Source organism: Epinephelus moara, chromosome 9 (assembly GCF_006386435.1).
Source record: "Epinephelus moara isolate mb chromosome 9, YSFRI_EMoa_1.0, whole genome shotgun sequence".
Classification (NCBI taxonomy): Eukaryota; Metazoa; Chordata; class Actinopteri; order Perciformes; family Serranidae; genus Epinephelus; species Epinephelus moara.
Window position 1 is genome coordinate 21,435,892 of NC_065514.1, and position 117,022 is coordinate 21,552,913.

The 117,022-nt window shown below is 41.4% G+C and overlaps 2 protein-coding genes and 1 long non-coding RNA gene across 5 annotated transcripts in view; 1 reads left to right on the forward strand and 2 right to left on the reverse strand.

Annotated features, from left to right (window-relative positions):
- The window catches only part of tbx5a (T-box transcription factor 5a), a 20,231-nt gene extending 11,180 nt beyond the window's left edge, over nucleotides 1-9,051 (reverse strand). The window contains exons 1-5 of the mRNA XM_050053045.1: nucleotides 8,643-9,051; nucleotides 7,709-7,881; nucleotides 6,823-6,917; nucleotides 5,320-5,439; nucleotides 4,183-4,330 (exon numbers count right to left, since the gene is read on the reverse strand). Of these exons, the coding sequence (XP_049909002.1) occupies nucleotides 4,183-4,330; nucleotides 5,320-5,439; nucleotides 6,823-6,917; nucleotides 7,709-7,852 (507 nt within the window). The 5' untranslated portion in view covers nucleotides 7,853-7,881; nucleotides 8,643-9,051. The remainder of the gene's footprint in view (nucleotides 1-4,182; nucleotides 4,331-5,319; nucleotides 5,440-6,822; nucleotides 6,918-7,708; nucleotides 7,882-8,642) is intronic.
- A 9,041-nt stretch (nucleotides 9,052-18,092) lies between these two features.
- Nucleotides 18,093-98,791, forward strand: LOC126395624 (uncharacterized). Of its 2 annotated transcripts, XR_007570471.1 has the most exons (4): nucleotides 18,093-18,189; nucleotides 19,188-19,270; nucleotides 54,262-54,482; nucleotides 93,401-98,791. It is a non-coding gene; the product is annotated as an uncharacterized LOC126395624 (long non-coding RNA). The 2 variants fall into 2 exon arrangements; XR_007570470.1 differs by lacking the exons at nucleotides 18,093-18,189; nucleotides 19,188-19,270 and adding an exon at nucleotides 40,451-40,506.
- On the reverse strand, nucleotides 31,573-40,579 carry tbx3a (T-box transcription factor 3a). 2 transcript variants are annotated; one of them, XM_050053233.1, is made up of 7 exons: nucleotides 39,438-40,579; nucleotides 38,040-38,307; nucleotides 37,400-37,546; nucleotides 36,372-36,448; nucleotides 35,658-35,815; nucleotides 34,518-35,161; nucleotides 31,573-33,436 (listed from the first exon to the last, which is right to left on the reverse strand). In XM_050053233.1, exons 1-7 carry the CDS (start codon nucleotides 39,827-39,829, stop codon nucleotides 32,990-32,992), a joined length of 2,133 nt encoding a protein of 710 aa, XP_049909190.1. In that variant the 5' UTR covers nucleotides 39,830-40,579; the 3' UTR covers nucleotides 31,573-32,989. The 2 variants fall into 2 exon arrangements, with proteins under 2 accessions (XP_049909190.1, XP_049909189.1); XM_050053232.1 differs by having other exon boundaries at nucleotides 38,025-38,307.
- Nucleotides 98,792-117,022: the final 18,231 nt, after the last annotated feature.

Here is a 117,022-nt window from a genome sequence, read left to right on the forward strand (position 1 = left end):
CCCCCCCCCCAGCCCCTGGATGATAGTATTTAATGATAGTGAGGGATCACTCTGGGTCTCGAGTCGCTGCCCTTTGCTTTCAAGTCCCACCACATCAGAGAGTTTCCCCGAGCCTCGGGATCAGCGGGCTTTGTACACCATCATCTATTGCTCATCGCACACTGCCATTCAAATATAAACAGTGCGATCCTCACACTCCACCCTCCTGGCCAAAACATGTGTGGGAAGACAGGGAGACGAGTGCAGGAGCAAATTGAGGGGGGAGATGAATAACACTGAGAAATATTCCAGGAGTTGAGAGGGAGATCAAAGCAAAAAACTGCAGCTTGGTATGAAACCTGAGACAATAACAAATGATTTTTAGGAATCCAAATACAGGAAAAAAGACCACATAGCACTGTAGTACAGTGGTCAAGACATATTTACACCCCTTAGTGCGACACTACTTTTGAATATACTTTATTACAATTAAAGGTACTGCATGTGAAGTTTTACTTAAGTAAAAGTACATAAGTATTAACAGCAAAATGCACTCATGTACAGGCATGCAGCCCAAAAATGCATCAAGGCACTCTTACTGTAACTAATAATCATTTATCAATACATTGATAAACCAACATGTTTCCACTAGAGAGTCTTCATCAGGGTCCTCATTTTTTATAACTAACCACAAGTGCCTTAATGCAGTTCAGCACTCCCTATTTCTTTGCTCAAGCAGCACTTAAATGTTGTAGGGAAGCTCATTCAAACCACTGAAGCTGCTAAAGTAACTACTAGCTAAGTGTTCAATAAACAGTGGGGCACCCAGAAAGTTTTCATAGGGGTGGGGCCAGTGATTGTATCACTGTGGCCCCCTCTGGCCACCTTTTGGCAGCGCCACTGCCAATAAATGGTGCTTAAGAGTACACTGGACTCTGGAGTACAAGTAGCTTTAAATTGTATTTAATTAGTTGAGTAAATGCACTTTGTTACATTCCAAACTGCTGTGTTTTATTGTCATGCATGTCTGCAGTGGTACATAAAACTGATTTGACCTTTAGCATTAAGACGCTTAAGGCTGAAATGCTCAGTTAAATAAACTACATGGAGAACTTTACCTTAAGAGTAAGATATGATCAATAAAACACAAAGATATACAGCATAAATGTGCCTGTTTGATTAAACATCCTGAAACGTCCAAGAGATACCCGGTGATGCCAAGCCACTATCCTTCACTATCCACTATCCACACACTATCCTTTTCAAAACCATGATATGTCACTTTAAAACTTAACCCTGGCAGCATATGTCTTTAGTTTGTCTTACAAAAACTCTTTGCTATTGCAAGTAAGCTACACAACAAGCTGTATACAAACACACAGGCCCCATGGGGCGTAGCGAACCTTGTTTCCTATCACACTCCTGCACAACAGTCCTGAGCTGGTGAGCTCAGCCGGCTGACGTGTGTCTAATTACCAGACATTTCTAGAAAGAAACGCCTGCTTCGGGCCCATCCTAAATTGGTCCATTCTCCATCAGCAGTATGTTTCGGTCTCACTCTGTCACTGCTAGTAATTATAAATCATCTCCAAGTTATTTCAACCAGCTGGACCAACAAGCCGATGGAATACATTTCTGGCCCGCCACCAGCGTTTCATTTATGAATCCCAGGGTGCTGTCTCCCAGCACGAAAGAGGGTGAGCCAGGAACCACTGCAACCAATCAAAAATGCACTTTAACCCAAAATTTACAACACTGCTCACATTCCGACTGAGCTCCAGTTTCACTTCACCAGCTGGGCTCTGGCAAGGCAACAACCACTATAGGTGCCATGTGCACAGATAGTGGCGTGTGTGTGTGTGTGTGTGTGTGTGTGTGTGTGTAGAGGTACATACAGTATGTGGTCTCATTTTAGATTCAAGCTGAGTAGCTGAATAAACAATTGTCAATATGCATTCAGTGGGAGAGATGATTGCAATAAGTTAATCATCATTATAACATGTTTGAGTGTTGCCTCTTATTTATGGAACACAACCTACCTCCTCCCTGCAGATTGAGCCTTATTCAGCTTCACACTTCACCAACATCATGATTAAGAATTTCTAACTGAAATTTATTTTGTTTTTCCCCACCTAATTTAACCTATGTCCTTAGAAAACACAACAGCTATTGATGTGCCTCATAATTGCATTTCCCTTTATAACTGAGCCTATTAGTGCACAAACTAATTGTTTGACTTTTCCGTTTCTACAACAAGACATCTAATTTGGCCTCAGTGTGCCCATCAACTTTGAATTTTATGAAAACCTGACGCCAACAGGCCCATTTGTTGATGAAGTAAGTGATGTTTGTGTTTTGGGTAAGACAGGAATCACAAAAGCCCAGGGCCAGATAGTGAGTGTAGAATAATGAGGAGTTAAAGTTAGGAAATGGGTACCATACAGTCCCAAACTGGCGAGGGAGGCAGTGGGTGGGGGTGCAATTGCCTCTTTCCTTTTCCCTACAAAAACTGCTCCCCTCTACTTATGTGAGCAGACTTCCAGGAGGTCTGCAACTTTAATGCATCTAGGGGGTGCTATAATAAACCTGGCCAAGTAAAAGTACCAAACGAGGACGCTGGAACCAAAATATGTTGTTCTACTTTACAGTCAACAATGGCAGAGTCGGAATTCAAATGCTTCTGTGCAAAGAAATCAGAACTTGAGGTTTTCTGTGAACATTAGAGAGACTCTCATCAGGACATGTACTCTGTTTTCATTGTGAGAAGAACATTACATACTGTACTTTAAATGCAGGCCTAAATTCAGTCAAAATTATTTAGTGACGCATGCAAAAAAAATAGATGTGGGGTTAAGTCATCCCCCTGCTTCTTCTTTTTAAAAAGTTCATCAGGTATTATTTGAATTTAAACATTTGTTTTAATTTTTCTTGCAGCTTATCCACTATCCTTTTCTTTTAACTTAACCTACATGTGTTTGATTGTGTTTTTATTGAAGAATTAAGCACAAGAATACATGGTGTATTTATAAAATTCATCAAGACAGTCAACAAAATATTTTTTCTGAGATTATAAAAAAAGAAAATAATTTTTGCATAATTGTAAATAGAAATATATATATATATATATATATATATATATTTTTTTTTCCCCAGATTTTGGAAGTCAATCTAAAACTTAAAATCCATCATGTGCATTACTTTAAAAACAACAACAACAACAAAACAACTTTGCAACAGCTATTAATGTAGGCCTAGTTTTCAGGAAAATCCACAAGCCTAATAAACTGTAATCATCTGTGTTTAAATACTCTCAGCAAAAGTCTACATTCCTTCTTTAGCCATGTTGCAAAGACAGAATTATTTCATGATATGGGATGTTTAAAAATATTTGAAAAAGCTAAATATATTAAAACTACAGAGCAGGACAAAAAGAAAACTTCATAAAGTGAGTTTATGGAGCTTGATGCTGAAGAAGTGGAGGAGTGATTGAAATTTTGGTGTGTTAAAATTTTAAGGTAAATATAATAAGCTAACATTCAGCCTTAATGGTTAATGGTTAATGTAATTTTATTTTGGCAAGAGAGTAGGATATAGTATCCTCTCCAGTTTTTTTTTTTTTTTTTCTCCTTCAAATCATGACTTCTAAACTCTGAGGCGCAACAGTTGTGTGGGCGTAATTGGTAATTCAAATATATGGGCAAACACACCTACACATTTTTTATATTGCTTTTATGGTAATAATAATAATAATAATAATAATAATAATAATGATAATAATAATAATAATAAATATTATTAGGAAACAGTCTTGCAGTGCGCACAATGTAACATTTTGTCGTTTTTCAGATTCATCTCTGTGAGTCTTGACGCCACTGTATTTCCTCTATCTTTATTTCCTTCCTTTATCTGAGTGATTTCCACACAAATGCATAATTAAGTTTTGAACTCAAACAACACAAACAACCATCACTCAAAGTTCAGCTGCGGGCACCAGCACTTGCACTTGTGTTATAAAAGTGATAAACATAAATAGAAAGGGACGTCTTGAGCTAAAACCGCTTTTCACTGGCAATCCCTGCTGAAGTGCCACTGAGCAACACACCAAGCGAGAAATACATCTCCCAGACTTCGACCAACGCAGCAACATGGCTGTAAAAGCATTCACAGACATGTGGTTAAATAGTATAGGGCCTAGGCACCTACGTGTCCGAACGGGTCCAGGTGGTTGTTGGTCAGTTTCAGCTTCTGGAAGGAGACGAGCTGCCTCATCCAGTGCGCACCGGTGGCGGGGGAGTCCGGGTGAACGTAGAGTCTGCCGGGCATGGCGGGCTCTGCCTTCCCGGTCACAGACCTGAATTACAGCAACACAATCACACTGTAACACCTTGGACTGACACCCATATGCTATGAACTATATGCAGGCGCTGAAGTAGGAGGACGTGGTGTAAAAATGTTAATTGGCCCATCATGTGAAGGCTATTATTTCATTATCAAAATTTAGAAATTATGCAGAGGATAATTACATGCAGCGCGCTTACAGGAAAAACTAAAATAAGAAACTAAAAGGACCAATTAGTGGGACACGGTTGCTAAACTTTAAGGCTGGTGAAAACTGAATCTAATCCAAGACTTTTACGCACTGGTTTTTAGGCCTCAGGATGTTTACCTCCTGCTCAAAACTTTAAGGCTTCTTCAAGTCGAATAGATCAACTCATAATTATATATACTAATTTAAGGAGGCTGGTTTTGGGTGGTCAGAGGTCAGATTAGAGCTGGTAGACATTGTTCTCCAACATCATTAGATCAAGAGGAGAATTAGTTCCAGGACATGCTTTGGACAGGTCATTATCGGCAGTATTGGCATGTGATTATCCTCTATAAGTATCCGCTCATTTAAAGGCGCTGACCCAAAACGAGGCATTCCTGACCAAGGTTAGAGAGATCGACATGACACTAAACAAATAATCATCATGTTTATGCCCCACCGTGAAAGACAGCCTTGTTGCAGTGCACATATAGGCTGGTATAGCTATAGGAAAAGTCATCAACATTCATCCAACAGCTCCGGCAGAAACATTTCTCCCTGCTGACAACATTTCTTGGCAAGCATTAGAAAACACACAGTTCATACATCTCTAGGAATTAATATGTTCACTTCCGATTCTCATCCATCAGGACAACAATATAAAATTTCCTGTCGGAATAAACTCCAGGGAGCGGGGCTGCGAGCAAACAACAGCCTCCATTGTTGTGAAATGTGCGCGTAAAGTGAAATAAAAGTTTGTCACTGCAGGATAAAACATTGAAAAATTACTTTTTGTGTGCTGTATTTTTACATACCATTTATTATCGGCGAATTTGTATCGATGGTCGTCCGCAGGAACAACATCCATCAGGAGAATATATTTAGTTTTGGGGTTTAATCCCGTGACCTTCACTTTGAAGCTGGGGAACATTCGCCTGTGGAGGACAAAACACGCTTTATGGCGCGATATGGTTTTTCTGTCAAACAGTGGGGAAAAAAAGAAGGCAAAAATAGACTGTGGTGTGTTTGCATGCTTTTCTGCTCTGTAGAGGAAAAAATCACATCCAACTTTAGACACTTTGAAACGATCAGCGGGTGCAGTGGATTACAAAACTGTGAACGAAAACAAATTAATTTACAAGATAAAAGTTATGACTATTGTTTTTTTATTGTTGCAATTAGCAAACTAAATTATAATGCATACATACACATGCATACACATCTCATAGATATGACTTAATTTGGTTTGCAGAGGTAAACAGTAATTTTAAAAGCAGGGCGTTGGATCTGAGGGGGCCTGCGTGTCATAAAAACGCAGTTCACTTGGGCTTTTTTTCAGGATTCGTTTTGTAAATCATTTGAATATTTGGTAGCTGTCATAGTTTTAGAAATAACACATAATGTGAATAAGTCTGAGGAGTCTCAAGAGTCAATGGGAATGGCTGAGGACGAAGGGGAGCTGCTGTGTAACATCATTTCACGCCAAAACCTGGAGAGAAATGACTGACGGGAATATAATGGAGACTTTATGCAGCTGTGTGAAAACAAACTGCCTTCAGCCCGCACTGGAGAGCACAGTGAAATGTAGCCGTGTTGTTAGACTATAAAATATTCATCATTTATAACAGCCTCATGTGAGTCAGCCCAGCGGCCACTTTGACACGAGCAAGATACCAGCGGTCATCATCGTGCATGCAAGTTCACACTCAGCAGACGAGGGTTATTTTGACTGGAAGCAGTCTGAGGGCGACTGCGAAAGTGACAGCGAGACACATGTGCATGGCAGTCGCTGCGTAACATGTTGCTGCACAAGTGTTGTCACGCAAGAAGTGTCTGTGTATCACACACACACAGATTGTACAAGGGAAGAGTTGTAAAAGGCAGACATGCGCGCCTACAATACGATTATTTCACTGAATATTAAAGGAATGTTGAGACTCTCTCTGCAGCACACCGCAGGACAGTTTTGTCCTTTCGCTCTCTCAGGCTGATTGGTCGATGGTATTGCATTTCCCCGACAGGGCCACCCAGACTAAAATGTAGGCTATATGCACTGGTGGTGTTGCAGCGCGCTAAAGCGTCCACCAGATGCTCTGTGTTTTCTCTGTGGTTCATCGCGGTGTATATTTCCAAATCCCAGGAAATTCCAGTCAGGCCTGTAGTGTATTTTAATGCTAGGCCTAGATACAATTCATACGAAATAAATGCGTTCGGAGCCATTGCAGCAAACAGACACACAGTCAATAATCCCCTTGTTCTGATAATCGGCCTCCTCCTCTCACAAAAATAAAACATAATTTTTATATTTGTCCTCTTACCTTCCGGCTTTCGTGATGATCATCTCCGTCCCCACCTCGTGGAACTTCATCCAAAGTTCCCTCTCGTGCAGGTACACTTTTATTCCCTCCATTCCCTTCAAAATAAAGCATCTTAATGCCCACAGTGCGCACAGCATCGCTGTAATAAGCCTGCTTAGGTTTTACGCAGAGGTGTCCAACATGGCTTCGAGGCCTTCTGAGGTGTCAAAAACATGTTCTCAGCTGCCAAAGATTTCATTTTCAGTGCCAGTGCCTTGAATTAAAATATTAATTATAAATGTCAAGACACATGCAAAAAAAGTTATTGTACATTTACGCAACAATTAATAATATAAGGCACGTAGTGACTCTTGCGTAAATATAGTAATTTAAGATGTTGCGTCATCCTGCTGGGCCTTTAGCATTTACATTTAAACTACGAACAATATAATATAATAAGGCCAGATATAATGTCTCATTAATATATTCTCCTACAGAACACACGGTCTCATATTCAGTCATAAAATCTAGTTTCCAAATGAGCGAAAACTACTTTGAAACTTTCTATTTTACTTCTCAAATTTTCTAAACTTTCTTTGAACAACACATTGTGACATAGAAGTCTTCATAAACATTTGACAGACTAAATAAAGGCTCCAGAAAGTTCACTGTACATGAGTTAGAGGGAGGTAAATTAGCAGAATTACTCAAACCCATTGGCTGCCATTTTCTGTAATATTTTACGCATATTTTAACACCAAAACGACAGTATAGTACTATATTTACAAACGTTTACACACACACATATAGGCCTATATTTTTAGCTGTGACTGTGAGCCCACTAAACAGCCTCGGCTCGCAGCCTGCAGCAGTGACACTGAGGCCTACACACTGACTTGATACTGACCTGCTGAATGTAAGTCGTCTGTGACGATGGGGATTTGCTTGAGGTCCCGTTCTGTTTCTCTGATTTATTATCGGCCTGTAATTCCCTTGAATCCGAGCCACCGGGAGAGTTTTGAAGGGCAAAAGTCTCCTCTTGGTCCGCCATGACCGGAGCTCCGAAAACTACTGTCCCAGCTGAAAGACCCAAACAGAGATGTCAGTGTGTGGGCCTGGACCGCCTTATGAACAGTGTTAGAGTGATTTAAATACGTATAATTATTAACAGAGGCACAGATGAGCTTTAGTTTGTCCTATATGTGACCAGAAAGTTATTCATTTTCGGAAGTGCTGTGTGCTGCAGGCTAATAACTACAGCTCAGGGATGTCAGCCTTAAAAATCAAATTAGACTTAAAAAAGAAAGTATAAGATATTAAAATATCAGCTTGATTTAAAACGGAATGTTTTTAGAGTAAGAGCCAAATAATTTAACCTAATTTAAGTTGCTTTTTAAGTTGCTTAAGTAAGCTGAGCGTTTGGCAGCTCACGTCAAGATGCTTCTCATGAATACTGTCTATTTTACGCATTCAACAGAGATATTATTTGAATAATATAATTACACAGTCTAGTATTCCTGACATTAAAAGTGATGGCTGACTCATTTAGGGAGAATTCAGCTGCACACTGAAGCAGCCCCAAGACCCCCTCTCTTTTAGGATGTCCTATTCATGTTCCCCAAACAAAAGACATGAGCGTTATTGTTGTATCGAGACATGCTGGTGTCCAAAAAACAACAATGAAGCCTCCTGTAAAGCAGTCCTCAAAAAACACTCATAAATGGTGCCACTTCTGCAGAGAGAGCGTGAGCAGCTACTCCTGCACCGTAGAGTAGCCTACACTACGATGAATAGCAACAACAATGAACAAACGTAGCCAGATCAGAGCGGGATCAGCTTACCTAAACACAAAAACACGTCGTGGGCTACAGTTGGACACGGCGGGGGCGCAACAGAGAAACACCGTCTTTAAAATGCTCAGTCCCAAGTCAGATAATCCAGGCGTTTTACTCGATGAAGCCGCGCGGATTCTCCATGAATCCCTTTTCCCTTCTCTCACAGTTAGTCCAGATTCCCTACAAGCGGATCCGCGACCGTGGAGGATCCTGGGTGACAGCCACAAAGCGCTGCTCGGTGACTAATTGTGCATTTTACAGCCGAAGACCGTTTTGTGAGCCCGAGCCCGGTGATAGCACCTAGCAGTACGCTGTAGCCGAGTCCCAAAGGAGCAGGTCCGTCACCTCCTTCTCCCCTCCTCTCTCTTCCAGTCTCTGCCTTGTCAATAAGTCTCCCCCCTCTCTCTCTCTCTTGCGCGCTCCGTCTCCAACCCTCCACTGCGCATCAATGACCAACCGTGCGAAGCGGAAGCGGAGTTCGCGACGTAGATGAGGCGGGGTGGGGGCGATGGGGGAGCAGTCTGCGCAGAAATAGCATTGGTTTATACACCAAATAATAATTCCTTCCAGGCACCCACCCCAGTTTATCTCCTAAACCTCTCCATAATCCCAGTCTGGTAGAGGGAATCCATTTGATATTTGCTCCTGCATGCGCCATTACGCGCAACCTCCTCTTCCTCAAAGTCACAGCCTCCAGAAAGAGATTACGTTTATTAGCATTAATCTAAATTTGATAGAAGGCATCATCAGGTTTTGTAGGTCAACATGTCTGTGCTTATGGCCGAAGGAATGATTGAAATTAACTGATTAATCGACCATAATTTTGCCTGGTTCTATTAGCGTCTGGGCAATTAACAAAACCAATTAACCGTTTAATTAAGCAGTTTATCGTAAATGTTATGAATGAACTTTGTACTATCCCATCATCTCCTCGCGCAAAACACAACAGCTTCTACAGCTGAGAGTAGGAGGATAAATCGGAACTGGATATATTTGTCTCGACAGAAAAAAAAAACACAAGCATGGGTCAGTCGGTGGAGGCTATGTTTAGGCCTGTGGCTTCACACAGGTTTAGCAACACACCGCGGACCGTTTCACAGGACACTGGGCTGCAGATTTTGACGTGTAAAGATTACAACACGTCGTATATGGAGATGAAACTAAGTGGGCATGTTTGCATCGACGACGCCTGGTTGGACACGCCAGCAGACGCATATAGATGACCTTATAGAGACACTGCAATCAGATCCCACTCTTCAATTTTGCATACGTTGAAAAAGTAAAATAAGAAATCAGCCTCAGTCCTTTGATATTTTACAATCCAAAATTCATTTTCATTAGCGTTATTCCTTGAATTATATTTCAGTGCATGGAGCTGAACTCTGGCCTGCCTTGCTCCACCTGAAGTTAGCAAATAATCAAAAACAACAGACGGAACGCAGCCCATACGCAGAACATTTAATTCTAGAGAAAGACTGGACAACATACGACTTGCTGAAGTTGACATTTTTTGCAGTGTGCGCGTAAAATGTCTCATTTGCATTTTAGGCTGTTATCTCATTACGCACGCGCCCACAGAGTCAATTTCCCATTTCTTCCGTGTGATACAGGGAGACAGCATGAGGTGGATGTTTGTCCATTAGCAAGCTGTCAATACAAACACTCCTTAGATATGACGGGTGGGACTGAAACGCGGAGAAGGCTAATTTTCGATCAGTAGCAGTAGCGTGAATCTGGTGTTGAAAGCAGAGGGTGAAATTAACATATTTTTGTTTTTGTTGTTGAAATTATATTGAAAACAAATAGACTAAATTAATTACTGAGTATCTTTGAGAATGCAACTTCTAAATGGCTTTTGTCCAACAACATTCCCCTGGAAAAGGTACCAGAACTACATTTAACACAGCCTACACACACACACACACACAAACGACAAAGTTTCTCAAATTTTAATATCTCTTTCCCTTCTATCAAAAACATACATATTTACCGAAGGGGCTGAAAAAACGAAATAGAGGCTCTGAAATCAGTCTCACGTAAAAATTTTCCAATATTTAAAATACTTAACTAAGTTTTTAAGGTACAGAGAAACTTTCTTTTCCTTCTTTCTCACACACACACTCACACTCACGCAGCTGCACACAGATCTCTGAGGGACTTCCGAACAGCATGCTTCTCCATTACTGTACCAACACAAATAACGTAGGCTTTGCAAGACTTGGACCAGGCTACAGAGCACTCCTCCATTGCACTAATGTTGTTTTCTGAGAAAATATGACTAGAATATAGGTTTAAAAATTGGCCCGAGATCCCTCAACACGTATGACTATCGGTTGTGGCCATACTTTGTTTTAGTGCATGATAATAGCCAAGGTAAACTTGGTAAAAAAACAAAAGACAAATACAGATATAGGAAAGGAAAATGGCATTTATACGGAACAGAAAAATGGAGGAGCGATTACAAAACTCGTTACAACAACAAATACAGTTTGTGTCAATAGAAATTAAATGAGATATTAGGCTCATGTGTCACGGGCCTGGAAACTAAAGTCACTATAATGTAAGGTCAACATAATAAAGTTGAAAACGTCTAAAAAGTCTATAAAACATCGGCGGTTAAGATGAATCCAGATTCCAATAGTAAGATTTTGTATTAATCTACATAACCCAGCTGTAGTCCATGGGTATGCGCATCTGTAATCCTATAGGCCTATGTTTTTCATGGTTCCGTTTTAGCCATATAGGGACTAATTGGCATGATAATTTATGCAGGTGAGATATTGTATTCATCTACATAAAAGTGGTAGATTAAAGTACGCCAAGTAAAAACGCAAAGTGCCAAATACTAAAAAAGAAAGAATAAAGAAAGAAAAATATTGGCTTTCAAACTGTGAACACACTCCAGCAGTGCAACTCATCATTTAAGAGGAAAAGACCACGTGGTGGAGGCTGATTGAAGGCCTAATGAGCGAGTAAAAGGGGGAAAAAACTACGGCTCAACAACCCCAAAATGCAACGTTTTGATCATTTTAAAGAGTCACAGGCAACACTCACAGACAGATGACGTGGATGTGGAGGTGCAGCGTGAAAAGCTTCACACTATAATTAACTTGCAGCCTCCAAAGAGACGCGTTAATGGTGCGTCACGCAAATCAAATCTGGGCGGAAAAAAAGCTGGAAAAAAATGGCATTGAAGCAAAGAAAAAGTAAATACATGTAACTTTGGAAAAAAAACCTAACGAGGGGACACATTTAACGAGGTCTGAAAGTGACATCAAATAGACACGCAGGTCGATTTAGAAAAACGCATTCGTTAAAAAACAAACGAACAAACAAAAACAGCCTAAGTACGACAACCAAGATTTTATTGTGTGAATGATTTGACAACTATTGCACTAAAATATTTATGAGTGTATTGACAAACTAGGTGTCATCTAGCGAGAAAAACTAAAGAAGAACGAACAAGAACAATGCATGTTGAATTATACAAGCGGTGTAAAATAAATGGGCCTGGACGGGTTAAAGTTCAGGAGTTCTGCCACAGTAATGGATGGCTGATCATGAAAACTTTCTTACACAAAAGAAAAGCACATTCAACATGATACCAATTACTTAAAACACGCGAATCTAAAAGGTAAATAAAGTCCAGTAGTAAAAAACATATGATTCTAAAATATAATTCTTTTAAAAACACATTTAAAAACCTTCGATTATGCGTCCATCTGTGTCTGCAGCTACACATTTCAGCACATTTAAAAAACAAACAGCAATTTCACGGTATTTGCATATTATAGACACATCACCTTTAACTACATTTGGTAAATTTGGTAAATGCCTCATTAGGAAATCACATGATACGTGTGAATTTGAGACTTTAAATGACTAAACAAATGAGCTCTAATGCTACCTAATACAATACGTGCAATTAAAGTCACACTGTGAAGTAAAATGAAGTGAAAAAAGGGAAAAAACAGTTGCTCCACAAAGCTGTGAGGCCCATGCGTCACACGGAAAACAGAATTATAGCGACACACTGCATCTATAAAATCATACATCAAAACATTAGATCCTCATTTCCCCCCAAAAAGCCCCTCACTAACTCTGAGGATTAAAAAAAAAAAATCACAGTGACTGAGCATCAAAGGTAAAAATACAGATATATAAGTGCATTTAATTTAATGCATTACATTTAATGCAAATGCAATTATTAAATTAAAGGAACTGTAGCCAAGTTGGAAAGCAAACTGATGTATCTGATGACAACGCAGCACAGAGGAGACCTGCATCTGTGGATAACTTTCTCTACATTAACAAACTGAATCAAATCCTTTCTATGGTAGAACATAGCGAGCCTCTCAAAGAACCTGTTTATGTAGACTGTAAAGCACATAAAACCTGTCCTCACTTCTAAAAAAAATAACTCTCATGTTGCGTGACCATGCTGGCTAATTAGTATTTACTCTGAAACATAAAATCTAAATGTAGCCTGGAAGACATACAATGCATAGACCACAGAAGTCAGTGAGCAACAGTATGCTGACCGGTGGCATCTAAACAGTCTCACCACTGCTCTTGCTGTAGACTGTAAATCTGCAGCATTAAAAATCAAAGCACTGGATGCAAACAGTGACTAAAGCGCGTTAAAGTCATATCTTAAGAGCACACTGTGTGGCACGAAAAGTTCCTCCTGGGCTACAAATCCCATTCATCCAGGTGCAAATGTCAAGGTTGAAGCTTCGGGTAAAAGTAAAGCTGATCACAGGATCACAAGAAAACAAACATGAGCAGTTTTCTTGTGAATTTTATGCTGGGAAAGTTGTGTGCAAGTGCAACACACACCCACATACGCACACACAGGGATTAAACACATACTCCCTACCTCCTGGCTGTCCAGTACTATTGAGTGTGTGGTCTGATGTTACCGCTTGTTTAGAGCCGCTTAAAGTCTGGTGAGACTTCAGCAGACAGGCAGGTGAAAGCGCTGGTGTGGCTAACCACCAGTCCAGCCAGGACTCCTGGATCAGGGAGGGGAGCCTGCCCAGATGCTCCGCACCAAAGACCAGCTGTGAGGTTTGTGGCTGAAAACCATCCACAGTTTGGCTCTCATGGAGCTGCTGAGCCAGAGGAGAGGAGAGGAGAGAGGGGGAGAGGGAAGGAAAACAAAAGCTGCAGAGATTGCATTTTTCTTTAGAACTTTTCCAGGTGGCACTGAGGAGTCGCCTAATTCGACAGAATAAGCATGCATGTGAAGTCTCTTCCTTTAAGAGATGTATAAATTCAGTCTTGCTTGCAATGTGTTTTCATTTGCTATCAATGGCTCTAACACAAGCATGGAGTGAGCTTTATGACCAATTTCTAAGACATAAACAAAGGAATATTGTGAGTCATTCTTGTGCGGATAAAGCCCAGTTGCTTGTGAATACTCAGCACTCAGCTGTTTGTATATTCAAACATTCCAGTGTGAAATGACGAGAAAAATGTAATGAGAGTAGAGGCTAATTTCTGTTCTGCAGACTGCACCTTTAACGTCCAACCCCTGGATCTAACATACCCAAACTGCCAGCAGCAACACTAAATAAAATCTGGCATATAGTTTTGTGCTTGAAATAGGAGCTGACAGCATTACATGACTTAACCTTAAAGACTAGAAGCATAAAAGCCATGAGGTCATTTAAACATTGTTAAATTTACAGGTTGGGTTATTATAATGACTGGAAAGTGATGTGCGCCGATTGATGCGTCACTTGTTGGTGAGGAGCACTCCCACTCTGCCACCACTACCACCATCCTCCTCTGTCTTTCACTACATAAAAGATGGAGAGCTATAAACTCCCTCCTAATCCAGTATGGTTCACCCTGCATGGCCACACATGGGCCTGTGGTCTGCCTACTGCCCAGAGTCTCTCTCCTCGCCTCCTCCCTCACCCTCACCCTCAACCTCGTGAGTGAGTTTACCCTTGTTCCACTAGAGAAGGCAATGATAATGTATCTGGGCCTTCATTGCAGTGCAGAGCTGAGAGGTATTTCGTGTGTACGCAGATACGCACACATGCATGTTCACGTACAGAGCTCTGCTTCATAACCTGAGCAGGGCTGTGGGCTCAGGGTTGGTGGTGGTGGTGGTGGTGGTGGTGGTGGGTTGGTGACGGTGGGCTTGGGGCTGACACGTTTCTGCTAACAATCACATCACACACAGGGACCCACATTCCAACTTCCTGATGACCCCCCCCCCCCCCCACCCCTCCACCCTGTTTCCTACCTCACAGTGGTCCTCCTCCCCCAACAGGTCTTGGTGGAGCTGCAGGCATGGGGCACACTAAAGCGGTCAGCACTCTGGATTTAAAGAAACATAAAATTATTTTTGAAAATATTTACAGAATTACAAAATGATATTAAAAATATGTTAGATTGAAAATATTTAATTAATTAGGTCAGGTGTGATCTACCATGAGGTCATACTTTGGAATACTGCAGAATAAAGTCATTAAAATTAATACAATTCCAACACATCTGGATCTAGTTCATCTTGAAATATCCTGGTCAGTTGAGTGAATGTGAGGCTGAGTGCTGTACTGCATATCAAGTCCTCTGCTGCCCTCTAGTGATACTTTTAAATAGCTCACTAACAATATGACGGGTCCCATCAGGATGTACACTCAGTGTAAATCAAGTACAACAGTTAACAAATGCATGAAGCTACATACATAATATACTTTTATACATGCAAGCATTTGTCATTGATAAAAACTGAAAAGATAATATAAAATTCTGTATTAATATCTACACAAATAATAGTTAAAGGTCCCATATTATGCTCATTTTCAGGTTCATACTTGTATTCTGGGTTTCTGTTAGAACATGTTTACATGCTTTAATGTAAAAAAACAAACAAACACATTATGTCTGAATATACTTGTATCCATCCTCTGTCGGAAATGCCCTATTGTAGTGTTTGTCTCTTTAAAGTCCTGTCCACTTTCAATCTTTATAGACTGAATCACCATGTCATTGTGCTGACAACAACAATCACTTCCAGGTGGAAAACTGGCAACTGATTACAATTGTGGAGCTCTGTTAAATCTACAAACTTGTTGATTTCTGTCATCATTTTCAGCTGTAACTGTAACTCCTAAAGAAATAAAGTTAAACACAGTGGTCCAACCTACCTGACGTGTCTGCTGTGCTTATTTTATTTACTTTATTGCTCTACTGGGGTCTTTAATATCTAAATCTACTGACACAGAAGCCAAACAATGTCTTGCTGTAGACAGGGGCTGCAGCAAAACATATTTTAGCTAGCTAAAATAGATAAGTAAATAAATAAATAAATAATAAAAAAGTCAAAATTTGTGTAAGTGTACACTATATATTAATATTTGCTCCACTTTACCTTACACACTAATCAGTCGATGCTATGATAGACCAGTAACGCAGTGTTTGGCTTAGTAAAATGACTGTTTTTGTCAGTGAGTCTGGTGGCTTTAATATAAGGGCTTCAATTCTCTGTCAGAAAAGGCAAGGTACAGCAGAATAAATATTCTAAACATAGCATACACTTTTTTTTTTTCTTTCGGTGGGCCTTTATTAGGTGGATAAGAACTAACTAATTGAGGCAGCGTCTGCCCAGCGACGTTCACTTTAAATGACGCAGGGGATTTCTATCTGGAAGTTATCATAAACAAACATTATGATTCAGTCTGTAGACTGCTTCACTGGGACTGCATTGCTAGGCAACAGCTTGGGTCCATGTTTACTTCCTGTTAGCTGATGTCACTGCAAAAACATTTACAATATTTATTTTTCAAGTTCAAAAACAGAGTTGTGACATCACAATTTCACAGAAGTCCTGACAGCTTGTTTAAAGGCACAGTGCCTGAATATGGACTGTGTGCATTTCTTTTTACAATATGGGACCTTTAAAACAGAAAAAAAATATGATAATTATATTTGTAAGTGTTGAGTAATAGATTGATTTCAGGCTGTTCGTACTGATACATGGTTTCTAGGTGTTTTTGCACTCTAGGTCTCTGGGTAGTTGAGTGTATGCTGCAGTACTGCTGATTGTATTACAGACTAGTGCTGCGTCTTTTTATTGTACAGCTATTTAATTACCTGTTTTATGCGTACGTCTTTATATATGTATGCTCATTTATGTAACATTATTTTCTCCTCTGTTTAATTAACATAATCACCAATCTTTTTTTTTTCAATGAACCCCAGGAATATTAGCTGTTGTGCTAGTAACATATAATGGCAATCCAAATAAGTAAATAAAAACAAAATAAAAACACAAAAACCCTTAATGGCCCTTAGCTACATAAAGTCTGGGTTACAAAATAGTCGTGTCAGTGAGCACAAAGACAGATCCTGTGATGTGGCTGTAGGTGTAACTAACCTCAAACTTGGTTGGAACCGTAATATTTTGCATTAATCCATACCATGTTATCGAACAGGACACTACTTTGTTGGATGGTATATGAATATAATAGAAAGAATATCCTCCAGAGCACAAACATGTGTACAGAGACACTGACACTGACTCCAGCACAGACAGACACGGACAGCCAGCCAGCCACCTACCAAGATGAGGTAATGAGAATGGGAATCATGTGGTGTGGTCTGCTCCAGCCACGGCCACATTCACAGACCCCGGGGGCCTGCGGGCCATCATGTCTCACTTCAGTGAGGTCAAAGCTCCTTCAACTCTGACATGTTCACATGCACGAATTATGACCCTGTCAAATCCAGAAATTATGAATAAGGCATATCCTACCTCATATGAGTCTTTCATATATGTCCTGTGCAGTTACTTTCAGGTTCATAAAAGAGATGAAACACACTGTCAATAAAAAACAAGTTTTGCTGAACTGAAAACTAAAACTGAGACATAGGAACTGTCCATGTGTCTTTAGGCTTCAAAAACTGGTTGGAGAATCATGCCAAATCTGGCCCTACATAAGGCATTGCTGTCTTACATTAACAGAAAATGATGTATTAGTAATGTATAAGACTGTACAAGCTGTTATTCACTGGAAATGTAGAAGTAAACATTAACCTTTCAAAGACAGGGGGAAAAAGCATCACACAGAGGTAAATTAATTAAGAGTAGCAAGACACAAGTGGAAGGCATTTATATTCAGAAACCAGGTAAACAGACCAGATTGAGAATTGCACACAGTGATGTAAAGAGCATGTGTCACCTGACAGGAAAAATGTCCGACTTGTTTTTGAGAACAATATCAAGATTCTGAAACATGCAGAAAATGCAGCAGTGAGACAGGACATGATGACAGATTTACAATGGATAGGAGACAAGAATGAAAAGAAATGTGACAGGAGTGTGAAGGTCATGGGCAGGGCACAGCATTGAGGGGGAATATCACCACAAGATGGCAGTAATGCAACGATAAGGATGCCAGCTGCTGTAAAGCCTCAAAGAAGAAGAAGAGGGAGCCTGAATTCAAATGTAGTACACAAGATGGAAACCCACAACTTCCCAAATAACCGACTTCTCTGAATAAATCCAGGGAATACCCCATGTCTTCTAAACTGAGTAAGCTAACAAACACACACTTATTTAATAGCTGTCACTTGGGCCTCTTAACAGCAAAATTTAACATCTATATTATGTCAGATTAAATGAGTCTCTTACCTGCTGCACATGATTACCTCCATTTTCACACCTAGGAACTGTCAAACCGCGCTGAAACAATTTTACTTCCTTTTAAAGGTGTTCCTGTAGGAAGGTGCCAAGTGTGAGACAGGTAGAGGGGTGTTGTGAATTTAACATAAGAAAACAGTGGTTTTTGAGCATTTTTTTTGTAAGTGTAACCAGTTTGACCTCTTAACCAATGTTTATTTACTGTTAAATCATGATATTTATGTTTTTTAGCAACATAACAAACGTCTGTGATTTAATTGATTCATTAAGTGGTGTTTCCTGTAGTGGGAGGAGCTATGCGTTATAAAAGCAGGTGTTTGAAGCCTTTTTCGGATGATTGGATTATTCGAAGCTGAGAGAGACAAACTGGAGTTGTTGTCACGTGCAGTGGGCACAAACTTGAAAGTGTATAGTCGAGTGCCAAGTTGTCTTTTTGAGTGACTTTTGTTTCCACAAGCTCTTCTGTAGGAGTTATGAGGCTCCAATCGAACTACTAAAACAGTCAGGCTCAATGTTCGACTGTAGGGCAGCATTAAGACCTTTGGTGTCTTCACTTTCTGACCAGCCAGGCACTGCTGCAGGTAATGTGTTAGAAAATATCATAGTTTGAACGAAGACAACAGAATAAGTATTTACAATAAGCTAACTGCCAGTTCATTTTAAACTGTATTTTAAACCAAATGGGTTTAAAATGTGTTTATTTGTTGAGGCTTCAGCTGTTGACAAGAGGCATCTGCTGCTCAAAAGAAGCTGTGTCAAGTGTGATGACAGAATTGCATTGTGCACAGTCATTGGACCAATTATGTTATGTAAATTTAACTGTTTTTGCACACACACTGACTGTGAAAAGAATGCAGTAGTGACCGAGACATATTGTTTCTGGCTTGCAGTTTAAGTCGGCCTCCCATGGGGAAGAGGCAGGAAACACTGTTGCACTACAAGAAAAGGATTTGGATATTGGACCATCATAAAGGTAAGATATTGAAATCAAAAAGTATGGAGGGACTATTTTCTTTAGATAAAAGCTAATTCAGCTTTGACAGTGAAGACCTTTGTATACATGACTGATGTTGTGCCAAGATGGGTAATGTGTGTACAGAGATAATGGCTATTGCTTACCACTTTGCGGAGAGTTCTCTCAGTATGTTTAAAGGTTGTATATATGATATTATGAACATTAATATAACAGCAGACAACTATTTGCTATTTAAAAAAATAGTGGAGTAATTGCATCCTGAGCAGAGAATGAAGTCATGCTCCCTCTGTTCATTGTTTTGGTAGCCAGGCAGGCCACATGTGCATGTTAGTGCATATGAGTCCCTCCCTTCATGTAGCACTGGCTAGTGAAACCCCACTGCTCTGCACTGACACTGCGGTTTCCACCAAAGCCATCCTGACCCACAGTGGTGGGACAGCATTGTTGCAGAGGCGTGATGTTCACCCTCCTGTTCCCCCTATGTTAACACCCTTAGTTCTATCAGCACTTTCACTGTTGTTAGCACTGCTAACGGCCGCCATTTCAGCTCGGCCCACTCCATTTTTGCTTGTGATGTCAGAGGTGAGAGACATATGCTAAGACTCTGAATGTTGCACGTAGCACCTTTAACATGAAAGCCAAATTGATTCTCTTTTTTTATTAATGCAAGAAGACACTGCTCTGTTTAGCAAATCTGCATCATCTATAATAGGAAATATAATACAGGAAATGATGTGCTTTTTGGGGAGCAGTTGGTTTAACTTTGACATGATGAGTATTGTGTTATGATAATGTGTGACACAGGCAGCACAACAGAGATGATTGCTCTACCAGCTACTTACAGACTGCAACATATACTGAGTAGTATCGGTTACTGGTGCCAGAGACAGGATGCTGGCCTTACCTGAACTCCTGATGGTCTGACTCGACTGATGCTGTGTTGCTCTCCATTAGCTGGGTGGGTAGCCGGGCCTGGTGTCCCGTGGTGTGTTCAGTTGTGCACTTAAGCCTCAGTTTGGTGTTGCTTTCATTTTGTTAGCATGTAAACACGCACAGACAACACAAACAAACTAAAAAAAACTTAATGGATGAGGGCAATTATTTAGTGTCCATCAGTCTCCATTAAAGCAGTTGCAGCACACCTTTCTTGCATATATGTTTTCTCCCTCCTCCCCTCAACATTTGCCCCGAACAGGCTCGTAACAGCTGTTACATTTTGCTTCAGCTGTGCCAACTGTCTGTACATTTCTTGCATGAACTGTCATTACCTGACACAGTATTAGCAGACAATGTTTTGCCATTGACTGCATGAGCAGGCAGTAATAGTGTGTTTTATTTATTTCAATAATTGTGTTGTTTTTTTTTGCCTTTTTTTGTTTTTTGACTTGTTTATTTTGTTTTATTTTTAGTTCATGTGTGCTTTTATTGTTTTTTTTTTTGGTAAGGTTTAGGCTGTTTGTTTTCTTGTTTGTGTTATATGCGTGTTGTGTTCTTGGTGGTTTTGTTTGTTGTTGTTGCTGGTTGTTTTGTCCTTATCTTGTTTTGTTGTTTCTTTGGTTCCTCCATGTGTTTTGTCAACAACAAAACAAAACCAAACGTTGCACAGCTAGAGTAGTTCTGGTAGCAATACCAGGATCCAGTAGTTTTACACTCGGGTAGTGTACACACACAAAAAAAAAACACTAACAAAGAAATTAACAAAACAGAAAATTCTTAACAAAACTATTTAATAACAAAAACAAATCACAGAAAAAAAACTCATTCAGCATAACACTCTTATATCATTGTCAAACTCATGTGACATTTCGTAAGGCAATTTATCAAATTTTGTGCGGCTCCCTCAGCAGCCAAAAAACGCCTTTATGCAACCGTTTGAACATATGCAGTGCTACTCATTTAGAACTGTAAAAAGACCTTGGTGTATACAAGGAGTGTGGAAGTTTTCCTTTAAGTGTTGGAGCGTAACAGGTTAACCGAGTACACAACAGGACGACCGACTGGAAAACATAAGTATATGTTCCACAGTACTGTATGTTCCTCTGTCTTAATTATGATTGGATGTTTACAATTTAATTCAGAGTGCTAGAGGGTGTAGGACTGTCTGTGCTTGTTTTTTTGTTTTTTTCAGTGTGCCTGTTATTGGCAGTTGCTCTGCTTTTTGTTGTGATCATATTGTTCCATCATCTTTTCCTGGATTTGTAATGTTCCGCATTTTTGGAGCAATTGTCTGCAATTAGTTTGTTCTTTTTTACAACATTCCTTCCAGCGGTCCAGCTCCTGCAGTATGGGTTCTAATATGCCGAGAATCAAGTTGTATAAATCAGGAAATATTTCCCTGTGATGTACGTTTCTGAGATGAGCCCTGCAGCCACCTCTTGGTAACTCGGTGTTCAGAGTGTGAAGCAATGGTGGTTTACACTTCATCTCTTAATGTCACGGGGTCAGACTGGTGGTTCTTAAACTTGCAAGGAAGCTAGGAAGCTCAAGGAAGCTAATATATCTTAGATATGCCATAGCTGATTTTTTTTTTCCATTTACAGCCAGTGGCCTTGTTAGCAAACAGTTGCTTATTTACACATCCAGCAGACGCAGAGAAACATTGTCATTCATTTGTAGCTGTTTTTGTAGCTATCTGGTGAATTTAAGTCTAATATTCACTCTCCTTTAAGCATCAACACCCAATAATATTTGGCTTTTGTCTTAAGAGGGGAAGGGTACAACTGACATTAATTCCCAGTCACAGCTGTTTATCAGCTCCAGCTCCAATGTGCAGTGATGGTTACGTGACATGCTAATTTTTGCCCCTTTCCCATCGTGACAGTTGGTAACTTCTGTGACTCATTTTAGCCACAAATTCTGCCCTTCTCAGTCCAAGCAGCACTCGAACATCGGTCCCAATTTGTCAGCGACGAGTTTGAAAGAGACTGAATAAGTAACAGCTATAAACTTGGGACCATTTTGCAATATTCCAGCTGTGATACTTTGAGCTGCAACCTGAAATGAATGTGGGCCAAGGGTGTAAAGTGGACGGGCACTGGCCCCTTCCTTGCTGCCTGCCCCCCACTTCCAGGCCCCATGCTTAGACTACAGCCATCTTCGAAATTAACTACACTCCCGTTAAGTTTTGTGACTGCATCTTGCACAGTTGTAATGCTAAAGCAGTGACAAAATCTGTCCACTGACAGACATATTGACACGTACCCAAGTACCCAAAATGGCTTCTGTGGTGGTTACCGCTGTAATAGGTGTTTCCATGACCACACTTTGCCATGATGAAATGTACACAGCCTCGCAAAACCTGCACGTATTACCTCTGGTTTAGTCTCTGATAGCTTCTGAGGGAAATTTTATCAATATGAGCGACCTCTTTCACATATATACAGTTATGAGACCATTGTTAAAATATTGACTATAGCTGTTTTAAACTGTTATTAATCTAGACAACTTAAGTTCTGCTGGCTAGATTTTGGCCCATCATGGTTGAGGGGTGCACGGTTGTGTCTAATGAGCCACCGTGCCTCCATGTTTGTGTTTGGCTCCACTTTGTCAGGGCTTTGCACCTACACATTTGGGTGTGTTGGTCCAGGACTGTCTCTTCTGATTTACTGCACTTTTACATAAAGGAATGACTATAAAAGGTTCCACCTGTGTACTTATAACTACGCTTAATTTTTGATTTTGCTGCTTGAAGAGGATGTGGATTTTTCTGTGTCCTTGATTTTGTGCTTTTATTAATGGCGGATTTATATAGAAAGCTCTTTGTGAAAAGGAGAACCTGGAAATGTGGTATTAATTTACAAAGAGAGTGACTGCTGTCACACAGCCCACTATAGTCCACTTAAAAGAAGTGCGTGTCTGCGGGCGGATTGCTGTATCGCCCATTAGATAGTCATCGTGTGTTAATGTATTTGTATGTGTTGCAATTTGTGCATTTCCGCATTATACTTTGAATAAAAGCACATGACTTGAATCCACTAGCATGCTGGTGCGTGCGTCTGTCTGTGTTTGCGGTGAGCCTTCCTTCTAATCTGCCAGCCAGTGGTTGTGTATGAAGTGCTGCTGATGGCGGAGACTATTAGGCCTGTGAAGGGAGAGTTGTCTGTCTTCTCCTATTCCCCACAGCTCATTTAAACTTCCAGCTGATGGTTGAGATTAAACGCCGTCTCTTAGAAGGAGGGATTCTGCGGCTAGACTTGGGCTGCTATTTAAGAAACTTGAACGAGTGAAAAGCATGTAAAGAACCCATTTAGTATAAGACAACAGAGGACCAGTGGGTTTGCATGTGCAAACAATGTATCATGCCTCACACGATATACCACACATGTGGCCTGCTTTCCCTACACATCTGGTTATCTTTTATGGTTCGCGAATGTCAGGTACATACTATATTGTTGAAAAGGTTGTATTGACATTTATCAGGACAACTTGGTGTCCTTGATATTATTCCTATACCGCTGTAATTCTTGCCTGTCATTTTATTGGAAGAAAGCTGGAAAGACCCTTTTTATATGTTATCTGGCTTGTCTGGTAGTTTGTGCTTTGACTTTAATAGCTTCAGTGTTTGTTGTGCGTGCTTTCTGTAAATGGAGAAAAGACATTAAACTCCATACCAGTCTGGTTGGGCAATGCAAGCGAGGGCTGGGTGCCCTCAGATTGACACAACAGCTAGAGAGGAAAGAAAAATGACTTGCTCACAATTGACTGGCACCTTCTAAGAGGGTCTGGCGGCAGCCTGATGTGAGAAGCTGGGAGAGACCTGCAATGGAGGTGCTCTGTCCTGAAGGTCTGGGGTATTACAGAACAGGCCCACTGGGCCCAGGCCAGAGGCCCAAGGGCTCAGAAGGCCCCTAAAGCAGAGCGGCTGCGTGACGATGCTGCTATTAACTTTGCATTTCTTGTCAAAGGGCTTAGTCATCATGTCAATAACAGAGCCCCGAAAGTCCTTTTAAAAAAAGAGGAAAAACTTAAGGAATAGCTGAAGGACTCACTTTGAAGATGTCATTAGAAGAAAGAGTGTTTCTGTACCATCATTTTAGCTATAGGGCTTTAAATAGGCTGAGTTCTCTGTGCAATATGGGCCTTTCAGCTCTGCGGGGAGAAACAGGCATGTTGTTATACCTGCCCTGGGGGTAGGGGGGCCTTTTACATGTCTGGGGCCAATTGTGTCATAATCATGTCTGGTAATGACACCCCAAGAAAACTAAATCCCCCGCCAACCAAACCCAAGTTGCCGTTACTTTTATTTGTATTATATTATATAGATATGTGCATGTATGTATTTTTTTCACCATATTTTCTTTTTTGAATGTATTCACTGTTAAATTTACTTACTGATTTATGTTATCCTCTGTATATTTTGTTACACTCGCGTTTGCTTTTTCTGTAGTTATGTCCCGTTGCACTAATTAGGGAAATTTTGGTGTTTTCATCAGTTATTAAGATTTTTTCTATATCAAAATCTACACCGATCAAAAATTACAGTAGTGAAAAGAGAACATCTTGGAGTTTAGAAAGCTCTCCCAATGCATAAAACCTCCCACATATGAACGAAATGTTGTGCTCTGTGTGGCTATGATTTTGTTCAGATTTTACTAATGCATTATGTTTTAAAATTAAGCTTGAATTTCTCCTGTGTCTGTCTTACTGTATACATATCTACACATATATGAAAAACTTTACAACATAACACAAATACAAGATATGACCATAGTTAATATTCATTATATCGATCCACTGGTGGACATTAAAGACAAGTCGTCTGTATTTACTTTCAAGCTTTTGCTGTATTTTCCTATATATTCTGCACTATGAGGCAATACTTCTTGAAAAGTGTTTATCGTCTTGCATCGAGGACTGACAGCTAATTATTCCAGTGAAGTGAATCAGCCAGAGAGCTGCACACCAAGTGCCATCATGAACGTTTTACAGCTAAAGACATTTAGCCGAAGTGGATCTGAGGAACTCTATCGCTAAATAATGTTCCAGTTTTGAGTAGAAATGACGTGATGTGGCACAGCTGCTGGTGTCATCTAAGACACAAAAATGTCACCCATTACATTTTGTAATATGATGTGAACAGCAGATGCAACAACAGATTCTTGCGCTATCATGTCCTTGAGCAAGCCATAACACACCTCGACAGCTCCAGGGTTAGGCTTCATGTCTGAGTAGCATTAGAGCTGACAGCAACAGAAATGGAGAGTTTCACTGACTGACAGGTAGGCATGTCGGTGAGCTGCAAACGCCTCAGAACAATGTAACTTTATCCTCGGAAGTGATATTTTGAGCTGTACCTTCTCACAACACCAAAGTCTGCTTTGCTCCTCCTGGGCTGTAAAACAAACAGTCACACAGGAGGAAATCATGCTTTCATTCCACAACGTCTTTGAAACCCTTAAGCTTCATTATCACCTTTCTGTTTGATGTTTTAGTCCTGACACACAGGCTTCTCTCTTTTTCTTCCGGCGACACCTTACATAACATAGGTACTGAACATCCTGTATAAGCCTCATGTCATTTTCCACTGCTTCATGTTTTGGACATACCAGAAGTATTCATGTAGTTATAAATGATGATTACATGCACATTAAACTTTGTATAGAAAGTTTAGAAATTAAAGGTCCAGTGATTAAAGAACATAAATTGGCAGAAAGTGAATTTAATACAATACGTTGTTTTCAATACTGTAAAATCACCTGAAAATAAGAATCATGTCTTCGTTACCTTAGAATGAGCCGTTTATATCCAGGTAGGGAGCAAATCCTTGTCCAATGTGTTTGCCATGTTGCAGCACCATGTTTAGAGAAGGCAAACCCAACACTGGCTCTAGATAGGACCATCTGCCTTTTTGGGTTGACCACTGTGGCTAGCCGCCCCTCCATGATGAGCCAATTGGCACCTGAAAAACACAGATTTTTTGTTATTATCATTATTTAAAGATTGACAGGACAGTACTTAAGCATGAAGGGGGATGACATGTGGCAAAGGGCCGCAGACTGGAATTGAACCTGTAGCCGCTACGGCAAGGACATTGCCTATGAGCATGGGATGCCTGTTCTACCCACTGAGCTGGACGCCCTGACAACCACAGATTTTTAATGTCAAACTACTTTATGTATTGTTTTTACTGGTTTACATCACTAGATCTGATTGTATTGGAGAGGAAGAGACCTCTTTGGATAATTTGGCCGGTAAAATCCGGTAAAATCCTCCTGAACAATGAACACTAGAGGAATCCTAACTGGGAGTTCCCACTTGTGACACAGAAGTTTCAGCTTGCAGTCCGCAATCCTCACTGCTAAATGCCTCTAAATCCCACACACTGCTCCTTTAAGTGAACTCACATCCCAGAGACACTGCAACAATTACAGTCACAATAATACTCAGAATATTTGCAACAATAGGACTAACAGAACTTTAAATTCTAAACTAACTAAAAACATTTTATTTACATTTTCATGATATGTAAATTGATTTGTATATTTTCCACACATATTAGCATAACAATAAAATCTTAACTGCTAAATATAAAATATCTTGAGTTTGGCATGTATTCACACATTAGTCATTAGTAAGTCTAATCCAGTCATTTTATTTCATTATTTGTTTTTTTTTTTTGTATAACATCAACCCTTAAATGTTTCAGTTACTCATCAGAACACTGTCAGTGGTGATGTGTCGCAACACAGCTGCATATCTTCTGAACTTTAAACCTCCCATCTCCTTTGTAAAGTGATCCTAGCTTTTAAAAATGGTAATTAAAATAGGGGAAAAGAAGACAAACTAAGCCCTAATACATAGCCTACACTACTATTTTCTGTAGTAATGCACTTTAGACACTAGAGTGCACTGTCACCTCATGTAAGGTAGAGTGGCTATGGCAGTGACAGTAACTCATAACTTTGAACCAACCAAAAGACAAAGCAGGCTGAAAAATAAAATGCAATGATGATGAGTAAGTATAAAGGAATCCTGTGTCCTTCATCCTCGTACTCTTTTGGTCATTATCATCTGCAAGACTTTTGTTCATAATCATACTGCAGGAAAACTTACATTGTTTCCTTTTACCCCTTGAGCATTGCATTTGCACAAACTTTGGACAGTTTTCCAAAGCCACCTCTAATCAGAACTTTTCCAGAGAGACATGAGCATTTACACAAAGATGGCTAATGGAGACAGAACATAGCAATAACTTAAATTATTCAGTTAGACAATTGTGTATAAAAGTTAATTAAATGGTTGTAAGATGCAGTAATTGTATTTATTTTATTTCAGTACTGTAAATCGTGTGCTGCATGCTGCAGTAACACGGTGGTGTTTTTTGCAAATCCACAAAGGGCTTTGTAAAAAAAAAATTTCGTATAGGGACTACTGAGTATCCCTCAGTGCACTCTGTGCTGGCTGTTTATACAACACCACTTTAATCATCTCAAAAAATGCTCAGTGGGACTAATAAAAAGATTATGTGGAATGAGATCAGATAACCGCACATAAATGCAATCACATTAATTTTTCCAAGATTCACATAAGTGTGCATTCATTATTTACAATCATGAGCATATGCACGAGTGTTTTTCGTGTGTGTGTGTGTGTGTGTGTGTGTGTGTGTATAAAGTATAAATAATCTGCCAGCAATATCATAAACATGCCTTTCCTGCTGGCCAACTTTAGGATTGTGTTGAGAACAATACATTGTTAACAGACTGCTGGTGCTTTTGAAAGGGGGCCGACACACCTACAGAGTGTCATTCATGAAATAAAAGCTTTAATACTCTAACTATCGTCCAACAATGGAAAGATTTAAAAGCTAAGCTGACAATGTTCTCAACAAAGCACTCTGACACTGTTTATGACACATCACTTACTATTCAACTGCTGTTTGTATGTGTAAAGACAACCTAATGGAATGCACCTAAATTCAGTTTACCATCTTTGTGTACACAGTGTGTGTACAATTATAAACCTTTACGATACAAATTCATAGTACTGACTATTACACACTGTTACAGTTGCATGTGGCTGATGAAAGTCCCTGTAAATAGAGAACCTCGAGACATTTCTGTCAAAGGAAAGTTAGACGTTTGTCTTGAAGTAGTTTAATATCTGGAAGTGTGTTTTCATCTCCAGTGATTGGAGAATCTTAATATTTTAAACCTCAGGGACTGGAATGACAACCACACAAGACATGTTCCTGATTTGCTCTCTGTAAAACCCGAGAGAGGAAAAAGATATCAGACTGGTCAGCTTAGAATCGTGCAAATCAACATGCTTATCCACAGACTTAAAAAAATATGTTTAACCCAGCATAAAAAGCAAAGAGCAACAAACATCTCCCATTGGCACACACAGACACACCTACCACCTACTGTAACTTGTGATTCACTCAGCCGCATCTCAAATCAGAGGTCATGTTGAAACACATTCTTGGAATGCAACTTGATGACACAAAAACATCTACAATATATAAAGGAGATGCAAATTTACCACAATGCATACTTCAACCTCACTCAGTCAGACATCGCATTTGTAAGTGAGATAATGTTATCTATATGGCTCATTGGTGATGGATACTTCTACTTTCGCAAGACTCATATGCAGGCTGCTTTCTCCTGACATACTGTAACTGTCATCAAGGCAGAGATGAGAGATAATAACTAAATGAGGGTTATTGAGTACGGTTGGGTGAATTCAGTTCAAGTTTGCTCCATGTTTAAAAAACAGTTGAGCATTGTTGAAATTTGAAGTTTTAAACAGTTGTTTACAATTTGGAGTGTATTTTCTGAGATTAAAAAAAAATAAAGGGGCATAGATGTTGTGGGTTTTGCCATTTTTAAGCTGCTCGGTAAAACTTTATTTGGGACAGTCCATGAATAGATAGTTTAGACTGTAATATTTCAGCAGCTTATTATTAGCGGAGATTAAATAATTCAACTGTTTTGCTTTGTGGTTAGATATTAATCTATAGATTATGTGTTATAATTCATTATAATTCAACTACATATTCGCAGAATAATTTAGTTGAACTTGAACTATCTGCAGATATGCTGCATAGGTTGAGTGAATAGTTCAACTAAATTATTCTGTTAATATGAATGTTTCTGGATTGTCACATATACTGTAGTATATGTAATAGTTGAATTATTTAATTTCAACTAATAAGATGCTGAAATGTTAGAAACACTTTATAGATAAAGTGTTACCAGCTGCACATTGCCCATTTTTCTTTTTTAAACATGTATTTAATTGCATTTATTTTACCATATATTTAAATATATTCATATAACAGTTACCTATTTTTACAAGGGACACTGAATCTTTTTGGAAAATCAGTGAGACTGCATGTGGACCAGTTATTTAGGGTGATGGATCTAATGTAATTTATTAACACACAACTTCTGAATTCTAATAAACCTAATAATAAAATAAAGCTTTAATAAATAAAATACATAATATTTAATATTAAGATAATGTAATAATCCGTTTAAACAAGTCCAACCAATTTCTGTCCCGGTCAGATTTCAGGACACCGTGGAATTTAAAAGAGAAACTGGGACAGTGAAACTTTTTTTCCAATCAGTCATAACCCACTGCCGCTAGATGGCGCAGCTGCCTCGTGACACACACGTGAGTGAGCGCAACCTGTTAGACAGGCCGGTCAATCTAACATTAAAAATCGAGCCTCGTGAGTAAAGGCCCTCGCAGGAGACACTTCCCTCCATCACCAGGCAGGCAAACTTGCCTTAATGGAGGCGTTGAGGCGGGATTTTTTAAAAGTTTAAAGTTTAATTTAGTTGGACATCACTACAGGCTGGCTGGACGGGAACAGGGTCAAAACGGTGCATCAGTAAATAATCAACAAGATAACTCGCATGCAAATAAGCAGAGGCCATAAACACTGAAGGTGCGCAGATGAAAATATGTACAGATCCACAGGTGTACGCTTCTCTTAGTGGGCTTTATTATAAGGTAATTATTAGCCGATATGTAGACTTGTTGGGGCAGTTTCCATAACTAAAAGGCAGTGAATACACGTTTGGCACACTCTACATTTTCTGAATCAATTTCTTCTTCTGTCTTTTTTTTTTCCAAATATTATTTTAGGGTCTTATGTCATATCCTCTTGTAGTAATATCTGCGTTCCACTCTCTGGTAACCAGCTTTTACGCACAAGGATGTTGAGCAGCAAACGCTCTTTTTTAATTTAAATATGTTTGCTGCTTTGAGCCTAAAGTTGTAGCCTGTGGAAAATATTAATCACATACTGATTATGTTTTAGTAGCTATTAAGTACCGCACATTAAAAGAATTTACAGTAGCTGTCTGACCAGCAGAGACAGTCTTTATCAATGACTCCTCAGTGAAATCTCACCCAGGTTGTGTCCTTTGGTTTGTTGTGCTGTGCACTTAAATAAACCAGCGCTGTAGCCGCTTGGGGGCGTCGTGTCTCGGTCTGATTACAGACGCATTGTCGCCTTCCATGCAATAAAATGGAAGATATGCTCGTCGAGGGCGCCAGGTGAGCAATAAGACAGACCAATTGAGACAGCTTGTGTCATGTTTACACCTATTCTCCAGCGCCAGGCTCGCTACACATTAACCAGACAATATACAAATAAAGATATGGTGTTGATAAACTCCTGACTGGAGGTGCAATAGAGGAGGGTAATCAAGGGATTTCATAGTCTTTGTAGGCTTCACGCAATACTTCTTCAGCAGGAGATGCAGACATGTCACGATTCATTTGGGTCCGCGTGCTGTCACTCTGCAGCAAAACTTGTAAAGATATACCGCTGCTTGCGTGAACGGAGGGGGCTATCACTTTTTGGTGACCTCAAATTACTATTTGGTCAGTGTGATAAGCGCATGTCACCAAACAACTCACCTCAGATTATATACAGGCCAGATTGCTACTTGTATGTGATTTATTTTTAAGAAATAAATTCCAAATGAAATTCATTTTTTCATTTCCATTATCATGACAAAAACTGTAGCTGTAAATGCTCCTTTACACCGACGCCAGACTTCGGTGTAAAGACGCTAAATTATAGTGCACGGCCCCTCGTCCAGGTAGGAATCCCAGGTATGATCCGTGAAGCTGAGATGGTCTTTGAACGCAACGTGGGCATATATCTCCACGGGTCTACAGAAGTGGAGTAAAACTTTCCTAAACCATTTTTTACAAGATGTCAGGATGTCTCATACAAAGCCAGCCTTCAATAAACTCATTTAAATGCGTAAAGGTGACAGTTCCCGCACTTCTCCTCCACAATGCGTAAAAGCGAGGGACACACACTAATAAAATGGCATTTCAATATTTTATTGAAACTTTCAAGAACACGATGTCGATGTTGTAAACTAGACAAAACTCCAATACATAACCCATTGACAATTTAAGAAACACAAAAGAAACCTTCATATTTTCGATTATGCGGCACTTGTACGATCAGTTTCGCAAAGTATTTTAATAACAGAAAAAAAATAGTCCACTTTTGTCACACTTCAACGACACTTCTTTTGCTCTTCTCAAAAGAATATGTATATTTTTTTATATTTTTTTTTATTCCAAGCCATTGGTGCAGTGCGTTGTCGCTTTTTCATTCGTTTTTAAACAGTAGCACTTCACACACAGGGACAACAAATGAAAATACAATGGCACATGAGTGTGAATAACTAGCTCAGTGGATATTTGGGGAGGAATTAAGTCCATATTTTTAAGAGGGGTATAAATGCAGATGGCAACAAAAGGATAATAGCCCACAAACTATCTTTACACAGGTATATCGACAATAAATTAAGAACAGATCCCTAGAAACAAACTACTCCGTTGTATTTACACGCAATAACAATATGAAATAATTACATAAATATTTTATATATCCCTATGTACACCTTTTAATCAATACTACCTTTCATTCTTTTTGTTTTAATATTTAAATGTCTGCTTCCCTTTGCCTGTGTGACATTTGGGCTATATTCCGCATGCTTGGGCCCGCAGCACCAGTCATGTCATTAGGCCTGTTCTGATTTCAAAAAGGCATGAAGAAAAACAAATTTGTCTTAAAAATTGTTCACCTAATTAAAAAGAAACTTAAGCAAAGGGAATGTTGTTAATTATATTCCAAACTAAATATTTTTTTTATGCTTTTTGTTTAAATTTTTAGTGTTAAAATAACATTCGTTAGGTTTTTTTTCAGGGGGGCATGCAACATTTGGCCAATCGATCAATTATTAGTGTACAACAAAATACAGCAGTCTTTATAAGGTAGGTTAAACGGTAGTGAATTCAAATAAGTCAAATCAATTCAGAGTGCATATTAAAACACATTTTCTCCTCGTGTACAATAAAGTTAGGAGACAGGACACAGCAGCAACTTCTCCTAAATCTGTAAGTCACACCCATGCCAACTTTTTCAGTTTCAATACTTGTATGGTATTCAAATGACAGGATAAAAAGTGTTGTTTAATTTAACAAAAAAGGAAAAAATAAAAGAAAAATATACATATCAGATGTGTATTAACCAAAGTGCATTTCAGAAACTAAAACGTCCAACTTTTTTATTTGTCTTTTTTTATTTTTAAAACCTGCATGTTATCTACGAGAGCGTCCTCCTACTGTTAATGTCTTCATCACCGTCAACACTTTTCACTTTTCATGACAACAACGAAACGAGAAGCAGGTGGTGTGTGTATAAAAAAAAAAATTAAAAAAAAGAAATCCCTAGGGGGACCCGCTCCGTGGCCTGTCCTGATTTGAGTCCAGTCCGCTGACCAGGCGCTGGATGCTCTGCAGCTCATTGGCGGCGTCCTTCTCCGTGCAAGTTTTGGGGGACATGGAAACCGAGCCGGAGGATATGGTGGACGAGTGACTGGTCACCTCCGATGTGGAATCCAGGGTGACACCAGACACGGGGCTGGCTGGGACAATGCCGTCTCCTTTCAGCTCGGCCCCGCTGCCGGCCATGGAGGGCATGGCGGTGGTGAGCAGCGTGCTGTCCGGTACCGTCATGGGGAGGGAGTAAGGGCTGTACCTGAGTCGGGGGCGCACTGCGTTCAGGAAAGGGTGCCGGTGCACCGCCGAGGAGGCAGCAGAGGAGGCTGCCGCGGCTGCTGCCATGTACGTGTACGGATAGGGGAACAAACTGCCAAACGGAGACATGGCAAGGCCCTGTGGAGAAATGGAGAAACTGAGTGTGAGCCACGAGGCTGATGTTATAGACAGTTCATACACTTCTGTGTACTATAATAGCAAAAAAAATGTGCCAAAGCAAATAAAGAGAAGGAAGAAAATCAAGGGGAAATGTATGATGATAAACTCTTTCACCAGACTGCTGCATGTTTTGGATTAAACTCGTGGAACAAAGCGTGGAAATAGTGATTTAAAGTGACCAGCTTCGGGCAGTTCTTGTGCTGTACTGTCACTCTCCTCCAAGATTTCTTTCATACATGCTCATGTTGGTACTGTAATGGATTGTTACACTGCTGATGACGCTGTTTGGCACTTAGCTTATAGACAACAAACCTTGGAAACGCACAGTGAGTGTGTCGTGCCTTCAGTGCTTCCATTCACACAGGTTATCACAAATCTAGTCCTAACAAAAATATTGTGCAGCAGCTTCACCACCCAGCATGTAAACAGCTTTGGTGCCCATTCAAAAAAATTTGTAATGCAAATAAAAATTCCTGATGTCTGATGCTGCAATCAAGCGGGAGAAGCTGCAGCTAACACTGACAATAAATGGCAAAAAAGACAACTTTGTTGTCTATTAAAGCGTAATGTCTCTCTGAGGCATTTTAATACACGCCATTGTAGCTCCAAAACAGACTTAATGAGCTGAAATCAAAAAGATTGCCCAACACCTCCAGCTGTGGCAGTGTGTGTCTTTCAAATCTGTTTTCTTAATGAATGATAGTTGATATCTATAAAACAGCGCCAAGAGAAAGAGAAGGGTGAGAAAACGCGGCATACTCAGTAAAATTGTAATTGCTCAACTAAAAATTGAGTATTAGCCAACTTGGCATTAAAGCAAAATAAATAGACGCACACACACTCCCTTTCTCACAGTTATGCTTAAAAACACACACCTGAACACGATAGCAAGATCATTAACGACATTTCAATATCTGACATATTAAATCTGGCATGGGCCTCTAAGGCCTGCAGCCTGTTGTACATTACACCCCAACATGTGCTTCCCTCACTCGAGGCTGACAGTATAGGCCTATAGGCCCGAGAAAACAGGTTTTACCTGTGATGCCAAGACATGTTGCTGCAGATGAAATGGCAAGCCTGGCGCTCCCGTCAAGCTTTGCGAAGGCGATGCCATGCTAGTCGTGTCCATGGTGCTCACCCCTCCCGTGGACACAGCTGCCAATAGTGGCCCCATGCCCGCGGCCATGTTTGAGAATGCACCTCCCATGTTGAACTGGCTGGGGTGCAAGAGAAACGGGTGCGCGCTCCCAAGGTGATTGAAAAACTGTTGTCCTGTTAGGCCCGTTGGAAATCCAAAATTATGCAAGTGACCGTGGGCTGTGTGCGGGCTGTCAGTCTGAACAGTCAAAGGCATGAAACTGTCTTTGCTTATCGACCTGCACTCGTCCGATTTGGGCTGGTCCAGGCTCGGGCTCTTGAGGTCTTCTCCAGAGCGGGTGGTGCTGGAGATGACGGTGATGGGGCTCTGCCGCGAGTCTGCCTGACTTTTCTCAGTCCTGGCTCCGCTGTCGCGCGTCCTGCTGGCAGAGTCAGTGTTACTAAAGGGATGACCCTTAGCTGGGCTCCCATCGTGATCCTTCCCATCCTTCGTGGTTGTTGTAATCTTGCTGGAGTCCGGACCATCTTTGATGTGTCCATCTTTGCTCTCATCGTCGCTGTCCTCATCGCTGTCACAGAAATCTGCCAGAGGAGGAGGAGTAGAATATCAGTTGCCTTTCTGCACATCGGTGAATCATGAAAACAATAGCTCACATTATCAGCCATATGGCAGCCGGCTCTCACATGTGGAATAAAAAAGGCCTAAAGGACATATATTTGCACTGCAGGTTTGCGCATTGGTGACCAATGTGATCTATAGTGTTAATTTTCCAATAATATTTGGATGCGTGCTCATGCCATTAGTTTATATTTTTATTTATCTTGCAGATCAACCAGTTCCCTTTTGGAGTAGACTTATTGTTGCACCAATGAGTAAACATGTTTCCATGATGGTTTACTGTTCACCTGAATAAGCCGGTCAGTACAGAGGACTGTGCACGCGCTGCTGAACATCCCTAATGTAAACTCTTCTTCAACACGTTACCTCGTAAAAATTCTTGCCACAATAGACATTTTACGACTTTACACACGACTTGCGATCGGGGCCGTGACTGACTTGTGGGGTCTGTCAGCTTACCTTTCAGGTGTGGGGGGCCCGCGGTAGACACGGCAGGGGACGAGGCCTGGCCGAAGCACTTAAAGGGAGCCTGCTCTCCAGAGGAGTCGTCTGACGCGCCGTTCTCCTTTTTCTGCTGCTCCTCGTATGAACGCATGGATTGCAGGGCCAGCTGTTTCCTGTGCACAAGTACCCAGGTTATTACAGGCGGTGATCACAGCTCTCAGGTCAGAAACAATATCAGCGGCGCGATGAGTGGTGTTGGAAGCTCATTCAGACTGAAATAATAAAGCTCCTGACTATAGGTCTGACTCACCTTCGCCGCAGGTGAGGATACGAAATCTATTACAGTGTCACTGCTTTAGTAGGCCTGCATATTTATCAATCCTGTCATGTCACAAAGCTCCTTCTCAATGTGAGCACAATGTAATTTTACGCATTAAACAATTTAGGATAAATGTATAATTGAATATGAATTACAAAGTGAAGATGGCAATGGAAACAGCTGCATTCCTGCTCCAGTTTCTGTTGCCACCAGCGTTATAAGAATTATAGTGAACTCCATATAGCCTATTAAGCTATTTGGTTAGAAACTGTGAAGAGCCACACTCCCTGCGGGTTAATGAGGAAGCTTTGACGTGGGCTTAATCCACCGAGATCACTGTCTGCCTCCGTGCATAAATGTAAAGACATCTGAGGTGTTTTTTGCAATGCACGTCCCCTCCCTTGTCTTACCTCTTTTCCCGTCTGCCATTGCCCGTGTCACGGAATCCTTTGGCAAATGGATTATGGTCGATTTTCAGTTGGGTTATCTGAAAAGATTAAAATCGTTCGTAAATATTAGCGACTGAAATTTCCCTTCCAATGCTATGTTGTTCTTATATAATGCATCTTTTATAGTTGCAAGTAAAGCCCAAAGCTGGGGCTAATTTCAAATTTCTGCAAGTTCACAAAACATTGAGACTGTATTTGTTTTTACAGATAAAAGCACATAAATACGCGGGTACAAACGCACGCACAAAGAGCAGGAGTCCTTATATTGGCACGTTTTTCCCATCAGAGTGAAACATGCTGCTTTTTTGTGTAAACTTTTGCAAAACTTTACTCCCACTCCACTTCCGGCAGTGTTACCACTGCACATGGGAGGCGGGGGAGGGTGCCATGGTTTCCCAACAATATCAAAGAGTCGAGGGGATGATTTTCATTATTTTTATGTCTCACAGAGAATAAAATGTTACCACGCAGCACAGTCTGACACAACCCAAAAAATGCTTTCCCCCCCTCTTTCTTTCTTTTTCTCCATTCAACCGCACAATGTTGCCCCTCTTCTTTTTCCTCATTTCTCAACCCCCAACCCTTTTTAGTTTCACACACACACACACACACACACACACACACACACACACACACACACACACACACACACACAGTCTGGGTCCATGCCAAATCCTTTCCACGTGATTAAATAAAAGGAAGACAACCTGTATATAACATTCCTCAGAATTATTACTTTCCTACCACAGGCTGGTGAATGTGACACTTAGTCGCAGCATCACCCCCCCCCCCCCAACTACGATCCTGCACTCTCACAGGCTCCAACAAATATGACGTCTTTCATATTTTATGACAACAAAATGGTGCAGAGCATGAAAAACGCCGAGGAGAGCGCGTCTGACAAGGCCATGGGACACACACAAGCTGCATTTGAGTAAAATATTCAGAGTATATCACCTTTTAAGCCTGTGAGCAATTATTGTGCTTACCTTGTCATTCTGATAAGCAGTCACGGCAATGAAATCCGTTTCAGGAAAAACGTAAGTCCTGAAGGTACTGTACGGGAGTTTGAGAATATCGTTGGCCCTCACAATGTGAAACCGAGGCTGATATTTGTGCATCGAGTTAAGTATGGTCTGCAACACACACAAGCACCAAAACATTACGATGGGAGTTACATTAGCATCAGAATATATCCTCACATTACATCACTTTTTTAAAATAACTTGAAATTAGAAGTCACATCATCTTGTATCAGTCTTGTAAAAAAAATACTGTGCTTTAAAAATTGCAAATAATTTAAAAACATAATGGGAATGATTTATGGTGCAATATTAAATACATTAAATAAAGCTGGTTATAGATACAGGGATGTCCACATACAGACTTATTTTTACCCTGCTTAATAATTATTATAATTCAACAAAATAAGATTATCACAACATAATGCAATTTTTAAAATTTCTTTAAAATGTTTTTGTGTTTTTAAAATGATGTGCCATCTTACTCAGGTCGTTCTCCACAGAACACAATAAAACAAAATTAAATTCCAAATAAAATCATCAACATTTCTCTACTAAAATGGTAAGTTGATAAATAGGAAAATTGACATACATTAGTTGAACTTACAAATCCATGCTTGTCGGAGATGTTATTCGTCAGCTTGAGTTTGTGAAAATTGACGACTTTTGACATCCACTGTTCACCAGTAGCCGGACTGTCCGGGTGAATGTACATCCTCTTTGGCATTTCGGGGTCGGCCTTCCCCGCCACCATCCAGCGGGAGTTATGAAATTTGTACCTGCAGTCGTCGGCTGCAACAATATCCATCAAGAGAATATATTTGGCCTTTTTGTCCAGACCAGTGCACCTCACTTTGAACGGGGGGAACATCCGCCTGTGACAGAGGGAAACAGATGATAAGCACTCGTGTGGTGGCAAATAAAAATATGCTTAAAATATTCAAAAATATTTGGATTTTTTTTTTTTTTTTTACATAGACATAAATACATGCTTTTCATTTTATTTTCATCAGTTTGATAACTTATATTATGTTGCCTATCGCCTGTTTGTAATTTATCAGCTACAGATACAGAGCCAAAATACAGTCCCACGAAGAAGAAGCTGAGTACAAAAATAAATATATTCTTCTTCTACTGTATCCCTGATAAGACAACACGTCAACGCTGTTTGAATAGTGTCTTGATTTTTAATGCCTCGGAAGGCCTACACACACTCACACGTACACACACACACCCACCCACCCACACACACACGATACAGCAGCCATCTTTGTATACTGTCACTGAGAGTGTGGAGCTCTGACTACAATATCCGTCATCACAAAGTTGACATTTCATTGGAATATTACCTCCATGTAAAGTTTTGTCATTAAAATTAACAACATGATCATAAGCAAGCCAAATGTCTGTATGGGGAAATGTGTAGCTATAGACCCGTGAACGCTACTGTAACTGGGGGATTAATATTAACAATACAGCAGCTATAAGCCCTTTTTATTAATATTATTTTTAATAGCTAATATCACAACTTATTTCTCATCATTAAAGACTTGTTAATAGACGTGTGCAGTTTACCAGAGACCTCAGTTTGCACACACATACACTCGCAGCTTTGTCTCAGTTATTCTATCAGGCTAGAAATATATATCTATATATTCATTTGGGGTCATGTTTTTATTTTGTAGTGGCAACATATTGTCGTGTGATAAATGCCACATTTGCATGACAATTGTGAGACATCTATGCTGCAGTCTAAGTTGAATTAATACCCATTAGACTAATAGAAGACGTTGCATTAAAAATGCAGAGGAGTTGTAAAGATATGGCTAAGTATAAATATCTATATGTATATTTATATTGTATCTGTGTAAAATAACAAATCCCTTCATCATAAGTTGTCAGTGAACACAACAGGCGTCTGCATGTGAGATAATATTACATTTTGGGGATGAACACACACACACACACACACACACACACACACACAGGCAAAAATTAGTTTCACCTTCCGGATTTGGTGATCACCATCTCGGTGCCTCTCTTGTGGAAGAGTTCCCAAAGCTCCTTGGCTTCCAGGTGAACTTTAGGGTCGTCTTCAACCTCCTCTTCAGGCTCCAGAGTCTTGAGAGGCCTGAGGTGGGCGGCAGCAGCCTGGTGCCCCAGCGAAGAGAAGTGGAGGCCGGTCTCCGCGGCTCCCATCAGCTGGTCCATGATCGGCTTTCCCAGGGCGCCCGGCAGAGAGAGGGAGCCGCTGGGAGGGAGCGCCAGAGCCGGGAAGAAAGGAGGCTGGTGACCCAGCATTGCACTCATGGCAAATTCCGGACCCCGGTGAGGTATAAACGGATGATATGCCATACTTGATCCCTGTATGACTGGGTCTCTCATCAGGAAGTTCATCCAAGTGCAGGCAACAACTATAGACGACTGGTTGGATGTGAAACAGTATTTGTGCCAGCAGTGTAGCCTGCGTAACAAGAGGAGCAAATCGAGGCAAAATAGAAAACGGGAAAAGAAAAAAGGATCAGAAGTTGGAAAGCTTTGGAAATTCCTCCTTCAGCTCTGCAGAAATAAGCATCCACTTATTTTTCACGAGTTGCCGGGGAGTCTCTTCAGTCGTCTGCTGCGTTGTGATCAAAAGTCTGGAAAGAGAAATGTAAAAATGCTCTCCATTATTCTTCAAAAGTGCTGCGAGACCGTTTTTCTTCAGAGCTTGACGCGCATCGGACACCTTTCTGTGTCTCGCTGGCTTGCGGACATTAGCCGAATTAAACCAACTTGGGTGAGTCACTTAATTGACTGCAGTGCATTCTTTCTCCTCTGCTGCTGTTTACAATATCGGCATTCCTGTTAAAATGCGTTCCTTCTTATTGGCTTCAGTCCTGCAGCGAGGGCGACGTGTTGAAATATTTCGATAGCGCCGAATAATCCCCCTGCCTTTACTTGCTCCGGACATGCACCCTCACACGCACACACACACTTTATTCCTCCTCTCTCTTTCACGCACACACACATTTCAGAGAAAGACGTGTGCAGAGAAAGGAGTCCGCTGACGGCCAGAGAGAGAGAGAGAGGTGGTAAGGTCCCAGCTCCGTGATTTTCCTAGCGCCTCTGTGGCCCATAGGGCTTCATACTGTATGGATGTGTTGCATGTTACGAGTAGCAGCGCTCCGTTTGATTGGCTCTTTGACGCTTTCGGACCAATTGTGTGGCTGCGTAGGCGTGGTTTTAACAGGTCGGGTGGAGGGGACAGACTTCAGACTTATAAAAAGGTGTTTGGAAACTCAAAAGGGCTTTGCCGTGAAACACCACCCTGCCTCAGTCAGTGTTGTGTGAATATGTCAACATCGTTATAGAAGTTGCGCTGTCGGTCGGTCTGTGAGACCCAGCGAAGGGGAGAGAGCAGACAAGCCAAGCCGGGAAACCGGCTCGCTTTGTCGGCGAGATGTTGTGATCTGCTCGGGCTGTTGACTTCCTCCTCTGTCCCACAGCGCAGCAGTAGTTTTACGCATTGATTATTACGAGCACTATTTTATATATCCACAAATACATTTATTCTATCATTTAACAGTGTTCATGTCGCGGTGTTGTGAGTTTCCAGAGATTTAACAGCGCCGAAAAAAAGCCGAGTAGCCAACATTTCCTGTAACATCCTCTTTTGAAATCAGGAAAATATGAGCGGTGACGGGATGAGGCGCTCCATGATAAGTTCATGTAATGTTTAATACAATGTTATGCTGCCGCTGGAAGCCCTCAATAATTGTTGATTATTATATTTATATTGATTTTATTTTGTTTGTTAGGCTCTGTGTGGATGCAGAGATCATTATTTTTCTGACATTGCCATCGATATTCAGACACTCCGCTATTTGCTCTTATTTTCCCACTCCAGCTTAAATCTGCATTTGACTCTGTGTATGTGAACTCAGTTATGAATCTGTGTATTTAAAAGAAATGCATCTTATATCGATGAAACACGAGGAGCTGATGATGCCTCCGGGATGTGTGCGCCCTCAGCCCATGTGGATATTTTCATTTTTGACTTGAAACAGCATTTTATAAGAGTTAGAGCCACAAGTTTGCGCGCACACAAGGGCAGCAGCAGTCAGTGAGGATGCGTTCACTGGTGCGTGGATCAAGTCTTGTATCAAAGCTTCTGTGTTTTGAATGATACCAATCAATTCTGTTAAATATAGCACGCTTTCCCGGCACAACTGTCTCTGGGAAAATATTCAGATGTAGTCTTCATAGTGACACTTGCACAGGCTGCACTTGGGTGGCACTGATCATTTGATTCTTAATTCTATCTGAGCAAATGTTTTTTCTATTGTGTGAAACAGAATGCAGTTGCCATAATCTTTTTCTTCTATATCCATTATAATATTGCAGCTTACAGGTCAGGATTACTATCAGTCGCATCATTTACGGTTAAGCCGTGTATAAGAATACAGCTTATGGACTTAATACTCAGCTAAAACGCCAAATATAAGCACGCACTGACTCACTGTTCGGCGCACTTATGTTGCTTCACTTGCACAGCGTCTAAAGAGATGTGCGCCTCTGACAAATCCACGCTAGTGCTTTCTAAATGCTATTTTGGACGCTATTTAACCACAAATTCACAAGTAAACTAGAGAGCCGCGGCCAGTCAGCCACCTTGGACAAACATTGACCATCAATTCTCAGTCAATTGTCTGTCTCCAAGGCGGTGGGGGATCTCAAAGTCCTTGAGGGGGGGGGGGGGGGGCATGCAGAGCGAAAAGAGGCAAAGGCCCTTATNCACCTTGGACAAACATTGACCATCAATTCTCAGTCAATTGTCTGTCTCCAAGGCGGTGGGGGATCTCAAAGTCCTTGAGGGGGGGGGGGGGGGCATGCAGAGCGAAAAGAGGCAACAGGCCCTTATACTGAATCCTAACAACGTGTTCCGTTTAGACTTTTGCATCAGTTGATGCATCTGTAAAGTGCTAGAAAAGTATTCTCCTGAAACATTAAGAGGTGTGATGTACTTGTTGCACACTGGTTGTTATAAATATATGGAAGCCTGTATATGTGGTAGTGTAGTTTTGAAGTTCAGAGCTTGACATAGATGCCTCAGGGCTCATTGGGAGCCTCTGACAGCATTAACTTCAACTGAACTTCCATTCAGCACTGCTCATGCATGCACAAATGAGATGCGTGTTTTTTTGTTCATTGCAGCATGAGTTGTACCTGTCACAGCGCCCTCCTTAGCATAGGTATGGCTTGAAGTGTTGTCTTTTAAAACACCTGTGTGTGTGCATGTGTGTAATGTCGAGTGGTCCTCATGCATATGCAGAACATCGCCCAGGGGACATACACAAGGATATGGGCTTGTTGTTGTTATGTTGTGCGTTATTGATTGACTAGAGAAAATAAACATGATAGCTGTTGATAAGCCACAGCAGCATCTGACTGACTCAAACCTTAAAGCCTCAGAACGACGAAGGTGCTGCTCTCCACCAGCCTACGTGGGGCCTTCCATCCTTCTCTTTGTGTGGGTGAGGTCAGGCCCGTGTCAATTACTGTGGCTTATTCTTCTTTAAACACTCGCCCCCATTAGCAGCACATTTCAATTTAGTGGAAGGTGTCATCAAATAGGAAGCAGTGTTGACACGGCGGCAGCCTTTCAGTGTCTGTGGCCAAGCTGGCTTCATTAGCTAAGCAAGTAGAGAATGGTCAATACACTATATAAACTTTTACAGGGTTAGGGCTCTCAGGGACTCCAAGAGGCTATAAAAAGGTCTGAGCTGACACTACTGATTGATGAAGCCAACTTTGTCAGCGCTTCCCTTTTATACATCTACAGAGATCATGCATATCAAAATCAAAAGGGGCAGTATATTTGACTGGACAGGCTCTAAAATCTCACTCTACGTGGGTGGCTGGTTTTTGACCATACAGGGGACAAGCTAGTGTTTTTTCTGATACGTAAAAGCATCACGCAGTGCTGTCTCCGCAATTAGTATCCTAGAAGAATGTGCTTTAAGATGTCAGCACTGAAGGGGAAAAGCAGTTCCTTTCAAGTGGCTCTGCAGCACAATTCATTTCAACCGTGTTTCTGTTGAATATTCGTATATACTCCTTTGCTAACCTCCAATATTATCAATGAAGAAAAACTGCATTAAGGTCATAGGTTATGAAGCCTCAATGCCCTGACTGCACACAACAGCCACACTGTGTAGGTTCATTAAGCAAAGCTTCAAAGACATTCCTGGAATTGATCATGGAGCTGCAAGTGATGTAATGTATGCTGTCCTGTTTATTTGCAGATTGTTAATGATAAGCAAGGACAGACTTGGTGGCACCGCTCCTGAATGGAGGAGATTGTCTGGTGAGAGTCATCAGCTCTAACACGACATGATAGGGAAAGGAAACATCACAAGATTAGTATATTCAACTACTATAATGACTCCAAACTTCATTATGGACATCCCGACACAGAGTGGAGGGGAGACGTTCAATTGACAGCGTAATGACTTTCTAAATGCAAACCATTTACCTCCAAGATTTAGGTGAGGTTAAAATTGATCCATTGAGGCTGTATCTGCCCAAAAGGGTGCAGATTGTAAAATGCACTTTCTAGAATCAAACACAATGTTTTAGTCAATTGGCAGGAGGAATGATAAACTCTTTACCTGTCGATGAATTGTCCCCGTCAGGCATTTTTAGCTAAGTCAACCCTTGCTCTCATCAATTTCTGTGCTGGCCAGTTATAGGTATTGATGAAAAACAATTTTAGTTAATTAGGGGATGTGTTTATTGATGGCTGCGCATTGACTACAGACTGACAAGCAAAATGGCAGTGTGCTGGGGAGACATTTCCTCCCTTGGTTGAGGTTGTTCAACGGTGACTCAGGCTCATAATTTTGACTTAACTACCATGTAGTTAAGGGAGAGGTAACTGAAAGGTGAAAAATGGCATGTTTGGCTTTTGATCTGTTATTTAAATTTAATGCTAAAAGGCCCCTAAACAACAGAGAGACCTGACTTAGAAAAACAATCTGATTTGTTCATAAATCAACATGTAATCAGTGTAATCAGTGTCTCAGTTATGACATCACAGGATATTATTGAAACCATACACATTATGATAAATTAAACCTGCATTGTGATTTAAAACCTTCTGTGCATTTTAATATCACATGCATTTAGGTGTTTGTGAAACCATATTTAGGTCAGAAATCAAAGGATTTCATGCTTTGTTCATAACTAAGTTTGCACTGCATTGTCTGGCCAGAAGCCCACTAAACGCTCGCTTAATGGTTCGTATTCACGTAAAACAAGCTATGCTCATTATCACCTGTAGCTGTAGAATAGAGTAAGGACTGCACAGCTGCTTTTCGACGTGTACATTGTACGCACCACTATTAGAACAAACCAGTCCAGTGGCATGCACCACCTGTAGAGCATAATGCAGGAGATTTGTCTGCTCAACCCCATAAACAGCCTTCAGGCTTTCTCTGCAGCTACAAGCTGTGTGATCAAGATGCTCGTGGTAAATGCCTCAGATGTGGACCATGTGTCAAAAGTCTTTAGCTTGCCTTACAGGCCACCACTCGCCAACATGGCAGATAAGCATCTCCCCCCCTCCCCTTATATTGTGAGCACTGAGAATCTTACCGAAACCAGTTTTGCATGCTAAAAAACAAACAATGCTAAATGGGAAACAGAAAGATCCTCAGGTTATTTGTCATCAAGTTAGCACAGTGTAAATATGTCCCTGCTACGTTCATCAGAGGCATCGGTTAGGGAGTATTTTGGGTTTGAATCAAAAAGAATTTGGGGTTGCACTGTGCAGTGGGCAGGGAGGTGCCCTAATGTGGATATCTGCTGTCCATTTAGCTTCCCCAGCATCGGCTTTGTGCTGCTTTGACTTTACAGTCTCACGAAGTTAGAAGGTTTTGCCATTGAGCCCGACCTCAAGACGCAGTGCTTTTAAGAGGAGAGCGGTATAAAGCGGTGCATTCCTCCACCAAGGGAATCTTGGGCTGTAAGGGGTTAGGGTGGCTTCTCTCTAGAGGTTAAGTGGGATAAGTGTGTGGCTCATGTCAACCCCACAACCCCCCAATAGTTTCTGGAAAATTTGCAATGGGGTCAGATTGGATTACTGTGTTTTGGTATTTACATGGAGACATAGGGCTTTGAAATGGAAAACCATAGGCGGAAAAGCAAGTGCCATGCAGTCTGAAAGGCTGGGTAAGAGAAACCAGCACTGATTTCCACTGACGGGACGGTTGAGTACATGTCTTTTATGTCTTTCTACCCCACAATCAGACATTTTGTTAGCGAGCATGGTGATTGAGGTAAATGGATCAAGTGCAATAGCAATCTTTAAAGTAAATCCACGCTAAGTACGATGATAGACGTTCAATAGGAAATCAGTTGGTTTCAGGCATGGCGCTTATGCTTGCAGATATATACCACATCATAGCTGTGACTGTGGCTTTAAGGGAGCTCCTTTAAATGCACTTGAGGAATTTTGCTGCACAGTTATGCTACATAAACTGGAGTACCCCATCCCTAAATGACCTTGTAAAAACTCACTTAGGTGTCAGTTCCCCTCAAGGTAAGCCAGGTCTTCCTGGATTTTGAGCCTCAGGTGGTCCGTTGTCTTTTTTTCCTGTTCAACCTTGTTGCAGACCTGCTGGGATGAGTTTTCTGGGTTATTTGGGGAAAGATTCACCAGCCACTCCCCACAGGTGCTGTGCAGGCCTGAGCCCATAATCCACCCTTTCTCATTGTGGATTTTGCTGCACCTCGTCCCACTAGTGCTTGTTTCACTCTGTCTGGGTGAAGCAAAGAATTAAAACGGCATGCAGTGTACTTGAATAACAAGCATGTGTTTTTACATGTTGTGTCACTTTTAAATGAAGCGGTTAAACATGTAGTGTGGATTTAAATAATGATTTCAGTCAGCTCAGATACAACAGTGAAATTCTTCTTCCAAATCTCTGTGTCACACATTAGATAAAAAAAATCCAGCTCAGTATTTTGTACTCTTAAAAATAAGTAAGCAGATTTTTATTTATGTCAAAACTCCTTTTAAAATGGCAATTATGAAATTTGTTGACAGATTTCTCCCTTTGCACCACTTCTTTTTTGGCAAAAAGACATTTTTTTAGACACTTGTTGAGTGAATTCATGAATTTTTAAATGTCTCCACTCACCTGTCTCGACGCTGTTAAATCTCAAACTTCCTTTTTGATTTCTTTTCAAGCACACAGATAAATAAAAGCAACAGGTGTTACATGTTTATGATGCTCGCTGAATATTTTTAGGAGAGCTCTTTGTGTGTAGAAAAGCTTTGCAGTCTGACACAAATGTTCCTGTAAGTTGCCGGCTACTTTCTTTTTTTCCCTTCTTCTCTGCTCCTGCTGAAACTTGACCTCCCGTTTCTGGGTGAATTAACGGTTTTGTCAGTAGCGAGAACAACAATTTGAAGTGTATGCGGCAAGCTCAAGCGGCGGCAAAGTTGAGTGCGGTCAATTGAATCTCCCACATGCTTCTCTGCGCGATGGATGGATCCCTCTGTTCACTGTTGAAGCCATAATGCCTTGTAAATGTTTGCGTAAAAGTCCTCTGGTATGGAGCCTTGTTTTAAGCTGTTTGGAGCTGTTTTTCTTTCTTTAGCAGAGATTTCTTTACTAAATCACAACAGCATAAAAAATAAGATTTTTCTAAAATTATAATAAAGGCCTACTTGTATATAAATATCAGAAAATTTTATATTTTATGAGCAGAAAACTGTTTTCTTTGGAAACGTTTTCTCAAGCGCACGTTTGCAAAGTAAACAATTATAAATGCTATTCTGCAACTCTGAAATGAAACATTTTCAGATTTAATACTTAAATTCCTCTTTTGGATGACACTCAATTTGAAAAGGATCATTTAAATATTGTTTAAAGTTGCCTTTGTGTTTACATTAAAGGCAGATTAAGTTGTCTCTTTGCTTTGTGGTGTGTGTGTGGTGCGTCAACAGGTTTATCTGGCTTGGCGCACACCCATATGAGCGTGGCTTCTATGGGGAAATGTGAATTAAAAAGCCTACTGTATATAGTTAGTCTAATAGTCTATTAGGTTTGACATAAAACTAACATCTTATAGTCTGCGTCGAGCTATATCCGCCGTCATGGAATTATTTTTTTTTAAAAAAAAGCTTTTTCTTTCTTTTGATCTATTATGAGTTTAATGTGACTCAAGTTAGACAGTTTCCACCTTTTTTCTGTCTTTCTTTTTTTTTTTTTACTAGCTGTTTGCCTCTGCTGCTTTTTCATGTTCAAATTGCAAGTCGTCAGAGACTTGTGACATTTGAAATATGAGACTGGCCGTATTTACTAAGTTGGACAATACATGAAAACCACATGAAAATCAAAATAAGTAGGATGCGGTTAGGAGCTGTGCTTTCATTTATTGAAGTCCCTACACATGTTTTGCATAAAGACGCTTTTTGGGGTAATGAGGGGGGGGGGGGGGGGGGGGGGTATTTGAACGTAAGCTGAACCTGGTTGGCTTAACTTATATAGGATTCTACAGTAACCACGAATACGCAATGAATGTGTGCAACAGTTGCATGAGGTAGCCTATAGGAAGAAATGTGACTGTGCCCTGTTTGGTGCCTAAGTGTTGAATTGATGGTCATTTGCGGTTATGGCCACATTCATAACTTTATATTAGCCTGTTGTGACGCTGGAAAGTGGAACAAAGAGGCTATTTGGACGAGAGATTTGCAGCCATGTGAAGTGGTTAAAATTGATCACGTAAAATGATGAATAGAAAAACTACAGTTGTTAACACCTGTTGATTTTACGTCTCCTGCATATATGAAGCCTTATATATTGAAATAAAAGTTTAAAATATTCATTTCGATTGAAAAACGATTCCCACACTTTCCATTTTTGTGGATCCGCGCTGAAATCCAAACATCATCCCACTGCGCACACCGCGAGGACACAAGCACCAACCACCCAACCAACCAATTAAAATCCGATTAGGAAACATCTTAGTTTTCCAACCGAGGGCAGTGAAAAAGTCTGTAACCTTTCCTCGCTGAGGTCACCCACCTAATAAGATCCATTGCCTATAGTGAAGCCGCAGACCTTCACAAATGCTCCTGGCGACCGACTGTGGCCTCTGAGACCTTTGGCATACATGGCCGTTTAATTGGTCACTGTATTTAAGAATAAGGTGGGATTCCAGTTAATTAGTGGGGAAGTGAATACGGTTGAACATTATATGATTTGCTCCCGGCCCCTGGTTTGTTAGCGCGGATTTGGGGTGGATCAGCTTTTGTGCTCGACAAATGAGAAGTGAGTAGCGTGGTGCCGATGCACAGTGTCGTTTTGTGGACTGGCGACAGTCTCGATTCATGGGAAAAACTTAAAGGAGACCCGCGTTATCACAGGACCTCATTATCTCATGTCTGCAACCATCTTTTGGGAACAGTCCCTAATCAAGAGTGGCACAGACCTACTTTGCAGAACTTTGGTATAATAGCCGCCCCTCTCCTTTTGCTCCCCTCTCTGCAAATGCACACATGCACACACTTTGCGTGACGTGGGGTGCCGCATGACAATGTCAAAAAACATTTAGGATAATTGCAAGTATTCACACAGATATGCAAACACCTTAGCCAGGTATAGTCTCCAGATATTTATATTCCATTTCAGTGCCTGATCTCTTTATTTAACAATGTTTATTATAATTAAACTTTAATACTCTCTGATTTATTAAGTTTAACTGCGTAAAAATGTAACCCTAGACTATATTTTTATTTAAAAGAAACGCTTATAATAAGTGTCCTTAGAGAAATTGCTTCTAAAAATAACCTACGAGTTTATTTCCTATTTTTTACGCATGTTTTAATTTTCCCTTGGCTCACATATTATCACATTTTATTAAATAAAAATGTATTTCCTAAACTTTAAACATTCGCAACTGCTATACATGTTGTGTTTTCCTGCTGCATGACAATGACAACGGCCCCCGGGGCTGTTTTCTCTCTGTGCACAAGAGAGAGGTGGTTCATTTAGTTGGCCATAAACCATTTATTTACCTTCAGGTGAGTGTCGCTGAGAGTGCAGAGTAAAGATCGCAGCAGAGATTTACACCTGTCTCTCTGCTCAAATAGAGAAGCCCATAGCCTACAGAGATGGCCACTGGAGCCAGCTTGTCTGGGGCTCTGCTAGACAGCCCACCCCCGCCTCCTCCTCCTCCCCCTCCTCCTCCCCCTCCACCACCGTGGATTAAACAACATCATAAAAAATGACCATCAACGCGCACACTGTAAACAGATTATTCTGCTCGGCGCCTGGCGCACAAACTCCACGCTAAAGGCAAGGCGCGTCCCAGCAGCCATGTGTTGCAGCAGCGAGGGTGGCTCTGCTTGGTCATCCTTTTTTTTTCTCCAGCCATTTACGCACACTACTCTGGACACTTCCCGGTAAATGCTGGCGAGCGTTTGATGTCACGGCTGCTGCTTTTGAGAGACTCTTGGGAGGCTGCTGGGGGACATTTGTTACAAGGTGAAGAGTCACATTTCTTCACAGACCTCCTCTCAGAGCTTTTTGAACATGGAACAACACAGCTTGTTTAATATATCTTTATTTAATATGAGCTCTGATAATTTAGAAATCTTACTTTAAAATATCTCACATGTCCCATCCCAGCACTGATGTCTCCACATGACCTACATCTGCTTTTGACCCCTGTTTTACCTGTTGCTTCACATAACTGATGAGGGCTGTGAACCTCCAGGATTAGTCACTTTGCTGTCACGACTATGTTTGGCTGTTATAACACGATAAAGTACAATTTTCTCTCATTTTTCTCAAGTAAGGTGCATCCACAGGGCTGTGCTCAAACCTTGTGAAATCCATTCATCACACAGGAGAACAAGCAGTGTCATTAGTGCTTTACTGCTTGGTAATCAGCCTGGAGATCTCAATTTGCAGTCCCGTCCTCCAGCATTCTCTGAAGTGTTTTTAGGCACCATCTTACAAGGTTAATATGTCTGTACTTTCACTTACATCATCGCTTTAGTCATATCATGTGAGGGTTGTTCACATTTAGGAAAAAGTTGTTGAATGCCAGATTTTAACAGCTTACACATTGGTTAGTAGGGTTTATTAGTTTCAGCCTCTGATTCATAACTGATTCATTCATAGGAGTAGATTTCGGGGAGAACACAGGGGACATGTCCCCATCAATATTTATAACGTGCATGAAAGTAGCAGAGGACCTTTATTTTGACGAAATTAAAGACATTTACATCAGATATTGTTGTAAAAAATGAACAAATTTCTGCCTAAAAATTCACCAGAATGCAGAAAATTTAGTGTTTGAATCTCAAAAGTTTCCCGCAGAAGACCCTGAACACCTTTTTCACATGTGTTGCACATGATATTGAAACAAAATCTGATCCCTTGGTTTCATTAAATCCCTTTCCCCCAACTATTTCTAAACATAACACTAAAATGTTCCATTATAGCGGTGGTGAATAGCTGTGAAAATATGTGTGTGTGATGCTTGAAAATGGTGATTCAAGTGTGAAAACAAAGACAAAAGGTGTGACTAACTTTTGATGAGAACTAGGCCACATTTAAAAGTTAAAATTTAAAGCGACAGGCTGTTTCATGTCATTTCACATAGGGTTAAAATAGAAACTCCCCCATAAAGCGCTTAAGTTGCATCGAGTAAAAATAAACCCAAATAGAAACCTCTATTTTTCTCTCCCAGGCACACGCACACCATTGTCTCCTTTCTCTCTCCCTCCCTCTCTTTCTCACACACATACAAACTGATACACAATATACATACACACACTGGCACATCACTTCAGTGGTCACTTCGCTGGCCTGAGAGCAAGCAGTGTGTCCATTGGTCAGCCAGTGAATTTCATGCCCTATTGATGAGAATAATCTCCTTCGGTGTGAGGCTGGCAGTGTGGAGATCCTGCCTGATTTCCCGCAAATTAAAGTCCTAACATGCAGGTTGTTCTGAATCAGGTCTGCAATTACTCAAGTCATCAGGCTGTCAGCATCCCCATCCTCAGCCCCTTCCATGAATATCTCGGATTTTACGCAGAGTTTTGTAGTCTGCTCACTTGTCTTGTGTTGCTAATCTGCTCAACTGCTGCTCCCTTTTCTCCTCTGATCTCTGGTGTTTTTTGCAGCGCGGATGCTGACTCACTGATAGCAGCAATAATACTTTATTCTTGAAATATGGGCCAAGACACAAAATGGGTCACGGGCCCCCTTTTTAGTGGCTCTTTGTGTGACAATGTGAGGGTGTTTAGATGAGTCCGGGTCACAAGGCCAGAGTGATTTTATTCAAATTAGGTCTGGAGCTTACAAAAGCTCCCCCATATGCCGTCGTAACTAACATTAAAGCCCACAAAATAGTTTATTTTAGATAATGTCACTTGAGCATTACTACTGGCTTAAAAGGTGCCCCTCCACGTGTGCGACAATGGTTTGTTTAAGCAAAATCCCAGTTTAAACACACTAAATAAGCATGATTGATTATTTGCTGAGTGAGCAGGCATAGATCACAATTATTAGTCCCCTCTGGTAATGGAGCAGCTTTTAGCTCTAACCAATATATAGACGTCTCTAGTGGTAAATTACCCTGAGAGATCCCAACTTGTGTTTTGTTGTGAAATTTTAAATAAGGGTTAGATAGTTTTATCAATATAAACGCATCCGGATGTTGCAGATTTTTTTTTCTTTTTGAAAGTTAAGTCTCTCCCTCATCATTTTTTATTTCTTTCATCGACTCATTCAAACATTCAGCTCAGCCTTTGACATGTGTATGTTATTCTGAGAGAGAGGGGGGTCGGTGGCGTTATGTGCAAGTTGGAAAATTATAAAAGGAAGCCTTCCATCTAGTGCAGCCATAAGGGAATACAGAGAGGGAGGCAGCGGGAGCAAATCGAGAGCGGTGATTTCCAAAATGACTCGGCCATTGAATGACAATAGCCAGGCCCCTCTGCCTGTCTCTCTTTCTTTCACTGCTGCAGACTACAAAAACTAACATAATAAAGCGGGCAGAGAAAATGACCAAATGTGATTTATTCCGATTTGAACAAATCATTGTGATTTTAATCTGGAAGGAGAAATATCCATGGTAACTGAATTTCTAGCTGTCTAATTTTGTGTGACTTGTGTCCCCTTTGTTTTGGATTTTGTCGTTGCCAAAAACAGGGGCTGGGGGTCCAAAATAATCAGCACACGTTTTGCAACCGCTGCGTCTTCCCTGTGGAATCCCTGACGTCCCTGTCAGTGAGAATATATACAGTGAAGTTTATTATATTTATTCTAGAAGATAGCATTTCTAAAAATACATCGGTCAAACATTTTAAGGAGGCACTGACAGGCTGATGCAGCTTTGGGAGAATTAAGAAATAATGAGCTGTTTGGAAAGGCACAGGACATGACTTAAATTTAATTTCAATATTTAATGCATATGTATAAAATTGTATTTGTATGATATTCAAATAGTAAACAACGTATGTACTATAGCAGGAGTACTGACAATTGTATTTTTCTCCAGGTCAAGTCATTATACTTCTATAACGACACGTTTGCTACACATATTTTGGGCATTATTTCCCAGAAATAGAGATTTTGACCCTTTTTTTTTCTGAATTCACTGTGTGCAGCGCTTAACAATGTTTTCATCATTCCTCTAATATATGGCAGAGTCAGTGAGCAGCCCTACATATTCTCTCATCCGTCAAGGAAGGGAAGATTTTTTTCAATAAATAATTCACCACTGATAGCCAGCCCTAATGCCTACATGAACAAATCTCTCAGTTACAGCCATCTTGGGAGTACGCCAGTCCAAGAGCGTACTTAATAAACAAATACAGGGTCTGACAAGCTCTGGTTTCACTGATGTCTTTCCGAGAGGAAAGTATTTGAAGACAGTCGGTGAAACAACATCCTTTCTGCGGGTGAAGGTTTAGGGGTCAGGTGTGGGTTATTGTATTGTTACTGCTGATACTCTGGATAGATTTACTGTCCATTTTACACAGGGCATAATTTAAGCTTTTCTGTATAATTATCTGACATTTATGTTCCAAAATTTTATGATCTTGCACCATTTAGTGGGAATTAAATGTCAAAGGACACATCAATAGAATACATAAAATATAAAAATGAACACATATTTCCCCTTATGAACACAGGTTGGTTTCTACTGTGCGTAGAAACCAGCTTTTTGAGCATGTTATCCTTTGTGTCCACTTCTTGGACCAGGGCATAGTCTGTATCACAGCCTTACATCGACCACATGTTCGCTGGGACTAGAAACATGATCCAGACATGATTCCCCTAACCTGGCCCTTAGGGTGAAATGTGTGTGTGTGTGTGTGTGTGTGCCTGTGCAACATCTTCTCACGGAAATGTTCTTGTCGTACACTGCAAACAGAAACCACCTTGTTTTTGTAGCATTAAAGTGAATTTATGGTTTTAATATAAATAATAAGGTCTGTATTAGCACCCTTTCTTTTTGCTCAGTGTGGGAGATAAAGTTCAGGGGACATCCTGATCCACTCCCTTTGGCATGTTCAAGTCAGATGGAAAACATGACGTTTATTTTTGTACAATTAAGTACAAATTTCCAGTGTGATCAGGCTGTGTTTGCCAGCATGCACAATCAGGTGTACGTGTGTGACTGGACATGGTTGTCGCCCAGTTATTTAGCCCATCTGTGTGTCTGCAGCAAGACTCCCTACATGAAATATTCAAGGTCCAGTGAAAATTGATCTGCTGATCTGAAGTCTGTTTCTTTCTCCCTCTCCCTCTGACCAGATCCCCGTGGAGCTGCCTGGAAGAAGGATCCTAATATCATGTATCAGTTAGATGACCAAGTTCAGGGCCTGCACGACTGCTGCAGCTCAGCGCCGGAGCTCGGATCAATGGAATACTGTTGGGGATACAACGGACCACACCCACACACTGATTAGACCCTCTGATTGGATATCACATGGATGTCTTGACCACTACCATGGCTTTCATGCAAATTGATGAAGGTAATTTTAGCCCCTTAAGTGAAATTTGATTTGCGTTAAGAGCTCTTGCTACTTTTTCTTAATGTAAAATGGTTTTGATTAATAGCCGGGGAGTCCATGGAGAAATATTACCAAGTGCAACGGTTTAATGTATCTCTTCCACTAACTAAATTAGTGGTGCTGCCGTTTGTCATCTGAGTTTACTGCCAGTCTTTTAGGCAAGAAATAGCTGATTTCTTCAATATACTCTCCACTTAAAACAAACATTTATATGTATTTACAGTAATCACTTATTAGGCCACAAACGCCTCCCAAATTGTAGGCCTATAGGTCATTTAATCCGTCCTTTGGAAAATGGAGAAATAAACCAAAGAGATGTCACACACCACTTGTAACACACTTAAAGCGAAAAACCCAAACACACACACGCACAGAAACTAAAATGTTATCAGCAAACAAGCCCTGCTATACCATTGTATCCACCTACCCAGACTGTAGCTGTTACGTGCTCTCCTAAATGTCTGCAACACTTCACCTCACCTCCTCAGAGCGGCACAGCGCTGCACCCTGACTAAATGAAAAACAATCTGAGGAAACAGGGAACAATCCTAGGCAGGCTCCAGCGGGCTGCCATAAAAAGAGGGGCTGCCTCTCCAGCCTCTCCCTCATGCCTTCAGCTTTAACTCTATGGGCTGATGAAAGATCAATGGGCCGACTGGGCAGCCGCTGCTGTGCCTGCTGTCCGCCACTGCACCAGGAAGCAAGCCAATTACAAAACACCAGGAGAAAAAAAAGAGAGAGAACGGGAAAACCCTCGATCTTTGCAAACTGAGTGATTAGTGACATAGTTTTATGTGTGTGTGAGTAAATGTTTTCCTGTTATCTCACATATGCTGAGTCCAGCCCATTGCAGCCAGGCTTATTTTCAAGAAATGTTGAACGTTTCCAGCCAGTGGATCATATTCCAAACTCATTTTAACCCTCATCTCTCCCTACATCCCCCCACCTTCCCTACTTCACCCTCTTTAACACCCCTTTAACCCTCCGCCCCCTGCCTCCAGGAGCCTCACTCCTGATCTGTACCAGTTAACCAGCCCTCTGGATCTCCGGCAGGAGTAATGGGGGCTGGCGCTACAGTTTGGTGCAAACACGCAGCAGCAGACAAACAAATCATGTTAAGTCTCTGCTGCCACGGCTGGCAGCACACTCAAAGGGGAGCCGGTGCCCTGCCAGGGAGGAGGGTGCACCCATTTTCCCAGGGAGGGGGTGAGGGTGAGGGTGAACACGAGGGAGGGCAGCATGGAGGGGAGGCCTGGTCCTTATCGAGCCCGGATCACAGACACCTCCGCCCCTCCTGGCAGGAATGCATACAGCCCCAGTGGGAGGAGAGAGAGGGGAGAAGAAAGAAGGAGGAGGAGGAGGAAACAAGCAGACATTAAGAGGGGAAGTAAAAAGGGAAAGAAAAGAACGAGTGAGGGAAAGTGAGTGACTGAATGAAGGAGGGAGACAGACACACACACATACAGAAAAAGACCTGCCCAGTTTAGGAGAGGGAGTGTCTCTGAACATACACACACAGACAAAAACACACCAATCACAGCACTCAACACACCCTCAGTGGATTGAGAGCACCACTGGGAGAGCACATTGGAAAACAAACAGGGCATTAGGCTGCTTAAATACCATTCTAACCGAGCAACTGCGGTTATCATTACGTCAGTTTAGTCACAGTTTTAATTTGATGTGTGTCACTGATGACAGCTGAGGAGAGATCAGAAAGGCAACAGTGCGGTTACACACCAGAGAGGTGTCAAACTGGATGTTGGTAGACCGTCACAAAATGTTACAGCTACTCTTGGCTGCATGTTTGGGTCATTAAGTTCAGGCTAAGACTGAAAAAACATGTAATTGTGATGAATATCCCCAGAAGAGTCATTTTTATGTCTTTGTTCTTGATATTTTTATCCTCATGTTGTTTTCCAAAATAAGCACGCCCTAATTTCAAACATTTCCCTTGTGAGGCCTTACTGTACGTTTCAGATATCATGGTTGCAAATATTCCCTCTTTTTTCTCCCCCAAATAGAAAGCAGGTTGATAGAATATTGAGTGTATAAAGATCCTCAATTATTGGATTGTATAATATTTCCACAGCCTCTCCTGGGATGGAAATATTTATTTCTGAAGCCCATAGAGAGGCAATTGTGATCTTAACATGGCATTCCTGCATGCAGGCTGGGAGCTCCTTGTGGTTGTGTGTCAGGGCAAAGAACAGATTTTGTCAGGTGGAGATTGGGGTTTAGGGGTTCATTTGCAGTTCATGCAAGAGCATTCCATGCAATCTTTACGTTTCCATTCACCCCCCCCCTCCTCCTCCACCACCCTCTTCCTCTCCTCACCCCTTCGCTTATCGCACACTTCTTTCTTCTCCTCTTTTGAAATGCTAATATCTATGAACGCTTATTTCTTCACTGTTGACATAATTCGCTTTTCGGTTCAAAATGTGGAGAGCACTGACATGTGTATTCTGCATGCTTTGCCGGATGCCCAGGAGCGATATTTCCATGACGAAGATGTGAGTCACACAACAATGTACACACTGTAACTTCTGTGTACTGATCCCTAATGACTCCTAAGTGTCTCTGAAATGCACGGCACTATCTACTGTGATATAATCACAACACGTAGCCAAACAAACAAGCTCTTACAGCCGGCATAACACCAGTGCAGCTCAGTAATCCCCTTCTTAACACTTAACACAACAAGTCTAACAAAGACGACAGAGTCAGACAGAAGCAGAAGGGCAAGTACTTTATTTATGCCAGCCAGAGAGTTTGACTGAAAAGCACCTAATGTTAGTTTGCAAATAATGCTTACAACATAGAATTGTTCTTTAATTTGCAGCTAAACATTTACTAATTTACTTTTTACACTATAAATAACTCTATAAATGTGACGTGACAACACAGAGAGGCCACATTATATTAATGGAATACTAAAAAGTAACATTGTGCTGCAGTGATCTTTAGCTGAAGTAGAACACTTCTTTTACTGACACACTTTTTGGTCAAATAGCATAATGAATTTTAAATCAGCATAATTAATGTCCATAAAAATAGCATTATGATTTAATAGGCAGCCCTTTTTAAAGATATCAGAGAGAGTTAAATATTAACCTAGACGTATCCACTGGAGTGCTCCACCAGACAAAAATTAAAGTAGAGTTTCAATCGTGAGCACTGTGGTAATGATACTTGATTGCACACAGTGATCATTAAATGTATGCCTAAATTATATTAGGATAAATTAACTACTGCAATATTATAAGTTCATTAACATGTTTTGATATTATATGACCATAATAGAAGTTTTTATTCCTAAAAGAGGTTTACATTTTATTCAATCTTATTCAAATTTTGCCACTTGAATGAGAATGCATTTATTATACAATGCCAGTATGTAATTTAAAACTAATTAACAGAGTTTAATAAGATAATAACTGTATTCCTCTGCTTCAAAGTGCAGTGTTTTTTACTGAAAGCAACAGTACCCAGATAAAATGTCCTCAGAGCAGCAGTGCAACACTATACTTTACACTCTCTTTATGTTTGGTAAAATATAATCATTCAACATTAAAAAGTTACGTGATATTTTTTTTTTTTTGAGCAACCTGTAAGAATGTCTATAAATTGAATATCTGTTACTTAGAATAAGACATGAAAGTACAGTGTTGCTGGACAAATTAGCAGAAGTACCTCGATAAAACCCAACAGCACCACGTTATTCTTTTCTTGGGCTTTCTCTCCTTTTTCTTTTTGAATGTGAAATATTCCCGTCTCAGCCCAGCTCCATCTGTTTGTCTGACCAGAGTGGCAGCGAGGCTAACTTATTGCTAGCACATGTGACCGGGTGAGTGTGTGTATGTGCCACGGCCTATCACACAGCATCGCCTTTGCCTATCAGCCCCCCCAGATGGATCTCTACCTTCATTAATGCAGGCCCACGGCAAGCGCATGTCTCCACATGTTAGCATGGGACGCAAACATCTGGCTTATTTTGAATGTTGTAGGTCCCCTTTCCTCCCTCAGACCTTTGCCTGCTCTTTTCTGGTGTCCTGCGAGGGGCAACTCGCATTTCTAGAGGAGAGGAAATGGTGCTGGTGTTGTTGTGGCGAGGGACTTCAAAGGGGTTTGGACGTCAGTCGTGAGCAAGCAGAGGGCAGAAGCTGGTCAATGACAGGGATTTATCGTCTAATGGCCCCTCTGGGGCGACTTTAGGTCTAATTTCAGAGGTGCTGAAAGTAGGATTTTATAAAGAATGCCATGTCCTAAGGTCCTTTTGTTTCACATGTTTTTTTCATTACACAGAGGCTAATTTTAATGATAATGGGGAGGAGAATATCTGTTTTTTTCCGAGTTGGAATTCTGAATAGATTTAGAAAGATAAGCGTATGTTCAAAAATTACCAATAGCAAAATTTGATCTCACGGTGTGACGGGAACAATGTTAAATCACAAGCTTGTATGCATAATTTAAAAGTTAAGTGTGTAAATTCATTGCATATTCTTTATCTAACCTGGCTTTGACGTCACCCAGGGATAGCCTATCGCGTAACACAGCGGGCAGTAACTCCAGTTCACTTTAATATTGATGTCTCCCTTCCCTTGTCTCTCCATCAGCAATATATTTAATGGTCACATTCTGTGCTTATTCAGCACAAGAAAAACGAGAGCAAGGTAAACATGCCAACTTGAGAGCACAAGACATTAGTCTTGTAGCTTGAAATAACTGGATTGCATTTAATGAGACGTATGTAAGTTGAGAGGGCAGACATTTGTTTTGTCCCTGACCGCATGTGCCGAATTAACTGACAAACAGTGAACTTCTCAGACTTTGGGACTGCGTAGTGTTCCAACGGCCATCAATACAAGCTCGCGATCTGTCGTCATTGTCGGTCAGGAGGTCGTTTGGAAGAAATGCACATTTAATGGCCTGATCCATTGTGATTGGAGTGGTTAATTGATGATCTGGTTGTAAATTTCTGTCTCATGGCTGTCACTGTCTCTCCTCCCCTTCTTTCATGATTCCCTCTATTTGTCTCCTCACTTTGCTCAACATGTCCTGTCACTTGTATCCGCGTCTCTCTCTTGCTCCCTTGATCCGTCCCTTCTCTTATCAGTTGGAAAGTCAAATGCAGGACGCTCTTGAAATATTCACAGTTGAAACCCATCTAATTGCCCGGTTGAAATTCATCTCATAGAATTATTCACATTTATGCAGTGGGAACTGTTTGTGTTGGCTGCCAACCAACAGTGAGCTCTGAGCATGCCAGATTTGGAGGTTGAGGGGATGCTGGGGTGCTGCTGCCGGTGCAGATGTGCCGCCTAATTGCAGATCCCACCATGCGGAAACTATTCTTCCCAACCATTTCAAAGCATCTGCAATAGGTGTCACTGCAAGGTTAAACCAACTTCAAAATGCAAGTCACTGCTGGATTGATTTTGTTGCGCGCCCTCGCAAAAGAGAAAGGAGAAAAGGTATTGAAAGAAGTAAATTCACAACCCTGGCCATGGCTCACATTAGTGTCTGCTGGTTGTGCACAGTATGCCTTTGACATGAAACTGAGGGGAAGAATGTGCATAATACTGGGTTGCATTATGCTGAAGTCATTTTTTTTGTCTGTATCTCATACATTTCAACCACTGATTCCCGTCGATGTGCATTGCCTGAAACCTTGAAACAGTATTTAATTTTCAAATTATGGTAACATATGATGCTCTCGAAAAAGTCTCCTTGTGTTTATCGTTATCTAACAGTAGAGAACTGAAAACAGACCTGATTACATCTTGATTTGGATGCTTTCTGGGAAGGTATTGATTTAGTCAATTGCAGTAGTTAATGGTGTCTTTAGATGCTAATTGAAACCTGGAAAAGGAAGTATAAGGTTTCATATTCCTGTAGCAATAACAATGTAAACTAAACAGAGAGAAGTTATACACTTAATCACTCAGTGTGGCCCTCAACACAAATATTTAATGTAAAAACCGCTGTGAGAGCTGAGAGAAAACGTTCCTCTGAATGCCCACTGAAGCAAACGGTGGCTTTATACTGAAATCTGGACAAGGTAACTTCAGAGACACTTAACCACTGGACAGCTGAGTAAAGAACACAGAGCTCATTGGAGAGACGGATGGATCAAAGGCTGCAAAAATACAAGGTCATAGGTTCTTTGTGTACTGTATATTGTAGCAAAACATCTGTTTCTAAATCTGTTTATGATTGGCCTGTAAGAAGTTTCTGATGGTTTTCTTGTACCTTGAAAACTTGGCATCCCCTAAATTTACAGAGATGAATGAAACCCTTGTCTTGCATATTGTTGTTTCTCTGAAACCAAAAGCAAGCTGTGTGGCGAGGTAATTCCTAAAGCTAACAATAATGATGCCTAATGGTCCGTCAGAGAGTGTGTTTTCTTTAGAGAACACACATGACCAAGCGAGGGACCTACTGTACATACTGGAGACCGGGGATGGTTGGCTTCAGGGGTTGGTTGGCACATGGCTATTTTCTGGTCCTCTTTAAGGTCACAGAAAAAAAGTAACATAAAAATGTTTGTTTTCTTCACCTGCACTCATCTGTGTTAAAATATCTGAGGGGGACATTTTAGTTTTGTATTGAAAGTAAAAAAGCAGACTGTGGACTAAATGTATTATAAAACAGTGTTAGGGATGTTGGACAAGTGTTTCTTCTGGTTAATAGACATAGAAATCATATATTTTGATATAAAATTTCAAATCTGTGATGAGTGATGGAAGCTGGCTAACATCATTTCCTGACAGAGTTGGATCAAATGTGAGTGCGGTTGATCAGCACACAGAATTTGGGGTTGTTAGAGACATGTGCCAACAAATTATAAAAATAACAGTCGTGACTGTATTTTGAGAGTTTCAAATTATTTTAAAAGACTGAAAACAGTGTTTATTTTGTTAATTTTTTAATCATTATTTTGAATGGTCAATGACAAAAGTAATTACACATTCCTACTAAATTTCTTAATAGCATTAAGTTGTAAAAATGGTCAGATATTCAATTAAATGCCTGTTTTCTGGTTCCTTTTTGAGTGGAATACACAAAATGTCTTTAATTATGAATCACCTAATTTTAGAAAATATTTTGGACATTAAAACATATTAATTTGTAGCTGGGACTGTAACCTTTCCTTTGCCGCTGGTGAGAACACTCCAACATAAATTATTCCAGAGAAATACAGCAGAGAGTGGAAAGTGTGCCAACCAAACACTGGAGCAGTTCTGGCTTTATCAGCTTCTGCTCTGCTTCTTGTCATAAATATTTTGTCATAAATCATTTGGAATGATATCAGTCAAATGATGTTTTTCTGCATTTTGTGCACAGTGGATTTGAAGTCCATATTTAGAAAGCTGTGAAAGCGACAGTAAACAATGACCGTATGTGTATTTGTGTATTATGTAGGTGTCTTTGTACGCTTCAGTGTGTATGTGCAGCCCAATGTCTGGCCAGCCATGGCCACATCTGTTTGTCATGTTAGCACTTAAGCGCCTGCAGGAGCCACGATACTAAGTGGAGACAGAGTCCTCTCTCCCACTCTCTCCATCCTCCCTTTCTCCTAATTACATTTGTTCATTAATCCATTTTCTGCCCACTTCTCTTTCTTGTTTATGTTCTTGCTCCAGTGGGCTTTTGCCTCCTCGGACCAGCAGACAGTGACCTTTAAGGGGATGCCAAAAGACTCTGTAAGACAATGTTACCCCTTCACCCTTTCAGCATGCGCACTCACACACACACCCACACACACACACACCCACACCCTTACCCAGTCACATCTTGGCCCCTCAGTATCCCCTCAGGCCATCTCCTTCAGAGAGGCTAATGGAGTTAGCCTAATGTCTGCACAGCGCCAGCCATAAAACTGATTTGAGGCTAAAGGCTTGGTGCCGAGACCACCACTCTGCCTACAAAAAAGAGAGATGTGAGTGAGATGTTAAAAGAGAGCGAGTGTATCTTTAGAGGAAAAGAGGCTGGGGTGGCGGCGGTGGTGGTGTGGGGCAGGCTGGCGTAACTAAGGCAACTGCAGACAATCTAATTGGTATTGACATCCTTGTCTCGGAGGAAATTTGACATCTAAGGGCAAATCATTCTATTTAGTCGCCTGAATAGTCTCCAAGGCGGGGCCTGAGGAGCACAATCACGCTGTAGCGTTGTTCTGGTCCTCATGTCTGGGCCAGCTCTGCCATGCAGCAATCGATCCTAATCTGATCGGGGGAGGGGAGGAGGATAAGCGCTATGGGGAGAAAAAAATGACAATAAAATCAAAAGCTCTGTTGGGGTAATATTTAACAAGAGGGAGTACAATTGGGCCCTGCTGGGGCGGCAGCCTGTAATGCACTTGAGCCGCTGTAGCATGGTTAATGTATAGAAAACCTCGGGAGTAATGGCTCTTCAGCCAAGGTGGCCAGGCTTCAAAGAAATCTGCTTGCTTTAGCTAAAAGACTGCCAGGCTGGGCCGCCAAAGACCTTCATTCTGTTAGAGCATCAAATATGGCCCCTGCTCAGGACACACAGACACCCTGATTTTATTATCCTCACTCCCCTGAGAAACTCATCTCATCCCTCTTTTTGTTTGTGTGACTGACCATCAATGTGAAAGAGTGAAGTGGTGCTGTCCATCAAAAGGCACACGCTGCTTTCTCTTTAGGTCAAAGAGGAGTAAAGGGTATCTGCGGTGTCTCCATTCTGACAACAGTGACAGTGATGCTTTAGGTGACGTTTAACATTCTCTGCATGTATCGGTTTTACAAGACATGTTATAGTATGACTGTAAGAGTGCTCCGTTTGTGATAAAGAAGTTTTTATTTTGAGTTCTCATTCGTTTTGACGTTCATGCAGTAAACTTGTCAGAATTGTGTACAAGATGAAAGTATTCAAAATTCAGACTTGTCTTTATAGACGTTCTTATGGCAGCTGTTGTATGAAGTCCACTTCCTCCCAAATCATCGCCAGCATATAACTCCTAGATTCTGACTTAAATCTTTGGCCCCTTTTCGGATGGATCTTGAAATCCCATCATATGAGCAGCATCAATAAAGTCTATGTACCTAAAAAGGCTCATGTAACAGAGTAATACGTTGTTTTCATCATCTTCTGATCACTTGAGTAGTTCGTGTTGTGTCTGCTAAAGAAGGCCATGGCTGATACTATGTTTGCATGCACACTAATATTCCACTATTATTACAAGTATGACAGTATTTGGAATTTGAGTGTAGCATTTTCTGATGGAGACACGTGGGATATGCTGGTATTATTTGGGTTTTAGGAGCATTTTTTGGACATTTGTATAGTGCATTCAGAATGTGTTTCTCAGTTGTGTTTGCCACATTTTGCAACACGCAGCCTCTTGCCTGCTCACGGTCAGCTCTCTTCGTTGTCATGAATGCATTGTACACAAACCAACTCACCAACAGTTTGAAAGGCTGGGGTGGAGTTGCATGCCCGAAAGAAAAGCCCACATTTCTGGTCGGACGAAGAAACACACCTACTTTTAAACATTAGGAAACACTTTGTGTTAACAGGTTTTTGGATATGCACAAGTATCGCCAACACTGACCTTTTCAAGAAGGTGGTTGAAGGAGTGACAGAGTGAGACTGTGTATGCACAGTTAACCAAGTCCAACACTTGTGGAAAGCTCTGGAAAAATCCTATTTTGATGCATAGAAGCAAAATGGCTCAAGCATCTCCAGCTGTTCCACTTTTCCATATTTTGACATGATAAATGACATGAGGTCATAGTTATTCGGAGTATGCATGGCTGCATGTAAACAGGAATTTTGACGTCACGTTTTTTTAATTTTTTATAAAGACATTAGGATATTTTATCCCCCAAAATATTCTTTGATATACAGCTTCATAAAATCAAGTATAAATCGGATGCACACTTCTAACTTTCTCATCAATAGAAAGACAAACAACATGGTATTTGGTTGTGCTATTCTACTACAAGTTGTTTAAATACAGCATGAGATGACAATGAATAAAGAACTTGATTATTTGAGCATAATTCAGTGAGCATGTCTCTTAATCAGGAGGACAATGTTAAGAAAAGTCAGTGTTATCAGGTGGGTCCCTGCTGTTTCCTCTGTGTCTCCCAGCTCTGGTGCGCTCTGTTTGAAGTCTATTTGATTTAGACTGATCGTCTTTTGTCTGCTCTTATACGTTATCTTTGTGAGGACCAAATGTTTGACTTTATGGTCCTTACATTCGCAAAGTTTTCTTTGAGCATAGAGTTGCTGGGTTTAAATTTAGCATTTGGCCTAGTATAATGGTTAAAGTTTGGAGTTAAGGTCAGGTTTATGATTATATTTAAGATACTAGGTTAGGTTTAAGTGGTAAGGATGAGGGATAATTTCACAGTTTGACGCTGATTAAATACAAGTTGACTAAAGATTAAATTTGCCCCACAGAAAATGACACTTCAGTTGTGTGTGTGTGTGTGCACAAAGAATTACGAGAGGTGGAATAAACAGAGTGAGGTTGTGTGTACATGTTCATGTTGGCAGGCATGTACATGTGTTTGCGTGCATCTGTTAGACACAGCGAGCGAGTGTCTTAGTATCTGTGTAAGTATGTGATGAGGGTGTATTGAGCTGATGGCTGCAGATACTTAAGTCATAAAAGTGTGTCTCGGAGCCCTGTGGCTGTGCAGGCCCTGGTGCCTGATGTTATCACAGTGACCACTCTATCAGGACAGAAGAGTACAGAAGCATTCCAGTATTCCTGGAGCTGGTGCCGGGCCTGTAGCTGTGACTGGGGGCTGGGATGGGGGCTTGGAGCGTGCTGCAGGAGCGCAGTTAAGACAGTTAGGGAGTGGTGTGGGAGGCTGCTGCCACATGACAGGACAGACCGTTGGATTATTTACAGCGGGGTGTTGTTAGGGCTTTGCTATGCTGGTTTGTCGGCAGCTTAATTAGGCAAACAAGGCAACAAAGGGAAACCAAGAAGTCCAAATAAGGGTTTGTATTTCATCATAGCTGCATAAATCTTCAGGAGCATGACAAATGGAGCGTTACTTCTTGCGTAATCCAACTTTTATTAATCACTGTGAACAATTGGAGTTATTAAATAGACACCTTCTTTCTCAGTTAGGCAACACCTTCAGAAGGCAAGTGTATTCAAGTGTCCCAGAAACACAATACTCTTAAATCTTACCAGGACAATCATTGCACACACCGCTGGCAGGAGTCATTTTTATTCTGCAGCACATGCAGTGAGGTTCACATTTGTATGGATAAAGTTTCAGGTACATATGCTAAATAGGGAAATGTTGCTGCAGCTGTTTATATGATGTTGTGCTGTCTAATTTAACTGGTTTTAGCCTCCCTTATTCTCATGGTGTTTGCTGTGTTTTCAAAACTTGTGTGTTCGTGGTGGTGCAAGATATATATTCTGATTATTTACTATAATCTACTAATACCACTGTGTAAAAATGCTGTGCAAGTCCTGCCTTCAATTTATTTTTAAAGTAAAATTATGGGGCGCCCTGGTAGCTCACCTGCAAGTTTGACCCCCATGTACTGCAGGCTGAGTCCTTAAAGGAATACTTCACCCACAAAATGACCATTTATACATCAGTTAGTCACGTTGTGTTACCCTGAGTACGTGAAGAAGCCTTTGCTTTTCTCGCATGCCTTCACAGAAAATTTCAACGGTATTGATTTATTGATTGATTGGAGATGATGTAACAACAGCAAAACTATAACCAAGCATCCATTCTATTCTACTATAACTCTCACACAATTCATGGAGTATAATCTAAGTGTCACTTATCCAGTCGCATGCTCAGTGGATCCCAAACACATGCATTTTCACTTGAAAACCTTGGTGATGGAGTCTGGATTTGAAGAGAGCATAGATAAGTTTTATTTTCTATTCAGTTTTAAATATGGTTTTAGTGAAAATGCATGTGTTAGGGAAATACCGAGAATATGACTGGATAATTGAGACCTGGATTATACTGGACGCGTTGTGAGAGTTTGGAAACCGAGGTTTTGCTGTTAAGCGTGAGCCTCATCAATCAATAAATCAATACGGTCACTTTTTCTGTGGAAGCATACAGGAAAAAAGTTTTCTTCTCAAATTTAAGGGTGCACGGCATGACTTATTGCTATACAAATGGTCATTTTGTGGGTGAAGCATTTCTTTGAACAGCAGCCCGGGTTCGAGTCCGACTTTCCCCTCTTTCTCTTCCCTTTAATCCTATCTGTCCTATCTAAAAAGCCAAAAAATAATCAATAATAATAATAATAATAATAATACATACCAAAATAACTACTAACCATAGTCTTTAATTACAGTGGAAAGTAGTTAAAAGTGCAACATCCCCTGCATATTTAGAGAAACATATGGTCAGACCAAGAATGGCAGCAACTTGACAGGTTAGATCTTCATCGCCCCCTTTCCCTCCTGTCCTCACTCATTCTCCCTCCCTCTCTGTTCTCTGACCAGTAGCACCTAGCAGGCCTGTGTTGTCTTAGTGCAGAAGTCAGAGGTCGCATGACAGAAACGGCATATCGTCACGGGGGGGTATCAGCACCTCCAGGCCCTCTGTATGCCAGCAATTGTCTCTGGCCTGGATTAGTTTTTGTATCCAGTTACGGACTTTTATTCCCGTGGAGTCAAGTTCAGCATGGCACTGAGGGCCAGCAGTGCTGCTGAGAGCCCAGTGATTTATGTGTTGCTGAGTGAGAGCAGCAGGTTCAAGTCAGAGGTCTCCGGGCAGGGTAGCGTGCCGTATAAGTTTGTGTGTATGTGTGTGTTCGGATGTGTGTATGAGTCACTGTGGCTCTCTACAAACATAAATGTGTATGAATGTCTGAGAAGCCGCATGAGGGCCAACTCAAAGCTCCCGGCAGGGTGCCTTGGTCTATTTGGCTTGGAGGGGATCCACTCGTTTGACTGTGAGCATGCCTGGAAGAGTTTTGGTGTTGTTAAAATAACAGGCTGTGAGAGGTGGGGTCATCTCTATTATAAGCTGCGGCCATTGGTTGAGGGGGGACACTGAGTGATGGGTTTTGATGATGGACTAACTTTTAGATTTCTGGGGATATTTTGACATTTTTTCTCGCAGCCTGTAAAGCAACCAATTGGCCGACCTTTCAAGACGTTAATCATGTGGGTTTGGCTATCATGTGACACAGTCAAACAAAAAGTGGAAGAATGCCATACATGCACTCCAAGACCCAGCGATTTAATTACTTAGGCACACAAGTGAGGTCACTTCCTCCTCGGTAGGTCCTTGCCTTTTTCTGAACATGGATCATGGTCTTCTGCCAATAGTAACAACCTGGCCTAATTAGGCTGCTGATTTCAGCAGTGGTGCAATATCATAGCTGAAAAATGTTCAACGTTTACTAACTTGTGATGACCATTTTATGTTCTTTGATGTTTATTTTTGGTCTGAAAAAACTCCTAAACACACTACATTTTTCCCACTTGTTTGCCTGATCTAATCTAATTTGTCACTTATGACATACAGTCTCAAATCTTACACTTTTCCTTCATTCATTCATTTTATTTAAACCCTCATGTGCCAAGGTACATGCAATAAGTACAAACACCACTAAAAATAATCAGCAATAAAGGAAGAATACATCACTATATCAGTGTAAAAACAAACAAACAATCACAGTCACGATCAATAACATTAGCAATTAATCCTCGGAATTCTTTGAGGTCACCTTAAAGTTTCGTTGAAACATATTCCTTGCTTCTCTGCATCTCTCCTTTTTCCTCTACCTTTAACAAATGAAAGTTTAATAGTTAAAACTCAAACCGAAGAGAGCAAGCTGTTACAATCGGGCCGAGAATCAATTAAGGCATGCTAAACACAGCCCGGGCTTATGCACCCTATATCCACCCGTATCCATATCCATATTCCTTTGAAATATGATGTCCTGAAGATGGAGCCATATTTATTCTCGATGGTGCGTTTTGGATCCCTGAGATATTTTAAAATGGGGCATCTGTCCTGTGGCCTGGTCAGCCATCTGGATGAGACGGGACAGGGAGAAGATGTTAATGCACTTCATGATGAGAAAGGAGGATGACACCTTTGACCTTCCCTAGCCTTTGACCTCTGCAGCCGATATGGAGCCACTGACGCTATGGGTTTCCTATATCTAGCATATGCTGGCCAGGCCGATACGTTAAAAGAAATTCCTCATTTGCCACACACTGTTTATATAGCTGCTCCCCCATGTTGTAAACAGCCAGGCTGTAAGGAAATAGATATTTACTTCACAGGCTTTCTATTTGATTAGAGAGAGAAAAATTGACATGCATATTGGATATGTTGCTATGCTTATTGCCACAAATGCTAATAGAGAAGGGGTTGTACCTGAGCTGTGTATACAACAGAGGGTTGGAGTTGTGATTTCTGTGTATACTGTTCTGCAACTATTCCCTTACATGTGTATGGGTGCACCCAGCAGAGATTGGGTGTGCGCATTTTGCCAACCCAACAGAGTTTCAGTTACACAGAAGCTCAGGTCCACCGCTATGTAAGAAGATCTGACTCTAAATCACTGCTGCATTTCCAGGAACCACCACTAGAGTGAAAAAACCTCCTGTAGAGCTCCATGTGCTTCTCCCTCGTATGATGGCTGTGGCTCCTTCAGTAGCAGCTTCATAGTACACTGACATTTATATAGTGTTTCCCTTGGGGTGCAGCCAGGGAGCCCAAGGCGGCTGGAGTCCAGGGGCGGTGGCTGGTAGTGGTATTAAGGTGGGGGGTTTATCCCTTTTACGTGTGAAGCCGTGGTAGCTGAACCCTTGTCAATGGTAGCCTATGGGCAATGACAGATCACTTTTCCACACTGAGATTTAATTAGAAATTAGAGTGCACATCACCTCTGACCTCTAATCCTGCACCGCTCATGTCGTGGGAGGAATTCTAAGCATATTTGCGAACTGGGACCACCAGTCCCCATCTAATGTAAAATAGTAATGCTGCAATGAAGCTGTCAGAGCTGATGTTATGGTAAGAAAATCCATGGGAATGCAACGGATGGTTAGAATCGATCAATATTAGGTTCACTTAAGTTTATGCAAAGGATTGTAAAAAGGTTTCCTCAGCCTATAAGCTTTCAGATATATTCATATTTCTAACATAAAAAGTGACTTTACAAGACACAACAGAGGGATTTTTTGTCTCATTGAATTTTAATTGGGCAGGTGAAGCGTGCATTTTCTTTTAATTTAGTGTGCCATTGCCTAAATTCAGATATTTAGATAGAGGTAAGTGAAACGGTAGTTGTCAGTCAACAACAGTAGTAGACTACCTCCACTTCCTGCACACACCCAGTCATAGAACTGATAGCTGGCTGTCCAGGTTGCATTTCCAGTCATCTGGCCAATCCTGTGTGCTAAACATTGACCTTGTGACCCCTGCTCATGACCCCTGACCTGTGATGTTGACCCCTTGTCTAGGGGGATGGGTCTCTTATATATCTCAACTGGCCGTCTCCATTGACTACCTGCCAGGCACCTGCTCTGAGAAATGAAGCCAAGGCGAATGCCTCTCTTGGGAGCCTTTTGGGCTCAGCAGACAACAAGGCCTGGCCTCAGCCCTGCATTTGAATAGGCTTTGAGTGGCCCTGGTAAACCAATCTCCCTAATTATCTATTGAAAGAACATTCTTTTTCCTTGCCCAGTCATTACCTTGATTTCAATTGCCGAAAAGTAACATGTAGGAGCTAAAAAGAAAAGAGAGGGGATGGAGAGGATGTGGAAAAACATACATGCATGATTGTGCGCACACATGCACACTTGAGAGTCATATAGAAACACAAAAGGCTGTGCATCTTCCTGATTTCATTAAGGTTAATTGTAGGTCAGAGGGAGCAGATTTGGGATATAAAACCAGGATGCGGGTGCAGGTCAAGGCAATGAAGAGAAATTAAACATGAATATGTGGCCTTTAGCTGCATTTTGCTGCAATAATAACTGCGGTCAGGGCAGGTTGCAGGTTCACCCCCGAGTCATTACTCCATGTCAAACTACAGTAGTTTTGATTTTAATTCTGGTAATGACTATTAAGCATCCTTTTCACAGAGAAGCTCAAGCCCTGTCTAGCTCCCAGTAAACACAATATAAAAGAATAAATTAAAGCCCATATCTTCTAGGGAGGAGCAACATCAGATATCTTTGTTTTCCATAGGACATATGAAAAGAGTATGACATTGCCTGAACGGCTGGAATGGTTAAAAAGAAGGACATATAAGAACATGAGGGATACACTGTGTGAGAATTAGCATCACTTTTATGTGTGACTTTATACATGTGATACGTCATATATGGATGATGCATGAGACTTGCAAGATGCACATGATTGGCATGTTTGCAGTTGAGTGCTAGGTCTCCTGCTGTTGTGCACCCCCGAAAATGACACAGTGGAAGGCTAAACATCACCCAGAGGGGCTGATGCCAATGGTGAAACTGAGTGCCCGGTAATCATGCACTTTGTTCATGCATTTGCGGTAGCTTTTTGTTCATTTTGTGAATTATGTTTTTATTTTGACTACATATAATTTGCCTCCGTAGTGTAATTGCATCTGCTTATAAAATTAGTCATGATCCAAATCTCAGCAGGAACCAAAACCAACCACTTGGAACAAAAAGAAGCTTTCGTTGTACTTTGTGAAAAAAGAGTTTCAACAGGAGTTTTTCTGAGATACGTTTTGTCTCTGTGCATCAGTTACCATAGTTAGGGCTATCTACATGCTGTACCACTGGATCAAGAGCATGGAGATAGTCACTCAAGAGTGGGCTCTCGGGGCTCTAGGGCTGTTCTCAGGAAGCACTCAAGGCTCGCATGCAGTCACCATGTAGTGGAGGAGATAAGAGGGGACAGAGTTACCCTTTGAAACTAAATATAGGTCAGGACAAGCAGCATTTAGGTAGTGTCTCATGCCCGTAACGTCTCTGTTTTGTGCCTATTATTCTTCTAGTGTTGTGTGAGCAACTAGGTACACGGCTCTATATGTTGGTTGAAGTGTTTTAACATGTGCTCCTGAAAACAAAAAGATAAAGAGGTACAGTGACACAGGGTGGATTTGATCCCGTGGCTTTGCATACCCTTGCCATGTGGAATAGATGGCATGTGATATTCACGTCACAGAGATTTCCATTTTTGTCATCTAGTCCATTATAAAGTTCCAAAATCTGAACAGATCATAGAAATACGACAAGGAGAGATTATTTTATTTTGTTTTTATTCCAGGCTTTTCTGGTAAATTAGATATAGTATAATATATATTAATAATAACAAAACAAAATCTTGAAATAGGCTGACTTATTGCAGAATTTAGTACATTAACAAGTGTGTTTACTTTTTTAGAACTGTGAGAGAGAAAAAAAAAAAAGGCATGTAAGGGACTGTTGTTTTTTTTTTCAATTATATGTCTAAGTACAGTGGCTGACTAGGGCAAACCTGCTACGAGTGCCCAAAACTTTTCCATTAGAAGAAACATGCAGCAGCAACAATGCAAAGTCAAAAACACACAAACCCTGACAACAAATGCGACAGAGAAACGCCTCATATCCAGTCAACACAACGGATGTTTTCCAGGCCTCCAAGGGGAGCGCTAAGTGGGACAGCTTGATTTTCGACCTGATAGAGAGACAAGACGGTAGAGTGTTTATTTTTGAAGTGAGAAGAAAAGTGGAGTTGAAACAAAAACGTGCATATTCTTTTTAAAAATTAAAAGTAGGTTTTGGTTTTCTGCATATTTCCATCGTTGTATTTGTTTTGGATTTTCGTGTGTTTTTGAATCTGCATCGTTTCTGAATCAGCAGCGCATTTCTCCTAAAGGAAATGTTTTGGGCCATTGTAGCACATTTGCCCTTATCAGCCACTGTAGTTAAGTGCTGCGGTGGTCTGCAAACTTCAGACATCCTCTCATAAAGAAAAAAAAACTGCTGTATTGCAGTCTTTGAACTTCTGTCTATCTCAAGTTCTTTAATCTCCACCAGTCTGTCTGCTGCAACAGCAGCACCTCCAAATCTTGGACTGGAGCCTCAACTGTCCACACTCTGTGATCTCAGGACACACACACACACACACACACACACACACACACACACACCAAGTCCACTTTATAGGCTTCCATGTCCTCTTCCTGATAAAAGCCCTTGGTCTGTTCTTTTAGTTTTTCTTCGTGTGTGGGGTTGTTTGCCACTCAAATGTATTTTTACTGATACAATCGGACAAATATATATGTTTATATTTCAGAATTTTTCCTGTGCTGGCATCATCAAAGGTATTTTAAATAATCATTAAAAAATGAATGGCTCACAAATGAGACATGAAGTAGTTAACTTTCTCCACACTTTCTTCTTTATGGCATTTTGATCAAGTTTCAGTTTGCACCTGAGCAGTTTGTTTTGCATCTTAGAGTGTAGACTTTTATTTTTCAGTACTGTAATGAATCTTATTGCAGCAGTTGAAGTCAGTGGTCTTCAAAAACTGTAGTGTGACATCCCTGAATCGAGGATTATTTCCCCTTTTTAACCCTGTAAATGACAATACTGACTCTGAGCTGGAACTTCTATATGTGTTCCTCTTCCTCCACAAAGTCTCCATCCCTCACCCCCAACAACAAACACATTGAACCGCTCCTCCTAGCAAAGCTGCTCCGATATTCATCTGACCACACATCTTTTATGGACGTCTATGGTCATAGTTGATCCACAGTTACCTCTGACATCCGGTCAAAACCTCTGATCCCCACCAGAAAAAGGCTTCCAGGCTTCACTAGCTGGGTGCAGTGGTCGAAATAGCGTACAATGATGTGATATTCTCAGCAAATGTGACCGTACTCACAGCCCCAGTGTGGGTCCTGTCAGGAGCAATAACCAAATATGTTTCAGCTTTTACTCCTTACAGTCATCTCTTATGGAGCCTCTGGGCTTGTGTCTTCTGTACCAACACCACACTGCTGACCAATCAGACTACGCTTCTTAGTGCTATACTCAGGGCTTTGGTTCACATATTGGCATTATATACATATGTCCTTACATTTGTACATGCAATGTTCACATGCATACACACGTTGGAACATGTAGGGCTCCAGTGATCTCAGGATTAGACCCTATCGGGCCTCTGCATCTTCAGAGGTGCTCCAATAAGCTCTCTGCAGACAGCGGTTTCTCAGTCACATCATTTATCTTAAAGGCCAGGACCACTTCAAGGCACTTGGAGGTGCATGGAGCTGAGGTCATGGGTGGGGGTGGGTCTGGGGACATGAGTGTAACCACATAGAGACATTAGAGAGGGATGCAGCATTACTGGAATCATTAACGTAATATATAACTGCAACAGAGGTCAACAAAAGTCACATTTGATGGCTATTTTTTATTTTTAGGTAGCAGGATAATAAGCCTTATTTTAAAGGCCACATGAACCTGATCATTAGATCAAGTTGTTTTTCAAAGTTAATTGCTAACCACTTCGTTAAAGGGTACTAATTCTCTCAACTCAAGTTTTCCATCACCAATATGACATGGTTGAAATTAATAACTAATTTTTTTCACCCCTCGAGTGTTTGAATGAGTGACTTTGACATTGATGCCACTGTGTCACTGAGGGAGCAAGTGTTTGGTTCAATTAGATCAAACAAACGGATCCAGTATTTGGTACTTTCATTCACAAGCTAGAATCCCCTCCTTCATGCCAAAGGCAAACTGAAAAAAGCTTTAACTTTTTCATGCTTTGTCAGACCTGTAATGAAATCCGTTCCTCCCTGGCAATATTTCAAACTGATCCACTCGCAAAAAGCAACAAAAATGTACAAATCTAGATTAAGATGAACTTTCATGGAGCAATAAGTCAGTATTCGGTGGCTAAACACTTCCACGTACATCACATTCCAGCAGCTGCTTCACAATAAATGCATTCCTGTATTCCCTTAAGGAACTCTGTGTGTGTGTGTGTGTGTGTGTGTGTGTGTGTGTGTGTGTGTGTGTGTGTGTGTGTGTGTTTGAATTGATTTTGTTAATTCATTGGAAGTACATTCAATTGAAAGATTTGTTCAGGAACTGGGGTTTAAGCATCAGACATATTGTAGTACAGTTTGGTTTGGTTCAGCATCACATCAGTCAGTGATGTTCCTTACTCACCCTGTGGCTGTGTGGACGCTTGAGAACACTGTGAATCTTTTCTTCCCCTCTCTGCGTGTGTGTGAGTACTATGACTCTGTATGGATGGAGGTGGAGCTGTGGGGTGAGTGATGACACTGGCGGTGTAATCCCACCGACATCTGCTTCTAATCTGCAACATGAAAAAGACACTCTTTTGACCCCATACCTGCCCCCAACCATCCTCTACCCCCACCCCGCTCCTTCTGCCCAACGCTGCTCTCTCTCTCATTTGAACCCAAATCAAACAGTGTATCGGGTTACGAGAGATTTCTACCACAACTTGCAATCAAACATACAAAAGAGGGAGTATTTATTCATTTTTTGTGCTCTCTGCCATGCCTCCATAGGTCAGGAATTCAACTCGATGTGGAAGTTTCCCAGTATTTTTTAAAGATTTAACAGCAAAAGAGTGGCAGATGAAAAAATCTGCTGGTAAAAATCAAGACAATCTGTTAATTTCCAAGAATAAAACTTGCACACATGACAAAATGCAAGTAAACAAAAACAAAAGTTCCGACAGTTTCTAAAAAAACACATCCATTTCCGTTTTACGTCACCCCGGATCCTTGATTGAGTCGACATAAGCCAAAAAAGAAGGAGCAGAGAGAGCACTTGGGGTTGGGGAGCGTGTGGGTGTACATACAGCATGTGGGGACTTTCCAGTGGATGAAGATTGCCTCACTGGAGGAAAGTATTTATTCAGGAGTAATTGAGAGAGAAATAATACAGCAGCCAAAAGCCCGGCCTGAGCGGATGAGCAAGAAGAGGATGTGGGTGATTGAAACATGGCTGCAATTTGTTTTAACTGGCTGTAGAAATAAGCATGGCAGAGCTCTTAGGGCTTGGTAGTTGTAAATCTGGAGCCTTGCAGGAGTATTGTCGGTTCATAACCTTTCTCTCTTCTCGCTCTCTCTCTCCCTCCCTTACGCCTCCCAGGGGTACATTTAGCTGGGGAAATGGAGCTTTTCTTCCCTTTATTTGACTTCCCTGTCACCGGCAAACTCTCTTTCCCCCCTCTCGCTCTCTCTTTCTCTTGTTGTCCGACACACACTCGCCTTGACCCATGTTTTGCAGGACAACTAACTGTTGGTGTGCAGACCAGCCGTGGGAGGACAAGGACACAACACAGAGATACATTAGAGTAAATCACTTCCCCCTTTCAGCCAACAATGGTTCTGGGAAGTCGTGTAATTCTTCCGTGATCTGTCTTCTCTCTGTCCTGCCTATAAATGCATATCTGAATTCATTGTGCCATGGTTGGTTTACATATACTACCATGTTTTCACTTCTTTGTCCAGTTCTGTTTATGTCAGGAGATCATATTTGTCTGCAAAATCAGCAGTTTGATATTGTTTTCTGTTGTTTTAAAGTTTGCAAAACATGGAAATACATTACATCACAAGTTAAAGGAATCTTTCACCCAAATTACAAACAAACAAAACAGGCCATGTGGATAGTTTGGCTTAATTTGCTCAGGTTTTTGAGCTTCTTTGTTTTTTGCTCTTAGAGTAAGAGCAAAAAGAGCTTTTTGCTCTTACTCTAACACATGAAGGTGAATGAAATGTAATTTATGGTGCTTTTAGCATTGAACAAAAATCAACAGCAGTGTGTCTTTCCAGAATCATCCTCTGTTTTACTCAGGATAATCCATGCTGTCGACAGTTTTGACATTTTGGTGATTAATAGTTTTCACAGGACTGCAGAGATGCAGACAGTTTCTTTGGTAGAGAGTAGTGCCAATGAAAGCTGTTGACAGCGGGGTGTTTGGGTTATCAGGACATTGCTTCAGGAGAGACAAGTTGCTGATTTTGATGTGTAATTTCTGATAATGTGAGCAGCACAAAGAGGATTCCATTCATTTCAACTGCACTGTGATGGTGGTGCAGAGACCAGTATCTTAAAAATGTTTGAATAAAGCTAAATGTCCACTGTTCTCTGCTGTAATTTTTACATGCAGAAATCATGAAATTTCCAATAAACCCACCATAGAACATATTTACAGTTAGTTACTGTAATTAACATTGCATTATGGGCATAGTGTATAAGTTATGTACCAATTACAATGGGGCTGTCCCCCAATAGTCGACCCAATGTTAGTCGGCAAGATTTCATTGGTCGCTAAGTCGCAAAAAAAAAAAACCCCAAAACAAACCAACAAACAAACCAAAAAAATTGGAGCTGTGCCTTGTCAAAATAAATCAAAACTTATACGCCTGAGCCATGTGGGAATTTAATTTGAAAGGACAGACAAAGGAAGTGGCCATTCTCAGCAGTTAGACAGGAGTTATGTTAATTTACAGGGTTGGTACATGCGGTTGTTACACAAGCTAGTTATGAACATGGGCAGGAAATCCAAAGTGTGGGATAATTTTGAGAAGGTGGAGGACGAATCCAAGGTGATATGTAAACTGTGCAGGCAAACATTCGTGTGTGTGGTTCGTCAACACCATTCGTCAACTGCAAACATGATGCATCATGTGAAACACGTACGTAGCTACATGCCCATTAGCAACTTAGTACATTCATTACTGCTTTGCTGACAGCGTCATTAACAGGCAGCTCGCTCAGTGTGTGACGTGCACTTGTAGATAAAATATAGGCCTATATTAATGAAGGTTCATTAGTACGGTTTTGTTTTTCTCTGTAATGTAGCACAGTGTTAACAATGTTATTGATACTATTCTTTCTCACACCTTCAACTCAAACCATTGTGTTGCCCTGCCCAAATTATATAATTTAATAATAAGTAATACTGTAAACATGTAGGTGACCAGTCAGCTAATGGCCCTTAATGACTAATGGTTGACTTGGAAAATTCTTAGTCAGGGCAGCCCTAATTTACAGTTACTTACTGTATTTTTTTTTCAAGCATGTTCTCATGGCTAAAAGGATTTTTTAATTTGTAATTTGGGTGAACTGACCCTTTAATGGTCTCAGTAGAAAAAAAAACAAATTCTGCCCGCATGTGAAGAAGACAGAAAAGGACAGAGGTGATGACAAAACTAAAAAAGAAAAATTAGTAGTTGTGTGCCAAATGTGTGAGCGGATCTCTCTGTTCACACCTCTGGTTCAAGGCCTCTGCCTCACCAGCCTCCTGGCCTGTTTAGTCACTCAGTCTCCCAAAGAACACACACAGGCATGCACATCCACACACTTTCATTTTCTCCATCACCTCCAATATCCCCCTTCCTGATTCCTTCCTTCCTATAGGAGCTTTGACTGAAACGTGCTGCGGTAACATTTGCACACAGGTCTGCGGGTTACACACTGCTGCATCCCAAAGAGCTGTGTGCTTCTCGCTCTCCGCTGTGGGTCACTACTCGGGGTTTACACAGGGGGCAAAGGTGTTAATGCTACATGCTTTAAAGAAGTACAAGATGTCTTCACTTCACTTCTAACAGGCACCCTGGGTAAAAGCTGGAACTAATCTGAGAGGTGTGTGTGTGTGTGTGTGTGTGTGTGTGTGTGTGTGTGTGTGTGTGTGTGTGTGTGTGTGTGTGTGTGTGTGTGTGTGTGTGTGTGTGTAAAAGAGAGAGAAACAAGACCAGAGGTATTAAAAGCAGAGACATGCATTTGTAAGGAGCTGAAGTTCAGAGGTGCTCTCACAGCTTGACAGTGGTAAATATGGCCGACATTATTTCTGTAGTGTTGAGGTTTCGCGCTCTGTTTACAGAAGCACTTCCTTGCTTTCTCTGCCATTCTATTTTGTGCTACTTTAGTACAAACAAGGCCAATGATTCTGCAGTGTGAGCATGCAGGGACACTGAAATAGCGCAGGTTGCTGTTTAGTTGCCAGTTATTGTTTTGATAGTGTTTGTCAGCAGATTTTGCATGAATCTCAAATGTAAATGTGTGCTTCATACACAATCAGAACTACAAATGTTTAAGTTTTTACTTTGTGTATAATAGTATCATTTGTTTTTAACACACTTTGTCTGTGTCATACTTTCTTCTTTACTTTACATTTTGATCTTAGTCTTTCATGAGCTTTCATGACTTGTTATGTATGCAGAGCAATCTTTTAAGTGCATAGGATCATTTTGGTGATAATGGAAGGGTGTGTACAGAGATAACAGTCACATTTTCATCTTTGGCCCCAAGTGACAAAGTATATCATGCTTTTTTTCGCATCAATATAACCAACAAAAACAAGCTGGTTGCACATTTAGATCAGCAAAAGTTGGCTTAGGTCATAGCACTGGGAATGAATGAAAACACATTTGCGAGCAAATCAATTTTTATAACCTTTGCGTGTTTATTAGATATTCGGAGGCAAATGCAATAAAGTGGCCCAAGCCAATATTGTATGCCATGAGGGGTGGTGGAACAATTCCAAACAGTAATGTCACCTCTACAGACCAAGCACAAATATTATACATGGAAGGAGGTTTGGAATGGAAGTGCTGTGTTTACGAGTGAATATGTTTGATTAAACCCATACAGTACTGGAAATGACTGTTTTTGTGCTGTTATTTGTTTTTCTTTTTGCAGGGATGGAAGCAGACATACACAACATGCACCCTCCACTCTAAACATACATGCACATAAACAGACACACACACACATACACGTCGTCCTCCCATCTACAGCCAAGGGAAGTAATGAAAACAAATGGCAGAGTTCTATTCCCGCTGGGACCTGAGGAGGAACTTAGTCATCAAGCTAATTTTATTCTTGTCTGGCCCAGAGACTCCATTTCCTCTGGGTGTTTTTACAAACGCCGGGCTGCACCACGCCATCGGCCAGTGATGGATATGAGGGCCTGATGGCCGGATGGCAGATGCTGGCCCTGTAACTCAAGCTCCAAACACTCGCTGATGACCCCCCTTGCACCCTGTGCGTTCCTCACTCAGTACAATGTTGCTGCTCGGGTGTGCATATGCAAACTTCCAAACAAACTGTATATTCATTTTGTAGGCTCAATGATATGTACAAGCATGTATTTTATAATGTTACACAAGTATGCATTCTTCTATTGGAGATGAAAGTAGAAAAAGTACCATATGTATAATACAAAACCAAGAACATAGTCAGCAATGATTTGTGCTATGATGCACAACAAAGGATCGTTTCCTCAGCCCCAATGTCATTGTTGATTTTTACAGACATAACATTTTCCTGTTCGAACAGATTTTCTGTTTTACAGCATCCATATTTTTCTGTCACTATTTGGTGAAATTAAAAATTGAGAAGGGCAAAAAACCTGACCATACCACCCAAACTGTAATCTACCACTGTATGTTGGGGAAATACATTTCAACAAGTACAGTAGATGCAGCAAAGTAGGAGCCAGATATCCTAAACAAATCACAGATATAATTGAAAGTGTAATGTCATTAGTTACAGTAAGTCTGCTAATCATGCAGTTAGGTTATGACCTCTTTCATATTACAAAATTGTAAATACATCTGATTACCTCCGCCTTTGCCTCCCTTGTATGTTACGAGCAAGAGTCATGTTACAGGCAGCGGCAAGTCGTAGGTTAACGGCTTAAGCAGTGAGAGCTCTCGTTTCTGCTGCAGGCTACTGAGCAGAGATTTCAAAGGGCTGCTTAAGCCTGCAACAAATTAATTCATCACGTAATTTGTTACTAGACGTTTCTTCTCAATCCTACGGTTTAAAGGCAGACGTATTTTCAGAGTTTCCCTTATATGAATGGGAGCTATTGCTTCTGTCAAGAAAAGGTTTAATTTAAAAATAAAACAGTAAAACACAAAATATCAAAATGTATGGCTGAAACTTTTTTTTTTTAAAAATGTTTAAGCATACAACCAAAAACAAGTTACAGAATAAACTGAAGGGTTTATCACAAAATAGCAAACATTTCCCCCTCCCTTTTAAAATGTAACATTTACAGCAGTGTCCAAGGACCCCTTAGCTCAAAGAGAGACGAAGCAGGGACGCCCTACTACATATATTGTATAAAAACTGGGTTGCACTTGAGATCTTTCTGTGAATGTTTTTTGGTCCACTCTTGTTTGTCCTGTAGCTGCTAAGTCAGCAGCAGTTGTAGCATGGCTAGGTGCATTAGCCACTTTCACCGTAGGTCTTTGAGGTGGAGGGTGTCACAAGACGATCCATTGTGGCTCACAAAAATGTTCACGTATAAGATAATTATAAAGGTAATTGGGCCAATATATTTCAATAATACATAAATGTTAGCTTACTAGATCACCTGGCCATTATGGATTAGCGCTGCATAGTAATTTAGCGCTAGCTAGCTCACATGGTTGCACAAGGATTGATGCGTAACAGTTAGCCTATTATTAATGTTGTGTACTGTAAATTAACTTTTCTGATTTATGTGAATGTGTATTTTCAGACATATTTTTGTTTTTAGAGGGAAAAAAACGTAAGTTAAATTAAATGATCAAACAGCCCTGCAGGTTGTGGACCCCCCCTGTGGAAGATCCAGGATTTACAGCATATGCTACAATCTGTTTCCCTGTGATTCAGACATAAAAGAGTGTTACACTTCATCTAAAAGATTCTGCAGAGCAGAAAGCCTATTCCTTATAACTGTAGATTAATAATGAATGCTAAAAAACTCTAATTTTGTTGTGGCTTCAGAGGGAGGGGAGCATGTCACAATGCTTCATTGGGTTAGCTGGATTAGTTGGATCAGAATTACATCTTCCCATTCTCGCTCGCACCAAAGTCCCATTCTGCGACATGCGCACAGCTGGGAGCAGAGGACACTTGGGACGAAGCAGAAAGAAAGCCACATGGCTTCCTGTTCCAACTCCTCTGTTGCCAGCTTGAAGCCTTCATTCCAATGCACCCCGCATGGATTATTCAGTGACTGCACCCTTTTAGTCTTGGCTGTGGCCCGCAACAGCAAAAAAAGAACCTTATTGTTGTTGATTTGTTAGTATGCAACAACTTTCAGGAGAGAAGGGAAACATTAAAAAGCAATTAATATACTGGAGTGTGAAGGAAAAGAGGAGTCGCCCGGGCCTCCAGTGGGACTGGCGTTATCTGCAGCACGACCTGAAAATGCAGAAAACATGAAAAATATGGCTTTTAGTGTGACTCCGGCTCATCCCCGCAGATGGATGACTGACGGGAGGGAGCAAGGGACAAACAAAGGCAGTTTACAATCAGCATAATCAATGTGACATCAGCACAGCGACATAATGCGCGGGGGTTGGAGGGGAGCAGGGTAAGAACACAAGATGCTCCTTTTAATAAAGCTACAACATGTTCCTTTGCGATTACACCTTCCTGATCTTTGCCTGAAAGAAGTTTTTCTCAGGCTTTTACCACCCATCAAAGAAGCCTTAACATCATGGCAGGATATCAGTGGCACCCACTTTAAAAGCAATCAAGTATGCATTTAAATTTCAAGCTGGCAGGTTCAGCACGGGTCTTCTGTGCTTTATTGTAAAGAAAGCGTGGCTCCTGTTTCTCCACTTGAGTGTTACCCACAACTCATCATAAAATGGAGAACCCTGCCTTGAGATTAAAGGTATCTCACATTACTTGAAAAGACCCAACATGAAACGGCAGATAAAGTAGAATTATGCTTTCTGTAAAAAGCATGCTCGAATCTTCACATTTATTAGTGGCGTTTCTACATGTATGGTGGGGCTCTTATCTACCGCAGGCCTTTTTTGCTCTGGTCAAAAGGGATTTATGGGAAATTTACCAGCCTTCAACACATGGACAATTGGTGGGTATTGTGGGGGGTGTTTTCTGAAGTACCGTGTGCTCCAAGTAATCCTCACCAATGTTCAAAGGTGTTTTTTTGTGATACTTCAACATGATGAGGTTTATCCAAGATTTTTTCTTGTTTGTCATTGAAACAGTCTGTGACCACCATCACCCTCTCTGACACACATACACACACATATACAGACATACAGACAGACAGACAGGGGCGTTTACAAAACAAGTTTTTGTTGCTCCCTCTCACTCCCTAATCATTCATTTGGTCCAAGGCTAGGAAGAGGAGGAGGGTGTCCCTTCTAGTGGGAACCACTCAAACCTTGCATACTTCTGCCATTACAATAAAGAGAGAGGAAATGTGTTTCTCTCTGTAGTGGGCATGGATTATTTGAGGACTACCAAGGTAAACGTGCCTAGCAACAATGCAGGTCTGAAAAAAGACACGCATTGTGAGAAACATAGAACGGTTAACCTTGGTCCGAACACCATGGTAACAGGGCACATAGAGCAACCCTGTCTCCTCGAAATTACGTTGGTATATTACTGAACTGTTTTCATAATTACGTTGTGGTGAGAACGTAATCGCTGCCTGGTGTTCGGAGATGGCGTATCTTTAATGAAACACTACATTTATGTACCATATTGGATTTGCAGGGAGGTAGTCTGGGGTGATGGTGGACATACAGAGTGCAGGACTGTGACACCAGAACCTAAGGTTGGCGTCCCGACCCCTGTCTGTGGTTATGTTCAGGCAACTAAAGCACTTCAGTTAAGGTTAAGGAAAGATGATGATTTTGGTTAAATGTTAAAGGGTGATTTAGAGTATTTTTCAACCTGGACCCTATTGTTTTTGTGTCTGAGTAATCGGAACAACTAATTTTGACATTGGTCCAGCCTTGAGCTAGAGCACTAAAAGTGCTTGTTTTTTGCCACTGATAGGCTTAGATCATTATCTGCCAACAAAATGGGAAGGAACACTACAGAGACACGTTATTTTAAAGAGCAAGATTCTTTTTGATTGACCAGAAACAGCCCTGAAATTACCAACACCAGATCTACCAGACTCCATTTAAATAAACAGTTATTCTAAGCATGTACAGAGCCGGTATATTTTCTCATCTAACTAGGTGAGTTAAAGGTTTATTTCACAATCCAGAGTTGGCGATTGTTGGAACAGTGCAAAGACAAACCAAGATGGTTTTTGTTAGTTTTATTTTGTTGCTGTCGATTTTAAATTAACTATGATGATACATTTAAATGGAGTATGGTGGATTTGTCAATGGCAATTTCAGCGCTGTTCCTGGTTAAACAAAAAGGATCTAACAAAAGCTCTTTCTCTATAGGAATCCTTTCCATAATGTTGTCAGACACTTAGAATAACAATCTGTGCCTGTCAGAGGCGAAAACAAGCTTTTAATGGATGTAAATTGACAGTGCGCTATTGCCCATTAACGTTGCATTGCAGCCTGTTGTCAAGACTAGACCAGTTTAAAAATTGTTGTTCCCATCCCATGTCAGACACAAAAAGCTGTCTACTGAATTAACCCTTTAATTAAAAAGGCAAAAATAAGTAAATAAAAATATTGTCAGTGAACATTTTGCTTCAATATCATCATTTTTGCAACTAGCCAGCTACATTAGCAACATTTCCCCATTATGTTAACAGAAAACGTAATTTGGTCAGCATTACGTTTCCCTCAAAAACGTATTTGCTTTTTAAAATTATTTGTGTATAACATAACCTCTAGGAAACAGGGCTGTGTAGAGCTGATAGTGACATTTTTTAATGAAATCTAGGAACTAAACACCTGAAATACTGATTATTACAAAAACTGGTAACTGCATAAGAAAAAAAATAAATGAAAAACCATTACTACATGAGTGTGTTGCAAATTAAAGGTACTGTAAAGAGAGGTACTACAAATCTTGGCAATTTAGTACTACCAGTACGCTAAATACTGGCTCAAGCTACACAATATACACCAGCGCTTGAATCATAAAATCCGACTAAGCTCACGAATAACCCTTTTCTGTCTCTTCCCCCTCCTTTAGCTACATGATGTGACATGTGTTGGGCCTGTGCACCAAAGCCCAGGTGTCATGGTAGCTACATGATGGCTTTTTCCTGCTACAAAACCCGTTCATCATTCAAGGGGCCTGTTGGGTTTTATCTCTGCTGGCTTACTTTGAAGCACTTGATCCTCCGTCACGTCTGCCATTTGGGGCTCATTGTGTCATGGAAGAGGTCACAGAGAGGGCGGTATCACTGGCTGCTCTTCCTCCTCAAATACATTAATCTTAGTCTACCTAGACTCTGTTTTCCCTGTGAATTGGCTAGAGAGATAAAGAAATAGAAAGACAGATGGAAGCACAGGTAGTTGGGGAAAAGAGAAAAGGGGGAAGTGAGTGAGGAGAGGGGGCAGACAGACAGACAGTGCCAGGCAGAGCTGAATCAATTAAGGCACATCAAATCAAGAATTCATGCACGCTGAAAGTGACAAATATTGGCTGAGGCGGTCAAAGCTGTCAGGGCCTTGACATAGCTTACCCCCCATCATCATCGTCAGGAATGTCATCATCTCTCTTTCTCTCCCTCTCCCTCTCTGTCCTACTCAGTCTTGCTGGTGATGTGTAGTATGTTCCTTTCCTAATAAAGGAAACACACATAGATGTATAAATACATACATGCATGCAAAAGCACAAGCCCAAAACTTCTTGTTTTTTTGTGTCTCTTTGTCGTTAATTCGTCTTTCTCTGCAGTCATTTTGTGTGTCTTTGTGGTTTTTTTGTGTGTCTTTGTGGGGTTTTTTGTGTGTCTTTGTGGTTGTTTTGTGTCTCCTTGTGGTTCTTCTGTGTTTCTAGATAGTCGTTTTGTGTCACTTTGTTGTCATTGTGTGTGTCTTTGTAGTATTTGTGTCTCCCTGTGGTTATTTTGTGTTTCTAGGTAGTCATTTTGTATCTCCTTGTGGTTGTTTTTGTGTCTCCTTGTGGTTATTTTGTGTCTCTTTGTAGTCATTTTGGGTCTCCTTGTAGTCATTTTGTGTCCCTTTGTGGTTGTCTTGTGCCTCTTTGTGTTTTTTTTGTGTCTATGTGGTTGTTTTGTTTCTTTGTTTTTTTGTGTCTCTTTGTAGTCATTTGTGCCTCTTTGTCATCATTTTGTGTCTCTTTGTAGTTATTTTGTGTCTCTTTACGGTACCTTTGTGTCTCTTTGTGGTCTTTTGTGTCTTTTCCTGGTCAGTACAGGTTGATTTGAATGACAAGTGAAGATCCGGGGGCCCCTGACACTTTGGGCCCCTGGGTCTGTGCTCGGTAGGCCCGTACAGTAATCCACCCATGATTTACATGTTTATGATCATAACGATCCAGCAGCAGCACCGCCAAAAGCCATCTTCACCCCTCGTTGGAATGCTTAGCACTGAATCAAAAAAGCATGTGAAAGGAAAATTCTGTGTAAAAAAGGAAGGATACAATAAATCAGTTCGGGCCTCAGATCCCGGCAAACTGCTGAACTCAAAGTATCACCCATTACAACATTTGTGGGAGTTATCAACCCCTTTCTGCCCCCAATCTCCCCTTACTCCTCCAGGTCATCCCAGTGTCGTCAGCTGGCGCGAGCATATGTCTGACACCTCCGTCTGTCTGTCTTTCTGTCTGTCTCTCTTTCTTCCGCGTCTGCTCTCCAGTCCCCAACAGTCGTGTCACTATGCCCTGTCACTTCTGTCGGCCACGGCCCACATCAACATGTAGCGACCACTTGATATGTTTGTGCGTGGATTTCGGGATGAGCGTTACCGTGTTTTGAGAGAGGAACATCTGGTGGGGGGAAAAGGTTACAGTATAGGGATACCACCAGAGCCCTGTGCAGAATTCCTTCCATCAGATAAATCAAGCCAGCAAGTCACTGCGAAACGGGAGGGGCAGGGGAGGGATGAGAGGGTGAGAGGGAGGGAAGGGACGTTAACTCAATCCTGCCTGAGAGGAATGGAGTGCTTTGTAAAAGATGGGCCTCTGTAAAATGGCCATCTCTCTTCAGTGTGCTACTCTCTCTGCCTCCTTCTTCCTACTCTCTTTCTTTAAAGTTTATCCAAACTACAAAAATATATATTTTTCTCATTCACTCCTAATGGTATCTTGCCATGCACATTTTACACTGGCTGATTTTGAGATCTCCCTTTGAAAGATCTGCCTCCACCCTGATACGGTGGGTGCAAAATTTTGTTTGTGGTGTTCACAAAAAATCAACCCCAACATGTGCAATATTAATGCGCCAGTTACTGGTGTCACTGTCAACAGCTTTCTTTGGAACTATTTTCTGTGGAAGAACATCAACCTCCTTCAAAGTGGAGGCAGAAATCTCAGAAATGGATGTCACATCTTTTTCTCTTCTTGCATATATCATCGGAATATGGTGCTGTGGAGCAACCAGACCCAACACTGCTCATTTTTGGCACATCATAGACACTGGCCACTTTGATGGTGCTTCAAAGGATGTTTCACTGCTCAGGCCTTATAACGGCAAAGAAACCTTTACTGCAACACTAAAATATCGGAACTGCCGTCAGTACAACATCAACTTAATGACTCATCGGGTACTCTCCACCTTTAAATAATCTGGTTTGCTTTGAATAGCAAACTTAAAGATTTGACTCTTCAACACACAGCTCTTAGGGAATCGGTCTTGGTGGCTGGGTAGTGTCTGAGATATTTTAAGTCATGCATTCGTTTCATTCTATCAACTCTGTAAGCACTTCAATAAATATTTCTGTGACAGTTTTAAACTAGAGACCATCTTGCGCTGGGATCACATCCGCGACGAGACAACAATCCGCAACTTGATACGAATGTGGGCCAGGGCGGTAAAGTGGAGGGGCAATGGCCAGTTACTTACTTCCTACACCCTACTTCCGACCCCCTTACTTGGACCACACCCATCTTCGAACTTGGCCTACATTTTGATCTCAACTACACATCTGTAAAGATACGTGACTACATCTTACATCTTACTACACCTGGCAAAATACTAAAAACAGCGTCTGTGTAAGTTCCTGCTTCAGTAGGTGCCACCAGGGCCACATTTTGCTATGATCACACACACACACACTCACACACACACACACACACACTGACTCAAAAACAATACCAGCTGTCGCGCCATTGTTACAGCTGGTAATAATATAGTTGAATAATTCATTATTCTTAAACATTTCCTAACACTTTTGTCCTTTCTCAGCCCCACTGTAGGCCAATGACAAGTGTGTCCATGGACTCCCTTTTTGACTGCTGATACCAACGAGCACTGGCCATCATAACATCCCTCCATCCATCTCCAACTCTCCCTCCTTCCGTCCCCTCTCTCCCGTCATGTTGAGGGAACAGAGAAGCAAGGCAGGGATGAGTAAAGCACATGTCAGGAGACGTAAGGGCTTCTGTGGAGGCCGACGAGATGAAGCTGTCAGAGGAAATGCTGTCAGCGCCGACACCCAAGTATCAAGGGCATCTCTGTGTCTTCTCCTCCTCTGTGCCTGTCCTCTGTTGCCTTGCTTAATTACACTGCATGTATGCTACTACTGCTATTGTCAGGGGCTTGACGTGGCTGCACTGTTGGCATGCATGAAGCCAAGTTTTGACACAGTGCCCTGGAGACTGCGCTGTGTTGTTTTGATGTGCTGTTGAAGGCTTGTGTGCAGAGGCAAGTGAGCTTATATCAAGAAAGGGGTCATGTGTGCTCTTTGCGATTGAAAGTAGTTAGAAAGTTGTGTTTTATGGGAGTGTGTGTGTGCATTAATTTGTGTCTGTGTTTGCACCTCAATGTACGTGCACTTCCCAGCACGCTTTCGGACACATAAGATACATCTCATTGGTGTTAGCTCACTCCTAAATCAAGATATTCCACTTGCGTTCCACATTGGGAGAGTTGGGTTGTGCTCAGGTTTCGTGGTCATGCTGTAAATGCACAGTTCATGCTTAATGCAAAATGCCTGCCCAGTATGTGCGTATGCATGCATGGCATTTTCAAATGTGTGTGTGCCCGTGTACAACCAGCACAAGTGGTACATGAGGGCTGGCAGTGGATGCATACTTCACACCCCAGACTGACCAGGAAGTAGTTGACAGCTCTCAGTGCCCTGGCCTGCCGCTAATTTCTCCACTTCCTTCCTGCTAGCCTAGCTTAGCATCAATCACCTCTCCCCACTCGCAGCGCTAGTGCAAACCAATTTCCTTAATGCTGATTGCACTGTAAACCAACTCTCCTCACCCGCTCTGGCTCTTGTTCCGTTTTACTCATTCATTCTTTCTGTCTTTCCTTCCACAGCTTCCTCTTGATTTGACAAAGCAATGATTCAACTCCTAAAAGCTGCTTAGCCAGAATAGACGACTAAAAAAGTGCCATAGATTCTGCCTAAGATTTGCAACTATTGCTCAGTGTATGCCAGTGTCATATAATGTTCAGCTATAAGCTTACAGTTTTTCAAATTTAGAAATAGGTTTTAGTTTACCTCCTCCTACTTGACAAATGTGTATCATACACAATCTCTAAATCAGATCCAGAAGATTTTTTTTCTTCAGAATCTATCTGTGTAGAATGCAGACAGCTCAGTGGACAAGTGAGAGGGGATCCCTGCTTCCCGCTGAGGCATGAGAAATTCCCTAAATGTTTCTCAAGTTTTGGAGTCATCATCAGCTCAAGAGGAGGCCAGCTATTTCTCACCTTCACTGAATCTGTACACCCAGCCCTCATCTGAGGTCAGGAACTGCGCCAGAGCATGTGTGTTTACATGTGCCTGTGTGTGCTCTTGTGTCCTTTCAACTCCAAGGCGAACGGGAACAGACAGGATTCCTCCCGCTATAGCAACAAAAGTGATGACAAGCAAACCACACCGCATTTTAAATGTCTCTTAATTCTTCTTAATTTATTGTGCGAGCATCATGTGGGACATAACCACTAAAATCATGACGGGGGATTTTGTCAGTGCTGCAAGTAGACACAAGTGTATCTTACCGTGAGAAGAGTTAGGCCTGAAAACAGCAGCTATCAGCTCTCACCTCATCAATGTCATTCCAGACAATTATGGGATCCAGCGCCAGAATTCTCCGCCACCACACCCTTTCACTTAGCACGGGCCCTCCGACCGACTGAGGGGGAATTAACACCACATCAGGCTATAAAACATTTAAATGTGCAAACTAATTATCATCTACATGTCCCTTACATCCAAGGAGATTTTACGTATAATAACTTTCTTTGGAAAACAGTTTAAAAATGCTCTACAAATGAGGTCACTTGTATGTTTTTAGTCGGTCTTAAAGCAGATTTGCATTGAAATGCCACGAGTTGTACAACTTGGCAAACAATTTGTTGAACACAAATCTTCCTTCAGGCAAGAGAGCCAGTAATCTCATCTGAGATGACAGATGAGAAGCTACAAAGTAATTATTATATTACGACACAGGCAGTGTTTAAAGAACATCAAATAAGATGCGCACCGACAACAAAAATCAAACAAAAACAACATGACAATAAAAATCTGTGTGAATGAAGGTTGGAAAATGCAAACGCATATTTCGCCCTAATGTTTGACTAAATTTCCTAAACACTCCTCCATATTCCTCAGACTCTTTGGTTTGTATGCTTTTGCTTCCCCTCTCTGAGTGAGCGCAATTGTGTGTGTGAAGCTGTTGCGATCCAGTGGCAGGCCTTTCCCAGTGGAGAGATTGATGAAGTGCAGTGGCCCGGGGGCCAAGGGAGAAGTAGTCCCCTGCTGGGACTTCTCTCTGGCCCACTGAGCACACCACAGCCACACAGGATACATCACTCAATCTGCTTCTGGCACACATACACACACACACACAGGCTCTGCGCTGGACAACATAAGGGCTGGACGGCTAAGAAGAAACCATAGCTGCGTTTACTCTTGTCCTAATGGCTGGTACAGAGCGGTTCATGTTTCAGCCTTGCTCCAGGGCCCACCACTGACATGCTGCTACATTATGTTAGCCTGTGTTTTATTTGGCTCTGTTTGGTATAGTGTAGTGGGATAGGAAGTGAGGGGGGGTACAATTGAAGGCCCAGCATGAGGGCCACTCCAACACAAACAGTAGGAGGCTGATGCCTGGTGTGCCTTGCCGCACACAAACTGCTGTGTTACGTGCAGTCCGAGCCCCAGATGGAGCAATTTTTGTCACTGTGTTTGTGTGTTCTGAGTGTGTGGTGGGATTTGCAGAGTAAATGTCAACAGGTTCGGCTTCCAAAATCATCTGGGGTGTATAGTCTCCATTGTATACTGCATGTAATGTATAAGTGTTTAGGGGAGGGGGGGGCACAAATGCTGCACGGTGTTGGGTGGCATGCACGTCACATCAGGCTGATGGATGGCTCAGATTGCCGTGACCAGGATGCCCCGGCTTCCAATGCACCCCTGCTAGCATGAACAGCGCTTACGCAGCCACTGACACTGACTTGTCTGGGACCGCCTGGACTGGCGACACAGTCTGAGAGATTCCCGGAGAAAGCCCCTGGTGCATACACATGCCTGCATGCTGACACACACACAAGCATGAAAAGTGGGGGTTGGGTTGCCCTGACAAATTACCCACATCCCCGGCACTCCAGTGTCTCAGCATGGGGGAAACTCGATGGCCCGGTAGGAGGTGGGTGGATAAGTGGAAGGTCAGGGAATTGAGTGGAGAGGGCACCCAAAGCTTTCTCTACATCGGGCAAAGAGGAGGAGGAGGACTTGGGGCTCGGAGGCATACATTTATTTTAAGTCTCTTTATCCAATCTATCACCACAATCTGTGCTCGTTGGCGCGAGGGGCACAGAGACTGAGCACAGAGTATGTGAGAAGTGTACGTGTTTATGTGTGTGTGGGCATGCATGTGTGAGCAGCGAAGGCCAGCGTTCCAGACTGCAGGGAGAGGATTAGGAGTCTGGAATGCAAGACACTCCTTGACCCCAGTGTGACCTTTGAGGCTAAATCCCTTGCCCATATCTGTCCCTCATGGGTCATGATCCAATTGGTAGCCCCTTTAGAATGCTGACCTCTTATGCACCTCGTCACTCAGTCAGCTTGAAACATCTCCATTCACTGACAGTGGGGCCTAAGCCAGCCTGCTAGGATAACAACTGGAGGATTCTAGTTGTGGGCCAGTTCCTCTGGGGTATGAAAATTACATTTCAAGGCTGAAATTCAGAGACATTTTCGTTAATGCAGGCCTACTTAAGGAAAAAAAAATCACTCTTGTTCTGCCTTTCAAGTGTCCATGTACACCTAAAACATAAATGAAGCGTTTCCCTTTTCCCTATTTTGGAGGCCTGTATGGCTTTCCATTTGCGAGCGTGTCGACCAAGAATGACGTTAATGTAGGTGGAGGGGAACGAACACATCAGAATGGCGGGTGAGTGGCAGTGACACTGAGCAGCAGCAAAGAGCTGGGTGGCAGGCAATCAGAGAGGCTCTCGCTCCCTTTCACTTCAGTCCCACATGACATGGCTGACTAGAGAGATGAGAGACAGATGGGCGCCCCGCTCGCTACTGAGGCCCCCTGAATAAAATATCATACTTCTGATTAATTCATATTTCATCTGCATAGAGAAAAGCAGTATTGTTTTTAGATGCCACTCAGATGGCATCTATTCTTGATTCAGGTTCATTCACTGAATTGTCTGATTACACTTTAGATGCTAAATTATTAAATCAGTGATCACTGACGTAATTATCGTCTGGTACACTAAAGTTATTGAATTACACTCACTCAATTGATACTTTTCATCACTGGAGCTACAGCGCCAGGAACTCACTGCACCTGGCCAAGAAAAAGTCCCACTCATACCTCAGTAAAACCACAAATTGTTGTTTTTACACATTTTCCCCATGTTTTTTTTCAACGTGTGCAAATTTTATGCTAAGCTAAGCTAACCAGCTTCTGGCTGTCGCTTCATACTTAACATACAGACAAGAGACAGGTATCAATCCTCTCATCTAATTCTTGGCAGGAAAGTAAATAAGCATATTTCCAAAAACGCCAAACTATTGCATTTATGGCATTCAACTGCCTTAACTCTGCTTTCACCTATCTTTCCATTTCATTCTCTTGTAGCAGACTGTTGCAGTGCACCAGATTTGTGTTATGTTTTTTAGCATCAAAAGTATTTTTACTGTAAAGGTCCAGTTTGTAGTATTTGGGACCATCTATTGGCTGAAATTTAGTATAATAGGCCTATTCATAAATAATCAGAGAATCGTTATATTTTTGTTACCTTATTATGAACCGTTTATATCTACATACAGAGTGGGTCCTTCTCCCTGGAGTCCACCATGTCGTTTCCACAGAAGCCCAGGATGGACAAACCAAACACTGGCTCTAGATAGGGCCACTTAAGTTTTTGCGTCGGCCACTGTATTTCTTCAACGCGCTTGGCACTTGGGCAAAGTCTCAAACTTAATCCTACACACTACACCTTTAACTGCCTTTGTGGCCTGATGCTGCAAATTGAATCATGATATACTGCAAGATTTTTTCATATGTCGCTTATTTTTTCTCTGGTTAACAAAGACAAGATTTTGTAGAGCCAAAGGCAATACTTCTTCTACTACTTCTACTATCCATACAAACATGATGCTTACATCATGGCCACCCGCAGATGTTTGTGATGGCTCCACATTAGTTAATTCAAAAGAGGGAAGATGGACAGAATCCACTGCTAATGTTAGGGTTATCTGGAGTTAAATTAACATAAGATTCAATTAGAATGGGTGTAGAGGGAGAGAATAGAGATTTACGAGGGGAGGAGAGAGTGACACGGTCAGTGGTGACATCAGGCACCTGTTATGGATTTGTAGCAGCAAGGGTGGAAGTAAGGGAGTAAAGGAAGGAAAGAGGCAGTAGAAGTTATAGAAGAACAATCAGGAAAGCCAGAATTAGACTTGTTCTTTCACTCTGTGTTGGCTTGACTTTATGAAACTGTGTGAGCATATTTGTGCAAATGAACACACATGATTGCGTTGTGTCCAGTGTAACGCTGGCTCTCTGTGCATCTGTCTCACAGGAGCAAAGAAGCAGCTGTGAGAAGCCCGGAAGGTCCCCCAACTCTGCCCCTCACCTGTGTCACATCTGCCTGCCAGTGCCATCAAGGTGCGTCAATCTTCCACCCTGGCATCTCTTTACCTGTGGCACTACACTGCACCTTCCTGGCTGGCACGCTTTCGACCCTCCCCCATCACTCCCGCCTCTTGTTCCTCAAGGCATCTGTCACTCACCTGTCATTTCTTTCATCAACTCCTGCCTTACTCCTACCTTCTTGCGTTGGCCTCGGCAAAGGCGGGAAGGAAACCATCGGAGCGAAAATAGTGACCACTTTGTCCCAGTTCCAGGTTTAGCTGCTGTGGAGGATGACACATCAGGGAGGTGTTGACTGACAGCGGCATTCCTACTAAAGCAGGTTTCTCTCTGGGGACACAGGAGATTGATGAACGTATGGGTCAAATATTTGACACACTTGAACCCTGCAGCAAAAACTTATAGATTTGTTTGGCATAATTATATCGAGTTTGATACAATGATAAAGATAAAGTTATACAAAGTCAACACTGATGTTCCTTAGACTGTCCTGTGTTCAAGTTATAGTTAGTATAGTATAACTCCTGCACCAGTGTTACCAAGACATATACCAATATCCTCTAGATTATAATGGAACCAGATGGCACTCAGCTTGAGGTGCTGAAAGCGGCAAAAAAAAAAATATAAAAAAATAAATCATCATGACCCTGTTACTCATGATAATCTACAGACCTTGTTGGGAGCAGTTTCATATAGGAACTATTTTGTTTCTACACCCACCAATCAAATCACCACACAGAAGGGAAGCATGTAGGTAAGAGGAAAAATGTGTATTTCTGATTTTGGGTTGAACTGCCCCTTTAAAGATGCTTATAATGATGAAGTCCATGAGGTGTGACTGAAAGCTCAGAAAAGCTAGACCCTGGGTTAAGATTTCTCAAACTGTCTCCTGTTGTTGTATTAAATAAAGATAAGAACAAAAACTGTGGAGCTCCATATTTCTACAAATTAGATTATGATAACTTACGTTGATTAAGGTCAAACAATGAAAAGAAATAAAAACAACGAGCCAAAAATGTTCTCTCACAGTAAAAACCCTTTCTGTCCGATGGAAATAGAACCCGGGCCATCAGTGTTGAAGATGATGATGTGTCATTCATCACCCCACCTGTTTCCAGTCATGTCTCTTCCACATAATCCCTTTCACAGTGAGAAAACATATTTCAGTCTCTCCTTCCTGAGCACAAAGGAGGATATCGTTTTCAGTTTCGTAGATTCCCATAATTTCAGGAGACTTGAGTGACACACACACACAAGTATTAACACACATTTATTCCTTTTTGTCAGCAGTAAACACACACCTTAGTTTTCTGAGATTTGTTGCTGGCCCGAGGGTCTCTGTCTTTCCACTCTGGGGAAAATGATCAAAGCAGTCCTGCTCCTCAAGGGTTAAAACGTCAGCAGCAACAAATTTGCCTTCACTAAGCCTGTCACACAAGTAAATTCTAAACTATTGACAGCCTTGCTCAAATTCCAGTCCTGCACTGTGCATGGAAAGACCCCACAGGTGAATACGTGATTGATTAGCTTTTCTGATGACTAACGTGTCTTGAGGCAAAGAGAAGGAGGGGATAGTTACTTCCTAACATGATTCTTGCCTCTGGAAAAAGTGTTTTCTTGGACTCTCCTCAGCACGGCAAGTCTCCACCAAGCTGGGGAGAGGCTATTCCAGCTATCAGTGGCTAGACCTTTCGTGAGTACTGTCTGAAATATTGCACAAATAACGATCAAAGCAGCTCCCTGAACTGGCTGGGCCCAGACAGTAAATCCAGCCTGGTGAGGGCCAGACAGTGATTTTGTTTCACATTTCCGCCCAAGACACAGGCACATGCAAGGAAGAGGAGAATAAAATAGATAAAAAAAGAAAAAGAGCCCTTGGCTGTGGCCCAAACTCCGGCCATATCAGTTAGGCTTTGCTGCCACGTGGCATATGGTACAAGACAAACTGTCAGCCTTTTTCCCTCCTGTCTGTGCTTGCTTAGAGATGACAGGAGCAAGAGCACGTTTGTGTCCCGGCAGCAGGCATCAGGCAGGCTTAGCAGTGATTTGGGGGGAAAAGGGGTGAAAGGCAGAGCATCTTGCTGTGGCGAGCGGTGATGCGTCTGCATGGCTGGGCGTGGGGGGCCACACAGTAGCTGCGGGGGACAGCGCAGTGGCTGCGATTGTGAGGAAACTGCAAATTGATCAAATTGTAGAGGCAAGACTTTAGGCCTATTATCTGGGTCATGTCAATGTCTCTCTGGTCTCCAGTTGGTCACAGGGGCAAGTAGAGTGTGTGTATGTTTGTGTGTAAAAGAGTCTAAGCTTTAAGAGCCAAAATTCAATTCTGTAAGTGTGTCTAGTCAAACCTTCATGCACGTGTTGTTTGCACCGTGCCTCTGCAGCAAATAGATCTAACAAACACCAAGCGCAAACAGTTTTCATTAGCATCAGTGTGATACTTCCCAAGACTTTGTGGTGAAGGTGAATCTGAGGTCAAGTCCTGCACACCACCAAACTTAGAGCAATTACAGATCCTTATTTATCGAACTTCTTAGAATTTTTTCAAGTTTTCGTGGCTGGATACAGAAAAAAATCCAGGAGACAAGTGAAGCTGCCGTTTCCATATATGCAATCTGACATCTACGAGTCACATTGTTCCCCTATCAGCAGTGATCACAGAGCCAGCCCTCTATCAGAGTTGACTTCAGCAGAGCATATCGTGGCTATTAGCCTAGCATGGTGCGTGATCTCCGTCTTGTCTTGTTGCTGAGGGTGCTGTCCTGTGTAGTGCGGGGGACACATGCATGAGGGAGGGCGTCGATGTCACTTGTCACCACGCTTCTGTCATAGTCCCCGGAGTTTCGATGGCTCCCTCCGGTCCCTTGTCACTCTGCCTGGCTGGAAACAGCTGGTTACCAGAGCCAGTGCCATGCTAGTTAACATGGAGGGATGTATGGTACATGCTGGTATATAGTCCAGTACTGGGAGCAGCCTATGCGTAATTCCACTCTATTTAATATCTCCTTTTCATTTTAATATTATTATTTGGTACAATATATGTATATTTTTTTAGCTGTATGTTCAAACCAGCTAATGTCAAACAGGTTTAATGAGAGCAGCTCCTGACTCCAGCGACCACACAGCCCAATTCCTTGTAAATCAGCAGTGTTGATATTAGCTGTTGAAGGCTAAATGGCCATTATGGATCCTCAACACTCTGACACGTTGTGACCTGCCTCCTCTAGTGAGGTATGTGGCGCTGTGTGTGGGAAACACATAGACTCATATACATGCATAGTCGCTCACTGCTCTGTGTGTGGGCCATGTTTGCCACCACTTACTGACAGGTCAGACTCCCATGGTGTGATCAAACAGCAGCCACAACTCTCTAGAGTTCCCACAACACTCCGCCTGGTGGAGAGTGGACAATAAAAACAAGAGTAGTGGGCTTTCATCACAGGCTTTACCAAAGCCTGGCCTATTCTTGCGCACTCATTTGGCCTAACTTCATAAAGGTCAACTCAAAAATGTAAACTGAATGTAGTTGTGTGCAGGGAGTGGCTCCAAACAGCATATACAGTAGACACTGTACTTGTTTTAGGACATCCAAAATAGCATTATTAGTCTTTCACGGGACAGGAAAATTTGGCGCACAACTATATTAAGTATTGTGGGTCAAAGTTGAACTAGAGGGCCAGTCTGTAAACTGTGAGAGAAAGAAAGACGGGTACAATATGCAACAAAGGTCCCTTGAACAGTTGATGTTGCAGTTATGTGCCTTGAAAATCAAAAATGCATATGTTTCCTCTTACCTGTAGTGCAACTTATAAATGTAGATTGTTTTGGTGTGAGTTGCCGAGTGTTGGAGATATCCGCTGCAGAGATGTCTGCCTTCTCTCGAATATAATAGAACTGGATGGCACTCAGCTTGTGGTGCTTAAAATGCCAAAAAATAAATAAATACATTTGAAAAACTCAACAGCAATGTCTCTTTCCAGAAATCATGATGCGGTTAATCCACAGACCTTGTCGTGAGCAGTTTCATGTAGGAACTATTTTCTTTCTACCAAACTACACCCACCAAATCACTGCACAGAAGGAACGATGCATCTACTGCTTGCTTACGTCACATCTCAGCAGAGGACACCATCAACTTTTACATCTCACACTGCACAGGCCTCTCGTCCATGAGTGGATACACGCTTTCTTCTACGCAGTGATACAGTTGGCCGGTGTAGTTCCATCGAAAGAAAATAGTTCCTACATGAAACTTCTCACAGCAAGGTCAATGGATTATCTTGAGTAACCAGGTCATGATTTTTGTCGAAACATTGCTGTTGAGTTTTTCAAATGCATTATTTGGTGCTTTGAGCACTACTAGCTGACTTTCATCTGGTTACATTATATTCAATAGAGTACAGATATCTCTATGGCGGTATCTCCAACACTTGGCAGCTCACACTAAAACAATCTAGACTGATAAATAGCACTACAGGTAAGAGTTTAAACATGTATTTTTTATTTTGTGGTGGACGGTCCCTTTAATCAACTCTCCTGCTAGAGTCTCTCTGTAATACCTTCTTAGGAGCCAGGTACTCAGTACATGATGACAATACTTTGTTGTGTGTCTACCACTCAGATGCAGGGGGCAGATTTATTACGACTTGTGCAAACAGTGGTGATTAGCTCTATAAAACTTCAGGCTAAACAGACTGACTGGCCAGTCAGCCAAGAGATATTGTAGCAAGGAGGGGGCCCTATCTGTCGCGCTATCAGCCCCAGCCCCTGTCCTCCACTAATGGAATTGTCCTCCACCCCGGGCTGTGTATTACCATAGATCTGTGGGATAGTCTCACTCCAGCAGGAGAGCCCAGTGATTTAATAAAGGACCCCTTTCTGACTCACTTACAACACAACAACATCAAGACAGGCAAGTTCAGACATATAGCAAATAAATAAACAGAAGCTTCCATCGGAAATGGGATGTGCAACTCAATCAGTCTGCAAGTGTGCGCGCGTGTGTGTCTGTCTATGACCAGGCGGATTATTCAAATGAGCTGTGCCTTTTAGTCTACAGAAGAAAGCAGAAACGACAAGTAGTTCATGGTGTATGAGCATCGTCAGTCCTCAATCTACACTGACTGTTCTCTTTCATTAGAAGCAAGGCCTGTTCAGACAGTTCATGATGATGCATTTAAATTTCAGCTGTTCGAAAGCAAGTTTGGGTTTTAAATTTTGTTTTTCATTGCATTGCTTATCTGAAAATAATGTCTTATAAACATTTATTAAATGTTTATATGCTGTTTATGAATGCTAAATAACGTGGGTTCAAATAAAGTTTTACCAACATCTTCATATCTGTGTATGATCTAGTATGTAAGCTGCATCTGTCCCTATAACTTCTATAAATACACCCCTGCTGTATAGAAACACTTTCTTCCTATCTGGCTTTGCGTTCAGCTGGCTGACTGCCAAGGGTGAGTGACAACCAACAAAACAATAGGCTACAGACAATGACATAATGCAATTTGATCCTTTCCACTTGGAATCGATTGTTACACCTTGGGGTGCAACATTTTGCGATTATGTTGCTTTATCCAGGAGTTTAATATATTATTTTTGAAGAAGCAGCAAATTTTTGCTCATTCTCTCATTGACTCCAACGAAGCAGTAACCACAATCTGGCTGTCAGCAGAATTTGGACTGCGTTTGGACCGGCTTTATTGCATCACTGGTGTGAAAGGTATGGATCGTCTTCGAGTTTCGAATCAATTACTTTCTTCTTTCTACATTTGCCCTTAGTCTTTATTCACATTGCCCAGCAGAATTATATACATCTAGTGAAAATTAAATACTAATCTACTCCCATGTCCCCAATCTTATCCCCATGTCGTTCCAAAATTCCACTCACTTCAATATATAAGCTCAGTATCATATTAAGTTACAGTGGCTCCTCACGAAACGCTAATTCTACCCGTATAACTGGAGCTTATACAGGGGCATACCAGTGCAGTATCTGTGTGGGCTGGACTGGCGGGCAGCCGATGGGCCTCTGGCTCCATGTTACGAGCTCCTGGACCACGGTGCCATTACCTCCACACACACCTAATGAAGTTATAGCAGAGCTGGGGCTATAGGGCAACGACTCCCTGTAGATTGCGGCGTCTGGCCCACACACACAGAAACACATGCACACCTAAGTATACACACAAATACACGCATAGACACACACACACACACACATGTTCAGTGGATATGGTGCGTGCAGCCCCAAAGTACCGCATGGCGGATGGGGCAAATGCCAGTCATTCTTCAAACTACCCCTCCTCTCTCCTTCGATACCTCCTTCCCTTCTTCCCTAAATTGGAGAGGTGGGGTAGATTGATGTCTTATCTGCCGTCTAGTGGGTGGTTAGGTATAGTCTCACTGTCTCTGTGTCATGGTAAACACATATTAAGTCCCCTTGACCACCCTGGAGCACTCGTTGGCTAACTCTTAAAAAGCCCAGGCAACGCAATTATCTTTTATGACCTGCCAGAAAACACTGGCTGTGGGGAAGCTATGGAGGTCCACGTTCGGAGAAGGGACACAAGTTGTCACCTGAGTCCCTCTGTCCTGCTGGAACAAGACAAACAAATTTAAAATGAGGTCCTAAAACACCAGTACCTTTTACTTTGACACCACTGTGTTCCTCTAGGGTAGTTCCGTCTTTTAATTTTCCCGTCTCCCCCTTTTTCTTAACATTTGTGTTTGATTGATATTTAATTTACTGTTTCATGCACCTCATCTTGAAGTGAGCCCACCAGCAGGGACACCGTACAGAGTGGATTAAAGATATTTTCCTCTCTTTCATTCTATGTTGTACACCTGTACTCATTCTCAAACTCCGGGACGGGGTGACTGGTGTCCAAATACATTATGTGTTGTTTTCTTTAGATGCCCTTTCACATGATTTATTTTAATGCTCTTTCTGGTGTAGAGGTATGTAATTGTACGGGGCATCAATATGCATATACACATGAAGAAGCTAAAGTTTCTTTTAGTTTCTTTTATGCCTGTGTGAGATAGCACACCATAGAGAGATGACAGGAAATGATGGAAGAGAGAGATGGGGAATGACATGTGACAAAGGTCTCTGGCAAGATGCAAACTGGAGATGTGGAGTTCATGGACAGCACCCTGACCTCCTAGGCTGCCAGGGTGCCCCACAATGCCATGTTTTATTTTTAAAAAATCCATTTTGATAAGTAAAGAAACCCCTTTTATAGTTTCAGCTTTTTTTTTTTTATCTTTAATGCTTTTGTATGCATAAAAAAGTTGTTGGAAACATAATATTCAGCAACTTAATATGCACCTTTTTAAGATATAATTGCAGTAAAATCAGATTTTGGTCTGTTTTAGTTCCTCTGTTTTACCTTGTTTCACATATAACGCTTTGTCTTCTTTCTTTTACTCACTAAATTTGCTCTAATTGTTGTTAAGAAAAGAGAGCTGATTATATTCACTTGAACATGAATGGTCTGTCTCAGTTACAATTTTGCATCTTTTCTCATTCATCAGCCATCTTTGGCTGCTACTGTACATAAAGTCAAATGAAGGATGGTGACAGCCAGTCCCTTGGATTTGTAGTGCGTTCCTTTAATGCCCTGTGTAGAGACTATTGTCTGTGTTGTAAGGGCGTACCGAGGGTCAGCACTGTAAATCAGTACACTGGGGTTGGTCATTATATATGTCCTTTACCTCCCCTAACTGGTGTACAGAGGCAGGAGCAGGAGGGAACCTACAAGAATGTCAGCTATCAATTCCTAAAGCCCTGCTTCCTGCTCATCTCATTAAAGGGCAGATAGATGGACCTGCTGGCTCCAGCACGTCAGTCAGAATCAGAAAAGGACCATCAGGAGACCAGGAGACTCCAGGAAGGTGGGTTGGTTGAAAAAACCCATTGAAGGGTCAAGATAAGATGGAATAGATTTAAATTTGTGTCGTGATGGTAGCGACTTTTTTGACATGTTCATTTTGTTAATTCTTTCTCTTTTCATGCAACTCAACCTGGCCGCCACTGGCTTTTTATCACTTTCCTCACTCCCACCCCTCCTCACTATTTCCTCCTATTCACTCCCATATGGTTCGTATGTTCATTACGCTTATTTGCTTTTAGTGCTTTGACCTCAGTGATTCGTTGCAGGATTGAACTCAGGTAATTAACAGCGGCCTTGATAGGTCGTGACAACCCCAAGCTGAGGCTGCGGAGTTTCCGTATGACCCTGAATCATAGCAAGAATTGCTCTCTCCATTAGAGAGTGAAAAAAATTGAAGGATTTGCTCATGTCAAACGGGAACTTTTGTTAATACTCAGGAAGGAATTCTGATTAGGACTACGTTCATATTTTAATTGAAGATGATTCAATTTTGTACTTGTTTGTGATACAGTGAATTTCTACCATATTAATATTTCATGCAAGGGTACAGGTTTTATTCCAACACCGGAGGGGGTGGAAGCACATATGAAACAGTTATGGGTAGGTCCTTTGCCAGAAAATCTTGAGGATCCTGCTTAATTTCTTGCATACCGGTGAATTTTTATGTGAGGGGAGTTTTTAAGTTTTTGGTGTGGGGGCGACAAATGCATGTTCTAAATACTGAGGGGGCATGTCCATACAAGATGGCACAATCTGTCACTGGATGTGTTTATTTTAATATATATACATATTGCATTTAATCGCAACAAACCTCAATTTCACACATTTAAAATGTATCAGACTCAATAAAGAAAATATCATTCAACATTTGGAGTGTCACAACAAACGATGTTATCGTAATTATGCCCCATGTTGTGCATGTTTTTTTTCCTTTATTTAGCAAATACAACCTATGCATTCTATTATTTTCAGATGTTATTGAATGTATGTTTACCACTTTATCACAGGAACCCCCTCAAATGTTAACACACACTGTATTTACGTTTCATATATTTAAGTGTTTGTGTTATTATATGACAATGCAGCTCTGAAATCCACAAATGCTGCGCTCTTATAGTGGATATTGGGTTTATCATGGTCATGATCAGTGAATGCTCCTCTGACCTTTTGTTGCTATCCACTGGCAACAATCTTTCCAGATAATATCCCTGAAATTAGGAAAGCTGGGGCCTTCACTGAAGGACCCTCATTGTAGTGATGTGTGCATATGGAGGCCGTACGACTGCAGGGGAAGAGCCTGGTGCCTGTGTTGGTGTATCGTATGGGACAGGCGGTGTCACACCAGGGCCTTAACAGGCCTACTGATCGTCCCTGTAGAGAATAAAGATAAGGGGAAGGTCTGACTCCAACGTGTCCCCAGGCCCTTACTACAACTGGGGAGCCTGCCTGCAGAAGCTGGTGTGCCTATTTACCATCTTACCAGGGGTCCCCACAGTCGGCAGCAGCGCCTCGTCTGCACGGACTAGAAATGTCTTGTGAGTACGGGCAAACACGCTGTGAAGACAAGAATATGGAAGCTGACAGAAATAAACGCGGGTTGGGGGAGAGGCGAGAGGCAGAGAGGGAAAGGGAGATACAGCGAGCGACGGGGGTCCCGAAGTGCTGAAGAGATTGTGCTGGCATGGTGGCCAGAGGCCTTTCAGCTGAGTGGGCACCACTACCTCTCCTTTCTCCCTCTGAGGAGCTGCTGTGCTGGTGCTCCGATGTTGGGAAGTGTGTTTGGCACACACACACACACATACGAGTCAGACACCGCTGTGGCCTCGCCGCCTGCATTCACTCGCCACCGTGTTTATCTCTGGCTGTGTGTCCCAGTGTGTGTGTGTGTATGTCTGTGCACTTTAAATCTCCGGCATTTATGTATGTCGTACTGTGCTTGCTTGTGTGTATATTCATTGTTTATTATGTTACCTCAGATGAGTCCTCAGATCTTGGGACCACAGCATCACTTAACTGATGAGATTTCTTACAGTGCCAGCGGGCAAACTGTGCATGATACATGACAGACATGAAGTACTGTGTGTGTGCTGGTAAAGCTTGATACGAACTGTATGTTGGCAGAATATAAATACAGTAGCACAGAGAAAGACAACATAACAAACATCCACAGTTTGTTTAGAAGACATCTTTTAACAAGCTCGAGTATTTAGGATATGTTTTGTCAAGTTATTTCAAACTTGAAAAATGGATTGCGGGATGAATGCGTGAAGACTGTTAGAAGAGATCAGCCTTAATTTGCAGCATTGTAAGATGTTTTCAATTATAGGTGGAAATGGAAGTGCTTCAAGCCAAAGAAATGTCAACACATCCTGGATTAACTAGTTTCTTTTCCCCACTGGGGAATCCATTCCAGTAGCGTGGCTCATTGTGGAGGTATTAAGAAGTTCGGTCTACGTCTTGACAATTCAAAGTCTTTTTTTCTCTCTTTTGTTTTCTTTCCTCTTGCACTTTAACCCATTCCTCATCACTCCCAAATCTCTATCTGTATCTCAACTCACTCTATTTCCAAAACAGCCTCCGTCAAACCTTCAAAAGTGAAACAAAAAGAGAAAAGGTCTCTTACAGAGAGAAGGGGAAAAAAGGTGTGAGATGAGTGCCAAGTGAAGAAGGGTAATGTTTGGATGAAAGAGGAGACAGCGATATCAGTGGTGATGGAGGTTGGGTGTTGAGAAGTTCAAGACCTAGTGATAGCTCACATATGCCTCGTCTTTGCCTCTTTTCCTTCTTCTTCCTATGTTCTCTCCTCTTTCTCACTTGATACCAATATCCAACTCTGTCTCTCTGTACCTTACTCTTTATTTCTTCCTCTTGCCTCCATACCTATCCAGATTTTCCTACTTCTCACCCTGAGTTTTGGTAGGACAGCAGGGCAGAGCAGGGCAGGGGTTGGGGGCCAGGGTTAGGGAGAGCGTAGCGTCGCAGGGGCGCCGCCGATGCAGTAAAGCGATTCTGATTTGTGCCCACAGCCATCAGCGTCACTCTGCTCGGCTTGTCAGTCTGTAGGAGCATCAAAGCACGCTGTCCGGGACTGCTGTCACTAACAGTAATAGATATCATTTCAAAACCATCGGTCCTGCCCATTGTGTCTGGCTCAAGTCAGTGGCTGGGGCCCACCTTGGCCACGGTTGGATGGGCCCACTCCGTGTGCGGCACACAGGGGCCCCGGCGCCGGGCTTAACTGTTGGGTCACGGTCTGATATGTAGACATTCATGGATGGTTAACTCAGTAAATGTGTTGATATGGCCAGAGAGCTCCAGTGAGTGGATGGTTGAGAGTATGGTCAGGCATAAGTACTGTCATGTGAGGCGGGTTTACGTGTGTAGAAAAGATTTAGGAAATTTTGGCATAAATGCACTGACGTCTGCTATGGTCTGTGTCTGGTTTGGTTGGGTCACTCTTTCAGCTAGCCATCACATGGAGGTGTCATTGATGCATGCACACTCACACACTGGGTCACATTGTCCTCCTACACCAATCAGAGCCTCTGTACAGCCTCTAATGGCCATTAACTACCCAGCCGGTGGTGCAAAGAATCTGACATCACAAATGTCACTCTGCATTAGGCCCACATTATGTCAAGACTCCCTCCAAGATAGCTAGGCTCTCACTGTGTGTGTATGTGTGTGTGCATGTGTGTGAGCTTTTTTTCGCAACTGCATTTTTGAGCGTGCATGTGGTCACGTGCTTGTGTGTGTATCTATGTGGCATTGAGGATGTATATGTGTGCAAGTACCCATACTTTACCTACGTTATGTATATATATATATGTATGTATGTGTGTATGTGTTTTCACATGTGTTTATTTGTGTTACATTATAGCTGTGTGAATGTTCCCTCTCATCTGGTCTTTCTCAATCACTGCATTGTTCTGTCATGCACAGCTATGCAGCACGAGCAGCTGTCATAATTCCATATATCATACAGCACACACACACACATAGATCTAACCCTTTGACAAGCCTGTTGTGGCAGTTTGTGTTACTGGCCTTGGTGGACCACTATATCCACTATAGAGGTAAAGCATCAACATAATCAGCACCATCTATGCCATTTGCAGTGGCTACTATAGCCACAAGAATTGGGGCATCCAAACAGCACAACACCATCTGCTTACGGAATTGCCAAGTGACAGTTCGCACAAGCAAATAAGAAGGTCATTCATTGTATCAGCCATTGATAGAGTTAGTGGGGCTAATAAACATTGTAGGGTGCATACAAGTGTCACACAATTCACTACTAGAAGCCCCACTCATATACTACTTTGCCAAATATATTTTGAAGGAAACAATGTGACACCTGCTTCTGTTGTTATATTGTAGGTAAAAAGATGAAATACATTGTCAGCGACCTTTTTCAACATTTCTAGAAAGACAGAATTGGTACGTATACAAATATAGGTGCAAACATTTTCAAACAAGAGTCCTTATCATCAGATCCAATTAGATGCAAATATATGGTGGACCAACGTACGTGTGCTGAGGCAGCTGTTAGGTGGTAGATTGCCATCAGAATCTGTCAGGTTGTTTTAAGGGGACAGTTCAACCTAAAATCAAAAATACATATTTTTCATCTCAGTGTGTAGTGACATATATCAATTTTAGATTGTGTTGTGTGAGTGTGCATCTACTGCTAGCTCAACTAGCACCACTGAGCTAGCTAACGTTACAGCTAAGCCGAGAAGGACATCATCATCATCATCAAACTCTGAAACTAATTTTAACTGTTATCCAGATCATCATTTGTAACACGGTAATGTTGTCATGTCCATGTTGAATGTCTTGTTTGCTATATGTTCTTTACTGCACCTGGATTCTTGAGTAACGACATTTCGTTCACTGCATGCTGCTGTATATACAGAATCACAATAAACTGAAAAACTGAATTGAATTGAAATTGATTGTCCATGAGTATATGCATGCTTTCTTCTGTGCAGTGATACAGTTGGTGGGTGTAGTTTGGTTGAAGCAAAATAGTTCCTACATGAAATTGCTCACAACAAGGTCTGTGGATTTTTGGTGCTTTGAGCACCACAAACCGGGTGCCATCTAGTTCCATTATATTCAACAGAAGGCAGACATCTCTACGGCCGATATCTCCAGTACTCAACAACTCACACAAAAATAATCTAGACTGATATAAACCACTACAGGTAAGAGGAAAAAATGTATTTTTTATTTAGGGTTGAACTATCTCTTTAATAGACAGACACACAGCATGTGATTTGTGTTATACAAAAGACTGCAGTATGCCATTACATTGGATAAGTAATCCCTTCTTTTTTCAAGGACTACTATTGTCAGTGTTTTACAATTTAATAAACTTAAGTTTGTTTACTTTATCATTATTTCGATAAGACTCTGCCTTGAATGATTATTTCAGTATATTACCACCATTCGCAACTATAAAACTAGGAACATTCATCAGCTTCGGCCTGGATTTTCAAGCACTTCAAATACCCACTTTAGGATCTCTAATAAGGATCCTAGAATCTCAAACTCAGTGCCATGTAATTTTGAAAACGTATCCCCATGAGTTTTTAAAAATATCCTCTAAAGTTTCTTAATACCTTTCTGTTACGAACCATATTGTAGACACTTGTTTGCACAGATTGGCCAATGACTGTTGATTGTAGCTTTTTTTTTTGCTCCTGGAATATAATGCTGTTGCAATGATGAAATTAGACAGTTCAATCGTGTCACTGATTTTTAAATGTTTTATCATGTATCTGATTTTGTTCAAATAAATTGAAACATAATAAAGGTGCTTAAGGTGTTCATTCTGTGTGCTTGTTTATGGATTATTTTTTTTAAAAGTGAATTAACATTGATAAAGGGTCTCTTTGTTTGGTATAACTTTTGGGCATAGCGTCAGGTATAGCTCCACCTGCTTACCGCAGGTCCTAGAGCACTTGTGCTAAATGTAATTACATATAGAAAGTTTTAAAATTAAAAGTCATATATTCTGCACATAGATTAATATTATGGAGCTGGGATTATTCAGGATTACTGGGATCTACATAGGCCTCTTTGGCATTACACGAGGAATAAGTGTGTCAACGCTGGTCCCCAGAGAGCGATGTGTAAATGAGGTCAGGTGAAGGAGAGAGAGAGACAGAGAAATGGATGGATGGATGAGAGAGAGACAGCGAGAGAGAACAGAGATCGACAGCAAGTTGACAGAAAGTGCTTACGACGCACTGCCACTTTGCCTCAGCTCCCCCCCGTCCCTCCCCCCCGCACCCCCCTCCCCTCCTACATGCTCTCGTCAGCTAATTATCCAGAATTAGAATCTTCTTTCACACCAGTGGTGTCAGGGTGCCTTAGCTTGATCTGTCAAGGCCCCTCATGACTGGGTGCTAAACTCACGACAGTTGATGAGTGCGAAGCCCGCCAAAGCTAATTGTAAGTGAAAAGCTGGACAGGACTGACAGTGCAGGACAAAAAAAAAAAAGAGAGGGAGTGCTCTTTGTTTGAGGACAGATGAAGGAGGGAGGGTTTGTTTGTGTTTTGTAGGTGGCAAGAGGGTGGCATTGTGAGCTGGTGCCCATGTTTGATGACTGGATGGGGAAAGAGGGAGATAAGGGGGGGCGGGGTTAAAGAGTCCCGCGGCACTGAAATATCTGCTCAGCAAGGAGAATGAAAAATGGAAGGAGGCCTGGAGAGAGGGAGGAAGAGAGAGGAGGAAGCCATGTGTGAAAAAAACAGGTAGGTGTGATGAAGGAGGACAACAAATCCCTTCTTTCAGGGCATGTCGGCCAAGATCTTACTCATCAGTCCTCATGGCCTGTGACCACCATCAGCATGACAACACGGGACAGTGTGTTTGTGTGTATGTGTGTGTATATATATACATTTCTATGCAAGCTGTTTTTGCTATTTGTGTGATAGTATGTAGGTGTCACATGTTACAGTCTGCTTGAAGCCTGTAATGTGGATGTGCACACCGCTTTTCTATGCACATGTGTACTCTCTGTGCAGAAGAACACATGATTTGCATGCGTGTGTCAGAGCCTGTATGAATTAATAAATTATTTTACTTGACTGTTTCAGAATTACATATTACATAAAGATGCATCAGCGGCGGGCTCTGATGTATTAAAAAAATTAAGGACAAAAACATAGTTTGTCACATTTTTTTTCCTGTGTGTGTTTCTGGGTGTGGATGTGACAGCACGGAAAGTGCATTCTATGTCTCTATGTCTCCGCCAGTTGGCCTGCTTTGAATGTCTGTTAATATAATCTTAGGTTAAATGCCTACTTGCCAGGCCAAATTAAGTGTGTCAACAGCACAGAAAGGGCGTGATGTGGCATGATGGGAGGTTGTCACCTGTCTCTTCAGGGCATCTGGGTGTCTAAGGATGGCAGAGTCCAGTCTCATCACACAGTCAGTCGATGAACAAATAGTCTCGTCACATTTTTTTTTAGCAGACACACCCTGAAACACTGATTGATTCTGTGGAACAATGGAAACTATGGATGTAAATTCTATAATAATACAATAAAATTTAAATATAGGTTATTATATATGTTTATCATGTGATGTGTTATGGTGAAAACGTGTCAGTTCAAATGTGTGCAATTTTGAGACGTTACATTGCTTTCTGTTTTTGAATTTGACTCTTATTATACATTTTCTCCATACAAGTTCAACCTGAATGATACGATTTAAGGGCAGATATTATGATATGTAACTTTTCAGCATTAAAATGTCTAAAAACGCTTAGACCACTTACATTTTCCCAACCATTTCCAACAATGATCAGACAAATCTGTAATTTTAATCATGTCATTAGGTCATCATCGCTTGTTAGTTGCATCATATCCTATCTGTGCATGCTTCAGGGTTGTGGTTGTCTGCCAGAAGCTGTCCTAAATTGACTTTTTATCCTGTTTTAAGCCATGTTTTGACAACACACTTCTTGCTTCTTGGTCGTTTTTAACTGTATATTTGAGTTGGAAGAAGGATTTCGGACAGCGCACATCAGGATCTTAAAGGTGAGTATCATTAGCAGTAACTGAGCTAGCAGCCCCTCCACGAAGTGCCAAACAGCGTTGGAGAAACTCTGATTTTTAACGTTAAACTTCTTTATATAGAGTTTTTACTGGTTTAAATCATCTGGTCTGTTTGTTTCGGAGCGGAGACCTCTGTGGATGATTCTGCTGAATGCGGGGGAGAAATTGACTGCAGTGATGGCATTGCTCCATCTTTTGTTATCGTTTTGATTGAGAGACCCCTAGTGTCAAAAAATTACATTTTGTATGTTAACTTTAAGTCTTGCTTTTCTTAAAAAATGCATTTCTCTCTTAATGTATAGTAATCGAAGACATCTTGCACCATTTGATGAAGTTATTTATTAAACGTCCTTGCTGAGAAGCATTTTCAACCGTCTTTTTGACTTCTTTAATTATAAAATCTGTGTTCTATCCCTCCGCAGAGGAACTGCGCTAATTGTCTGTGATAATACATTGTTGTGTTAATGATTATACCCATTATTTTATAAATCCGGAGGAGCTGTTGACCTTCCATTTATGTGTTTGCTCGAAAGCTAAACAGGCAGCCACCAGGATTCAGCAGTCAGCCAGCAGCGTCCACTCCAATAGTACTTTCACCCACTTGAAGACTGGAAACAGCTTTTCTCCAGCTAGTGTAGATTTGTGTGGATTAGGCCTCCGCTCTACAGCCGAGGGCTTGGAGAGATTCTGTGCAGAATAGGCCAGGAAGCTGTTTGGAATTGGATGTTGTTCCTCCCCTCTCATCATTACCCTCAAACCCTCACAAAGGGCCCAAATCTCCCAGTGCCTTTGAACCTGTGTTTCAAAAAGAAAGACATGTCCAATGGAGGGTCTTTTCTTAGACTTCTTTTTACTGAAAGGAGGACGAGAGAGAGGGAGAAATACAGGGGGAAAGGAGCTTTACAGACTCATTTTACCTCCTGTTCTACCTCCTTCGTTTTCTTCCGGCCTTGAGCCACTTGTTCGAGGAAAAGGCAAATTTCTGGAAAAAAATTCCTCGAGTTCTTTCCCCCCAATCAACCAGCGCCCTCATCCACTTTTTTTGGCAAAGAAGGAGAGAGCAAAAGAGTGAGGGAGAAAAAAAGCAAGGGGAAACATTGTTAAAGAAGAGAACGAGAAAGAGGGGACTCTGGAGACAGCTGTTGGAGAGGTTAGTTAGAGATTTCCAGCCATTAACTTCAGTCCTAGCCAGCTCGCCCACTTGAAGCAGACAAGGGCCCAGGCAGACCAGAGCTCCGATATGAAAAGGGACGGGACCCAGCTTGATCTCGTGGGGAAATTGTTTACAAGTGGGACCCTCGATTCCACAATAGAGCTGAGCACCGGAGAGAGGGACAGCAAGAGAGACTGAGAGAAAGGACGGAGGAACGAAGGAAATCGTTTATTGAAAGAGTGAAACAAATCTGCCAAAGCAAGGGAGCAAAAGTGAAAGAGCACGGAGCGAGAGTGATTAAGGGTGGACCAATGAGGGCCTTAGACGGGTGCTGTCGTTGGGGGGGGTCAGCAGTTGTGACACAATAAGTGGAGATCCTTTGGGGGTGGAGGGTTAGGGGGGTCTCTCTTTCTCTTTTCAAAGGCAGGATAAACAAGGAAATGAGTCTGTAATCATTTCCAGAAATTGCCTTCCTCTTTGCCTCTCCTCTCCCAGGCCGTCTACCCGCCTCCGTTCATTAGCAGGCCATGGCCTGATTAAAGACTTTCATTGTCCTAAAGAGAGACACACAGAGGATCTTCAGTCCACTGCTGTCAATGTGAGTGATACATCAGGTATGTCTTTACCACCATCCTGGCCCTGCTGCCTTATACTTATTTCATGCAACAAGTGTGCGCAGCCTTAAGCATGTGTCATCCGACCAATCAGATAGTGCACTGTGATATTGTTAATAAGAACTTCCATCACCACATAACAGTTTTTTATTCTTATGCAGTAAATTCTATTTATTCCAATAGAATACAATTTCCATAAATAGCAAAACATTATGTCAACAACATACGCAGGTAATTGTTTGGTTGAACTAAATGGTAATACCTTAATAGAGATACTGAAATAACCTTAATCTCATCTGATTGCAGAACATTTATTCAATTTAAGCATGACCTGACAGGCCACTGTGGAAACACTGAGCTCATCTGACAGAAGTCTGAACTGTAATCCATTAATGAGCCATCATATCCTCTCCTGCCTGTCTCTGTCCAGTGGTACAAAGCAATACTCTGCAGCAATTCAGGCACACAAGGCACTTTTCTGCTATGAGGAAGGATGCAGTGCCAACTGAGAATCTCACTGAGTAAACTAAAAAGCATTTTGCTCAGTCAAATCTCCCACTGGAGAATCTCTGACCTTGCCTGAATAAAAGCCAGAAATTCTCTGGGCTTTATGTTTATATGATGCTTAGGCATGCACATACAGTAGAAGAGCCCTCTCATGTATGTGGATGCACAACACATTTGGTTTTAATCATTATTATCTGTAAAAGTCTGATGAAGCAACATGTGAAACGTGTTGTTCGCCCCTTCTGTTTTTAACTTTTGATAATAAACCTTCTGTCAATCCTATGCTCTAATGTGCGCTGGAAGTTTTTTGAATTTTTGATTATTATATTACTATTACTTACTTTTACTCATTGTTGATGACTGAAACACAGGTGCTCTAATTCAGTGGTTCCCAACTGGTGGGTTGCAATCCAAAAGTGGGTCGCGAGCCCACTCCAAATGGACCACAAGTGATTCGCAAGCATGTTGGGTGCACATCAGCTCACCTGGTAGAGCAGGTGCCCCATGCACAAAGGCTTTGTCCTTGCAGTATCAGCCGCAGGATTGATTCCAACCTGTGGCCCTTTGCTGCATGTTGTCAAAAAAAGCCCTGAAAAGTATCTTTAAAAAAAGGGGTCAAGTTTGTAAAATAACACATTATTTTTAAGTACAGTAAATATCCAGCACAGAGCTTTTATTTTGAAGTGCTGTTTTCTGCTGTAGAGTGAGTGACTAACGGACAGCTACTTGACAGAGACAGCAAAAAGCTCGACCTCATGGCCAAATGCAAGTGTGATGCTGAATGTATTTAACTCTGGGACCTCGGACTAATGACTGAAGAGAAATCTGAACCCTTTGGCTGGACCAGTTGGGAATCACTGCTCTATTTAACGTCTTAATTAATGTCTCAAGTCTTTGCACTCAAGTCCCAAGTCCTAAAATGTGTGTTTCGAGTCCCAAACAAGTCCTAATGTGCTCTTCACCAAATGTAATGTCATTTTAACAACAGATTAATAATATATTAAATTAAAGAAGATCCTGAATGCTTTTTAGATTTTGTATTTATTTGTTAAAACAAGTGTGACTGAACTTATAAAAAAAGTAGTACTGATATTGCACTTTAAAACATCCAACAATAATAATGAACGCCACTTATGAATAAATTTGTTTCTGTATCTATGTTTCTGTTCTGTGTTGATGTATTGATCTCATCTCATATTGGAAATATTTTTTTAACTGTCTCTTCCCAAATTTGTAAGATATTTTCTGTAAAGCCCCTCTCCCACTGCACAAAACACCCACTTACATCTATACTGACTTTAGTCCCTACCAAGTGAGAGACCGAAAAAGTAAGAGATATAGAAAAAGAAGTAACCACAGAAACATTTTCACTGGCTTCTACTGCTGTCTGCTGTTTACTTACCTGTTTTCTGGTATGTCCATAACAGTGTACGTAACACACCAGTAAAAAACAAACAAACAGACACACTGTCTTTGGAATAATTTGTGTGTATGTGTGTGTTTTGTCCACTTGCACGTTGTGATAGGTAACTCCACAGGATCAGTGCACATGTCTCATTATGGGAAACAGACTTGCAGAGCCCTCTGATTCTTCCTGTGAGGTCATAATTCTCCGGTAATGGACGGGGTGCTGATCAATGTCATCATCAGAAAAAAAAAAAATTTGTGTAAAAAGGGAATGAGAGCTACAGTAGCCTCCACATGATGGACAAGTGGTTCTCATTCTCTTGTATATTGCTTTCTATACGTCAGACTATCTTTTATGAATACAGTATGTTTATATGTGTGCATGTCTGTGTCACAAAGAGGATTATGTACCACTCTCTGGTTTCTGCTGTTTCCAAGTCCTCAGAGCCAAGTAAAGTGCATGTGGTATATTTGCCTCATGTAGTTAGCTTTAAAAAAAACTGTCCTTTCTGTTCTTGCTTTCCTTGTAGCTCTGCAAAGAAGTGCTGGCCATTCCTTTTCGCCTTAATCCTCTCAAGCCGTGAATCAGCACCCATTTCCTGCCACAAATGTACAGTGTTCTCCTTTTCTTGCATTCACAGTAGTTGCAGGGACACAGAGAGGGAGCGAGTGCAAGACGGTATTCAAAGGGCAGGGGAAAGAGTAGAGAGAGGAATAAATCACAGCAATGGAGAAAAATGGCACCAAATTAAAAAAAAAAACAAAGAGAAAAGCGGGAATGAACGTGCCTTTAAAGCAAAAGGGCAGTCTGGCAGGACGGCAGACGGTGAGTTGTGGTAGGTTAGGAGGCCTTTCTCTGCCGGGGAGGAAGTGTTTGGGTTTTATTGGTTTCATATGACACGACAGAACCTTTTTAAGATGTTGTAGACGCGCTGGTAAAAAAGCAGTCTGCCCACCCCTGCATTAAGTGCCCCTGTGATCTCGGCCATATTTATAGGCACTGTCTTGTGTCACATGGCTTCCATTTCTTCACTTGTTGGGACCCCCTGTGGCTGCTTTTACAAGCACAGGTATGAAGAGGTCAAGAGCACCCTTGTCAGTGGCCTGGCCTCCGTGTTTTTCCACGATATGATGATTGGGTTTTAAAGGAGCAGTTTATAATCTAATGAAATATTTTTAACCTATTTTTTTAACCTCCACATAAGTAAGAACTTTGCTGAAGTTTATACAACATGTAATGTGGTAGCTGCTAAGTGTATCTCTGTGTTCTCTTTAGAAAACTGACTGAAATGAAGGAGAAAGAGCAACCTCTTTTTCTGATGTTATACACAGCCAAGGAAATGATTTCACTCTTATCAGTGAGTCAACGCTTACTGACTTCGTGTGAGTAAGTTCTTTAGAAGTTATTATTAAAGTCCTGTAAAGCAATATAACAAAGAAAGATGAAGTTAAGATGCTTTCAGCACTTCATGAAGGTTTTAGTTGACCTTGTCGGTTTTGAGATCAACTTTAACAGTTATTTTTACTAATCAGGCAAAACAGTTTGGAAAAATGTCTGATATAAAACAACTGATATTTTCTGACCCCTGTAGACTTTGCTGTGCCTCCTGCAGACCTGCTGGCAGCCAGCTATGGCACAGGACAGAGTCCACAGTCCATCCACAGCGTAGATGTTGCCAGTGTAAAGTCATAAATATTTGCGACTTGTGATCATTTATAACTTTCATTTTCATATCATTGACATCTTGTTTATGATGCCACTGAATAGAAAGCAGCCACACCCGCAAAGGCCTCTTTGGTTGTTGTCCAGGAATGTCAAGTTCATTGACCTCATTACACCAACAAACAACATCTACCAGTGATGTAGAACTGATAGTTATTTATTTTGGTTTATGCCCAGGTCCTATACTGGATTGAATTGGTGTTTTTTCTTTTGATATTCCTTGGTTTTGATTTTGTGTACGTTAGGATATGTGTGCTATGTGACTCTAGTTTAATAGAACAAAACTAAACTAAATTACTGATGACTTTTACCCACTCAAATCACGTCCTACAATGATCTCTGCAAGTGTTGTGAGGACTCTAAAACTTCACCTGAGCCTCCATCAGCATATGGGTGAGTAGATAATGGGTGAATTTTCATTTTTGGGTGCACTATCCCTTTAAAAATGAATATTTTAAATTATCGTTAAGAGAAGTCTTAGCAAATTTTAAAAAATTAAATGGCTACTCATTACAACTGCTGTGAAATTAATAAATATATAACTGTTTGTCAACACTTTAAGACATCAACTTCATCAAATCTAACCTCTGGTTTTGTCCCAATTCTCGAAAATGAGTGCTTTTTGTTGGGAGTAATTCTAAATGTTTGCTCATCCTCTGGGGACCATGGGTATCTGTACCACATTTTAAAGCAATCTGACTGGAAGCCATTGAGAGATATCAAGCTCTGGACTAGAGTGCTGGATGTTTAGATACATAGACAGACAGACTGACCAATAACTGACCAATCAACATTGCAATCCTTGAGCTCTGTTGCATCTTGTAGAGTAAAATTAAGCCAATCCAGGCCTGGTGTCACAAAAAGGGCACCAGAACGTGACAAAGTCCCTCCTCCTTTTCTCTGTCTCTCGCCATTCATCTCCCTCCCACTCTTTAAGAAGCCGCATCTCTCCGTCTTGGCCATGTGGTGCGGTGTGTTGGTTTTAGTGGGCACTAAAAACACACTGTTAAACACAGTTTTAAAAGTTCCTAAAAGCATTTTTCCTCTCTGGAGTTGGCACTTTAATCTACTCTCAGGTTTCACGTGCAGCATAGGCACACCTGGGGAGAGGAATGAAATAAGCTGCGTTAGAAAACTCCCACACATTGTAGACTCCTTGTAAAAATGAAGAAGTAGAAGGCTAATCAGATTTATCGTTTTAATCATAGAGGGAGGTGTCTTTTTTCTTTTAGAGCAGATGACTTTATCATCTTGTAGCTTGAATCTCAGAGACAGATTAAATCGTCCTCGCTTTTCAATTCTCATACTGAACTACTGGTTCCCATTGCTTTATGATCATTAGTGTCCAACAGGTAAAGTGAGAAAGATAAAGAGTGTGCAGCATAGATCATGGAGGAAAAGGTGTTCTCTTGGATTTAAACTTTTGAAAGGTTTCTAAATCACATCATCAACTTCGATTTCTAGGCAAGGTTGTCTCTCCTGTGCATCCTCGCAGACACTTCCTAAACCGAGGTTCAGACAGAAGGGGGTACAATAAGGTCAAATCCAAACGTGACAAGGCTCGCAGAGAGGGGGCTCCTTCCTCCTTCTACCATCTCGTAAAAATGATTTTTATTTGCACTTTTTCCACTTTTACAGTCCTCTCTGCGTGTGCTGGCAGGCATTTGAAAGCAGGAGGAAGGAGTAAAAGAAGCTCTATCTTTCTGTCTTCGGGGGATAGGACACACTGGTTCCAAGACGAAGGGGTTGTGAGTGAGTTCAAGGGAGTTCAGAATCTCCAAAAGGCCAAAGGTCAGGTTCAGAAGGAGTAGAAGTGAGCTGTTTGGAGTTTTAAGGACTTCTTTTTATTTTGTGTTTGAAACAGAGATACTGATGAAGTGTTAGGTGGAGTTACAGTCATTTTAAATGAGGGGGTCTCACCAAAGAATGAAGTTGGACAGTAAGGGGTGCCATTTGTAAAGTGGCTCACGCTGAAAATAACATCAACATTTTGCCACATTTAGCTTCAAACAATGTTTAAAAAAGTGTTTTGCAGTGTTTTTTAACGTCACCTTTTACCACATTTACAGCAATATTTGTTTACTTAGAAATATATTAAATAGTTAAATCTAAATATTAAATGTGGCACCTAAATGTTAAATGTTAAATCTAAATATTAAATCTAAATCTAAAT

Coding starts and splice junctions, on each gene's coding strand:
- tbx3a (XM_050053232.1), bottom strand. CDS start 39,829: ATGAACTTCCTGATGAGAGACCCAGTCATACAGGGATCAAGTATGGCA. Junction 38,308..39,437: donor GTGATCACCAAATCCGGAAG/GTGAAACTAATT, acceptor CCTCTGTCACAG/GCGGATGTTCCCCCCGTTCA. Junction 36,449..37,399: donor CTGCTTATCAGAATGACAAG/GTAAGCACAATA, acceptor TAATCTTTTCAG/ATAACCCAACTGAAAATCGA.